At 44.7% G+C, this 144,179-nt stretch overlaps 4 protein-coding genes across 4 annotated transcripts; 1 reads left to right on the top strand and 3 right to left on the bottom strand.

Moving 5' to 3' along the window:
* Window positions 1-89,172: 89,172 nt before the first annotated feature.
* LOC125507787 (U3 snoRNP-associated protein-like YAOH) lies at window positions 89,173-93,597 on the bottom strand. Its single transcript, XM_048672284.2, has 7 exons — window positions 93,058-93,597; window positions 92,568-92,904; window positions 91,164-91,388; window positions 90,636-90,849; window positions 90,177-90,349; window positions 89,993-90,058; window positions 89,173-89,749 (listed from the first exon to the last, which is right to left on the bottom strand). The coding sequence occupies exons 1-7, from the start codon at window positions 93,507-93,509 to the stop codon at window positions 89,654-89,656; spliced, it is 1,563 nt and encodes a 520-aa protein (XP_048528241.1). The 5' UTR covers window positions 93,510-93,597; the 3' UTR covers window positions 89,173-89,653.
* Window positions 93,598-96,662: 3,065 nt separating this feature from the next.
* Window positions 96,663-98,046, bottom strand: LOC125555598 (uncharacterized). Its single transcript, XM_048718499.2, has 2 exons — window positions 97,959-98,046; window positions 96,663-97,649 (listed from the first exon to the last, which is right to left on the bottom strand). The coding sequence occupies exons 1-2, from the start codon at window positions 97,974-97,976 to the stop codon at window positions 96,906-96,908; spliced, it is 762 nt and encodes a 253-aa protein (XP_048574456.1). The 5' UTR covers window positions 97,977-98,046; the 3' UTR covers window positions 96,663-96,905.
* Window positions 98,047-102,451: 4,405 nt separating this feature from the next.
* Window positions 102,452-104,622, bottom strand: LOC125555597 (cationic amino acid transporter 1-like). The gene is made up of 2 exons (XM_048718498.2): window positions 104,110-104,622; window positions 102,452-103,978 (listed from the first exon to the last, which is right to left on the bottom strand). Exons 1-2 carry the CDS (start codon window positions 104,516-104,518, stop codon window positions 102,597-102,599), a joined length of 1,791 nt encoding a protein of 596 aa, XP_048574455.1. The 5' UTR covers window positions 104,519-104,622; the 3' UTR covers window positions 102,452-102,596.
* A 7,103-nt stretch (window positions 104,623-111,725) lies between these two features.
* On the top strand, window positions 111,726-119,392 carry LOC125555596 (glutamate receptor 2.8-like). Its single transcript, XM_048718497.2, has 5 exons — window positions 111,726-111,984; window positions 115,319-116,652; window positions 116,757-117,060; window positions 117,561-117,955; window positions 118,836-119,392. The coding sequence occupies exons 1-5, from the start codon at window positions 111,726-111,728 to the stop codon at window positions 119,238-119,240; spliced, it is 2,697 nt and encodes an 898-aa protein (XP_048574454.1). The 3' UTR covers window positions 119,241-119,392.
* Window positions 119,393-144,179: the final 24,787 nt, after the last annotated feature.

Here is a 144,179-nt window from a genome sequence, read left to right as displayed (position 1 = left end):
GGAACTCCCGATATATTGTGCTCCTTGATGTTTTTAGGGTATATGGACATATATAGGCGAAAGAAGTCGGTCAGCGGAGCCACGAGGGGCCCACATGGGTGGGGGCGCGCCCAGGGGGTAGGGCGCGCCTCCCTGTCTCGTGGCTTCCTCGATGCTTCCCTTACGTGCACTCCAAGTCTCCTGGATTGCTTCCGTTCCAAAAGTAACTCTCCCGAAGGTTTCATTCTGTTTGGACTCCGTTTGATATTCCTTTTCTTCTAAACACTGAAATAGGCAAGAAAACAGCAATTTGGGTTGGGCCTCCGGTTAATAGGTTAGTCCTGAAAATGATATAAAAGTGTAGAGTAAAGCCCATAAACATCCAAAACGGGTTATATAATAGCATGGAACAATAAAAATTATAGATATGTTGGAGACGTATCACCGACGTCCAAAGGTCTAAACCGGGGTGGGTTTGTAGCTTCATCTAGACGCCACGCAACTGCCTCCGAAAAACATTCATACACAATGGCCGCCTAAGCACACATGCACGCGGCCGAAATCACTCCCGCCCACTATTTGGGACACCTGGGATTACCATCCTACCCCCGACCCGCAGTAGGTCCGAAATTTAAGACGGGGGCAAAGTTTGTACTTTCTCCAAATTTGAAACAAGTGCGTCCCATCTTCTGTTCAAAAAAGCCAAAAACAAGCACGTCCCAGACCGAAACATGGTCCCCCCCCGCCCACCCATCTAATTCCCCATTCGTACTCCGTGGGCGCAAAAACTACCTCTCCACCAGCCGCGAAACCCCGGCGTCCTCTGTCCACCTCCCATCCCACCCATCATCCGCCGCCCTCCTCCATCACGTCGGAGCCGATACCCCGACGTCATCGTCCACCGCAACCTCAACCGCAACACTCTCCACGGCTAGTAGTTGAAGCCGAGGCCGAGCCGTCCGTACCCGAGCCAGTTCAACCACGTCGTCCTGCGCCTCACCACTGTCACTCTAACTTCGCCATTGTCCACCGCACCGGAGCTGTTCCTTCTACGTCGTCCTTCACCGCCTCGGATCTGCTTCCCCTTCGCGATATACGGCCACGGCAACACAGTCAACAATTTGGCCATGGGTTTGTCCAAGGATCCGCGGCTCTCCAAAACATCGGTTCCCCCGGGAAAAAAAGAAGATCACAGCAACATATGGAGGAGACCACACTGGCAACCGATAAGGGTACTCCTCTTCCCTTATTCGTGCAAATCTTACGTGACACTAGTTGACCGCTTCTTCTTGATACTAGATGTTCCTAGTAACTCGTGATGCACAAGGTTTCTCCTCATATACTATTTCACCTTAGCTAGAGGTCCATCGCCCCCCTGAATTCAATTTTTGGTCAGTTGATTCCCAATTAACGGAAGCATTCCCCAGCGTAACAGGCGCTAGTACGCCTATGATGCTGGGGAAGCAGTGCCTCGGTGTTTATCTTAGGGGCGTGTAGGGCCTAGAGCTATTGGTGCCCGATCTGGAGGTTGGCCGGGATTAAAGGGATGGCCTGGGGGCGCTTCCAAGCATGGCGGTGGTGTGAGGTCGAGGGGAGGGCGGGGCGGCAGAGGCAGGGGTCTGGGCCGGTGGTCGCTGGCGGTTCGAGAAAGATTGTCAATAGTGACTGGCAGGAGGTAGACGAAGGCCATCTGCCCGTTCCTTATAGATTGGACGGTTCATTAAAAAATTGACTGACCTATTTATTTTCAGTCGACTGTTATCTTAGATATGACCAATGTGGTGGTGTGCTGGAGGAGTACCTGCATTTCCTGTGCTCATATATTACAAAATCATACGGAGTAGAATCTAATTTTGTTTGCCATGCAATGTTGTAGAGCTATCATATGTCTCCTGTCATTTAATTTTAAGCCACCTGCTATCTGCTACTTTTACAGTGCACTAGTTCTGCACACACTTCACCCATACTCTCACTATTGTGTTTTTATGCAAGGGTATTTCAGAGTCTGCCTCGAGAGACGTAGCAAAGAAAAGAGAGAAGTTGTGCCAGCTTCCTTCACGGGTAGGCACAACACTTTACAATGCTATAAAGGGTGCAGTGTCAGCAGATGGAGGTGGTAAACGTAGCTCTGGAGCTGATGACCTCGCTCGCAATGAACCACCATCCCAGGTGCTTGCTTTAACTACGCGGTGTCATATGTGGTTGCATGTTCCATATGGTGTCTAGCTTGTATTCGAAAGGCCAAAGTCGGTCTTTATTAAGATAAGGAAAGATATTTTTTACATGAACCACCATCCCGTGAGCACCAGAAGACAAATAGCTAGTCAGGGCACTGCCGAGCCAGTGACAAGCCCAGCAAATACAGGCATAACCTGGAAGCCAACTAAATGTTGGGGAACGTAGTAATTTCAAAAAAAATCCTATGCACATGCAAGATCATGGTGATGCATAGCAATGAGCGGGGAGAGTGTGTCCACGTACCCTCATAGACCGAAAGCGGAAGCGTTAGCACAACGCGGTTGATGTAGTCGTACGTCTTCACGATCCGACCGATCCAAGTACCGAACGTACGGCACCTCCGATTTCAGCACACGTTTAGCTCGATGACGTCCCGCGAACTCCGATCCAGCAGAGCATCACGGCAGAGTTTCGTCAGCACGAGAGCGTGATGACGGTGATGATGTTGCTACCGACGCAGGGCTTCGCCTAAGCACCGTTGCGATATGACCGAGGTGGAATATGGTGGAGGGGGCACCGCACACGGCTGGGAGAGATCAACGGATCAACTTGTGTGTCTAGAGGTGCCCCCTGCCCCCGTACATAAAGGAGTAAGGAGGAGGCCGGCCGGCCCCTGTAGGGCGCGCCAGGAGGAGGAGTCCTCCTCCTAGTAGGAGTAGGACTCCCCTTTCCTACTCCCACTAGGAGGAGGAAAGGAAGGAGGAGAGGGAGAAGGAAGGAGAGGGAGGAAAAGGAGGAAAGGGGGCCGGCCCCCTAGTCCAATTTGGTTTGGGCTAGGGGGGCGCGCCCTGCCTCCTCTCTTCCATCACTTGGCCCATGAGGCCCATTACTTCTTCCTCGTATTCCCGTAACTCACTGGTACCCCGAAAAATACCCTAATCACTCGGAACCTTTCCGATGTCCGAATATAGTCGTCCAAAATAACGATCTTTACTTCTCGACCATTTCGAGACTCCTCGTCATGTCCCCGATCTTATCCGGGACTCCGAACTACCTTCGGTACATCAAATCACATAAACTCATAATACCGATCGTCACTGAACTTTAAGCGTGCGGACCCTACGGGTTCGAGAACTATGTAGACATGACCGAGACACATCTCCGGTCAATAAGCAATAGTGGAACCTGGATGCTCATATTGGCTCCCACATATTCTATGAAGATCTTTATCGGTCAAACCGCATAACAACATGCGTTGTTCCCTTTGTCATCGGTATGTTACTTGCCCGAGATTCGATCGTCGGTATCTCAATACCTAGTTCAATCTTGTTACCGGCAAGTCTCTTTACTCGTTATGTAATGCATAATCCCGCAACTAACTCATTAGTCACATTGCTTGCAAGGCTTATAGTGATGTGCATTACCGAGAGGGCCCAGAGATACCTCTCCGACAATCGGAGTGACAAATCCTAATCTCGAAATACGCCAACTCAACAAGTACCTTCAGAGACACCTGTAGAGGACCTTTATAATCACCCAGTTACGTTGTGACGTTTGGTAATACACAAAGTGTTCCTCCGGTAAACGGGAGTTGCATAATCTCATAGTCATAGGAACATGTATAAGTCGTGAAGAAAGCAATAGCAACATACTAAATGATCAAGTGCTAAGCTAACGGAATGGGTCAAGTCAATCACATCATTCTCCTAATGATGTGATCCCGTTAATCAAATGACAACTCATGTCTATGGTTAGGAAACTTAACCATCTTTGATTCAACGAGCTTGTCAAGTAGAGGCATACTAGTGACACTTTGTTTGTCTATGTATTCACACATGTACTAAGTTTCCAGTTAATACAATTCTAGCATGAAATAATAAATATTTATCATGAAATAAGGAAATAAATAATAACTTTATTATTGCCTCTAGGGCATATTTCCTTCAGTCTCCCACTTGCACTAGAGTCAATAATCTAGTTCACATCACCATGTGATTTAACACCAATATTCACATCTATATGTGATTAACACCCATAGTTCACATCGTCATGTGACCAACACCCGAAGGGATTACTAGAGTCAATAATCTAGTTCACATCGCTATATGATTAACACCCAAAGAGTACTAAGGTATGATCATGTTTTGCTCGTGAGAGAAGTTTAGTCAACAGGTCTGTCACATTCAGAGCCATATGTATTTTGCAAATATTCTATGTCTACAATGCTCTGCACGGAGCTACTCTAGCTAATTGCTCCCACTTTCAATATGTATCCAGATTGAGCTTAGAGTCATCTGGGTCGGTGTAAAAGCTTGTACCGATGTAACTCTTTACGACGAACTCTTTTATCACCTCCATAATCGAGAAACATTTCCTTAGTCCTCACTAAGGATATTCTTGACCGCTGTCCAGTGATCTACTCCTAGATCAAAATTGTACTCCCTTGCCAAACTCAGAGCAAGGTATACAATAGGTCTGATACACAACATAGCATACTTTATAGAACCTATGGCTGAGGCATAGGGAATGACTTTCATTCTCTTTCTATCTTCTGCCGTGGTCGGGCTTTGAGTCTTACTCAACTTCACACCTTGCAACACAGGCAAGAACTCTTTCTTTGACTGTTCCATTTTGAACTACTTCGAAAAACTTGTCAAGGTATGTACTCATGGAAAAAACTTATCAAGCCTCTTGATCTATCTCTATAGATCTTGATGCTCAATGTGTAAGCAGCTTCACCAAGGTCTTTCTTTGAAAAACTCCTTTCAAATACTCCTTTATGCTTCCAGAAGATTCTACATTATTTCTAATCAACAATATGTCATTCACATATACTTTATCAGAAATGTTGTAGTGCTCCCACCCACTTTCCTGTAAATACAGGCTTCACCGCAAGTCTGTATAAAACTATATGCTCTAATCAAGTCATCAAAGCGTATATTCCAACTCCGAGATGCTTGCACCAGTCCATAGATGGATCACTGGAGCTTGTACACTTTGTTAGCACCTTTAGGATTGACAAAACCTTCTGGTTGTATCATATACAACTCTTCTTTAATAAATCAATTAAGGAATGCAGTTTTGACATCCATTTGCCAGATTTCATAAAATGTGGCAATTGCTGACATGATTCGGACAGACTTAAGCATCGATACGAGTGAGAAAATGTCATCATATTGAACACCTTGAACTTGTGGAAAAACCTTTTGCGACAAGTCGAGCTTTGTAGATAGTAACACTACTATCATCGTCTGTCTTCCTCTTGAAGATCCATTTATACAATATGGCTTGCCGATCATCGGGAAACTCCACCAAAGTCCACACTTTGTTCTCATACATGGATCCCATCTCAGATTTCATGGCCTCAAGCCATTTCACAGAATCTGGGCTCATCATCGCTTCCTCATAGTTCATAGGTTCATCATGGTCTAGTAACATGACTTCCAGAATAGGATTACCGTACCACTCTGGTGCGGTCTATACTCTGGAAGACCTACGAGGTTCTGTAGTAACTTGATCTGAAGTTTCATGATCATCATCATTAACTTCCTCACTAATTGGTGTAGGAATCACTGGAACTGATTTCTGTGATGAACTACTTTCCAATTAAGGAGAAGGTACAATTACCTCATCAAGTTTTACTTTCCTCCCACTCACTTCTTTCGAGAGAAACTCCTTCTCTAGAAAGTATCCATTTTTAACAACAAATATCTTGCCTTCGGATCTATGATAGAAGGTGTACCAACAGTTTCCTTTGGGTATTCTATGAAGACGCACTTCTCTGATTTGGGTTCGAGCTTATCAGGTTGAAACTTTTTCACATAAGCATCGCAACCCCAAACTTTATGAAACGACAACTTTGGTTTCTTGCCAAACCACAGTTCATAAGGCGTCGTCTCAATGGATTTTGATGGTGCCCTTTTTAAAGTGAATACAGTTGTCTCTAATGCATAACCCCAAAACGATAGTGGTAAATCGGTAAGATACATCATAGATCGCACTATATCCAATAAAGTGCGGTTATGATGTTCGGACACACCATTATGCTGTGGTGTTCCATGTGGCGTGAGCTGTGAAACTATTTCACATTGTTTTAAATGAAGGCGAAACTCGTAACTCAAATATTCTCCTCTACGATCAGATTGTAGAAACTTTATTTTCTTGTTACGATGATTCTCCACTTCACTCTGAAATTCTTTGAACTTTTCAAATGTTTCAGACTTGTGTTTCATTAAGTAGATATACTCATATCTGCACAAATCATCTGTGATGGTCAGAAAATAATGATACCCGCCACGAGCATCAACAATCATTGGACCGCATACATCGGTATTTATTATTTCCAACAAGTCAATAGATCGTACCATTGTTCCGGAGAATGGAGTTTTAGTCATCTTGCCCAAAAGGCACGGTTCGCAAGAATCAAATGATTCGTAACCAAGTGATTCCAAAAGTAAATCTATATGGAGTTTCTTCATGCGCTTTACACCAATATGACCCAAACGGCAGTGCCACAAATAAGTTGCACTATCATTATCAACTTTGCATCTTTTGGCATCAATATTATGAATATGTGTATCACTATGATCGAGATCCAACAAAGTATTTTCATTGGGTGTATGACCATCGAAGGTTTTATTCATGTAAACAGAACAACAATTATTCTCTGACTTTAAATGAATAATCGAATTGCAATAAACATGATCAAATCATATTCATGCTCAATGCAAACACCAAATAACATTTATTTAGGTTTAACACTAATCTCGAAAGTATAGGGAGTGTGCGATGATGATCATATCAATCTTGGAACCACTTCCAACACAGATCGTCACTTCACCCTCAACTAGTCTCTATTTATTCTGTAACTCCTGTTTCAAGTTACTAATTTTTAGCAACCGAACAAGTATCAAATACCCAGGGGCTACTATAAACACTAGTAAGGTACATATCAATAACCTGTATATCAAATATACCCTTGTTCACTTTGCCATCCTTCTTATCCACCAAATATTCAGGGCATTTCCGCTTCAAGTGACCATTTCCTTTGCAGTAGAAGCACTCAGTTTCAGGTTTTGGTACAGCTTTGGGCTTCTTCGCGGGAGTGACAACTTGCTTGCCATTCTACATGAAGTTCCCTTTCTTTCCCTTTGCCCTTTTCTTGAAACTAGTGATCTTGTTAATCATCAACACTTGATGCTCTTTCTTGATTTCTACCTTCATCGATTTCATCATCATGAAAAGCTCGGAATCGTTTTCGTCATCCCTTGCATACTATAGTTCATCATGAAATTCTTCTAACTTGGTGATGGTAACTAGAGAACTCTGTCAATAACTATTTTATCTGGAAGATTAACTCCCACTTGATTCAAGCGATTGTAGTACCCAGACAATCTGAGCACATGCTCACTGCTTGAGCTATTCTCCTCCATCTTTTAGCTATAGAACTTGTTGGAGACTTCATATCTCTCAACTCGGGTATTTGCTTGAAATATTGACCTCAACTCCTGGAACATCTCATATGGTCCATGACATTCAAAACGTCTTTGAAGTCCCGATTCTAAGCTGTTAAGCATGGTGCACTAAACTATCAAGTAGTCATCATATTGAGCTAGCCAAACGTTCATAACATCTGCATCTGCTCCTGCAATAGGTCTGTCACCTAGCGGTGCATCAAGGACATAATTCTTCTGTGCAGCAATGAGGATAAACCTCAGATCACGGACCTAGTCCGCATCATTGCTACTATCATCTTTCAACTTAGTTTTCCCTAGGAACACATATAAAGCATAGGGAAGCAACAACGCGAGCTATTGATCTACAACATTATTTGCAAAATACTATCAGGACTAAGTTCATGATAAGTTAAAGTTCAATTAATCATATTACTTAAGAACTCCCACTTAGATAGACATCCCTCTAATGATCTAAGTGATCACGTGATCCAAATCTACTAAACCAGTTCTGATCATCACGTGAAATGGAGTAGTTTTCAATGGTGAACATCACTATGTTGATCATATCTACTATATGATTCACGCTCGACTTTCGGTCTCAGTGTTCCGAAGCCATATCTGCATATGCTAGGCTCATCAAGTTTAACCCGAGTATTCTGCGTGTGCAAAAACTGGCTTGCACCCGTTGTAGATGAACGTAGAGCTTATCACACCCGATCATCACGTGGTTTCTCGGCACGACAAACTTTGGCAACGGTGCATACTCAGGGAGAACACTTTTATCTTGAAATTTAGTGAGAGATCATCTTATAATGCTACCGTCAATCAAAGCAAAATAAGATGTATAAAAGATAAACATCACATGCAATCAAAATATGTGACATGATATGGCCATGATCATCTTGCGCCTTTGATCTCCATCTCCAAAGTACTGTCATGATCTCTTTTGTCACCGGCATGACACCATGATCTCCATCATCTTGATCTATATCAATGTGTCGTCACATGGTCGTCTTTCCAACTATTGCTCTCGCAACTATTGCTATCGCATAGCGATAAAGTAAAGCAATTATTTGGCACTTGCATCTTATGCAATAAAGAGACAACCATAAGGCTTCTGCCAGTTGCTGATAACTTCAATTAAACATTATCATCTCATACAACAACTTATATCTCATCACGTCTTGACCATATCACATCACAACGTACCCTGCAAAAACAAGTTAGACGTCCTCTACTTTGTTGTTGCAAGTTTTACGTGGCTGTTACGGGCTGAGCAAGAACCGTTTTACCTACGCATCAAAACCACAACGATATTTCATCAAGTTAGTGTTGTTTTAACCTTCTCAAGGACCGGGCGTAGCCACAATCGGTTCAACTAAAGTTGGAGAAACTGACACCCGCCAGCCACCTATGTGCAAAGCACGTTGGTAGAACCAGTCTCGCGTAAGCGTACGCATAATGTCGGTCCAGGCCGCTTCATCCAACAATACCGCCGAACCAAAGTATGACATGCTAGTAAGCAGCATGACTTGTATCGCCCACAACTCACCTGTGTTCTACTCGTGCATATAACATCTACGCATAAACCTAGCTCGGATGCCACTCTTGGGGAACGTAGTAATTTCAAAAAAATTCCTACGCACACGCAAGATCATGGTGATGCATAGCAACGAGCGGGGAGAGTGAGTCCACATACCCTCATAGACCGAAAGCAGAAGCATTAGCACAACGCGGTTGATGTAGTCGTACGTCTTCACGATCCAATCGTTCCAAGTACCGAACGTCGGCACCTTCGAGTTCAGCACACGTTCAGCTCAATGACGTCTCGCGAACTCCGATCCAGCAGAGCTTCACGAGAGAGTTCCGTCAGCATGACGGCGTGATGACGGTGATGATGTTGCTACCGACGCAGGGCTTTGCCTAAGCACCGCTACGATGTGACCGAGGTGGAATATGGTGGAGGGGGCACCGCACACGGCTGGGAGAGATCAATAGATCAACTTGTGTGTCTAGAGGTGCCCCCCTGCCCCCATACATAAGGAGCAATGGGGGAGGCCGGCCGGCCCCTGTAGGGTGCGCCAGGAGGAGGAGTCCTCCTCCTAGTAGGAGTAGGACTCCCCTTTCCTACTCCCACTAGGAGGAGGAAAGGAAGGACGAGAGGGAGAAGGAAGGAGAGGGAGGAAAAGGAGGAAAGGGGGCCAGCCCCCTAGTCCAATTCGGTTTGGGCTAGGGGGGCACGCGCCCTGCCTCCTCTCTTCCACCAATTGGCCCATGAGGCCCATTACTTCTTCCTCGTATTCCCGTAACTCGCTGGTACCCCGAAAAATACCTGAATCACTCGGAACCTTTCCGATGTCCGAATATAGTCGTCCAATATATCGATCTTTACGTCTCGGCCATTTCGAGACTCCTCGTCGTGTCCACGATATTATCCGAGACTCCAAACTACCTTCGGTGCATCAAATCACATAAACTCATAATACCGATCGTCACCGAACTTTAAGCGTGCGGACCCTACGGGTTCGAGAACTATGTAGACATGACCGAGACACGTCTCTGGTCAATAACCAATAGCGGAACCTGGATGCTCATATTGTCTCCCACATATTCTACGAAGATCTTTATCGGTCAAACCGCATAACAACATACATTGTTCCCTTTGTCATCGGTATGTTACTTGCCCGAGATTCGATCGTCGGTATCTCAATACCTAGTTCAATCTCGTTACCGGCAAGTCTCTTTACTCGTTATGTAATGCATCATCCCGCAACTAACTCATTAGTCACATTGCTTGCAAGGCTTATAGTGATGTGCATTACCGAGAGGGCCCAGAGATACCTCTCCGACAATCGGAGTGACAAATCCTAATCTTGAAATACGCCAACTCAATAAGTACCTTCGGAGACACCTGTAGAGCACCTTTATAATCACCCAGTTACGTTGTGACGTTTGGTAGCACCCAAAGTGTTCCTCCAGTAAACGGGAGTTGCATAATCTCATAGTCACAGGAACCTGTATAAGTCGTGAAGAAAGCAATAGCAACATACTAAACGATCAAGTGCTAAGCTAACGGAATGGGTCAAGTCAATCACATCATTCTCCTAATGATGTGATCCCGTTAATAAAATGACAACTCATGTCTATGGTTAGGAAACTTAACCATCTTTGATTCAACGAGCTAGTCAAGTAGAGGCATACTAGTGACACTTTGTTTGTCTATGTATTCACACATGTACTAAGTTTCCGGTTAATACAATTCTAGCATGAATAATAAATATTTATCATTAAATAAGGAAATAAATAATAACTTTATTATTGCCTCTAGGGCATATTTCCTTCACTAAAAAGCCGCGATGGTGGCGAAGCAGCCCGCCTCCCACCAGGCTCTTAGGTCCTAGATGATCATGCTCACCACTCCAGCCGGATGTCTAGCTTGTGTTGATTCCAATTTGGTTAAATTGCATCTGCTTAGCTTACACATTATACCTTTGAATATTACATGCCTTTCTGTTTTTGGTACATACTAGTACATCTGTGTATTAAGCATGTTCTTACATCAAACTAATGTTCTTGTGTATCCCTCATCAATTACTTATGATGAGGCAGTCAGGCAAGTGGACTACTCCTCATTTAAAGAATGCAGCGTCAGCCTCCCGACATGATTCTCAAGAAACAGCAAGGCTAGACGAATAGTGAATGTAGCTCTGTAGTTGATTACCGCATTTCCTCTACACTAGCATCGCAGGTGCTTGCTCTAACTTGGCAACGTGATATGTGGTTGCATGTTGCATATGGTGTCTAGATTGTAATTCTTCCAATCTGGTTAAACTGCATGTGCTATTCTGCTTAGCTTATACATTATACCTATTAATGTGACATACCTTCCTATATTTAGTACATAGTACATCTGTCTATTAAGCATGTCCTTACATAAAACTATTTTTTTTGTATCCCGCATCAATCAGTATGACGAGACACTTTAGTATATGCAGTGCGATATTAGTTGCATCTTTCATATGATTTATAACATGTGCTGCTTCTAATTTGTTGAAATTCCATTTATGATGGGACGCTTTTAACTTGGCAGAGTCATATGGTTGCATCTTTCATGTGGTGTCTAGCTTGCATTGGTTCTTATTTGTTGGAATGGTTTCTGCTTAGTTTACACAAACAGTTGTGAACATGCCATGTCGTCCTGTTTTTCGTACATATTCCATCCTGGTATCATGTGTTTGCCTTACATCAAAGTAGTGATTGTCAGTATCATGCATGAATGAGTTCTGAAGAGAGAATTTTATTGCTTTTTCTTGTTGTTTTTACTTGACAATTCAAAATCAATAAAGCGGAAGGAAGTTAGCAAGGCAACGGATAAAGGTGCTCCTTCCAAATGGAGGGCCTCTACAGTTTCTACTCCTCCACCCCCCCCCCCAAGATGATTTCCACGACAACACATGCATAGACACTCAACAAAGCTGTGTTTATGATGAGCACGTCTCCCCTAGTGCATCATCACCGGTGCTCCCTCTAACTTGGCACTGTTATATGTGGTTGCATGTTATGTGTGATGTCTAGCTTGTATTGCTTCTAATTTTGTTGAATTTCATCTGCTTACTTTACACATTATACTTGAATAAGACACGTGTTCCAGTTTCTAGAACATACAATATCTGTCTATCACACCATGTTCTTACATCAAATTACTACTGTTGTGTAACCTGCAACAATCACTTATCATAAGAGACGTTTGACTTCAGAGTGTGATATAGGTTTCATCTCGCATTCTTTTCTAGCTTGTACTAGTAATTTGTTGAAATGGCACTTATGACGAGACAGTTTGAACTTGGTAGAGTGATATTACATCCTCCTATCATGTGGTTGTCTAACATCAAAGTTCAGTTCATCTGCATCACGCATCAATTTGTTCTGAAGAACTAAATTGTTATTCGTTTTTCTGGTCGGCTTGACTTAATATGGCACAGAGAAAGAGGAAGAAACACAGAATGGCAGGGAATGAGAAGCGGATGAATCCTGCAGATTCTGCTGGTACTGATGGTGCAATAGAAGGTCAAAGTCCAGCGGAAAATTCTACAAACATGGTATCCCATGCTACACGAGCTGCAAAAAAAGCCAAACAGAAACAAATAGCTGCCACCAAACAAGCAGAGACAACCCTAGTTCTTGCAACACCTACCACAGTACTACCAGTTGCACGAGTTACTCGTGCGTCAACTGAGCTAGCAGCACGTTCCCAAGCTCCCTTGCCACCTGACACTACTTCCCAAGCACTCTTGACACAAGACGAGTTGGCAAGATCAGATGAACCTTGTGAGCTTCAACAGAAAGAAGGTAGTTGCCGGAGTCAAGTTACAGTTGCATGCTTCTTTATATGTAGTCTCATAGTTTGATGTACACTAACACTTCCTATGTTCGTTGTTGGACTAGCACCTAGGCGCAAGAGGAAACAAACATCAAGGATAATGCTCGAGAGGTTAACTAAATCTAGAGGAGGAAGAATGGAGATCCATTTTGAGGCAGGTTTAAAAAGGCCACGTGATGCTACAGAGTCAGCCAAGTTAGTATCAGAGGCAGCGGTTGCCGTTAGGTGTCATGTACGATCCTCCCAACATGGATTTAGTACAGGAATGACAAAGACGACACCCAGTTCAACACCTTCCTCGACCATTTATCTGTAAGTATGGCTATGTATGGAAACTAGTAATATCGTCTTGCTCAGTCCCATACTTTCTAGGTTGCTGATAATGAGACTCCCATAATTTTCAACAGATGAGGTTCAAGTTGGATAGCCAAGATGATGCAACCAGACAAGCTTGCACCCATGTTTTCAAGTCTGCTCTGCGACAGTATCGGTATAACTTGAGGAAAACTCACTTTGAAGGCAAGGCTAACAGTGAACTTTCCCAAACATCTCCAGTGGAAAATATATCGGATGAAGACTGGAGGGGCCTCGTTAAACACTGGTCTGATCCGAAGTATCAGGTACATTATATATATATGTGTGATCAGATCACATGTTGAAGTCCTATTTACGCATGTGCCAAACAAATCTATCTTCTTGTAGGTGAACTGTTCAAAGAACAAGGCCAACCGTACGAAAGTGAAATTCCAACAGACGACAGGATCTCATAGCTATATTGCACACTATGAGGCTCTTGTAATTAGTTGTTGTTTCACTCTTTTCATTGTACCATATTATCAGATCTATATTGACTTGTTCCAAATGCAGAGGAAAGCCCGCAAGGACCAAAAAGCACCTGAACCAAATGCTCTGGAAATCTTCAAGGACTGTCACACCAGCAAGAAGAAGGGCATGACTACACCAGTCAAAGCCGCTTTTGTAAGTCCTTAATCCTCATGCCTTTTAACTACTACTTACTCTGACTTGTACCTTGAACTGCATGGTTTGCAGCCAATGTCTATTACTCTTTTCAATTTTATACACAATTGTCTTAGCGTATCATTGCACCTTACAAGGTTTAAAAGAGAGGAGTGATGTTCCTTTGATCTTGACCTGTAATCTAGTTCCGTGCTGGACTTGCCCACACAATGTTACAATTGCCTGTTTGTCTGTTCTCAGTTGTTTTGTGATATGAATGATGTCATACTATGCTTACCGTATTATAAACTTCGTCTCTTTATCCTTAGCCCTCTATACAATGTGAAGAAATAGACAATACATTAGCCATGGTACATGGTCATATGTTTGGAACCTGGTTTTATTATGCACTTTGCAATAAAATACAACTAATATTTTACATGGGTTCACCAGAATAAGTTCTGTATATAGACCAAAGCTATTTTGTTTGGTTTTGCTGCCTCAATATCTTCTATTGTGGTACTACTAATGTAAAAACTCAACTTTTCAGCGAGCTATGGAAAAAATGGTGGAACTGCCACCTTCTGAAGGTGGCGAGGCAACTATAACCGCAATGTCAGCTCTTGCTGCAGTGGGTCAGTACCTGTCCACTAACAGTGCCAAAAGCACGTTCCTGCGTAATACTGGGTTGGTTATTAAGGCAATCTCATCCAAACTGCCTCATGATCAGGATATGCAAGCTCAAAGCAATGTTGTATTTGCGCTCCAGACACAAGTCCATTCCCTAACAGAGCCCCTTTGTGAAACAAGGAGAGACATTGTTCGATGTCGTCAAGATATACATGGTTTTGAAACCTGACTATCAGACATTTGCTATGTTGTTCAGGAGCCTAGGAGAAATGAAGGCGAGTGTTATGGTGCTCCATCGGACAATACATCATGAAAACGTAACAGTCAGGTCAAATGAACTGAGCTTCTGAACTTCTGGTGGTGCATTTATCTGCTAGACTATTAAGTTTTATGCCAACCTTCCTTTTGTTATATAGTTGTAATTTGTTTTGGTGCGATACAAAATTTGTTCTTAACGTGTAGCCACTGCTGAAGAAAACAGCAAGCCATTTTTGTATAGTGTAGGGTGTTCCCTATATTTGCACTGGTGGCAATCTTTGATGACGAGTGGATGTAATCTGTGCAATCCCCTTAATAGCCTAGCGTTAGTTTCGGCCTTATTTATTTCCTAGTCTTCTTTTTCCCTGGTTTGCTAGTGGCCGCAACAACCATGGGCCATATACGGGCCGTAGGATCCATGGGTCTCCTACGGGCCATCGATAAATGGGCCTCCAACAGGGCCGTAGAATCGGTGGGCCTCGGGCCGTCGGATAAATGGGTCTACATGGGCCATAAACGGGCGTAATTGGTATCGGCCCAGCATGGTAATGGGCCGTTAGCAGGCCGGAGGATAGCAAAGGCTTAATTCTTTCATAGGCATAACGGGTCGTTAATGGACTAGAATATAGGACGGGCTGGAAACGGCGCAATGGGTTAACAGGCCAGAAACAAGCTGACTCTTGCCATGGGCCGAATTTGGCCCATTAGGGGAACATGCCAGTAACGGGCCGGAAGTAATCAAGGGCCGGAAAGGAGCCCAAGAACGTATGGGCCATCAATAGGCCGAAAGCTAACACGGGCTGGAAACGGCCCATGTGAATTACGGGCCGTTAACGGGTACAAAGAAAATTACTGTTCATTATGGGCTAGAGTCACCGTGGGCCTCTAAAGGGCCTAAAGATACGAAGGCCTCATATGGGCCGAAAGACGTCGTGGGCCATACATGGGACGAAAGTGAAATGGGCTTGTGTTATATTCGACAGCCCACATGACGTTGTTGGGCCGATTTCCGTTAGGGCCTAACGGGTCGTGAGTTACCGGGCCGTAAAATGGGCTATTTGTGAAGAGACCGTTAACAGGCTTCTCATGGGACAGCCCGTTAACTTTTGACCAAGTCAAACAGGCCGTCTTTGTAAGCTAAATGGGCCAATGGTGGGCCGTGGCATGTGTCGACATATCATAGGCGCCTATCTGACCCACTGACGAGCAGACACGTGTTTCGTCCGGCCAATAAGAATTTTACACATGGAAATTTCCCATTGGTCTGGGCTGTTAACGGGTTATCGGATCCAAAACCCAACCCGATAGCTTAACGGCGTTCCATTACGGTGGATGCCATGTGTCAGTCACCCTTGACGAAAGCACTTCTATGACGCCCGATTTATCATCATGGAAGTGGACACTTCCGTGATGATAATTCTGGTAATGTCATGGAACACTTCTACGACAGCACGGGTATGACTGTCTTGATTCTTTCATAAAATCGTCATGGATGTACATGCATGACAAAAAACGCGACCTACTGTGACAAACACATATCATCATGGAAGTGTATTTTTTTGTAGTGCATGGGCCTTCTACGGGCCGTACGATCCATGGGCCTTCTACGGGCCGTAGGACCCATTGGTCTTCTACGGGTCGTAGGATCCATGGGCCTTCTACGGGGCGTAAAATCATTTCGCCAATCATGGGCCGTACGATTCGTGGACCATAACAGGCCATTAATAGGCCGTATTTGTTTCAGTGGAAACGACACCTATGGGACTGTGGGGATCCCTTTTGCTACGGTCGAGGGGTGCGGTGTTGTGAAAAGAGCGGATCCAACAGATAGCACGCCGTTCCTTTACCCAGGTTCGGGCCGCAAGGACGCGTAAAACCCTACTCCTGCCTTTGTGGTTTGTATATCAGTGTTCTTGAACTAGCTATGGGGCGTGAGGAGCTCCAAAAAGCCGAATCCTTCTCCTGGTCGCCTTGGGCCTCCTTTTATAGGCAAAGGGGCTGCCACAGTGGCACACAGGAGGTGGAAAGGTAGAGGACGTGGCGAGATTATCCCTGGCATTACAAGACAAGACGCATTAAATGCACTGGCTAGGTGTCCTCCTCTCGTAACGGGGACGGGGGCGAGGCCCGTCCCGTCCGTCACCGCTTCTTCTTGTGTTGACACGCGCCCTGGCCAGCAATGCCCGTGGTGCCACGTAGGCAGACAGGCAGCTGAGGTGGCAAGATGTTGGGTCTTTGCGAGGGTCCCACGCCGCCACGCAGGCGCTAGCCCAGCTGGTTGGGTCGGCGGCTGCATGTGGACAGCGGTGGGGGTTTGGTTGGAGTGGCCCTGTTGGTGCGTCTGGCGAGGGCCTCGCCGAGGCCCCGGCAAGGGGTCTTGCCGGGGCGCTCGATGTCATCCCCGGCAAGGTACTTGCTGGGGGCCTTGTGTTCTTCCTTGGCTGGGATCCTGCCAAGGGTCGCCATCTCCTTGGCGTGCATCTGGTCTTGTATGTCTTCACAAAGATCTGCATACCACCACGGGGATGTCTCCCGAATCCTCGCCTCATAGGGGCAGTGGACTCAAGGGTGACTCACTCCGTAGGTGCGAGGCGAATCGCCCCCGGCAAGGGTCTTGCCGGGTTTACTAGGACTGCACCCCGGCAAGGCTCTTGCCGGGGGAGTCTGCTTCGTCCCCTTTGTTCTTTGTGGCCTTGGCCTTGGTCTTGGAGTCGATCTGCTTCTCTTGAGCTCCGATCCTATCTTGGCTCACCTCTCTTGCCATGCCCAGCGTGGTGATGCCTGTGGCTCGAACTGCCCGTGCATAGTTATAGGGGTACAAAAGGTGTACCCCTCTTTTTGTACACCGACAGGAGCCCCCGGGTCTGGGTCACACATAAGCGCGACGCGTTGTTGGGCCAGGCCCAAGAACGGTGCGCGGGCAGGCGGGGCGGTTTTTACCGCGGTAAGCTTCTTCACGCGCTTTGCCTCCCACGACTCCCGCGCGTGGCGCGGTGTGGGGAGTTGGGCATGACGTGGGCGGCATGCGTGGGGTTGGCTCCCACAAGCATGCGTCACATCACGGTTAATGTGAAAGGAGGCGGCCCGCGTTTTCCCCCATAAGAAGGAACAACCGCGGGTCCGCTGCTCACTTTCCCCTCTTCTCTTCATACCTTTTCCAATCTCAACAGCCGTCGCTTCGTCTCTTCCTTTCTCTCTAAGCTCCCGCCGTCGCCTGCTGTCGCTGCTTCGTCATTCCCCTCCCCCAATCCTCTCAATCTCTTGGCTGCCATGGCGCCCAAATCTGCTAAGGGAAAGGGGGCAGCCAAGGGCTCTGGAACTGTGGAGCCGCCGGAGAGCGCGCTGTCGGGGGAGCGGACGAGGTCCGCCTTTTTCTTCCCCTTGACGGTCGGCGTCCACGAGCTCCGGGCTTCCTTCAAGCCCCTATGGGGAGTGAAGACGGGGGGAGAGAATTCGGGGCATCCGGCGACGCGCGTTGTTCCTGCCGCCTGCGCCGAACCCGCCCCAAATCGGTATCCCTTTTTTGTCGATTACTTTTCTTGCGGGTTATGTCCTCCTTTATCCGACTTCTTCTGTGATGTCATGCACACCTTTGGCTTCCGCCTCTTGGATTTTACTCCGAATGCGGTGGCATGCATGGCTTTCTTTGCGCACCTTTGCGAGGGCTTTGCCGGGGTGCACCCCAACACGGTGCTTTTCCGCCACTATTTCTATCCTCGAATCAATCCTGGGGGCGCCATCTCGGGCTGCGTCACCTGGATCCCAAGGTCCAAGGGGGCGTACCCGGACGGTGCCATGAAGGAGAGGTGGGAGGAATGGCGCGGCCGGTGGTGTTGGATCGAGGAGGAAGACCCGCCGGAGTTTTGCAGAGTTCGCCGGGTGCCGCCGGTCCGTGGTGATGACTGGAGCGACGTCGATGCGGCCGACGAAAGGCTTACGGTCGCCACCACCAGGATTCTTCGGCTCACTGAGGCCGGGCTCACCCTTGAGATGATTGGGAAAGATTTCATCCGTCGTCGGATTGCCCCGCTGCACAACAAGGGGAGGCCGGCCAGGCTCTTCACGAACCCGGCGAACATCATACGGCTCCGCCCCGGCCTTGATCATAACTTCACGACGATGCAGCACGGCCACTTCTGTCAGCGGCTCTTCCAGCTTGACGTGGGCTGCGATGGCGAAGTCGAGCGGACCGGCAAGGCCGGGAGGGCCGCCGTGAAGGCCGGCAAGGCCGTCAGGGGGCCCTGGTTCAAATTGCCAGCGGGAGTGGTCCTGATGTGCAACAACTCGCGTCGGTCTGACATCATCGCCATGATGCCGGACTGCAACGCGCACGGCCCCGTCCAGAGCTGGGCCTCGCCGGACGAGGCCCGTGTGCAGGAGTTCTTCGATTCCCTCCACGAGGGGTACGTCAACGCCAGCGCCGAGCGACTGCTCATCATGGACACCACCCAAGCGGAGCTGGATTACATCGCCACCAGGGCAAGGGAAGCGCAGCTCGCCACGGAGGCTGGCAGCGCTGGGGGTGTGGCGGGCGTGGCCGCGGCGGTCGCGGAGGAGGAGGAGCTTGTCCGGTGGGCGGCAGCCACCAGGGAGGCCAGCGGTGCCGACACCGAGGCTCCGCTCGTCAAAGACGCGGCCGACGAGTCGTCGTCGGAGGAAGACGTGGCGGCGGGTTCGACGCTAGCTAGGGGAAGAGGGCGAGCCCCGCGGCGGTCTGGCTCAAGCGAGCCGGTCCGGCCTGACAAGGGCCTGCAGCCTCAATTGACCCTGGAGGGGTCCGGGCGCCACACGAGGGCCACGGCGGCGAGGAGGTTGACGAAAGCCGCCGAGAAGAAGAAGGCGACAGCCTCTTCCTCGTCGAGCCGCACTCGAACCCTGCCTCCCTCACCTCCTCCGGTGGATGCTGAATTGGACGAGGAGGTGGAGCTCCCCTTCGACCTCGAGCCTCTCAGCCCAGAGAGGAAAAGGAAGCAGGTGGAGGAGGAAGAAGCGGACGACGAGTAAGTACTTCATCCCTTACTGTCACTTCCATTCCCCCTGACTTGGGCAACTCATCTTGATCTGTTTTCGCCTTTGCAGGGACAGAGAGACATTGGCGCAGAGGGCGAAGACCTCGGCGAGCGGTCAGCCCCCAGCTGGGGCTTCGAGGACGCCTCTGGTGGTGCTGAGCAGCCCGGACAGCAGCCCCCGGCGTAAGTTCGTCACCCTCTTCTTACTCGACACGTGGTAGGTGCTCGATGCCATGACGCTGACCTTGCCGGGTTTGCAGGAGGGGAATGGCAGCAGGAGGAGCCACAGAGGGCTACTCCCAACACACCACCTACATCGACCACACCGCCGCGAGGGGCGTCCCCGGCAAGGGCATCAGACACGGAGCCCACGCCCATGGAGGAGGAGGGGAACTTGGGCGCCGGCGGGGAGGGGATTTCTGCTTCACAGCCCGGTGCTGGTGACTCGCCTGCCCTCTGTCTCTGCCTTTCCCTTATTCTTTTTCTTGGTTTCATTGCTTCCATTGCCGCCCAGGCCCTCCTCTAACAGCCACGGAAGACGTGGACACTGTCGTCGGGGAGATTGCCGAGGAAGCCGCGGCGAAGGCCGACAGGATCGCCGTCGAGGAGTCCGCCAAGGGCGCCGCCGAGGCCACCGCCGACGAAGCCGCCAAGGGTGCTGCCGAAGACGCCGCTGCGGGGGCCACCAAGGGGACCGGCGAGGCTTCTGCCGAGGGCGCCGGAGGCGGGCCCGCCGGAGACGCCGGCAAGGCCCCTGCCGAGGAGGAAGCGGCCGGCGATCAGCCCTCCTCCTCCTTAGCTTCGGGCCCCGGCAGGTATCTGAAGGTGGGCGACGACCTGTTCGTCCATCTCCCAGGGGCGTCAAGCTCCCGGGCGCCCGTCGAAAGGGAGGTCTTCGATGGCGAGGTGTTCGCCGCCGCCGGGCTCAAGGTGGTCGACGAGCTGGGCGTAGGCGGCGACAGTTCCCCGGAGGGGCAGCTCTTCCGCGCCATGGGGGCCAACTTTCGGAAGCTCCAGGTGCTCTACCACGCTCGCCTGGACAAGGTCAAGTCCAGGACGGCAGCGGTGGACCAAGCGGAGGTGGACTTCCAGGCGCGCGTTGTCGAGACGCAGACCTGGTTCCGGCAGACCCGCGAGGAGCAGAGGGCCTTCCAGGAAGAGCTAGCCAGGCGCGATGTAGAGCTCACCATCAGGATGGCTGACATCGAGAAGGCCCAGGAACAGGCGGCGAACTTGGCTGCCGTGGCCGAGGCCGCCAGGAACGAGCATCAAGCCGCACTGGATTCCCAGGAGGAGGACCTCTCCGTGCGCGAGGCGAAGCTCGAGGGGCTGAAGGTAGAGCGGGACGAGCTGAAGGAGCAGGTCCTCAAGCTGTCCGATGAGAAGAGCACGCTCAACCGCGCCTTGATAGAGGCGCAAGGAGCGGTCATCAGCAGGGCTGGGGAGCTCTCCGAGGCGCGAGACTCCATCAGGGATCTCAAGCTGATGCTGGAGAATCTCGAGGCGACGATGTCGGAGAGCAAGGCTCGGGAGGAGACCTTGAGCAGGAGCCTGGAGGAGGAGAAGCAGCTGCGGGCGAACGAGGCCGCCTCCCACCAAGAGTATGTGGCGGGCGAGAACAGGTGGATCAGCCGTCTGGAGGACGTCGCCGGCAGGGTCACCTCGCAGTTGGCCACCATGGGGATGGCAAACGTGAGGTACGCCCCCGAGCGCAGCGGGACCGTCCATGCCAAACTGACCCAGTTCTTCGAGGGCGTCTTCGAAGCCTTGGCCTACCTCCACTCCAGCAGGACGGCCACGATGGCCGAGGAGGCCCGGCGACTTTGCCGGAAGGTCGTGACCAAGGTCCTCACCAAGGTGGCGCACTGGAACCCCGACCTCGACTTCACGGCAGCGATGAGGTGCTTGCCGGAGGATGCGGACCTGACGGGGCTCAAGGAGCGCATCAAGCCCATCACCGACCGCATCAACGAAATCAAGAGGGTGGAGGGCCAGCGCCGGGCATCCCGTTCTTCTTCGCCGCTGTAGGTTCCCGACCAAGACAAAATTTTATCTTTAGTTAGAACCGCAGCGATGAAGTGGTGTAATATAACTTGAAGTACTCTTTAAATTTATGCATGTTATTTCCCGTTCGATTCCTCTTTGTATGGGCGCCCCTCGTCGATTGGGTAGGCTCGCCGGCGCGGAAGCCCCTAGCGGCGCTGTGGGGACGGATCCCCACGGCCTGCCGGGTACGCGTGCCGCCGGACGAGCCACCTTTCCGCTTTGGACGCAGCCGCTCGGACTATCGAGCTTGACTCGAGTCAGACTCGAGGGCGTTGTCGATCGCGGAAGGCTACTCTGCCACTCTCACCGCAGCCGCTTGCGCTATTGAGCGGACTCGAAATAGGGCAAGGGCGTTGCCGATCGTAGGAGAGCCCCCTGGCGTTCAGGGTCCGCATACAAAGGCGTGACATCTCCGGGGAGAAATAATCTCAAATAAGTAGAGTAGTGTAAACAAAAGTTCGGTGCGACTTAGCTTCTATTCAGCGATCGCTCGAGCATCGATCTTCCGGCCTCCCTCCTTCCTCGAGAGTCACGAAGACGAGGGTGCGCCGGGCCAACCGCAGAAGCCGATTCTCACAACAGCAACCATCCCCTACCTGGCGCGCCAAAGATGTTGGTGGAAACGACACCTATGGGACCGTGGGGATCCCTTTTGCTACGGTCGCGGGGTGCGGTGTTGTGAAAAGAGCGGATCCAATAGATAGCACGCCGTTCCTTTACCCAGGTTCGGGCCGCGAGGACGCGTAAAACCCTACTCCTGCCTTTGTGGTTTGTATATCAGTGTTCTTGAACTAGCTATGGGGTTTGAGGAGCTCCAAAAAGCCGAATCCTTCTCCTGGTCGCCTTGGGCCTCCTTTTATAGGCAAAGGGGCTGCCACAGTGGCACACAGGAGGTGGAAAGGTAGAGGACGTGGCGAAATTATCCCTGGCATTACAGGACAAGATGCATTAAATGCACTGGCTAGGTGTCCTCCTCTTGTAACGGGGACGGGGGTGAGGCCCGTCCCGTCCGTCGCCGCTTCTTCTTGTGTTGACACGCGCCCTGGCCAGCGATACCCGTGGTGCCACGTAGGCAGACAGGCAGCTGAGGTGGCGCGATGTTGGGTCTTTGTGAGGGTCCCACGCTGCCACGTAGGCGCCAGCCCAGCTGGTTGGGTCGGCGGCTGCATGTGGATAGCGGTGGGGGTTTGGTTGGAGTGGCCCTGTTGGTGCGTCTGGCGAGGGCCTCGCCGAGGCCCCGGCAAGGGGTCTTGCCGGGGCGCTCGATGTCATCCCCGGGGGCCTTGTGGTCTTCCTTGGCTGGGATCCCGCCAAGGGTCACCATCTCTTTGGCGTGCATCTGGTCTTGTATGTCTTCACAAAGATCTGCATACCACCACGGGGATGTCTCCCAAATCCTCGCCTCATAGGGGCAGTGGACTCAAGGGTGACTCACTCCGTAGGTGCGAGGCGAATCGCCCCTGGTAAGGGTCTTGCCGGGTTTACTAGGACTGCACCCCGGCAAGGCTCTTGCCGGGGGAGTCTGCTTCATCCCCTTTGTTCTTTGTGGCCTTGGCCTTGGTCTTGGAGTCGACCTGCTTCTCTTGAGCTCCGATCCTATCTTGGCTCACCTCTCTTGCCGTGCCCAGCGTGGTGATCCATGTGGCTCGAACTGCCCGTGCACAGTTATAGGGGTACAAAAGGTGTACCCCTCTTTTTGTACACCGACAATTTGATAACTCTATGAAAACATCCCAACAGGTTTATTTTACATGAAAACGGCCCAACGTATTAACGGGCCGACTGTAATGACGGGCTGAATTTGGCCCACAAGCAGAAAATGACAGTAACGGGCCGTAATTAACCGAATGCTGGAAATGAGCCCAAGAATAAATGGCCCTGAGAAGGCCGAAAGATAACTTGGGCTGGAAACGGCCCAATAGAATAATGGGTCGTTAATGGGTGTAAAGTGATACACTATTCATTACGGGCCAGTTTCACCACGGGCCGTTAATGGGCCAAGAGTTACAAAGGGCCTCATATGGGCCGAAAGACGTCATGGGTCATACATGGGCCAGAAGTTAAAATGGGCTAGAATCATATTGGACAGCCCAGATGACGCTACTAGGCCTAATTCGGATAGGTCGTAACGGGCCCTAGGTTAGCGGGCTGTAAATGGGCTATATGTGAACAGGCCGTTAACAAGCTTTCGTGGGCCGGCCCGCCACCTTTTGACCAAGTCAAACGGGCTGACCTTTTCACAGGAATGAGCCTCTGTTGGGCCGTGCCACGTGTTGACGTATCATAGGTGCCTTCGGTCCAATGAGTGGATGACATCTGTCCCAACGGTGAGCCAACACGTGTTTCCTCGAGCCAATGATGATTTTACACGTGGAAAATCCCCATTGGTCGGGGCTGTTAACGGGTTATCGGATCCAAAACCGGACCTGATAGCTTAACGGCGTTCCGTTACGGTGGATGCCACGTGTTGGTCACCCTTGACGAAAGCACTTCTGTGACGCGCGATTTATCGTCATGGAAGTGGACACTTCCGTGATGATAATTTTGGTAACGTCATGGAACACTTCTACGATAGCACAGGTATGACTATCTTGATTCTGTCATAAAAATGCCATGGATGTACAAGCATGACAGAAACGTGACCTACTGTGACAAACATGTATCATCATGGAAGTGTATTTTTTGTAGTGATTTTTGGATGAAGCGGCCTATACCAACCTTACATGACCACGTTCATGAGACCGCACCGACAGACATACAATTAGTTTTGCATAAAGGTGGTTGGCCGGTGTCTGTTTCTCCAACTTTAGTTGAATCAAATTTGACTGTGACCAGTCCTTGTGAAGGTTAAAACAGCAAACTTGATAAATCACCGTTGTGGTTTTTGTGTCGTAGGTATGTACGGTTCATGCTAGAAGCCCGTAGCAGCCACGTAAAACTTGCAACAAACAAAGTAGAGGACGTCTAACTTGTTTTTGCAAGGCATGTTGTGATGTGATATGGTCAAAGATGTGATATAAATTGTTGTATGAGATGATCATGTTTTGTAACAAGTTATCGGCAACTAGAAGGAGCCATATGGATGTCGCTTTATTGTATGAAATACAAACACTATGTAATTGCTTTACTTTATCACTAAGCGGTAGCGATAGTCGTAGAAGCAATGGTTGGTGAGACGACCACGACGCTATGATGGAGATCAAGGTGTCAAGCCGGTGACGATGGAGATCATGACGTTGCTTCGATGATGGAGATCAAAAGCACAAGATGATGATGGCCATATCATGTCACATATTTTGATTGGATGTGATGTTTATCTTTTATGCATCTTATTTTGCTTAGTACGGCGGTAGCATTATAAGTTGATCCCTCACTAAAATTTCAAGGTATAAGTGTTCTCCCCGAGTATGCACCATTGCGAAAGTTCTTCGTGCTGAGACACCACGTGATGATCGGGTGTGATAGCCTCTACGTTCAAATACAACGGGTGCAAGCCAGTTTTGCCCACGCAGAATACTCGGGTTAAACTTGACGAGCCTAGCATATATAGATATGGCCTCGGAACACTGGAGACCGAAAGGTCGAACGTGAATCATATAGTAGATATGATCAAAATAGTGATGTTCACCATTGAAGACTACTCCATCTCACATGATGATCGGACATGGTTTAGTTGATTTGGATCACGTATCATTTAGATGACTAGAGGGATGTCTATCTAAGTGGGAGTTCTTAAGTAATATGATTAATTGAACTTAATTTATCATGGACTTACTCCTGATAGTTTTTTTGCATATCTATGTTGTATATCAATGGCCCGTGCTACCGTTCCTTTGAATTTTAATGTGTTCCTAGAGAAAGCTAAGTTGAAAGATGATGGTAGCAACTACACAGACTGGGTCCGTAACTTGAGGATTATCCTCATTGCTGCACAGAAGAATTATGTCCTTGATGCACTGCTAGGTGCAAGGCCTGCCGCAGGAGCAGAAGCTGATGTTGTGAACGCCTGGCAAGCTCGATCTGATGACTACTCGTTAGTTCAGTGTGCCATGCTTTACGGCTTAGAATCGGGACTTTAAAGACGTTTTGAACGTCATGGACCGTATGAGATGTTCCAGGAGTTGAAGTTGATATTTCAAGGAAATGCCCGAGTTGAGAGATATGAAGTCTCCAACAAGTTCTATAGCTGCAAGATGGAGGAGAACAGTTCTTTTAGTGAGCACATACTCAGAATGTCTGGGTACCATAATCACTTGACTCAGCTGGGAGTTAATCTTCCAGATGATTGTATCATTGACAGAGTTCTTCAATCACTGCCACCAATCTACAAAGGCTTCGTGGTGAACTACAATATGCAAGGGATGGGACAGACTATTCTTGAGCTTTTCGCGATGCTAAAGGCCGTGGAGGTAGAAATCAAGAAGGAGCATCAAGTGTTGATGGTTAACAAGACCACTAGTTTCAAGAAAAAGGGCAAGGGTAAAAAGAAGGGGAACTTCAAGAAGAATGACAAGCAAGTTGTCACTCCCGGGAAGAAACCTAAAGATGGACCCAAGCCTGAAACTGAGACTGGAAGCAGAACTGCCCCAAGTATTTGGCGGACAAGAAGGATGGCAAAGTGAGCAAAGGTATATTTGATATACATGTTATTGGTGTGTTCCTTACTAATTCTCGTAGTAGTGCCTGGGTATTTGATACCGGTTCGTTTGCTCATATTTGTAACTCGAAGCAGGGACTATGGACTAAACGAAGATTGGCTAAGAATGAGGTGACGATGCACGTTGGAAATGGTTCCAAGGTTGATGTAATCGCCGTTGGCACGCTACCTCTACATCTACCATTGGGATTAGTTTTAGACCTGAATAATTGTTATTTGGTGCCAGCGTTGAGCATGAACATTATATCTGGATCTTGTTTAGTGCGAGACGGTTATTTCATTTAAATCGGAGAATAATGGTTGTTCTATTTATATGAGTAATATCTTTTATGGTCATGCACCCTTGAAGAGTGGTCTATTTCTATTGAATCTTGATCGTGATGATACACATATTCATAATATTGATGCCAAAAGATGCAAAGTTGATAATGATAGTGCAACTTATTTGTGGCACTACCGTTTGGGTCATATCGGTGTAAAGCGCATGAAGAAACTCCATAAAGATGGACTTTTGGAATCACTTCAATATGAATCATTTGATACTTGCGAACCATGCCTTATGGGCAAGATGACTAAAACTCCGTTCTCCAGAACAATGCAATGAGCTAGTGACTTATTGGAAATAATACATACTAATGTATGCGGTCCAATGAGTTTTGATGCTCGTGGCGGGGATGTTTCCCCGGCAGAACAGCTCCGCCGGAGCCCTAGATTGGTTTCGCCAAGGTTCCGCCTCGTGGCGACGGTGTTTCGTCCTGAAAGCTTGCTTATGATTTTTTTTTCCAGGGTAAAAGACGTCATATAGCAGAAGATGGTCACCGGAAGGCTGCCAGGGGGCCCATGAGGCAGGGGGCTCGCCCAGGGGGTAGGGTGCGCCCCTCACCCTCGTGGACGGTGGGTGGCCCCCCTCTAGAACTTCTTCCGCTCAATATTTTTTATTAATTCCAAAAATGACTTTCGTGAAGTTTCAGGAATTTTGGAGTTGTGCAGAATAGGTCTCTAATATTTGCTCCTTTTCCAGCCCAGAATTCCAGCTGCCGGCATTCTCCCTCTTCATGTAAACCTTGTAAAATAAGAGATAATAGGCATAAGTATTGTGACATAACGTGTAATAACAGCCCATAATGCAATAAATATCGATATAAAAGCATGATGCAAAAGAGACGTATCAACTCCCCCAAGCTTAGACCTCGCTTGTCCTCAAGCGGAAGCCGATATCGAAAAATATGTCCACATGTTTAGAGATAGAGGTGTCGATAAAATAAAATACGGACATGAGGGCATCATGATTGTTCTTATAACAGCAACATATATATATATATATATTGTCATATGATTTCTTATGCTAAAGTAACAATCTATTCACAATGTCAAGTATGAATTAGAAACTTCATTGAAAACTAACAAACTATGATCTTGGTCATTAAAGCAATTGCAATTTATCATAACACCGAAAAGAGTCAATATAAGAGCTTTTCAGCAAGTCCACATACTCAATTATCATTTAGTCTTTCACAATTGCTAACACTCGCGCAATATTATGGGTATGGAGTTTTAATCGAACACAGAGAAAGATAGGGGCTTATAGTGTTGCCTCCCAACCTTTTACCTCTAGGGTAATGTCAACAATAATAGTTCATGCTAACTTACATCCAATTGGATATATATATATATATCAGGATCTTTCCAACACAAGGTGCTTGCCAAAGGATAAAATGTAAATAGGAAAGGTGAAGATCACCATGACTCTTGGATAATGTATAAGACAAGAATAAAAGATAGGCCCTTCGCAGAGGGAAGCAGAGGTTGTCATGTGCTTTTATGGTTGGATGCACGAAATCTTAATGCAAAAGAACGTCACTTTATATTGCCACTTGTGATACGAACCTTTATTATGCAGTATGTCACTTTTATTGCTTCCATATCACAAGATCGTATAAAGCTTATTTTATCCACACTAATAAGTCATACATATTTAGAGAGCAATTTTTATTGCATGCAACATGACAACTTACTTGAAGGATCTTACTCGATCCATACATAGATATGGTGGACTCTCATGGCAAAACTGGGTTTAAGTATATTTGGAAGCACAAGTAGTATCTCTACTTGGTGGAAAGAATTTGGCTAGCATGAGGGGGAAAGGCAAGCTCAACATGTTGGATGATCCATGACAATATACTTTATTTCGGATATGAGAAAACATAACCCATTACGTTATCTTCCTTGTCCAACATCAACTCTTTAGAATGTCATATTTTAATGAGTGCTCACAATCATAAAAGATGTCCAAGATAGTATATTTATATGTGAGAACCTCTCTTTCTTTATTACTTCCTATTAATTGCAATGATGACCAAAACTATGTTTGTCAACTCTCAACAACTTTTATTCATCGTACTCTTTATATGCGAAGTCATTACTCTCCATAAGATCAATATGATCTCTTTTATTTCTTTTTATTCTTTCTTTTATTCCCTCAAGATCATAGCAAGATAGCAAAGCCCTTGTCTCAACAGTAATCTTTATTATATATGGCTCACGGACTCGATTACATAGAGGGATCATAAAGCAAAACTCAAAACTAGATCATACTAAAAACTTTATTCTACTAGATCAAGATATTACTAAAAGGATTGAACTAAGAAAAACGGTAAAGATAGGAGTGTGATGGTGATACGATACTGGGGCACCTCCCCCAAGCTTGGCAGTTGCCAAGGGGAGTGCCCATACCCATGTGATTATGTCTCTTTCTTCGGAGGTGGTGATGATGGAGTTGTTGATGATGTAGGCTTGTCGTCCGTCTTCCAAAGCATAGGCTCACCATCATAGAAGGATGATCGAGTCTCTAGGATCCTCAAATCTGCAGCCAAACTCATCCTCTTTAATCTATATTCATACTCACAGTTTTGGTTTTGCAGGTCATAGATCTGGGCTTGGAGGTGCTCGATTTTCTCATGAAGCTTGAAGATGGTCTCCCCAATGTTCTTGGCATCCAGCTTGTGGTTGTTGGTGAACTCCACGATCATCATCTGGTTGGCGTTGAGTCTGCGTTCCACCATCCCTTGGCACTTGAAAACTTATTGTTCCATTGCTTTGAGTCTTGTCTCCATGCTTCCGGTCCTTCTTGGTCCCTCAACATCGTGGATGTGTAGCACCCCCTCACGCATCTCAATGGTTTGAGGGTGTTGCAGCACCTTCGCGAGGTAGGGGTTGATGACCTTCTCGAAAAACTTGTCCTTCGGGGCGCTTGAAGACGTCATGGTGATCTAGATCTGTCAGAAAAACAGCTCGAAACAAAGACAGAAGATATTTGCGTGATACGGTGGTCAAAACCTTCAGGAGATTATATAATGAATTTTTACCGACCAAAAGAAGTATCGTGCAAGAAAACGGAGTCCGGAGAGCACCCGAGGTGCCCACGAGGCAAGGGGCGCGCCCATGGGGTAAGGCGCGCCCTCCACCCTCGTGGATGCCTCGTGTCCTTCCCGGACTACTTCTTATTTTCCTATTTTCTTAAATATTCCAAAATGGAGAAAAATTGCTATTAGAACTGTTTTGGAGTCGGTTTACTTACCATACCACATACCTATTCCTTTTCGGATTCTGAAACATTCTGGAAAGTGTCCCTTATGTATTCCTCCGGGGTTACGGTTTCAATAACATTAGTTTCAACATTTATGGGATTACCTGAGATATAATGTTTGATCCTTTGACCATTCACCACCTTCGGACTTGTGCCTTCGAAGTTGTTGATTTTTATGGCACCGGAACCATAGACTCCTCGATAACGTAAGGGCGTTCCCATTTAGAGAGAAGTTTTCCTACAAAAAATCTTAAACGATAGTTGTATAGCAACACATAATCACCTACATTAAACTCACGCTTTTGTATCCTTTTGTCATGCCATCTTTTAACTTTTTCTTTAAAGAGTTTGGCATTCTCATAAGCCTGGGTTCTACATTCATCAAGTGAGCTAATGTCAAATAACCTCTTCTCACCGGCAAGTTTGAAATCATAATTGAGCTCTTTAATGGCCCAATATGCCTTATGTTCTAGTTCGAGAGGTAAGTGGCATGCTTTTCCATAGACCATTTTATATGGAGACATACCCATAGGATTTTTATATGTAGTTCTATAAGCCCATAATGCATCATCAAGTTTCTTGGACCAATTCTTTCTAGATCTATTAATAATCTTTTGCAAAATTAATTTAAGCTCTCTATTACTCAATTCTACTTGACCACTAGACTGTGGGTGATATGGAGATGCAATTCTATGATTAACATCATACTTAGCAAGCATTTTACGAAAAGCACCATGAATAAAATGTGAACCACCATCAGTCATTAGGTATCTAGGGACTCCAAACCTCGGAAAAATAACTTCTTTAAGCATCTTAATAGAAGTGTTATGATCAGCACTACTAGTTTGAATAGTTTCTACCCACTTAGTAACATAATCAACAGCAACTAAAATATGTGTATACCCATTAGAGGAAGGAAATGGTCCCATATAATCAAAGCCCCAAACATCAAATGGTTCAATAACAAGTGAATAATTCATAGGAATTTCTTGACGTCTACTAATATTACCAATTCTTTGACATTCATCACAAGACAAGACAAACTTACGGGCATCCTTGAAGAGAGTAGGCCTATAAAGACCGGATTGCAATACCTTATGCGCAGTCCTATCTCCAGCGTGGTGTCCTCCATAAGCCTCGAAGTGACACTTGCGTAGGATATGTTCCTGTTCATGCCCAGGTACACAACGTCTAATAACACCATCTACTCCTTCTTTATAAAGGTGTGGGTCATCCCAGAAGTAATGTCTTAAATCATAGCAGAACTTTTTCTTTTGCTGGTATGTGAAACTAGGTGGTATAAATTTAGCAACAATGTAATTAGCATAATCAGCATACCATGGATCAGTACGAGAAGCATTTATGATAGCTAATTGTTCATCAGGAAAGCTATCATCAATAGGTAGTGGGTCATCAAGAACATTCTCTAACCTAGACAAGTTGTCTGCAACGGGGTTCTCAGCTCCCTTTCTATCAATAATATGCAAATCAAATTCTTGTAGTAGGAGAACCCATCTAATAAGTCTAGGTTTAGCATCTTTCTTTTCCATAAGATATTTAATAGCAGCATGATCAGTGTGAACAGTTACTTTAGAATCAACAATATAAGGTCTAAAATTATCACAAGCAAATACAACTGCTAAAAATTCTTTTTCAGTAGTAGCATAATTTCTCTGGGCACTCTCTAGAGTTTTACTAGCATATTGAATAACATTTAGTTTCTTATCAACTCTTTGTCCTAGAACAGCACCTACAGCATAATCACTAGCATCACACATAATTTCAGAGGGTAAATTCCAATTAGGTGGCTGAACAATAGGTGCAGAAATCAAAGCTTTCTTAAGTATTTCAAATGCTTCTACACAATCATCATCGAAGACAAAAGGAATATCTATTTGTAAGAGATTAGTCAGAGGCCTAGAAATTTTAGAGAAGTCCTTAATGAACCTCCTATAAAAACCGGCATGACCAAGGAAACTTCTTATACCTTTAATGTCCTTGGGACACGACATCTTTTCAATAGCATCAACTTTAGCTTTATCAACTTCAATACCTCTTTCAGAAATTTTATGCCCCAAGACAATGCCTTAATTAACCATAAAGTGGCACTTCTCCCGATTCAAGACAAGACTAGTATCTTTGCATCTCTGCAAAACTCGATCAAGGTTGCTCAAGCAATCATCAAAAGAAGATCCATAAACAGAGAAATCATCCATGAAAACCTCAACAATTTTTTTGACAAATGTTAGAGAATATAGCCATCATGCATCTTTGAAAGGTAGCAGGTGCATTACATAAACCAAAAGGCATACGTCTATAAGCAAAAGTACCGAAAGGGCAAGTAAAAGTGGTCTTTTCCTGATCCTCCGCTGACATAGGTATTTGAGAGAAACCAGAGTAACCACCTAGAAAGCAAAAATGTGTATGTTTTGATAATCTTTCTAGCATTTGATCAATAAAAGGCAAAGGGTAATGATCCTTTTTAGTAGCTTTATTTAATTTGCGGAAATCAATTACCATCCTATAACCTGTAACAATTCTTTGTGGGATCAATTCATCTTTATCATTAGGAACGACAGTAATACCTCCCTTCTTTGGGACACAATGGACAGGACTTACCCACTGACTATCAGCAATGGGATAAATTATACCTGCCTCCAGGAGCTTTAGTATTTCTTTCTTACTACTTCTTTCATCTTAGGATTTAACCGTCGTTGGTGATCAATAACTGGTTTGGCGTCTTTCTCCAATTTTATTTTGTGTTGGCATAGAGTGGAACTAATGCCCTTAAGATCATCAAGAGTATATCCAATAGCAGCACGGTGCTTCTTCAGAGTTTTCAATAATTTCTCCTCTTCCTGCTTAGCACTAATAATAACAGGATATATCTTCTTTTCATCAAGATAAGCATATTTAAGAGTATCAGGTAATGGTTTAAGCTCAAACACGAGATCACCCTTGGCTGGTGGAGGATCCCCTAGAATTTCAATAGGCAAGTTGTGTTTCAAAATAGGTCCCTGTTTAAAGAATACTTCATCTATCTCCCTTCTTTCATTCATAAACATATCATTTTCATGGTCTAGTAAATATTGTTCTAAAGGATCATTAGGAGGCACGGCAATAGAAGCAAGACCAATAATTTCATCCTTACTAGGCAATTCTTTATCATGGGGTTGTTTACGAACTTTAGCAAAATTAAACTCATGAGACATATCCCCCAAACCAATAGTAACAATATCCTTTTCGCAGTCTATCTTAGCATTAACAGTATTCAAGAAGGGTCTACCAAATATAATGGGACAAAAGCTATCTTGTGGGGAACGAAGAACAAGAAAATCAGCAGGATATTTAACTTTCCCACACAAGACTTCAACATCTCTAAAATCCCAACTGGTGAAATAGTATCTCTATTGGCAAGCTTAATTGTAACATAATTTCTTCTATCTCAGCAGGTGCAATATCATGCATAATTTCTTTGTATAAGGAATGAGGTATTGCACTAGCACTAGCACCCATATCACATAAGCCATGATAACAATGATCTCCTATTTTAACAGAAATAACAGGCATGCCAACAACAGGTCTATGTTTATTCTTAGTATCTGGTCTAGCAATTCTAGCAGCTTCATCACAGAAGTAAATAACATGCCCATCAATATTATCAGCCAAGAGATCTTTAACCATAGCAATACTAGTTTCAACTTTAATTTCTCACGTAGTGTAGGTGTTCTAGTATTACTCTTACGAACCACAATTGAAGCTTTAGCATGATCCTTTATCCTAACAGGAAAAGGTGGTTTCTCAATATAGGTAGTAGGAACAATAGGATCATTATAAGTGATAGTATTTTCTTCAACTTTGATAGGTGCAACTACTTTTACTTCAGTGGGAGGATTATATTTAAACCACTTCTCCTTAGGGAGGTCAACATGGGTAGCAAATGATTCACAGAAAGAAGCTACTATCTCAGAGTCAAGTCCATATTTAGTGCTAAATTCATGAAAAGCATCGGTATCCATAAAAGATTTAACACAATCAAACTTAGGTGTCATACCTGACTCCTTACCTTCGTCGAGATCCCAATCTTCAGAGTTGTGTTTAATTCTTTCCAATAAATCCCATCTAAATTCAATAGTCTTCATCATAAAAGAGCCAGTACAAGAAGTATCGAGCATGGAGCGATTGTTGAGAGAAAGTCGAGCATAAAATTTTGAATAATCATTTCTCTTGAGAGCTCACGATTAGGGCATGAATATAACATTGACTTAAGCCTCCCCCAAGCTTGAGCGATGCTTTCTCCTTCACGAGGCCAAAAATTATATATGTAATTACGATCACGATGAACAAGATGCATAGGATAAAACTTCTGATGAAATTCCAATTTCAATCGGTTGTAGTTCCATGATCCCATATCATCATAGAGCCTAAACCATGTCAATGCCTCTCCCTTCAAAGATAAAGGGAAGACCTTCTTCTTGACAACATCATCAGGCATACCTGCAAGATTAAATAATCCACAAACTTCATCCACATAGATTAGGTGCAAATCGGGATGCAATGTTCCATCTCCTGTAAAAGGATTAGCTAGCAGTTTCTCTATCATACCCGAAGGAATTTCAAAGTAAACATTTTCAGTAGGTTCAGTAGGTTGAGGAGAAACTCTTTCCTCTACTGTTCGGGGTGAAGATACCCCGAACAAGCCCCTCAAAGGATTATGTTCCATAGTAACAACTGACAGTAAATTTCAGCACACTATATAAATTTTTCCTTACCAAGTTCCACTTACCAAAGGCGCTTCACTCCCCGGCAATGGCGCCAGAAAAGAGTCTTGATGACCCACAAGTGTAGGGGATCTATCGTAGTCCTTTTGATAAGTAAGAGTGTCGAACCCAACAAGGAGTAGAAGGAAATGACAAGCGGTTTTCAGTAAGGTATTCTCTGCAAGCACTGAAATTATCGGTAATAGATAGTTCTGTGATAAGGTAATTTGTAACGGGTAACAAGCAATGAAAGTAAATAAAGTGCAGAAAGATGGACCAATCCTTTTTGTAGAAAAGGACAAGCCTGGACAAATTCTTATATAGAGAAAAGCGCTCCCAAGGACACATGGGACTTATCGTCAAGCTAGTTTTCATCACGCTCATATGATTCGCGTTTGTTACTTTGATAATTTGATATGTGGGTTGACCGGTGCTTGGGTACTACCCGTCCTTGGACAAGCATCCCACTTATGATTAACCCCTATTGCAAGCATCCGCAACTACAAAAGAAGTATTAAGGTAAACCTAACCATAGCATGAAACATATGGATCCAAATCAGCCCCTTACGAAGCAACGCATAAACTAGGGTTTAAGCTTCTGTCACTCTAGCAACCCATCATCTACTTATTACTTCCCAATGCCTTCCCCTAGGCCCAAATAATGGTGAAGTGTCATGTAGTCGACGTTCACATAACACCACTAGAGGAAAGACAACATACATCTTATCAAAATATCGAATGAATACCAAATTCACATGACTACTTATAGCAAGACTTCACCCATGTCCTCAGGAACAAACGTAACTACTCACAAATCATATTCATGTTCATAATCAGAGGGGTATTAATGTGCATTAAGGATCTGAACATATGATCTTCCACCGAATAAACCAACTAGCATCAACTACAAGGAGTAATCAACACTACTAGCAACCCACAGGTACCAATCTAAGGTTTTGAGACAAAGATTGAATACAAGAGATGAACTAGGGTTTGAGAGGAGATGGTGCTGGTGAAGATGTTGATGGATATTGACCCCCTCCCGATGAGAGGATCATTGGTGATGACGATGGTGATGAATTCCCCCTCTCGGGGGGATGTTTCCCTGGCAGAACAGCTCTGCCGGAGCCCTAGATTGGTTCCACCAAGGTTCCGCCTCGTGGCGGCGGTGTTTCGTCCCGAAAGCTTCCTTATGATTTTTTCCAGGGTAAAAGACTTCATATAGCAGAAGATGGTCACCAGAAGGCTGCTACGGGGCCCACGAGGCAGGGGGCGCGCCCAGGCGGTAAGGCGCGGCTCCCACCCTCGTGGACGGTGGGTGGCCCCCCTCTGGAACTTCTTCCGCTCAATATTTTTTACTAATTCCAAAAATGACTTTCATGGAGTTTTAGGACTTTTGGAGTTGTGCAGAATAGGTCTCTAACATTTGCTCCTTTTCCAGCCCAGAATTCCAGCTGCCGACATTCTCCCTCTTCATGTAAACCTTGTAAAATAAGAGAGAATAGGCATAAGTATTGTGACATAACGTGTAATAACAGCCCATAATGCAATAAATATCGATATAAAAGCATGGTGCAAAATGGACGCATCATTGGGCCATAGTGGAGAGGAGTTCTACCTCTTGAGCTTGTGTTGGTTTTTCCCTTGAAGAGGAAAGGGTGATGCAGCAAAGTAGCGTAAGTATTTCCCTCGGTTTTGAGAACCAAGGTATCAATCCAGTAGGAGACGACGCACAAGTCACCTACTACCTACACAAATAATCAAGAACCTTGCAACCAATGCGATAAAGGGGTTGTCAATCCCTTCACAGTCACTCGCAAAAGTGAGATCTAATAAAGATAGTAAAGTAAATATTTTTGGTATTTTTGTTGTATAGATTGGAAAGTAAAGATTGCAAGATAGTAAACGAGATGCGATATAATGGAAAAGAGATGCAATATAATATAAAAGAGACCCAGGGGCCATAGGTTTCACTAGTGGCTTCTCTCAAGATAGCATGTATTACGGTGGGTGAACAAATTACTGCCGAGCAATTGATAGAAAAGCGCATAGTTATGAAGATATCTAAGGCAATGATCATGAATATCGGCATCACGTCCGTGTCAAGTAGACCGGAACGATTCTGCATCTACTACTATTACTCCACACATCGACCGCTATCCAGCATGTCTAGAGTTTTAAGTTCATAAGAACGGAGTAACGCATTAAGCAAGATGACATGATGTAGAGGGATAAACTCAAGCAATATGATATAAACCCCATCTTTTTATCCTCGATGGAAACAATGCAATACGTGCCTTGCTGCCCTACTGTCACTGGAAAGGACACCGCAAGATTGAACCCAAATCTAAGCACTTCTCCCATTGCAAGAAAGATCAATCTAGTAGGCCAAACTAAACCGATAATTCGAAGAGACTTGCAAAGATATCAAATCATGCATATAAGAATTCAAAGAAGAACCAAATAATATTCATAGATAATCTTGTTCATAAATCCATAATTAATCGGATCTCAGCAAACACACCGCAAAAGAGTATTACATCGAATAGATCTCCTAGAACATCGAGAACTTTGTATTGAGAATCAAAGAGAGAGAAGAAGCCATCTAGCTAATAATTATGGACCCAAAGGTCTATGGTAAACTACTCACGCTTCATCAGAGAGGCAATGGTGTTGATGTAGAAGCCCTCCGTAACCGATTCCCCCTCTAGCAGATCGCCGGAAAAGGCCCCAAGATGGGATCTCATGGGTATAGAAGGTTGCGTCAGTGGAAAAGTTGTTTCATGGCTCCCCCTGATGTTTCTAGGGTATAAGAGTATATATAGGCGAAAGAAGTACGTCGGCGGACCTATGAGGGGCCCACGAGGGTGGGGGCGTGCCTACCCCCCTAGGCGCGCCCTCCTGCCTCGTGGACGCCTCGTGGCGTTTCTGACTTCAACTCCAAGTCTTCTGGTTTGCTTTCGGTCCAAGAAAGATCATCATGAAGGTTTCATTCCATTTGGACTCCGTTTGGTATTCCTTTTCTGCAAAACTCTAAAATAGGCAAAAAAACAAAAACTGGCATTGGTCCTCCGGTTAATAGGTTAGTCCCAAAAATAATATAAAAGAGCATATTAAAGCCCATTAAACATCCAAAATAGATAATATAATAGCATGGAACAATCAAAAATTATAGATATGTTGGGGACGTATCAAGCATCCCCAAGCTTAATTCCTGCTCGTCCTCAAGTAGGTAAATGATAAAAACAGAATTTTTTATGTGGAATGCTACCTAACATATTTATCAATGTAATTTTCTTTATTGTGGCATGAATGTTCAGATCCGAAAGATTCAAGACAAAAGTTTAATATTTACATAAAAACAATAATACTTCAAGCATACTAACAAAGCAATCATGTATTCTCAAAATAACATGGCCAAAGAAAGCTATCCCAACAAAATCATATGGTCTGGTTGTGCTCTATCTTCATCACACAAAGTATTTAATCATGCACAACCCCGATGACAAGCCAAGCAATTGTTTCATACTTTTGATGTTCTCAAACTTTTTCAATCTTCACGCAATACATGAGCGTGAGCCATGGACATAGCACTATGGGTGGAATAGAATGGTGGTTGTGGAGAAGACAAAAAGGAGGAAGATAGTCTCACATCAACTAGGCGTATCAACGGGCTATGGAGATGTCCATCAATAGATATCAATGTGAGTGAGTAGGGATTGTCATGCAACGGATGCACTAGAGCTATAAGTGTATGAAAGCTCAACAAGAAACTAAGTGGGTGTGCATCCAACTTGCTTGTTCACGAAGACCTAGGGCATTTTTCAAGAAGCCCATCATTGGAATATACAAGCCAAGTTCTATAATGAAAATTCCCACTATTAAATGAAAGTGACAACATAGGAGACTCTCTATCATGAAGATCATGGTGCTACTTTGAAGCACAAGTGTGGTAAAAGGACAGTAGCATTGCCCCTTCTCTCTTTTTCTCTCATTTTTTTATTTGGGCCTTTTCTCTTTTTTATGGCCTCTTTTTCTCTTTTTTTATTTAATCTGGAGTCTCATCCCGACTTGTGGGGGGGTCATAGTCTCCATCATCCTTTCCTCACCGGGACAATGCTCTAATAATAAAGATCATCACACTTTTATTTACTTACAACTCAAGAATTACAACTCAATACTTAGAACAAAATATGACTCTATGTGAATGCCTCCGGCGGTGTACCGGGATGTGCAATGATTCAAGAGTGACATGTATGAAAAATTATGAACGGTGGCTTTGCCACAAATATGATGTCAACTACATGATCATGCGAGGCAATATGACAATGATGGAGCATGTCATAATAAACGGAACGGTGGAAAGTTGTATGGCAATATATCTCGGAATGACTATGGAAATGCCATAGTAGGTAGGTATGGTGGCTATTTTGAGGAAGGTATATGGTGGGTGTATGGTACCGGCGAAAGTTGTGCGGTACTAGAGAGGCTAGCAATGGTGGAAGGGTGAGAGTGTGTATAATCCATGGACTCAACATTAGTCATAAAGAACTCACATACTTATTGCAAAAATCTATTAGTAATCGAAACGAAGTACTACGCACATGCTCCTAGGGGGATAGATTGGTAGGAAAACACCATCACTCGTCCCCGACCGACACTCATAAGTAAGACAATCAATAAATAAATCATGCTCCAACTTCATCACATAACGGTTCACCATACGTGCATGCTATGGGAATCACAAACTTTAACACAGGTATCTCTCAAATTCACAATTACTCAACTATCATGACTCTAATATTACCATCTTCATATCTCAAAACAATCATAAAGAATCAAACTTCTGATAGTATTCAATGCACTTTATATGAAAGTTTTTATTATACCCATCTTGGATGCCCATCATATTAGGACTAATTTTATAACCAAAGAAAATTACCATGTTGTTCTAAAAGACTCTCAAAATATAAGTGAAGCATTAGAGATCAATAATTTCTATAAAATAAAAACCACCACCGTGCTCTTACTATATAAATGTGGCTATTTCTGTTTAGATGTGGTTTTTGCTCCCATTTAGTAATAAATTCATCTAGTTTCTGTTCCAAAGGTTCTACTTGGCACAAACACTAATTAAAACATAAAACCACATCTAAACAGAAGCTAGATGAATTTATTACTAAATGGGAGCAAAAAGCAAATAACAAAAATAAAATTGGGTTGCCTCCCAACAAGCGCTATCGTTTAACGCCCCTAGCTAGGCATAAAAACGCGAATAGATCTAGGTATTGCCATCTTTGGTATGCAATCCATAAGTGGCTCTCATAATAGATTCATAAGGCAATTTAATTTTCTTCCTAGGAAAGTGTTCCATGCCTTTCCTTGATGGAAATTGGAATCTAATATTTCCTTCTTTCATATCAATAATTGCACCAATCGTTCTAAGGAAAGGTCTACCAAGAACAATAGGACATGTAGGATTGCAATCTATATCAAGAACAATGAAATCTAGGGGCACATAATTCCTATTTGGAACAATAAGGACATCATTAATCCTTCGCATAGGTTTCTTAATGGTGGAATCCGCAAGATGCAAATTTAAAGAACAATCATCAAATTCACGGAAACCTAGCACATCACACAACGTTTTTGGAATCTTGGAAACACTAGCACCCAAATCACACAAAGCATAACATTCATAATATTTAATCTTAATTTTAATAGTAGGTTCCCACTCATCATAAAGTTTTCTAGGGATAGAAACTTCTAGTTCAAGCTTTTCTTCGTAAGATTGCATCAAAGCATCAACGATATGTTTAGTAAAAGCTTTATTTTGATTATAAGCATGAGGAGAATTTAACACGGATTGCAACAAGGAAATACAATATATTAAAAAAAATTATCATAATTAAATCCCTTGAAATCCGAAATAGTGGGTTCATTGCTATGTAAAGTTTTGACCTCTTCAATCCCACTTTTATCAAGTTTTGCATCTAGATCTAAAAATTCTGAATCATTGGGACGCCTTTTAACTAAAGTTGACTCATCTCTAGTCCCATCTTTATCAAGATTCATATTGGAAAACAAAGATTTAATAGGAGTCACATCAACCACTTTTAGATCTTCATCATTATTATGTAGGTCTTCCGGTTTAGCAGCCATCTTATTAACTAAGGTCGCTTGTTTATCCGAAATTTGGCCTACTAAATTTTCAAGATGAGCAAACTGATATTTCAAACCATAAAATTCCTTAGTCATATCATCGAGCTCTTTATTCATGTACTCCATAAAACTTTTTTGTTCTTTAAACTCGTTTCTGAAGAAAATATTGTGCTCAAATTGCAGACATAAAGTTCTAACGTTGTTTTCAATTTCTTCCAACCTCCTAAGGTGAGGATCAACAATTTTTGGCAAAGACATCAAAGCAAACAGGCACACCAACACACAAGCACACAAGAAGCAAACGAAAAGAGGCGAACGGAAGAGGAGCGAAGAAAAGGAAAACGTTTTCGAAAATTGTTTTAGAAGTGGGGGAGAGGAAAGCGAGAGGCGAATGGCAAATAATGTAATGCGAGGGAGAAGAGTTTATGATGTGTACTTGGTATGGCTTGACTTGGCATAGATCTCCCCGGCAACGGCGCCAGAAATCCTTCTTGCTACCTCTTGAGCTTGCGTTGGTTTTTCCCTTCAAGAGGAAAGGGTGATGCAGCAAAGTAGCATAAGTATTTCCCTCAGTTTTGAGAACCAAGGTATCAATCCAATAGGAGACGACACACAAGTCACCTAGTACCCACACAAACAATCAAGAACCTTGCAACCAACGTGATAAAGGGGTTGTCAATCCCTTCACGGTCACTCGCAAAAGTGAGATCTAATAAAGATAGTAAAGTAAATATTTTTGGTATTTTTGTTGTATAGATTGGAAAGTAAAGATTGCAAGATAGTAAACGAGATGCGATATAATGGAAAAGAGATGTAATATAATAGAAAAGAGACCTGGGGGCCATAGGTTTCACTAGTGGCTTCTCTCAAGATAGCATGTATTATGGTGGGTGAACAAATTACTGCCGAGCAATTGATAGAAAAGCGCATAGTTATGAAGATATCTAAGGCAATGATCATGAATATAGGCATCACGTCCATGTCAAGTAGACCGAAACGATTCTGCATCTACTACTATTACTCCACACATCGACCGCTATCCAGCATGCATCTAGAGTAGTAAGTTCATAAGAATGGAGTAACGCATTAAGCAAGATGACATGATGTAGAGGGATAAACTCAAGCAATATGATATAAACCCCATCTTTTTATCCTCGATGGCAACAATACAATACATGCCTTGCTGCCCCTACTGTCACTGGGAAAGGACACCGCAAGATTGAACCCAAAGCTAAGCACTTCTCCCATTGCAAGAAAGATCAATCTAGCAGGCCAAACTAAATCGATAATTCGAAGAGACTCGCAAAGATATCAAAGCATGCATATAAGAATTCAGAGAAGAACCAAATAATATTCATAGATAATCTTGTTCATAAATCCACAATTAACCGGATCTCGGCAAACACACCGCAAAAGAGTATTACATCGAATAGATCTCCATGAGGAGAACTTTGTATTGAGAATCAAAGAGAGAGAAGAAGCCATCTAGCTAATAACTATGGACCCGAAGGTCTGTGGTAAACTACTCATGCTTCATCGGAGAGGCAATGGTGTTGATGTAGAAGCCCTCCACGATCGATTCCCCCTCCGGCAGATTGCCGGAAAAGGCCCCAAGATGGGATCTCACGGGTACAAAAGATTGTGTCGGTGGAAAAGTGGTTTCATGGCTCCCCTGATGTTTTTAGGGTATAAGAGTATATATAGGTGAAAGAAGTACGTCGGTGGAGCTATGAGGGGCCCATGAGGGTGGGGGGCGTGTCTACCCCCTAGGTGTGCCCTCCTGCCTCGTGGCGTTTCTGACTTCAACTCCAAGTCTTCTGGTTTGCTTTTGGTCCAAGAAAGATCATCGCGAAGGTTTCATTCCGTTTGGACTCCATTTGGTATTCCTTTTCTGCACAACTCTAAAATAGACAAAAAAACAGAAACTGGCACTGGTCCTCCGGTTAATAGGTTAGTCCCAAATATAATATAAAAGAGCATATTAAATCCCATTAAACATCCAAAACAGATAATATAATAGCATGGAACAATCAAAAATTATAGATACGTTGGAGACGTATCAAGGAGGAGGCAGGCCGCAAGAGGTGCCCCCCCCAAGGGAGTCCGAATTGGACAAGGGAGAGGGGGCGTGGCCCCCCTTTCCTTCTCCCTCTCCCTCTCTTTCCCTCTTCCCCCTCCGTTGGAAAGGAAGGGGCGACTAGGATTGGGAATCCTAGTAGGACTCCCCCCCCACTTGGCGCACCCCAAGGGTCGGCCTCCTTCCCTCTCCTCCTTTATATACGGGGGAAGGGGGCACCCCAAAGGACAACAGTTGTTTTAGCCGTGTGCGGTGCCCCCTCCTCCGTTTACTCCTCCAGTTATATTGTTGTAGTGCTTAGGCAAAGCCCTGCGCGGATAACATCACCAACACCGTCACCACGCCGTCGTGCTGACGGAACTCATCGACTCCTTCGTGCCTTTACTGGATCAAGAGTTCGAGGGATGTCATCGAGCTGAACGTGTGCAAAACTCGGAGGTGCCGTATGTTCAGTACTTAATCGGTTGATTCGAGAAGACATTCGACTACATCAACCGCGTTAAGTTAACGCTTCCGCTTTCGGTCTACGAGGGTACGTGGACACACTCTCCCCCTCTCGTTGCTATGCATCTCCTAGATAGATCTTGCGTGAGAGTAGGAATTTTTTTGAAATTGCATGCTACGTTTTCGAACACTGTTCCCCTCCTCTCCTCCTCCTCCCCCCTCCCACCCGCGCCCCAACACCGCCGCCCACGCTCTCCGGCCGCCCGCTCTCCGACCTCCCGTAGTGAGCTCCGGCTGCCTTGGCCCCTTCCCCTGCGACGCTGCGCGCCTCCCCTGCCCTGCCTCACCCCTGCTCTCTGCTGCCGCCGCGCCGCCCCTGCCTACACCGCCCCTGCCTTGCACAGCATCAAGTTAGAATTTGCAAAGATTTTGCAGAAGTTAGAATTTTTTATGTGTATGTATGTTCATATGCATATATGTATGTGTATATATGTGTGTGTCTATGTATATATGTATGTGTATATATGTGTGTATGTATATAGCATTTTTTGGTCCATGTATATATGTATGTGTATGTATGGATGAATGGATGGATATGGATGGATGTATATATGTAGAAAATGTTCATATGATTTTTTTTGTTCATATATATGATGATTTTTTGTTCATACATGATCATATGATGTTTTTTCTGTTAATAGATAATCATATATATGATGTTTTTTTGTTCATATGTATGCATGGATGTGGATGGATGGATGGATGTATATAGAAAATGATCATATGATGTTTCTTTATTCATAGAATATTTTTTTGTTCATAGAAATTAGTTAAAATTTACTAAGTTACTAAGTTAAAATGTTCATATATTGAAAATGAGTTAAAATGTTACTTACTCCCGGTACGCTCGCCCGACCAACTCTCAAGGGCCACCCAAAACCTAGAAGAAAGAGCGACGTCCCTGCAGATCTACCCCCTCCTCGATAACTTCGACATGAGGGGGGACGTCGGACATGCATGAGAGAGAGGCGAACCGCTCATCGGACATGTCATGTGGATTTTTTTTGTCCATATAGAAAACTCCGATGACTTCGACATGAAGGGGGACGTCGATCAACCCCCTCTCGCCCAACCAACTCTCGAGTCCACCCAAACCGGCACTGAAAAAGCGTTGTCGAGGCCACCCCAAACCCTATAAGAGTTGTCGAGGCCACTTCCCCCAAACCCTAGAAGCATTGTCGAGGCCACCCCAAACCCTAGAAGCGTTGTCGAGGCCATCGTACCGACTTGTCAAGGCCACCCAAATTTACCAAGTTAAAAGAGCGTTGTCGAGGCCACCCCAAACCCTAGAAGTGTTGTCGAGGCCACCCAAATTTACCAAGTCTCTAGGCCACCCAAACCCTAGAAGAAAGAGCGTTGCCGATCTACCCCCTCCCTGCATAGCGATTATTTTTTGCAGAGTGTCCTCTCCTGAAAGTATAACCCCGGCCTAATAACTTCGACATGAGGGGGGATGTCCCTAGTAGAAAAAGGACCTTTTGTCCCGGTTTATAAGGGCCTTTAGTCCCGGTTCTGGAACCGGGACTAAAGGGTCGTTACTAAAACCTCCCCCTTTAGTCCCGGTTCTTACACGAACCGGGACTAAAGGCCGTCCACGTGGCCGCTGTCTGGAGCTCCACCTTTAGTCCCGGTTGGTAACACCAACCGGGACTAAAGGTATTTTTACGAATTTTTTTGAATTTTTTTTTTAAAAAAATTGGAATTTTTTTGAATTTTTTTCGATTTTCAAATTTCTGAATTATTTTCCAATTTAATCTCTAATCACCCCTCATCATTGCTCAATTTAACCTCTAATCTCTAATCACCCATCATCATTCCAAATCATCTAACTTCCCGGCCGGTCACCCATCCTCTCACTACTCCAGCCTGAGCACGCTTAACTTTCGGGTTCTATTCCCCCTCGTTCCCAAGTCTGCACTTGTTGTTTTCGTGACAATATATAGTAAGATGTCAATCCTATTAACCCTCAGGAGTTTAGCTTGAGCATGAAGTCACACGTTTCACTGTTTGAGTTTGAATCTATTATTCTAAAAAACAATAATTATTTAGTAACACTAATATTTCTTCAATAAGTAGTTTGACCATAGTTTGACCAAATTTGACCAAAATTCAAAAAATTGAAATAATTATTTAGTAACACCAATATTCTTGAATAATTATGTAGTAACACTAATATTTCTTGAATAAGTAGTTTGACCATAGTTTAACCATAGTTTGACCACAGTTTGACCAGATTTGACCAAAATTCTAAAAAATTGTAATAATATTTAGTAACACTAATATTATTGAAAAATTATTTAGTAACACTAATACTTCTTGAATAAGTAGTTTGACCAAAGTTTGACCTGTTTTAACCAAAATTCAAAAAAATTGAAATTTGAGCATAACTTTTTTTCCTTTTAGAATTTGAGGATCTAAAAATTTGCAAACAGGCCGTACGCTGTCAAAATCGGATGCGGATTTTCGTGCTGAACATTTTGATATATTATACGTTTTTTCTGACATCGTATGCAAAAGTTATAGCCGTTTTACATTTTCCCTACACTTTTTGCAAAACATGTCCAAATTTAAGTTTTTAAATTTTCCTAACTAGTACATGTAGTAACATAACTACATCTGGAAGGATTTTAATTTTTGAAGTTTTTATCATTTTCTTTTGCTTTTTACATAACTGAAAAGGCGATCCACGGGGGGGTAGAGTTTGAAAATGGGACCATTAGTACCGGTTCGTGGCACCAACCGGTAGTAAAGGTGCCACGAACCGGTACCTTTAGTACCGGTTGGTGCCACGAACCGGTACTAATGGGCATCGCACCCTTTAGTCCTGGTTCATGGCACCAACCGGGACTAAAGGTCCCATATGAACCGGGACTAATGCTTGTACGGTGCCCTAGCCCCTCGAACCGGGACTAATGCTCACATTAGACCCGGTTCATAATGCAACCGGGATTAATGCTCTTTCTGGCCGAACCAAAGCCCTGTTTTCTACTAGTGGTCGGACATGCATGAGAGAGGCGGTCCACAACTAATCCATTGCTCATATATGCATATGATTCCTTGTTGCGATTAGCTAGGTCTATGTTTGCCACTAATTAATCCATCTCTCATGTTTGTATATTGCCATGCATGTTGTAATATTTGCAGAAACTATGGAAAGAGACTACAAACAAGAACAATTGTTGGGGGATATAATCCTCGCTGGAGGTGATCCCTTGTCGTTTCACAATGACACCGATGGGCAGGAAGGAGAGGATGACGGCTCCGGTGATCCAACAATGGAGGAGGAAGGAGATCATGATGATGGCTCCAGTCACCGAATGGAGGAGGGAGCTGTTGCAAAGTCTGGCGAGGTATATACATTAATTAAGCCTGTGCTGACTTGATGCATTAATTGTTTTGGTATGTACATATATTAACACTTCTTTCTTCTTTTATAGCCCTCCGAATCGAGCCAAACTTCCGTAAGGAGACGAGGCCCGATGAAAAGATTGCGCCGAGATGAAAAGTTCAGGATCACAGAAATCGCGAATGATGGCCAACCGATTGCTCCCAATCAGACCAAGGACGCATTTGTACATCAGTGCGGACCTATTGTTAGGGACATGGTCCCGATCAGCGTCCAGCAATGGAATAAGAATAATGACGACCCTAAAGTTTTGTATGTTCAGGATAGACTGAAAGGTGATCTTTGGACCTCTCCAATGACAAATTTCAGCCTACCGCCAAAGGAGGATCTGAATAACCCAGTTATAGAGCCAAAGGTCAAGAAGTTTGCTATTAAGAAGATGGCAGATCTATTCAGGAACTGGAATAAAGTGTTGAACACAAAGTTTGTCGACAAAGGGAAGACTCCAGAATTCACCGGCCGATATGAGAAGATAAGAGATCACTAGCCCGCATTTGTGGCGTACAAGCAATCGGATAAGGGTAAGAAAAGGTCAGTGACAAACAAGAAAATGCTGCAAAGAAGAAGGATCACGATCACACGGGGTCAGGTGGCTACTACAAAGCTCGGCCGTTGTGGGACAAAGTTGAGCAAGACCTGCTTGCTAAAGGGGTCCAACCAGTGACATTGAATTGGCCAGATCATTCAAGGACTTGGTTGTTCGGGGTTGGGGGAACTTTGGACCTAGAAACAGGGGAGTGTCATTGGACGGAGGAGCAACTTGCAATACCCATCAAGAAGCTTCAGAAATATATCAAGGTAGCGCAAGAAGGGACGTTCATTCCCGACAGAGAGAAGGATGAGCTGACAGAGGCCCTCGGGAATCCTGAGCACCCTGGACGAACAGGAGGCACACCAGGCTCCATTCCGTGGGTGGTTGGGTTTCCCGATAGTGGTGGTTACAGAACCCGAGAAAGAAAGAGGAAAAGGAAGTGAGCAAAATGCAGAAGCTCAATGCAAGACTAGCAAAGCTAGAGGAACTTGCAGCTACCGGCCAACCATCTCAGCGGCATGAAGATTCTTGCTTCGACGATGCCCCAGAAGCTACCCCACCATATCAGCGGAGAAGCAGTGTGGCTTCCACGGAGCTCGTTCAGCCTGATTTCACGGCTCCTTGCTACCCCGTGGATACTATCATGGAGGCTCAACATTGCGAGCTAATGACGAAATGGCAGAGCTAGACTTTGAAGGCGGTTGTCGGCTCTGTTGCACCTCCTCAAGCTAACAGAACTTTTCATTATCGTTCGATTCCACATGGCTATGCTATTGTGACGGTGGATGAAATAATGGAGGGATTTGAGGAGCTGGAGATTGACTACCCTACAGGTGAAGGGGAGAATCATCTGGTGAATGCTTTAAGGAGTACCTGTCTATGGAGGAAGGAGTACATCAAGCTTCCAAACTGGACGCCCCCTCCTCCTCCTCCTCTGGCGAGTCAGGGCACTCCGCCTCCTCCTCCGACGAGTGATCAGGGCACTCCGCCTCCTCCGGCAGGTGACGGCACTCCGGCTCCTCCTCTGCCTCCTCCGGCGTGTCGGATCACTCCGCCTCCTCCGGTGCGTGAGGGCACTCTGGCTCCTCCTCCGCCTCCTCCGGCGTGTCAGCGGACTCCGCCGCGTCAGCAACGGCGAAAGAGAGACGCCGCCACTCCAGCTGCTAGTAGTACAAGCAGAGGCGGGAAGCAATTCAAATATGGTCCATGTCTCAAGGCTCCAGAAAAGTTACCATATGAGAGGACCGACAAGGAAAACACGGACATCTGTGCTGCCCAAGTGAGGGACCATTTTGCACGGAAACCTCCACCTCGGAAGGAAATGTTAGATCCAGTGAAAGTGAAGCGCACTCTGAATGCCCTTAAGCGACCACCACCGCCTCCGCCGCAATCCAACTATGAGCGCATTATTGAAAGGGCATATAAGGAAGCGCAAAGGTCAGGAAGTACTTCCAGTGATGCAAGATTAGCACAACGAAGAAGTGGGAAAACAATTCCCCATCTCAGCGAACAGGCGAAGCAATCGTGCCCCCCACTCAAGGTGTCTAGCGATATCACCGCTAATCATCTGGGGCTAGTGCCCGGTACCAATCCTACTGATTACCTGAGTGATGATGTACAGTTTGAAATGTTAGAGGTAGATATCTTTAGATATGAGGACGGGAAGCCTCTCGTCAAACCTGATCATCCTCCTCTAACAATGATGATGCGAAGATTGCATGAATGGTACATGGATACCTACAAGTCTGGGACTCGGAAGGATAGTTTGATGCTGGGAATTAAAGAGGAGCACGACCTCGTTGGAACTGAGGTGTTGCCTGTTCAATTTGTGGAGTTATTCCAGTTATACAATCAAGATGCCCTCGACAAACAACTCATGACTTGCTACTGTCTATAAGTATTACTTCTGTAATTAAGTCTTTATAGCTCAGCTCTTTCACTGCATGTATATAATTATCCTCACTATACTATGCATATTGCAGATCATCGAATGCAAAAAAGCACAAATCTGTGACATTGGGTTCATTAACCCAAATACCATAAATGAATGGTCAGTTCAAAACAGAGTCGAAGATACTGAGGACAACTTGCTACCATCGTTACTTCAAAATCAAAACAAAGGGAAAATACTCTTTCCTTACAACTTTAAGTGAGTGTTACTGTCTTGTGCATATTTCGTTTTGCTTACTCGAGGGGGGCGCCTCTCCCTGGCCGCCGGCCTTATAGGGAAGGAAAGGGGGCGCCTAAGGCAAGGGAGTCGCTGGCCTCCTCTTGCCTTCTCCTCCACCCACAAGAAAGGAAAGGGGGGCGCGGCCAGTGCAGGAGCCCAGCGCAGCCGCCGACCCTCTTGGGGGCACCCTAGGCTGCCTCCCCTCCTCCTCCCAACTATATATATGAGAGCAGGGAGAGGGGCAACACACACCACGATCCTCAAGCCGTGTGTGGCGCCCCGTCTCCCTCTAGTTCTAGTTCCTCCTCCGTCCATGTCCGTTGTGCTTGGTGAAGCCCTATGGATAGTTTCACTGCCACCGTCACCACGCCGTCGTGCTGCCAGAACTCATCTACTACTTCACCCGTCTTGCTGGATCAAGAAGGTGAGGACGTCATCGAGCTGAATGTGTGCTGAACGCGGAGGTGTCGTGCGTTCGGTACTTGATCGGGCAGATCATGAAGGTGTACAACTACATCAACCGCATTGATAAACGCTTCTGCTTAACGGTCTACGAGGGTATGTAGACACACTCTCCCCTCTCGTAGCTATGCATCTCCATGGATAGATCTTGCGTGTGCGTAGAAATTTTTTGTTTTCCATGCAACGTTCCCCAACAGTGGCATCATGAGCCAGGTCTATGTGTAGATGATATGCACGAGTAGAACACAAAGGAGTTGTTGGTGCTGATGTTCATACTGCTTACCACCAACTTCTTATTTTGATTCAGCGGTATTGTGGGATGGAGCGGCCCGGACCAACATTACATGTCCACATACATGAGACCGGTTCCCCCGACTGACATGCAACCTGTTTTGCATAAAAGTGGTTGGCCGGTGTCTGTTTCTCCTACTTTAGTTGAATCGAATTTGACTACGGCCGGTCCTTGAAGAAGGTTAAAACAGAAAATTTGATAATCATCGTTGTGGTTTTGTGTAGGTAAGAACGGTTCTTGCTAGTTGCCCGTAGCAGCCACGTAGATATGATCAAAATAGAGATGTTCACCATTGATGACTACCCGATCTCACGTGATGATCAGACATGGGTTAGTTGATTTGGATCATGTATCACTTAGATAACTTGAGGGATGTTAATTTAAGTGGGAGTTCATTAGTAATTTGATTAATTGAACTTAATTTATCATGAGCTAGTCTTAATAGTTTTTGAATATCTATGTTGTAGATCAATGGCTTGTGTTATCGTTCCCTTGAATTTTAATGCGTTCCTAGAGAAAGCTAAGTTGAAAGATGATGGTAGCAACTACACGGACTGGGTCCGTAACTTGAGGATTATCCTCATTGATGCACAGAAGAATTATGTCCTTGATGCACCGCTAGGTAACCCACCCGCTCCCGCTAATCTAGATGTTGTGAACGCCTGGCAAACTCGGACTGATGACTACTCGCTAGTTCAGTGTGCCATGCTTTATGGCCTAGAACCGGGACTTCAAAGACGTTTTGAACACCACAGAGCATATGAGATGTTCCAAGATCTGAAGTTGATATTTCAAGGTAATGCCCGGGTTGAGAGATATGAAGTCTCCAACAAGTTCTATAGTTGTAAGATGGAGGAGAACAGTTTTGTCAGTGAACACATACTCAGAATGTCTGGGTACCACAACCACTTGACTCAGTTGGGAATTGATCTTCCAGCTGAGAGTGTTATTGACGGAGTTCTTCAGTCACTGCCACCAAGATATAAAGGCTTTGTGATGAACTATAATATGCACGGGATGGAGAAAACAATTATCGATCTCTTCGCAATGCTTAAGGCCGCGGAGGTAGAAATCAAGAAGGAGCATCAAGTGTTGATGGTTAACAAGACCACTAGTTTCAAGAAAAATGTCAAGGGAAAGAAAGCGAACTTCAAGAAGAATGGCAAGAAAATTGCTACTCCCGTGAAGAAGCCCAAAGCTGGACCCAAGCCTGAAACTGAGTGCTTCTACTACAAGGGAAATGGTCACTGGAAGCAGAACTACCCCAAAATATTTAGCGGATAAGAAGGATGGCAAAGTGAACAAAGGTATATTTGATATACATCTTATTGATGTGTTCCTTACTAATGCTCATAGTAGTGTCTGGGTATTTGATACCGGTTCGGTTGCTCATATTTGTAACTCGAAATAAGAGCTACGGAATAAATGAAGATTGGCTAAGGACGAGGTGACGATGCGCGTCGGGAATGGTTCCAAGGTCGATGTGATCGCCGTCGGCACGCTACCTCTACATCTACCTTCGGGATTAGTTTTAGACCTCAATAATTGTTATTTGGTGCCAGCGTTGAGCATGAACATTATATCTGGATCTTGTTTATTGTGATATGATTATTCATTTAAGTCAGAGAATAATGGTTGTTCTATTTATATGAGTAATATCTTTTATGGTCATGCACCTGTGACAAATGGTCTGTTCTTGTTGAATCTCAATCGTAGTGATACACATATTCATAATATTGATGCCAAAAGATGCAAAGTTGATAATGATAGTGCAACAAGCGCATGAAGAAACTCCATGCGGATGGACTTTTGGAATCTTGATTATGAATCATATGATACTTGCGAACCATGCCTCATGGTGAGATGACTAAAACTCCGTTCTCCGGAACAATGGAGCGAGCTAATGACTTATTGGAAATAATACATACTGATGTATGTGGTCCGATGAGTATTGAGGCACGCAGCGGGTATCGTTATTTTCTAACCTTTACAGATGAATTGACTAGATATGGGTATATCTACTTGATGAAACACAATTATGAAACATTTGAAAAGTTCAAAGAATTTCAAAGTGAAGTAGAGAATCATCGTAACAAGAAAATAAAGTTTCTACGATCTGATCGTGGAGGTGAATATTTGAGTTACGAGTTTGGCCTTCATTTAAAACAATGTGGAATAGTTTCACAACTCACGTCACCTGGAACACCACAGCATACTGGTGTGTTTGAACGTCGTAACCGTACTTTATTAGATATGGTGTGTTCTATGATGTCTCTTACCAATTTGCCTTTATCATTTTGGGGTTATGCATTAGATACAGTCGCATTCACGTTAAATAGGGCACCGTCTAAATCCATTGAGACGACACTGTATGAACTATGGTTTGGGAAGAAACCTAAGTTGTCGTTTCTTAAAGTTTGGGGATGTGACACTTATGTCAAAAGGCTTCAGCCTAATAAGCTCGAACCCAAATGGGAGAAGTGCGTCTTCATAGGATACCCTAAAGACCATTGGGTATACCTTCTACCACAAATCCGAAGGCAAGATCTTTGTTGCCAAGAACGGGTCCTTTCTAGAGAAGGACTTTCTCTCGAAATAAGTGAGTGGGAGGAAAGTAGAACTTGATGAGGTAGTTGTACCTTCTCTCAAATTGGAAAGTAGCACACCAGGGAAAACCATTTCTGTGATGCCTACACCGATTAGAGAGGAAGCTAATGATGATGATCATAAAACTTCAGATCAACTTACTACTAAACTTTGTAGGTCGACCAGAACACGTACAACACCAGAGTGGTACGATAACCCTGTCCTGGAAGTCATGTTATTAGACCACGGATTACCTATGAACTATGAAGAAGCTATGATGAACCCAAATTCCGACAAATGACTTGAGGCCATGAAATCTGAGATAGGATCCATGTATGAGAACAAAGTTTGGACTTTGGTAGACTTGCCCGTTGATCGGCAAGCCATTGAGAATATGGAACTTCAATAAGAAGACGGACGCTGATGGTAATATCACTATCTATAAAGCTCGACTTGATGCAAAAGGTTTTTGACGAGTTCAAGGGGTTGACTATGATGAGACTTTCTCACTCATAGCGATGCTTAAACCTGTCCGAATCATGTTAGCAATAGCCGCATTTTATGATTATGAAATCTGACAAATGGACATCAAAACTGCATTCCTTAATGAATTTCTTAAAGAAGAGTTGTATATGATGCAACCAGAAATTATTGTCGATCCTAAGGGTGCTAACAAAGTGTGCAAACTCCAGTAATCCATCTATGGACTGGTGCAAGCATCTCAGAGTTGGAATATACACTTTGATGAGGTGATCAAAGCATATGGTTTTATACAGACTTATGGTGAAGCCTGTGTTTACAAGAAACTGAGTGGGAGCTTTGTAGCATTTTCTCATATTATATGTGGATGACATATTGTTGATTGAAAATGATATAGAATTTCTGGATAGCATAAAAGGATACTTGAATAAGAATTTTCAATGAAAGACCTCGGTGAATCTACCTATATATTGGGCATCAAGATCTATAGAGATAGATCAAGACGCTTAATAGGACTTTCACAAAGCACATACCTTGACAAAGTTTTCAAGAATGGACCAGTCAAAGAAAGGGTTCTTGCCTGTGTTGCAAGGTGTGAAGTTGAGTAAGACTCAAAGCCCGACCATGGCAGAAGATAGAGAGAGAATGAAAGTCATTCCCTATGCCTCAACCATACGTTCTATTATGTATGCCATGCTGTGTACCAGACTTGATGTGTGTCTTTCCATGAGTCTGGCAAGGGGGTAAAATAGTGATCCAGGAGTGGATCATAGGACAGTGGTCAAACTTATCCTTAGGTACCTAAAGAGGACTAAGGAAATGTTTCTCGGTTATGGAGGCGATAAAGAGTTCGTCATAAAGGGTTACGTCGATGCAAGTTTTGACACTGATCCGGATGACTCTGAGTCTTAATCTGGATACATATTGAACGTGGGAGCAATTAGCTAGAGTAGCTCTATGCAGAGCATTGTAGACATAGATATTTGCAAGGTACACACGGATCTGAATGTTGCAGACTTGTTGACTAAAAACCTCTCTCACAAGCAAAACATGATCACACCTTAGAACTCTTTGGGTGTTAATAACATAGGGTTGTGAACTAGATTATTGACTCTAGTGAACTCTTTGGGTGTTAATCACATGGCGATGTGAGCTAGATTATTGACTCTAGTGCAAGTGGGAGACTGATGGAAATATGCCCTAGAGTCAATAATAAAGTTGTTATTATTATATTTCCTTATTCATGATCAAGGTTTATTATTAATGCTAGAATTGTATTGACCGGAAACTTAAATACATGTCTGGATACATAAACAAATACCGTGTCCCTAGTGAGCCTCTACTAGACTAGCTCGTTGATCAAAGGATGGTTAAGGTTTCCTAACCATAGACATGAGTTGTCATTTGATAATGGGATCACATCATTAGGAGAATGATGTGATGGACAAGACCCATCCATTAGCTCAGCATATGATCATTCAGTTTATTGCTACTTCTTTCTTAATGTCAAATACATATTCCTTCGACCATGAGATCATGCAACTCCCGGATACCGCAGGAATACCTTATGTGCTATCAAACATCACAACGTAACTGGGTGATCATAAAGATGCTCTATAGGTATGTCTGAAGGTGTATATTGAGTTGGCATGAATCGAGATTGGGATTTGTCACTCCGTATGACAGAGAGGTATCTCTGGGCCCTCTTAGTAATACAACATCACAAGAAGCTTGCAAGCAAAGTGACTAAGGAGTTAGTTACGAGATGATGTATTACGAAACGAGTAAAGAGACTTGCCGGTGACGAGATTGAACTAGGTATGGAGATACCGATGATCGAATCTCAGGCAAGTAACATACCGACAGACAAAGGGAAATACGTATGTTGTCATAAAGGTTTGACCGGTAAAGATCTTTGTAGAATATGTAGGAACCAAAATGGGCATCCAGATCCCGCTATTGGTTATTGATTGGAGAAGCGTCTCGGTCATGTCTACATCATTCTCGAACCCGTAGGGTCCGCACGCTTAACGTTCGTTGACGATATAGTATTATATGAGTTATGTGAATTGGTGACCGAATGTTGTTCAGAGTCCCGAATGAGATCACGGACATGATGAGGACCTCTGGAGTGGTCCGGAGGTAAAGATTAATATATAGGACGATGCTATTTGGTCTCCGGAAAGGTTTCGGAATGCACCGGGTATTCATTGGGTCATCGGAAGGGGTTCCGGGAGACATATAGGGAGTATATGGGCCTAATGGGCCAAGGGAGGAACACACCAGCCCACAAGGGTCTGGCGCGCCCTCTCCCTGGCCGCCGGCCCTATAGGGAAGGAAAGGGGGGCACCTAAGGCAAGGGAGCCTCCGGCCCCCCTCCTACCTTCTCCTCCACCCCACAAGAAAGGAAAGGGGGGCGCGGCCAGGGCAGGAGCCCAGGGCGGGCGTCGGCCATCTTCGGGGAGCCCTAGGCTACCTCCCCTCCCCCACCTATATATATGAGAGGAGGGAGAGGAGCAACACACACCACGATCCCCAACCCGTGTGCGGTGCCCCGTCTCCTCTAGTTCTAGTTCCTCCTCCGTCCACGTCCGTTGTGCTTGGCAAAGCCCCGCGGATAGTTTCACCACCACCGTCACCACGCGTCGTGCTGCCGGAACTCATCTACTACTACGCCCGTCTTGCTGGATCAAGAAGGCGAGGACGTCATTGAGCTGAACGTGGCTGAACGCGGAGGTGTCGTACGTTCGGTACTTGACCGGGCAGATCGTGAAGGTGTACGACTACATCATCCGCGTTGAAAAACGCTTCCGCTTAACGGTCTACGAGGATACGCGGACACACCCTCCCCTCTCATAGCTATGCATCTCTATGGATAGATCTTGCGTGTGCGTAGAAATTTTTTGTTTTCCATGCAACGTTCCCCAACACTTGATGTATCGCGGGCTTTGTTAATATAGTTGGATCATATGGTGTTTTCTCCTCTCTATCTTGTTGTGATGAATTGAGTTTTCCCTTTGAGATTTCGTTTTATCAGATTGAATACTTTTATGGATTTGAGAGCACTTGATGTATGTCTTGCTATGAATATCAGTGGTGACAATGGGGTATCATATTGATTCACTCGATATATGTTTTGGCACTCAACTTGTGGATTTCTAAGGTGACATTGGGGTAATCTATGCATGGGGTTGATGCACATTTTCGTCCTTGTTTCTTCGGTAGAAATCTTGGGGCACTCTTTGAGGTTCTTTGTGTTGGATTAAGTATTATAAATCAGAAATTGTTTGATGCATATCGTATAATCAACTCACGGATACTCCTGGTGACATTGGAGTATTTAGGTGACATTAGAGTTGGTTGATGTGTATCATATGGTGTTATTTAGTACAAACTATTAGATAGATCGATCGGAATGGATAACTTGGTGTTATTTTAGTACGAACTCTTGGGTAAGATCGATCGAAAAGGATAATTTTGAGGTGGTTTCGTACCCTACAAACAATTTCGTCTTATATTCTCCGCTAGATAAGAACTTTGGAGTGATTCTTCATCGCACGTTGAGGGATGGTTATATGATCCAATTATATTAGCATTGTTGGGAGATTGCACTAGCGAAAGTACGGACCATAGGCCTCATTTTCAAGCATTGCAATACTGTTTGTGCTCACTTTTGTTACTTGCTACCTTACTGTTTTTTATTGTTACCATTACAAAAAGCAATATCTACTATCATTACGACACTTGTATCACCATCTCTTCGCCGAACTAGTGCATCTATATAATTTATCATTGTATTTGGTGTGTTGGGGACACAAGAGACTTTTTATTATTTGGTTGCAGGGTTGTTTGAGAGAGACCATCTTGATCCTACGCCTCCCACGGATTGATAAACCTTAGGTCATCCACTTTATGAAAAATTGTTACTGTCCTACAAAACTCTGTGCTTGGAGGCCTAACACAAGTCTACAAGAACAAGTTGTGTAGTAGACATCTCCAGGTTACTTATTATTAATAACAACAAGCATTTTTCATCTGAAAGTATATTTAAAAGTGAAAACAATGTATTGTATTGTTTATCAAAATTGGATGATGAGATAGTTCATTGTGTTGGACTAAAATAGGAGAACACAACTTCATTAGAAACAATGATGCTTCTTATTTCAATATATACATAAGATTGTATACTCTGATATATAAGAATAATTATGAAAATAACTTTAAATACCTTATACATATCTCCTTCAATTTGATTCAAAGTGAAAGACAACACATTAACTATTATGTGCTTTGTTTATCTGGTTGTCGCATCATCTTTATCCATCAAAAGCAATGTATTTCAAGCCTGGATTATGTTGGTTGGAAAAAGGATCACAACAGAGGCACAATAAACTGCCTACAACTTAACACCATATCGGCATAGTTGCAGTGGGTAAAAGGATGTTGCCTCCGGAGTTAGATCTTAAGTTAGGGCATATACTGTAATGTATGGCCAGCCCCTCTTATTAAATAACTGCGGGCAAAAAATCCTATTACTATATCAAGCGGCCAGCTTGGTGAGCTACCAACAAAAAATACAATCAGTGATGTAGATGCAGATAAATTTATGATTTAATTGTAACCTACTACCTCTCAAACTTAATTAAAAAACTTTTTTAACACTATGACAATGTAAAAAAAGGTAGGGCCATTTGCATTTCTGTCCCTAACTCGAACCACCTAATCAGATATACCCCTAATTCGAAAGCCTGCTCAAAAATGCCCCTCCGCCGTTACGTGCCCTTACAGAAATGCCCTTTTGCGCTGTTACCGTCCGGTCAAACAACTTTGACCGTCCTGAAAAAAATAGCAAAAATATTTAAAAAAATCTAAAATTTTGTGAGATCGAAGATACTCATGTGCGCAAGGTGCGTGCAAATTTTTGTGCTATTTGGACATTCCAGGAGCTCGTGGCGAGGAAAAACAGTTAATATGCACGCTAGTGAACAGTAAATTTGAAATAAAATAGCAAGAAAATTCAAAAAAATATAAAATTTTTTGGCATCAAAGAGGATTGGGTGCACAAGGTGCTTGCAAGTTTTTGTGATCAAATGACTTGCGAGGAGCTCTCGCAAGAAAAAACAAAATAGTCATTTTTTCCCAAGTTTTTTCCCGGGCCAGATTTTGTTTTTTTCTCCACAAGCCCCTCCAATGTCCAAACACAAAAAAAATTGGCACGCAGCTTTTAGACCATAGCCTCTTTGATGCCAAAAAATTTCATATTTTTTTGAATTTTCTTGCTATTTTTTTGAATTTACTGTTCACAGGCTTACATATTTACTGTTTTTCCTTTAACACGAGCTCCTGGAATGCCCAAATAGCACGAAAAATTGCACGCACCTTGCGAACCTGAGTATCTTTGATCTCACAAATTTTCAGATTTTTTAGATTTTTTTTTGCTATTTTTTTGGGGCCGGTCAATGCCCTTTGACCGGCTTTGACCGGACGGTAACGGCGTAAAAGGGCATTTCTGTAAGGGCACGTAACGGCGGAGGGGCATTTTTGAGAAGGCTTTCGAATTAGGGGCAAATGTGAGTAGTGGGTTCGAGTTAAGGACACAGATGTAAAAGACCCAAAAAGGTATTATATTTTTTAGTAATACAGAGGAGTATTATGTATTCGTTGAAATGTTTTTGAAGTTTAAAAATACTCCTACCATTTTCAGTATAATATACAAAAATAACTCTTCCCCGCAAAAGGAAAAGGTAGACGTGCTCTGCATGCAAGTTTTCTATACGTGACAAAGGGGAAAGACCAAACGTAGTTTCCGGTTACGCGCAACCGGAACTGGGCGGAGCACACGAGCCGCGTCCGTGGGTCGAACACCCGCACCCACCCCAGTCCCCTCGCCTCGCCTCGCCTCCCCTCCCCTCCCTAAACCTTTCTCCGCGGCGCAGAAACCCTACCTGAATCTCGTCGCCGGGCCGGGACGACGTGATCGAGGATCTCGTCGCTTCTCTTCTTCGGTCGCGTCTGCCGCAGTCGCCAGCTCCCGCAGGTGTGTCTTCCTCGCCTCTTCAATTTTCTGCGAGTGTTGGTTTACGCGCCATGAATCCCCTTTGCGAGATCAGTTCCCTGCCGCGGATCGCATTTCGATATCAGTTTCGCACCGCGGATCGCATTTCGATATCAGTTTCGCGCCGCGGGTCGCATTTCGACATCAGTTTCGCGCCGTGGATCGCATTTCGAAATCAGTTTCGCGCCGCGGATCGCATTTTGAGATCAGTTTCCTGCCGTGAATGCGAATCTGACCTGGTGATCTTCCCCGTTCATGCTTCGATTTTGCAATCTGGTCTACGTTTAGGGCGTCGTCCTTCTATCCTCCAATTTGTGAATTGAGACTCCTGATCTAGGACGTGACAGGGGTCGTACGTGCACTTATTATGTTTCAAGTCTTTCGGGATATGCGAATTTGCGACTTCAATTGGTTGATATGTGGTTTATTAAATTTTGCTTCAGTTTGATACATATGTATCTGTTATGTTATAATGTATGCATTATAGATCATAAGGGGAATGCTTGGATATTATACACTTGGCTATGACCATAATAGAAGTGATCTAGTATTCAGACAGTAAAGGTGGCAGTTAATGCTGGTATATTATGAGGACTATCTTGAATGCACATATTAGTTCTTATTCAAACAACTCCTATTATGTGGACTATCTTGAATGCACATATTAGTTCTTATTTAGACAGTAAAGGAGTATTTGAGTACACTTGGCCTTGACCAGTAATAGTAGTAGACATCTGCTATTAATCATACAGTTAGGTTAGCATTTATAGCAAGATGGCTATACATGCCCTTATATTTGTGTGGTTTAGTTTTTATCGGTTTATATGCTGCTGTTCATAGCAGTGATTTTGTAACAATACCTTTCCATTGTCACTCATTTTGCGTTTACTCAGCTTATATGTTTCTGTGTTTCTGCTGTATCAGGTTCTAAGAAAGATGCCTCCTCGAAGGGCGAGGAGGGGTCGCAGGCATGGGGGTAATCCCAGGACTCAGGAAGATAAGGATCAGCTTAGTAATAATCAATCTCTACCACTTACACTATATTTTCTCCTCTTTCCATCTCTCTCTCTCTCTCTCACGCACAATCCATTCTTTAAAGGGGTCCAACAACTCATAACCGCTACACTCTATGCCACTACTACGAGGGAGAAAAAGAGTATTAGAGGTATAAGATGTTATGTTTATTTTTTAACAGAGTTCTAGCATGTAGTTCTGGTTACTTATTTTCTTAATTTTGAAAAAATGCAGAGGAGGCCAAGACTATGGGAGAGAGTGAGAAATACGTAAACATTTTTGCAAACAATCAGATTCAAGGTGTGGGTGTGCTCAGCTATGCTTTACTGAATAAAAACAACTTGCTTGCCACTTGTTTACTGGAATATCTTCATTCCGACCCAAGCTCTAGGCTTCATGACGAGGCTGGTAGGCTTCCTACATTACTAGTTGTTATTGTTTTATGCAATAATCTAGAAATGCTCTCTCATGTGGTCTAGTAATTATAGGACGAACTCCCCTGCATTTTGCTGCCCGAGGTGGAAACATTGTTCTGATGGACAGTCTGGTGAACACTCATCACGTTGATGTGAATGCAACAGATAATTCAGGGTTAATTCCATTGCATTTGGCAGTTTTCTATGGTATGACTGCTTCTGTGGTGACGCATTTGTCACCATTTCAAATTTCTGGTTCTTGTTGCCGTCATGTTATGAATATTCATTTGTGTTTTCCTTTCAGATAATATTGATGCTCTACTTGAACTGATGAGGCTGGGAGCAACCATTGAGGGGAATACTTGTTTTGGGAAGGCTATCCACGGCGCTGCCTTTTTAGGAAGTCTTGGGGCTATTAAAGCTATTCACCAGGATTTCCCCAATGAGGTGGCTTTTTTTTCATACTATGCATCAGCTAGTTTTCTTTACTCGGTTCTGTAATGTGGTTTATATTTGCGTTTATTTGCTAATAGGTAAACATTGCTAGTGCTGGAAATTTCACGCCACTTATTTGTTCCCTGTTTGGCACTTCAGTTGACTGTCAGAACTTTCTTACAAGGGTAATAACATTTTACTTATTATATTTATAATGTTTTCCCTGTTCATAGTTTCACACTAATTCATATTTGCTCTTCTATAATTTTGCCATTTGAAAGGTATCTGATGTGGGTACTCTTCCCTTGTTCACCAAAGTGGCATTGGTTAAAACCAATGAGGCTGAAGCTCATGCTCTTATGAAAACGCTTTTAAACCATGGAGCAGATGTGAACATATGGGACCAGGTCTTCGTCGGTGTAACACCCTCGATGCGACTATAGCTCCCACGTGTCGAGGCACGACTTAGAGATATAATCGCATTGAAGGCATATGTCGCAAGTTAGGAAATCTTCACAACATCTCATGTAATAAGATAAAAAGGGAGATAACATAGTTGGCTTACACTCGCCACGTCAATCAAGTACATAAATAACATTACATCATCCAAACTCTCATGGCCCGACTACGGCGCCAAAATAAAAGAGAACCCAACATGCGACAACGGTCCCGTTCACCCCCAACTGGGCACCACTACTGATCATCGGGAAAGGAAATGTAGTATCGTTGAGAGTATTCGTCGAACTCCCACTTGAGCTCATACGCGTCACCTGGAGCGGAATCATCAGGCCCTGCATCTGGTGTAATAGTAATCTGTGAGCCACAGGGGCTCAGCAATCTCGCACCCTCGCGATCAAGACTATTTAAGCTTATAGGTATGGCAAGGTAAAATATGAGTGGAGCTGCAGCAAGCGACTAGCAAGTATGGTGGCTAACTTATTCGCAAAGGAGAGCGAGAAGAGGAGGCAAAGCACGAGCGAGAAACTAGAAAACAACCTGCGCAAACATTACTCCAACACCGTGTCCACTTCCCGGACTCCGCCGAGAAGAGGCCATCACGGTAACACACTCAATTGATTCATTTTAATTAATTAAGGTTCAACTTATCTACAACCGGACATTAACAAATTCCCATCTGCCCATAACCGCGGGCACGGCTTTCGAAAGTTCATTCCCTGCAGGGGACTCCCAACTTAGCCCATGACAAGCTCTCATGGTCAACAAAGGAATAGACCTCCTCCCAAGACGTTCCGATCAGACTCGGTATCTCGGTAATTCAAGACAACTCCGACAATGGTAAAACAAGTCCAGCAACACCGTCCGCTGTGCCGACAAATCCTGATAGGAGCTGCACATATCTCGTTCTCGGGGCACACCGGATAAGCTAAGCGTACGGGAGCCAAGGTAACCCAAGTTGCCAAGGGACGGCCCTGCACGGTGCTCTAGGTTGGACCAACACTCAGAGGAGCACTGGCCCGGGGGGTAAAATAAGATGACCCTTGAGTCCGCGAAACCCAAGGGAAAAGGCTAGGTGGCAAATGGTAAAACCAAGGTTGGGCATTGCTGGAGAAGTCTTATTCAAGGCGGACTATCAAGGGGTTCCCATTATAACCCAACCGCATAAGGAACGCAAAATCCGGGAACATAACACCGATATGATGGAAACTAGGGCGGCAAGAGTGGAACAAAACACTAGGCGAGAGGCCGAGCCTTCCACCCTTTACCAAGTATATAGATGCATTAAGATAACTTAGCAATATAATGATATCCCAACAAGTAAATAAATGTCCAACAAGGAACGGCCTCCAATCTTCACCTGCAACTAGCAACGCTATAAGAGGGGCTGAGCAAAGCGGTAACATAGCCAATCAACGGTTTGCTAGGACAATGGTGGGTTAGAGGTTTGCCATGGCAATTTGGGAGGCTTGCAAGCAATTGGTAGGCATCATAGCAATGGCATAGCAAAAGAGCGAGCAAACTAGCATAGCAAAGATAGTAGTGATTTCGAGGGTATGATCATCTTGCCTACACAGTTGACAGAGTTGACTGGATCCTCAAAAGCAAATTCAACGGGCTCCTCGTTAGCGAACTCGTCTCCCGGCTCTACCCAAACAAGACAAACAAGCAATAAGGATACAATCAACCACGTGCAAACTCAAACAACACGATGCAAAGATGATATGCTATGCGAGATGCAAAATGCAAGATATGACAGGAAATGAATGAACCTGGCCTCAACTTGGAATTCCAAGGGTGCCACTGGAAAGATGAGATGAAATTGCTTGAAAACGATATAAAGAACGCCGGAATCGGAGTTACGGTTTGGAAATGGCAAGCGATTCAAAAATTGACACCGGTCTGCGATTTACAGCAAGTAGGCATCTAAATGCAATGAGATGAACATGCTACAGCACCCAAACATGACAAAAAAATACATGGCAGGGATGCACACAAGATGCTTAACAAAAGCCTAGCACTGAGCTACGGCCAATTCATCCATTAGGAGGTTCAAACAAGCATGGCAAAAACGCAAATGGTAAAACAGATCTCAGACTTAGTGAAATTAACACTTGTCTGGAATTTCAGATCATGTAGCCCTCTTCGGAGCAACAAAATAATATGCTACAGGACCTGAACATGACAAAGAAAGACCTGGTATGGAGCTACTCAACAAGTTTAACAAAAGTCCCTTAGTGACCTTGAGCCAAAAGGGATCACAAAATATACTAACAAGCACACGAACATAGCAAAAACATAATCAGTTTTCAGACTTAGTGAAAACTGGGACATGCTGAAACATAACTCACGAAGGCATGTTTACGAGCTCGATGCGCTCACCACGGTGCAAGTCATGGCAAGACAAGCATACATCCCTAAAGAAGGCACAAAATACAAGCTAGACATGGCAAGAACAATGGCATAGCATGCACGGATCAACTACAATAACATCGGCAAAATCGCAAACAAGTTGACGATCTGCCCAGATTCACAACGAAGCAAAAGTAGAGCTCGATTGACTCAAGCTAGGGTGCTCCATAATTACAAGTAAAGACATGGATGGATAGATAATAACAAGATTAACAAAACTCCTTTAATGATCATCCTCAAAAGAGGCACGGATCACTAGGAAATAGCAAGAACATATGGCATCATGAACTAAATAATCCCAGACTTAGTGAAAACTACTAAGTCCCTGAAAACAGATTTACCGGGTGCCTCACTTTGCAAGCTTGCACAAGTCACCACACACATCCTAAAAATGCATGGGTTGCACCTCTGGAAAGATAACAAGATGCTTAACAAAACATATGAAGGACTCACAGGCATATCATGCACACAACAATCATGGCAAAAATGACAAAAGTCTAAGATGAACTAGCAGATCTGACAATTTACTCATGAAGCCTCCTTCTAACAGCATTTCAGGCATCAAGATGCACTCAAATGAAAATGATGCAATGGAATGAAATGATGCACTCATTGATACGAACATTTTGATATACTATATGCCCAAATCGGAGCTACGGATGCGGAGATATCACAGGTCAAAGATTGCATAAAATTAGGGTTTCGGGAGGAGAAAGTCAACCGATCCAAAATATCTCAGATCTGCACGGAAAACGAGGCACGGCTGGATCCGAGCTCGCCGGAGCTGTAGACGGCCGGAGTTGGAGGGGGCGGCCGGATCCGGGCTCCGGTCGCCGGAGAGGAGCGGGCGGCGGGGCGGCGACCCGCGCGGGGCGGCGTCGGCGGCCCGCGGTGGCGGCGGCAGCGGCGGCCCGCGGTGGCGGCGGGGGCGGCCCGGCGAGGCGGCGGCGGCAGCCGGGCGAGGCGGCGGCGGCGGAGGACGGCGGGAGGCGGCGGAGGACGGCAGTGTGGGGCGCGGCCCGCGGTGGCGGCGTCGGGGGCCGGCCTTGGGGCTTCGGGCCCGTGGCCGGTTGCCACGTGGCGGCGGCGGATAGGGCGAGGGGGGCGGCGGCGGACGTGTCCGGCGCGCGGAGATGAAATTAGGGTTTCGGGGAGAGGGAGAGATCCGAAATTCGGGGGGGTCTATTTATAGGCATAAGTGGAGCTAGGAGAGTCCAAATGAGGTGCGGTTTTCGGCCACGCGATCGTCATCGAACGCTCTAGGTGATGGAGCAGAGTTTGGTGGGTTTTTGGGCCAAAATGGAGGGGTGTTGGGCTGCAACACACACGAGGCCTTTTCGGTCCCTCGGTTAACCGTTGGAGTACCAAACGAAGTCCAAATGGTACGAAACTTGACAGGCGGTCTACCGGTAGTAAACCAAGGCCGCTTGGCAAGTGTCGGTCCAATCCAGAAATGTTTAATCCCCACACACAAAAGAAAGCTAGAAATGATCACCGGAGGAGAACGAAGCGCCGGAATGCAAAACGGACAACGGGGAAAATGCTTGAATGTATGAGATGAACACGTATGCAAATGCAATGCACATGATGACATGATATGAGATGCATGACAACGACAACAAAACACGGAGACAAAACCCGAACCCGAGGAAATAAATATAACTTAACGCCGGAAACGGCAAGAGTTGGAGTACAAATAGGGAAAGTTACATCCGGGGTGTTACAACACTCCACCACTACGAAAGGATCTCGTCCCGAGATCTAGGACTGAAAGAACGCCGGGTACTCAGAACGGAGGTGATCCTCGCGTTCCCAGGTAGCTTCACGCTCGAAATGGTGTGACCACTTGACTTTGAGAAATTTGATTGACTTGTTGCGAGTCTTGCGTTCAGTCTCTTCAAGAATAGCAACTGGGTGCTCACGATAAGAGAGATCTTCTTGGAGCTCAATGTCCTCGAAGTTGACGGTGCGGTCAGGAGTCTTGAAGCACTTTCGAAGCTGAGAGACATGGAACACGTCATGAACATTTGCAAAGTTTGAAGGAAGCTCGAGTTGATAGGCGAGGTCGCCTCTCTTGCTGACAATCTTGAAAGGTCCCACGTATCTAGGGGCAAGCTTCCCTTTGATACCGAAGCGACGAGTACCTTTCATAGGAGAGACACGGAGGTAAACATGATCTCCGATCTCGAAAGCCAAATCGCGGTGCTTACTATCATAGTAGCTCTTCTGACGGGATTGGGCTGCTTGGAGGTTATCACGAATGACTTTGCACATTTCTTCTGCCTCCGTGATTAAGTCATTACCCAAAAGCTGACGTTCACCGGTTTCAGACCAGTTGAGAGGGGTACGGCACTTCCTGCCATACAGAATTTCAAAAGGGGCCTTGCCCGAACTTGCTTGAAAACTGTTGTTGTAGGAGAATTCAGCATAAGGAAGACAATCCTCCCACTTCATGCCGAAGGAGATCACACAAGCCCTGAGCATATCTTCAAGAATCTGGTTGACACGCTCGACTTGACCGCTGGTTTGAGGATGGAAAACTGTGCTGATGCGGATGTTGGTGCCCATGGCCTTCTGAAAAGAATCCCAAAACTTCGAGGTAAAGATGCTGCCACGGTCTGAAGAGATCACTTGAGGAATACCGTGCAGAGAGACAATGCGAGAGGTATAGAGTTCCGCCAATTGAGCTGCAGTGATCGACTCTTTGATAGGCAGAAAGTGAGCCACTTTGGTGAGTTTGTCGATGACAACGAATATAGCATCATTGCCACGCTTGGACTTTGGAAACCCAGTCACGAAGTCCATTTCAATGTGGTCAAACTTCCATTATGGAATGGCAAGAGGTTGGAAGAGACCTGCTGGCCTTTGGTGTTCTGCCTTCACTCTTCTGCAGACATCACATTCATTCACGAATTGAGCGATCTCGCGCTTCATTCGAGTCCACCAATAAGCTTGCTTAAGGTCCTGATACATCTTCGTGCTCCCAGGGTGGATGGAGAGGAGAGAATTTTGAGCCTCGTTCATGATCACTTTACGGAGGTCACCTTTGGGCACAACGATACGATCCTCGAAGAAGAGAGTGTCCTTGTCAGAAAGGCGGTAGCACTTGTACTTGGACTGACTCTTGGCAATCCCAATCTTCACCTTTTTCACCATAGCATCAAGAAGCTGGGCTTGGCGAATCTGGTCTTCCAAGGTAGGAGAGACTAGAAGGTTGGCGAGGAAACCTTGAGGAACAACTTGCAGATTAAGTTTGCGGAAAGCTTCACAAAGCTCGGGTTGATAAGGCTTAAGAATCAGACTGTTGCGATAAGCCTTCCTGCTCAAAGCGTCAGCAATCACATTAGCCTTGCTTGGAGTGTACTCAATACTCGGATTATACTCTTGAATCATTTCGACCCATCGAGTTTGCCTGAGGTTGAGATTAGGCTGAGTGAAGATGTACTTGAGACTCTTGTGATCAGTGAAAATGTCCACTTTTCTTCCCAAGAGAAGATGTCTCCAAGTCAAAAGAGCATGCACAACTGCCGCCAACTCGAGATCATGAGTGGGGTAGTTCTTCTCATTAGGCTTCAACTGGCGAGATGTATAAGCAACAACTTTCTTCTCTTGCATCAATACTGCGCCAAGACGTTGGAGAGAGGCATCACAAAAGACCTCGTATGGCTTGGATTCATCAGGTGGAGTCAGAACTGGAGCAGTGATCAACTTCTCTTTCAAAGTGTTGAAAGCAATATCACACTCCGGAGACCAGACGTACTTGACGTGCTTCTGAAGAAGATTAGAGAGAGGCTTCGCGATCTTAGAAAAGTTTTCAACGAATCTTCGGCAATAGCTTGCGAGACCGAGAAAACTGCGGAGTTGCTTCACGTTCTGAGGAGGTTCCCAATTCACAATTGCAGACACCTTCTCAGGATTCACGGCAATGCCCTTGGCAGAGATGATATTACCAAGATAAAGAACCTCATCAAGCCAAAATTCACACTTGGAGAACTTGGCGTAGAACTGATGTTCCCTGAGCTTATCAAGCACCAAATGCAAGTGTTTGGCATGATCTTCCTTGTTCTTGGAGAAAACCAGAATGTCGTCGAGATAGACCAAAACGAAGTCATTGGTGTAGGCATTGAAGATGAAGTTCATCATGCAAGAGAACGTCGGAGGAGCGTTGGCGAGGCCAAAAGACATGATAGTGTATTCATATGAACCAAAGCTTGTTCTGAATGCTGTCTTGGGAATATCTTCTTCACGAATGCGAATCTGATGATAACCCATACGGAGATCAAGCTTGGAGAATACTTGAGCACCTTTGAGTTGCTCGAACAGCTCATTGATGTTGGGAAGTGGATATTTGTTCTTGATGGTCTTCTTGTTCACTGGACGGTAATCAACACAAAGTCGGTCCGTTCCATCCTTCTTCTTCACAAAAAGAACACCACAACCCCACGGAGAAGAACTAGGCCGGATGAGACCCATTTTCTCTTGCATATCGATTTGCTTCTTCAGCTCCTTCAACTCTTCAGGTCCGAGCTTGTAAGGACGTTTGCACACAGGTTCCGTGCCAGGCTCAAGATCAATAACGAATTCAACTGGCCGGTGCAGAGGCATTCCTGGGAGCTCTTCTGGAAAGACGTCTTGATATTCGCAAACGACTGGAATTTGCGAGATGGCGTCCAATTCACCCTTCTCATTGAGAGAAAACAGACGAATGGTATCATCACGAGCGGCAAAGACAATTACATCCTCAGACGAATGAGTCAATTGAATCTGCCTGGCTGCACAATCAAGCTGAGCCTTGTGCTTAGAAAGCCAATTCATCCCGAGAATAAGATCAATATCCGAGTTACCAAGAACCATTGGAGAAGCCAGAAACTTGAAATCACCCATCATGATAGAAACATCCGGGACTATTGAAGTAGCCCTCATAGACTTAGCCGGAGAAACCACTCCCATAGGTTTACCCAACATTTGTGAAACGAAGTCATGCTTGGAAACAAATGATCTTGACATGAAACAATGCGATGCACCAGTGTCAAAAAGAACTTTTGCTGGAAAAGAGTTAACTGGAAAATTACCCATGATGACATCTGATGATTCCTCTGCCTGAGCTGCATTCATCAAATTGACCTTGGCATGCTTGGGGTTATGCTTGACCACAGCTGTACTTGTCGATCTGACAGGAGGAGGAGGAGGAGGAGGAAGACGCCTCTGGTTGAGACACTTGTTGGCATAGTGACCCTTCTGTTGGCACTTGTTGCACGTGACCTCTGAAAGCGGACGGTGATACGGAGCACTCGATCTTGGAGCTTGAGACGAAGTCTTGTTCTGAAAGCCAGGGTTGGGTGGGTGGGAAGAACCACTGCCACCTTTGCTCTTCTGCTGAAACGGCTGACGGGACGGAGGAGGAGGAAGCCAAAACTTCTGCTGCTTGGCCACTTGAGTAGAGGAAGAAGGAGTAACATCTCTGACTCGCTTCTTGGAAGCATCACACCTCAACTGAGCAGCCTCTTGCTTCAGTGCCATGTTGTAGAACTCATCGTATCTCAAGGGCTCGAAGAGGACAAGAGCGAGCTGAATTTCTTCTCTGAGACCACCCCTGAACTGACATATCATGCTCTTCTCATCGGGCACGTCCTGCTTGGCAAAGCGGGCGAGTTTCTGGAACAACTTGTTGTAGTCATAGACAGACAAAGAGCCTTGCTTCAGATTGCGGAATTCCTCACGCTTGCTTTCAACCACGCTCTGCGGAATATGATGAGCTCGGAAATCTCGACGGAAATCATCCCAAGTGATAACACGTCCACCTCTGGAATCCTTGTACTGCTGGAACCATTCTGCAGCTTGATCTTTGAGTTGGAAGGAAGCGAACTTGACAAAGTCCTCAGGCCTGACGTTACTGCACTCGAAATGCTTACACAGATCCACAAGCCAATCGTCAGCATCGGTTGCCTCAACACAATTGCTGAAAGTCTTTGGCCCGTTAGCAAGGAACTGGTTGAGTGTAGCAAAGTGACTCTGATTGCTGCCTTGATTCCCTTGACTGCCTTGATTGCGCTCTTGAAGAATTTGCATGATCAGCTGTGTGTTGGCATTGGTTGCGGCCATCACAGCTTGCCATGCCTCTGGAGGAGGTGGAGGTGGTGGCGGATCAGGATTCGGAGTCGTGCGCGTTGGAGGAGCCATCCTGAAGAGGTTGACTACCATTAGCACATTGATAGATAAATATTGAAGCTGAATCCAACGGAATGAAAATTGCAACATATAGTCTTCACATCCGAACAAAATGAACGAATGCATTCCTCTTGAAATGGTCACATATCCATAAATTGAGAAGCCACGTAGAATTAAGGTAGAGAAATAAATCAACAAGGTACGGATCAAGAACGAATAATCGGTAAGAAATCCCAATCTCAAACCAATATCCGTGGAAGAAGAACTAGAGCTACTAGAATTCCCACCTATGAAACTCCTGAACCTTTCCGGTTATGCAATCAGGTGTTGGGGATACAGGGGAAGCATAATATCTCACCCAAACTAGCAAAACCTACATCCAGCTGTATCCATCCTTCAACACATAACCGAGAAAACTTCGGAAACCATCTACCTCAACCTTCGAAAAGCATCCGTTATACAAGTTATGGCGATACTCCCGAACTCTTACCCCGGTACTGGGTGGCGTCGAGGTTATCTCACCAACGAACTGCATAAAAAAGATTTTCGATGTCGGCGTACTAAACTCAGGTATTCCAGAAATGCAACAATAAAATTATGATGACAACACCTCAGAGCTCAACTCCCCGGGACACTTCCACTAAACCCCTGACAGGAGGCACCAAGACAATGTTCTCATCATAAAACCATCGGAACTATTCCAAGATACTCGCGTGATCCTAAAAAAAAATTTAGTGAAATTTGAGAAGAGAAGAGTCAAAACTCTATGTCAGGATGCCTTACCAGAGCGATGAGGAGACTGGAAAGTAAAAAAGAATTCCTAAACTCTCCGATATATAATTCCTAAATGAATCAAAACATTTTTCTAGACACAAATCGGCCGCTAAAAACGATCAAGCAATGGGGTTCCTAAGGTCGGGGAAGGCTCTGATTACTAACTTGTAACACCCTCGATGCGACTATAGCTCCCACGTGTCGAGGCACGACTTAGAGATATAATCGCATTGAAGGCATATGTCGCAAGTTAGGAAATCTTCACAACATCCCATGTAATAAGATAAAAAGGGAGATAACATAGTTGGCTTACACTCGCCACGTCAATCAAGTACAAAAATAACATTACATCATCCAAACTCTCATGGCCCGACTACGGCGCCAAAATAAAAGAGAACCCAACATTCGACAACGGTCCCGTTCACCCCCAACTGGGCACCACTACTGATCATCGGGAAAGGAAACGTAGTATCATTGAGAGTATTCGCCGAACTCCCACTTGAGCTGATACGCGTCACCTGGAGCGGAATCATCAGGCCCTGCATCTGGTGTAATAGTAATCTGTGAGCCACAGGGACTCGGCAATCTCGCACCCTCGCGATCAAGACTATTTAAGCTTATAGGTATGGCAAGGTAAAATATGAGTGGAGCTGCAGCAAGCGACTAGCAAGTATGGTGGCTAACTTATTCGCAAAGGAGAGCGAGAAGAGGAGGCAAAGCACGAGCGAGAAACTAGAGAACAACCTGCGCAAACATTACTCCAACACCGTGTCCACTTCCCGGACTCCGCCGAGAAGAGGCCATCACGGTAACACACTCAGTTGATTCATTTTAATTAATTAAGGTTCAAGTTATCTACAAGCGGACATTAACAAATTCCCATCTGCCCATAACCGCGGGCACGGCTTTCGAAAGTTCATTCCCTGCAGGGGAGTCTCAACTTAGCCCATGACAAGCTCTCACGGTCAACGAAGGAATAGACCTCCTCCCAAGACGTTCCGATCAGACTCGGTATCTCGGTAATTCAAGACAACTCCGACAATGGTAAAACAAGTCTAGCAACACCGCCCGCTGTGCCGACAAATCCCGATAGGAGCTGCACATATCTCGTTCTCAGGGCACACCGGATAAGCTAAGCGTACGGGAGCCAACGTAACCCAAGTTGCCAAGGGACGGCCCTGCACGGTGCTCTAGGTTGGACCAACACTCAGAGGAGCACTGGCCCGGGGGGGTAAAATAAGATGACCCTTGAGTCCGCGAAACCCAAGGGAAAAGGCTAGGTGGCAAATGGTAAAACCAAGGTTGGGCATTGCTAAAGAAGTCTTATTCAAGGCGGACTGTCAAGGGGTTCCCATTATAACCCAACCGCGTAAGGAACGCAAAATCCGGGAACATAACACCGATATGACGGAAACTAGGGCGGCAAGAGTGGAACAAAACACTAGGCGAGAGGCCGAGCCTTCCACCCTTTACCAAGTATATAGATGCATTAAGATAACTTAGCAATATAATGATATCCCAACAAGTAAATAAATGTCCAACAAGGAACGGCCTCCAATCTTCACCTGCAACTAGCAACGCTATAAGAGAGGCTGAGCAAAGTGGTAACATAGCCAATCAACAGTTTGCTAGGACAATGGTGGGTTAGAGGTTTGACATGGCAATTTGGGAGGCTTGCAAGCAAGTGGTAGGCATCGTAGCAATGGCATAGCAAAAGAGCGAGCAAACTAACATAGCAAAGATAGTAGTGATTTCGAGGGTATGATCATCTTGCCTGCACAGTTGACAGAGTTGACTGGATCCTCAAGAGCAAACTCAACGGGCTCCTCATTAGCGAACTCGTCTCCCGGCTCTACCCAAACAAGACAAACAAGCAATAAGGATACAATCAACCACGTGCAAACTCAAACAACACGATGCAAAGATGATATGCTATGCGGGATGCAAAATGCAAGATATGACAGGAAATGAATCAACCTGGCCTCAACTTGGAATTCCAAGGGTTCCACTGGAAAGATGAGATGAAATCGCTTGAAAACGATATAAAGAACGCCGGAATCGGAGTTACAGTTTGGAAATGGCAAGCGATTCAAAAATTGACACCGGTCTGCGATTTACAGCAAGTAGGCATCTAAATGCAATGAGATGAACATGCTACAGCACCCAAACATGACAAAACAATACATGGCAGGGATGCACACAAGATGCTTAACAAAAGCCTAGCACTGAGCTACGGCCAATTCATCCATTAGGAGGTTCAAACAAGCATGGCAAAAACGCAAATGGTAAAACAGATCTCAGACTTAGTGAAATTAACACTTGTCTGGAATTTCAGATCATGTAGCCCTCTTCGGAGCAACAAAACAATATGCTACAGGACCTGAACATGACAACGAAAGACCTGGTATGGAGCTACTCAACAAGTTTAACAAAAGTCCCTTAGTGACCTTGAGCCAAAAGGGATCACAAAATATACTAACAAGCACACGAACATAGCAAAAACATAATCAGTTTTCAGACTTAGTGAAAACTGGGACATGCTGAAACATAACTCACGAAGGCATGTTTACGAGCTCGATGCGCTCACCACGGTGCAAGTCATGGCAAGACAAGCATACATCCCTAAAGAAGGCACAAAATACAATCTAGACATGGCAAGAACAATGGCATAGCATGCACGGATCAACTACAATAACATCGGCAAAATCGCAAACAAGTTGACGATCTGCCCAGATTCACAACGAAGCAAAAGTAGAGCTCGATTGACTCAAGCTAGGGTGCTCCATAATTACAAGTAAAGACATGGATGGATAGATAATAACAAGATTAACAAAACTCCTTTAATGATCATCCTCAAAAGAGGCACGGATCACTAGGAAATAGCAAGAACATATGGCATCATGAACTAAATAATCCCAGACTTAGTGAAAACTACTAAGTCCCTGAAAACAGATTTACCGGGTGCCTCACTTTGCAAGCTTGCACAAGTCACCACACACATCTTAAAAATGCATGGGTTGCACCTCTGGAAAGATAACAAGATGCTTAACAAAACATATGAAGGACTCACAGGCATATCATGCACACAACAATCATGGCAAAAATGACAAAAGTCTAAGATGAACTAGCAGATCTGACAATTTACACACGAAGCCTCCTTCTAACAGCATTTCGGGCATCAAGATGCACTCAAATGAAAATGATGCAATGGAATGAAATGAGGCACTCATCGAGACGAACATTTTGATATACTATATGCCCAAATCGGAGCTACGGATGCGGAGATATCACAGGTCAAAGATTGCATAAAATTAGGGTTTCGGGAGGAGAAAGTCAACCGATCCAAAATATCTCAGATCTGCACGGAAAACGAGGCACGGCTGGATCCGAGCTCGCCGGAGCTGTAGACGGCCGGAGTTGGAGGGGGCAGCCGGATCCGGGCTCCGGTCGCCGGAGAGGAGCGGGCGGCGGGGCGGCGACCCGCGCGGGGCGGCGGCGGCGGCCCGCGGTGGCGGCGGCAGCGGCGGCCCGCGGTGGCGGCGGGGGCGGCCTGGCGAGGCGGCGGCGGCAGCCGGGCGAGGCGGCGGCGGCGGAGGACGGCGGGAGGCGGTGGAGGACGGCGGTGTGGGGCGCGGCCCGCGGTGGCGGCGTCGGGGGCCGGCCTTGGGCCTTCGGGCCCGTGGCCGGTTGCCACGTGGCGGCGGCGGATAGGGCGAGGGGGGCGGCGGCGGACGTGTCCGGCGCGCGGAGATGAAATTAGGGTTTCGGGGAGAGGGAGAGATCCGAAATTCGGGGGGGTCTATTTATAGGCATAAGTGGAGCTAGGAGAGTCCAAATGAGGTGCGGTTTTCGGCCACGCGATCGTCATCGAACGCTCTAGGTGATGGAGCAGAGTTTGGTGGGCTTTTGGGCCAAAATAGAGGGGTGTTGGGCTGCAACACACACGAGGCCTTTTCGGTCCCTCGGTTAACCATTGGAGTACCAAACGAAGTCCAAATGGTACGAAACTTGACAGGCGGTCTACCGGTAGTAAACCAAGGCAGCTTGGCAAGTGTCGGTCCAATCCGGAAATGTTTAATCCCCACACACAAAATAAAGCTAGAAATGATCACCGGAGGAGAACGAAGCGCCGGAATGCAAAACGGACAACGGGGAAAATGCTTGAATGTATGAGATGAACACGTATGCAAATGCAATGCACATGATGACATGATATGAGATGCATGACAACGACAACAAAACACGGAGACAAAACCCGAACCCGAGGAAATAAATATAACTTAACGCCGGAAACGGCAAGAGTTGGAGTACAAATAGGGAAAGTTACATCCGGGGTGTTACAACACTCCACCACTACGAAAGGATCTCGTCCCGAGATCTAGGACTGAAAGAACGCCGGGTACTCAGAACGGAGGTGATCCTCGCGTTCCCAGGTAGCTTCACGCTCGAAATGGTGTGACCACTTGACTTTGAGAAATTTGATTGACTTGTTGCGAGTCTTGCGTTCAGTCTCTTCAAGAATAGCAACTGGGTGCTCACGATAAGAGAGATCTTCTTGGAGCTCAATGTCCTCGAAGTTGACGGTGCGGTCAGGAGTCTTGAAGCACTTTCGAAGCTGAGAGACATGGAACACGTCATGAACATTTGCAAAGTTTGAAGGAAGCTCGAGTTGATAGGCGAGGTCGCCTCTCTTGCTGACAATCTTGAAAGGTCCCACGTATCTAGGGGCAAGCTTCCCTTTGATACCGAAGCGACGAGTACCTTTCATAGGAGAGACACGGAGGTAAACATGATCTCCGATCTCGAAAGCCAAATCGCGGTGCTTACTATCATAGTAGCTCTTCTGACGGGATTGGGCTGCTTGGAGGTTATCACGAATGACTTTGCACATTTCTTCTGCCTCCGTGATTAAGTCATTACCCAAAAGCTGACGTTCACCGGTTTCAGACCAGTTGAGAGGGGTACGGCACTTCCTGCCATACAGAATTTCAAAAGGGGCCTTGCCCGAACTTGCTTGAAAACTGTTGTTGTAGGAGAATTCAGCATAAGGAAGACAATCCTCCCACTTCATGCCGAAGGAGATCACACAAGCCCTGAGCATATCTTCAAGAATCTGGTTGACACGCTCGACTTGACCGCTGGTTTGAGGATGGAAAACTGTGCTGATGCGGATGTTGGTGCCCATGGCCTTCTGAAAAGAATCCCAAAACTTCGAGGTAAAGATGCTGCCACGGTCTGAAGAGATCACTTGAGGAATACCGTGCAGAGAGACAATGCGAGAGGTATAGAGTTCCGCCAATTGAGCTGCAGTGATCGACTCTTTGATAGGCAGAAAGTGAGCCACTTTGGTGAGTTTGTCGATGACAACGAATATAGCATCATTGCCACGCTTGGACTTTGGAAACCCAGTCACGAAGTCCATTTCAATGTGGTCAAACTTCCATTATGGAATGGCAAGAGGTTGGAAGAGACCTGCTGGCCTTTGGTGTTCTGCCTTCACTCTTCTGCAGACATCACATTCATTCACGAATTGAGCGATCTCGCGCTTCATTCGAGTCCACCAATAAGCTTGCTTAAGGTCCTGATACATCTTCGTGCTCCCAGGGTGGATGGAGAGGAGAGAATTTTGAGCCTCGTTCATGATCACTTTACGGAGGTCACCTTTGGGCACAACGATACGATCCTCGAAGAAGAGAGTGTCCTTGTCAGAAAGGCGGTAGCACTTGTACTTGGACTGACTCTTGGCAATCCCAATCTTCACCTTTTTCACCATAGCATCAAGAAGCTGGGCTTGGCGAATCTGGTCTTCCAAGGTAGGAGAGACTAGAAGGTTGGCGAGGAAACCTTGAGGAACAACTTGCAGATTAAGTTTGCGGAAAGCTTCACAAAGCTCGGGTTGATAAGGCTTAAGAATCAGACTGTTGCGATAAGCCTTCCTGCTCAAAGCGTCAGCAATCACATTAGCCTTGCTTGGAGTGTACTCAATACTCGGATTATACTCTTGAATCATTTCGACCCATCGAGTTTGCCTGAGGTTGAGATTAGGCTGAGTGAAGATGTACTTGAGACTCTTGTGATCAGTGAAAATGTCCACTTTTCTTCCCAAGAGAAGATGTCTCCAAGTCAAAAGAGCATGCACAACTGCCGCCAACTCGAGATCATGAGTGGGGTAGTTCTTCTCATTAGGCTTCAACTGGCGAGATGTATAAGCAACAACTTTCTTCTCTTGCATCAATACTGCGCCAAGACGTTGGAGAGAGGCATCACAAAAGACCTCGTATGGCTTGGATTCATCAGGTGGAGTCAGAACTGGAGCAGTGATCAACTTCTCTTTCAAAGTGTTGAAAGCAATATCACACTCCGGAGACCAGACGTACTTGACGTGCTTCTGAAGAAGATTAGAGAGAGGCTTCGCGATCTTAGAAAAGTTTTCAACGAATCTTCGGCAATAGCTTGCGAGACCGAGAAAACTGCGGAGTTGCTTCACGTTCTGAGGAGGTTCCCAATTCACAATTGCAGACACCTTCTCAGGATTCACGGCAATGCCCTTGGCAGAGATGATATTACCAAGATAAAGAACCTCATCAAGCCAAAATTCACACTTGGAGAACTTGGCGTAGAACTGATGTTCCCTGAGCTTATCAAGCACCAAATGCAAGTGTTTGGCATGATCTTCCTTGTTCTTGGAGAAAACCAGAATGTCGTCGAGATAGACCAAAACGAAGTCATTGGTGTAGGCATTGAAGATGAAGTTCATCATGCAAGAGAACGTCGGAGGAGCGTTGGCGAGGCCAAAAGACATGATAGTGTATTCATATGAACCAAAGCTTGTTCTGAATGCTGTCTTGGGAATATCTTCTTCACGAATGCGAATCTGATGATAACCCATACGGAGATCAAGCTTGGAGAATACTTGAGCACCTTTGAGTTGCTCGAACAGCTCATTGATGTTGGGAAGTGGATATTTGTTCTTGATGGTCTTCTTGTTCACTGGACGGTAATCAACACAAAGTCGGTCCGTTCCATCCTTCTTCTTCACAAAAAGAACACCACAACCCCACGGAGAAGAACTAGGCCGGATGAGACCCATTTTCTCTTGCATATCGATTTGCTTCTTCAGCTCCTTCAACTCTTCAGGTCCGAGCTTGTAAGGACGTTTGCACACAGGTTCCGTGCCAGGCTCAAGATCAATAACGAATTCAACTGGCCGGTGCAGAGGCATTCCTGGGAGCTCTTCTGGAAAGACGTCTTGATATTCGCAAACGACTGGAATTTGCGAGATGGCGTCCAATTCACCCTTCTCATTGAGAGAAAACAGACGAATGGTATCATCACGAGCGGCAAAGACAATTACATCCTCAGACGAATGAGTCAATTGAATCTGCCTGGCTGCACAATCAAGCTGAGCCTTGTGCTTAGAAAGCCAATTCATCCCGAGAATAAGATCAATATCCGAGTTACCAAGAACCATTGGAGAAGCCAGAAACTTGAAATCACCCATCATGATAGAAACATCCGGGACTATTGAAGTAGCCCTCATAGACTTAGCCGGAGAAACCACTCCCATAGGTTTACCCAACATTTGTGAAACGAAGTCATGCTTGGAAACAAATGATCTTGACATGAAACAATGCGATGCACCAGTGTCAAAAAGAACTTTTGCTGGAAAAGAGTTAACTGGAAAATTACCCATGATGACATCTGATGATTCCTCTGCCTGAGCTGCATTCATCAAATTGACCTTGGCATGCTTGGGGTTATGCTTGACCACAGCTGTACTTGTCGATCTGACAGGAGGAGGAGGAGGAGGAGGAAGACGCCTCTGGTTGAGACACTTGTTGGCATAGTGACCCTTCTGTTGGCACTTGTTGCACGTGACCTCTGAAAGCGGACGGTGATACGGAGCACTCGATCTTGGAGCTTGAGACGAAGTCTTGTTCTGAAAGCCAGGGTTGGGTGGGTGGGAAGAACCACTGCCACCTTTGCTCTTCTGCTGAAACGGCTGACGGGACGGAGGAGGAGGAAGCCAAAACTTCTGCTGCTTGGCCACTTGAGTAGAGGAAGAAGGAGTAACATCTCTGACTCGCTTCTTGGAAGCATCACACCTCAACTGAGCAGCCTCTTGCTTCAGTGCCATGTTGTAGAACTCATCGTATCTCAAGGGCTCGAAGAGGACAAGAGCGAGCTGAATTTCTTCTCTGAGACCACCCCTGAACTGACATATCATGCTCTTCTCATCGGGCACGTCCTGCTTGGCAAAGCGGGCGAGTTTCTGGAACAACTTGTTGTAGTCATAGACAGACAAAGAGCCTTGCTTCAGATTGCGGAATTCCTCACGCTTGCTTTCAACCACGCTCTGCGGAATATGATGAGCTCGGAAATCTCGACGGAAATCATCCCAAGTGATAACACGTCCACCTCTGGAATCCTTGTACTGCTGGAACCATTCTGCAGCTTGATCTTTGAGTTGGAAGGAAGCGAACTTGACAAAGTCCTCAGGCCTGACGTTACTGCACTCGAAATGCTTACACAGATCCACAAGCCAATCGTCAGCATCGGTTGCCTCAACACAATTGCTGAAAGTCTTTGGCCCGTTAGCAAGGAACTGGTTGAGTGTAGCAAAGTGACTCTGATTGCTGCCTTGATTCCCTTGACTGCCTTGATTGCGCTCTTGAAGAATTTGCATGATCAGCTGTGTGTTGGCATTGGTTGCGGCCATCACAGCTTGCCATGCCTCTGGAGGAGGTGGAGGTGGTGGCGGATCAGGATTCGGAGTCGTGCGCGTTGGAGGAGCCATCCTGAAGAGGTTGACTACCATTAGCACATTGATAGATAAATATTGAAGCTGAATCCAACGGAATGAAAATTGCAACATATAGTCTTCACATCCGAACAAAATGAACGAATGCATTCCTCTTGAAATGGTCACATATCCATAAATTGAGAAGCCACGTAGAATTAAGGTAGAGAAATAAATCAACAAGGTACGGATCAAGAACGAATAATCGGTAAGAAATCCCAATCTCAAACCAATATCCGTGGAAGAAGAACTAGAGCTACTAGAATTCCCACCTATGAAACTCCTGAACCTTTCCGGTTATGCAATCAGGTGTTGGGGATACAGGGGAAGCATAATATCTCACCCAAACTAGCAAAACCTACATCCAGCTGTATCCATCCTTCAACACATAACCGAGAAAACTTCGGAAACCATCTACCTCAACCTTCGAAAAGCATCCGTTATACAAGTTATGGCGATACTCCCGAACTCTTACCCCGGTACTGGGTGGCGTCGAGGTTATCTCACCAACGAACTGCATAAAAAAGATTTTCGATGTCGGCGTACTAAACTCAGGTATTCCAGAACTGCAACAATAAAATTATGATGACAACACCTCAGAGCTCAACTCCCCGGGACACTTCCACTAAACCCCTGACAGGAGGCACCAAGACAATGTTCTCATCATAAAACCATCGGAACTATTCCAAGATACCCGCGTGATCCTAAAAAAAATTTAGTGAAATTTGAGAAGAGAAGAGTCAAAACTCTATGTCAGGATGCCTTACCAGAGCGATGAGGAGACTGGGAAGTAAAAAAGAATTCCTAAACTCTCCGATATATAATTCCTAAATGACTCAAAACATTTTTCTAGACACAAATCGGCCGCTAAAAACGATCAAGCAATGGGTTCCTAAGGTCGGGGAAGGCTCTGATTACTAACTTGTAACACCCTCGATGCGACTATAGCTCCCACGTGTCGAGGCACGACTTAGAGATATAATCGCATTGAAGGCATATGTCGCAAGTTAGGAAATCTTCACAACATCCCATGTAATAAGATAAAAAGGGAGATAACATAGTTGGCTTACACTCGCCACGTCAATCAAGTACAAAAATAACATTACATCATCCAAACTCTCATGGCCCGACTACGGCGCCAAAATAAAAGAGAACCCAACATGCGACAACGGTCCCATTCACCCCCAACTGGGCACCACTACTGATCATCGGGAAAGGAAACATAGTATCGTTAAGAGTATTCGTCGAACTCCCACTTGAGCTGATACGCGTCACCTGGAGCGGAATCATCAGGCCCTGCATCTGGTGTAATAGTAATCTGTGAGCCACAGGGACTCGGCAATCTCGCACCCTCGCGATCAAGACTATTTAAGCTTATAGGTATGGCAAGGTAAAATATGAGTGGAGCTGCAGCAAGCGACTAGCAAGTATGGTGGCTAACTTATTCGCAAAGGAGAGCGAGAAGAGGAGGCAAAGCACGAGCGAGAAACTAGAGAACAACCTGCGCAAACATTACTCCAACACCGTGTCCACTTCCCGGACTCCGCCGAGAAGAGGCCATCACGGTAACACACTCAGTTGATTCATTTTAATTAATTAAGGTTCAAGTTATCTACAAGCGGACATTAACAAATTCCCATCTGCCCATAACCGCGGGCACGGCTTTCGAAAGTTCATTCCCTGCAGGGGAGTCTCAACTTAGCCCATGACAAGCTCTCACGGTCAACGAAGGAATAGACCTCCTCCCAAGACGTTCCGATCAGACTCGGTATCTCGGTAATTCAAGACAACTCCGACAATGGTAAAACAAGTCCAGCAACACCGCCCGCTGTGCCGACAAATCCCGATAGGAGCTGCACATATCTCGTTCTCAGGGCACACCGGATAAGCTAAGCGTACGGGAGCCAACGTAACCCAAGTTGCCAAGGGACGGCCCTGCACGGTGCTCTAGGTTGGACCAACACTCAGAGGAGCACTGGCCCGGGGGGTAAAATAAGATGACCCTTGAGTCCGCGAAACCCAAGGGAAAAGGCTAGGTGGCAAATGGTAAAACCAAGGTTGGGCATTGCTGGAGAAGTCTTATTCAAGGCGGACTGTCAAGGGGTTCCCATTATAACCCAACCGCGTAAGGAACGCAAAATCCGGGAACATAACACCGATATGACGGAAACTAGGGCGGCAAGAGTGGAACAGAACACTAGGCGAGAGGCCGAGCCTTCCACCCTTTACCAAGTATATAGATGCATTAAGATAACTTAGCAATATAATGATATCCCAACAAGTAAATAAATGTCCAACAAGTAACGGCCTCCAATCTTCACCTGCAACTAGCAACGCTATAAGAGAGGCTGAGCAAAGCGGTAACATAGCCAATCAACGGTTTGCTAGGACAATGGTGGGTTAGAGGTTTGACATGGAAATTTGGGAGGCTTGCAAGCAAGTGGTAGGCATCGTAGCAATGGCATAGCAAAAGAGCGAGCAAACTAGCATAGCAAAGATAGTAGTGATTTCGATGGTATGATCATCTTGCCTGCACAGTTGACAGAGTTGACTGGATCCTCAAGAGCAAACTCAACGGGCTCCTCGTTAGCGAACTCGTCTCCCGGCTCTACCCAAACAAGACAAACAAGCAATAAGGATACAATCAACCACGTGCAAACTCAAACAACACGATGCAAAGATGATATGCTATGCGGGATGCAAAATGCAAGATATGACAGGAAATGAATGAACCTGGCCTCAACTTGGAATTCCAAGGGTGCCACTGGAAAGATGAGATGAAATCGCTTGAAAACGATATAAAGAACGCCGGAATCGGAGTTACAGTTTGGAAATGGCAAGCGATTCAAAAATTGACACCAGTCTGCGATTTACAGCAAGTAGGCATCTAAATGCAATGAGATGAACATGCTACAGCACCCAAACATGACAACAAAATACATGGCAGGGATGCACACAAGATGCTTAACAAAATCCTAGCACTGAGATACGGCCAATTCATCCATTAGGAGGTTCAAACAAGCATGGCAAAAACGCAAATGGTAAAACAGATCTCAGACTTAGTGAAATTAACACTTGTCTGGAATTTCAGATCATATAGCCCTCCTCAGAGCAACAAAACAATATGCTACAGGACCTGAACATGACAAAGAAAGACATGGTATGGAGCTACTCAACAATTTTAACAAAAGTCCCGTATTGACCTTGAGCCAAAAGGGATCACAAAATATACTAACAAGCACACGAACATAGCAAAAACATAATCAGTTTTCAGACTTAGTGAAAACTGGGACATGCTGAAACATAACTCACGAAGGCATGTTTACGAGCTCAATGCGCTCACCACGGTGCAAGTCATGGCAAGACAAGCATACATCCCTAAAGAAGGCACAAAATACAAGCTAGACATGGCAAGAACAATGGCATAGCATGCACGGATCAACTACAATAACATCGGCAAAATCGCAAACAAGTTGACGATCTGCCCAGATTCACAAGGAAGCAAAAGTAGAACTCGATTGACTCAAGCTAGGGTGCTCCATAATTACAAGTAAAGACATGGATGGATAGATAATAACAAGATTAACAAAACTCCTTTAATGATCATCCTCAAAAGAGGCACAGATCACTAGGAAATAGCAAGAACATATGGCATCATGAACTAAATAATCCCAGACTTAGTGAAAACTACTAAGTCCCTGAAAACAGATTTACCGGGTGCCTCACTTTGCAAGCTTGCACAAGTCACCACACACATCCTAAAAATGCATGGGTTGCACCTCTGGAAAGATAACAAGATGCTTAACAAAACATATGAAGGACTCACAGGCATATCATGCACACAACAATCATGGCAAAAATGACAAAAGTCTAAGATGAACTAGCAGATCTGACAATTTACTCATGAAGCCTCCTTCTAACAGCATTTCAGGCATCAAGATGCACTCAAATGAAAATGATGCAATGGAATGAAATGATGCACTCATTGAGACGAACATTTTGATATACTATATGCCCAAATCGGAGCTACGGATGCGGAGATATCACAGGTCAAAGATTGCATAAAATTAGGGTTTCGGGAGGAGAAAGTCAACCGATCCAAAATATCTCAGATCTGCACGGAAAACGAGGCACGGCTGGATCCGAGCTCGCCGGAGCTGTAGACGGCCGAAGTTGGAGGGGGCGGCCGGATCCGGGCTCCGGTCGCCGGAGAGGAGCGGGCGGCGGGGCAGCGACCCGCGCGGGGCGGCGGCGGCGGCCCGCGGTGGCGGCGGCAGCGGCGGCCCGCGGTGGCGGCGGGGGCGGCCCGGCGAGGCGGCGGCGGCAGCCGGGCGAGGCGGCGGCGGCGGAGGACGGCGGGAAGCGGCGGAGGACGGCGGTGTGGGGCGCGGCCCGCGGTGGCGGCGTCGGGGGCCGGCCTTGGGCCTTCGGGCCCGTGGCCGGTTGCCACGTGGCGGCGGCGGATAGGGCGAGGGGGGCGGCGGCGGACGTGTCCGGCGCGCGGAGATGAAATTAGGGTTTCGGGGAGAGGGAGAGATCCGAAATTCGGGGGGGTCTATTTATAGGCATAAGTGGAGCTAGGAGAGTCCAAATGAGGTGCGGTTTTCGGCCACGCGATCGTCATCGAACGCTCTAGGTGATGGAGCAGAGTTTGGTGGGTTTTTGGGCCAAAATGGAGGGGTGTTGGGCTGCAACACACACGAGGCCTTTTCGGTCCCTCGGTTAACCGTTGGAGTACCAAACGAAGTCCAAATGGTACGAAACTTGACAGGCGGTCTACCGGTAGTAAACCAAGGCCGCTTGGCAAGTGTCGGTCCAATCCAGAAATGTTTAATCCCCACACACAAAAGAAAGCTAGAAATGATCACCGGAGGAGAACGAAGCGCCGGAATGCAAAACGGACAACGGGGAAAATGCTTGAATGTATGAGATGAACACGTATGCAAATGCAATGCACATGATGACATGATATGAGATGCATGACAACGACAACAAAACATGGAGACAAAACCCGAACCCGAGGAAATAAATATAACTTAACGCCGGAAACGGCAAGAGTTGGAGTACAAATAGGGAAAGTTACATCCGGGGTGTTACAGTCGGTCTCTTTGTGGATTTATTAGGTGTCATGTTATGTTGTTTTCTCTCCTTTTGACATGTATCTCTTAAAAATATAGGATTTTCTTGAAGAACCAGCATTGGTCATCGCCGCCAAAAACAAATGGAATCTGGTCATCGACCTTTTATTTGATAGAACAGAACAGATAGCTGGCATAGAGGACTGGACCGTTGCAAATTTACTCAGCCATGTCCAGACAGAAGAGTTCTTGCATGAGGTATTGTTTTGACTTCAGTGTTCAATGCTTCCATTTTTCTTGTGGCATAATTTATTTACATTTCACAAATCCGTTATGCTTTAGGACCGTTTGAGGAAAGCAAATAAAGTCCAGCAGCTGCGCCCCAGAATAATTGTTGAACTGGAAGCTAGAAATGTTGTTGTCGCGACCTATCTTTGCAAGGTAAGTCCAAAAGTATGGATTTCCTGAGTAGCAAAGTGTCGGCTTGCCAGTTTCAGTCATGTTACAATTCGAATATGGCGATGCACCCATGAAACTGGGTCCTATAAACACGTAGAATTGTCGCCATTGCATCCTTATTCCAATCATTGCACCAGTACAAATTGTGATGTATCATGAAGACTTGAACTATATTTCCTTTATGTGGCAGGCTTTAAAATCTGATATGGATGAATGGGACTGGAGCAACATCAGCAGTCTATGCGACCTCTGTGTACACTTTGGAATAACGTCATCTGAATATGAAATAACAGTGGAATGTATTTCTACGTACATGAGTGCTTATTTCTCAAAAGAGGTTGGTCATGCAGTATTTTGTTATACCGATTACACAATAAGCTGTATCTTATTTTCTTAACAGTATCATGGTAAAATAAGCAGCTTGTTAATATGCTAACTAGGCACTTCGCAGGAACGCTGGATGCCCAGTTTGTGTAGTAGTTTTGGACTTCTGTTGGATGACCAGATTTGCATTGGGAATAGTTTATAAAAGCTGTATATCCTTGTGATTTGGGATTAGTTTATTGCTAGTATGCTTACATTTACATAAAATTGTGCTGTTGAATTGATTTACTGTTACTGAGGCGGCGTTGCCAAGGCAGTTGCTGCTGGGCACAGGGCCGGCCCATAGGCCGGGCAAAAGGGGCGACCGCCCCGGGCCCCAAGAGGGGAGGGGCCCAACTAAAACTTACACTAGTAAGATTTTTGGTAAGCACAAAACTGCAGCGAGAGGAGTGGCTGAGGGCAGATTGGGATCATCTGCAGGCCAGGAGGAAGGAAAAGCCTGGTCGGCACTTTGAAATATACCTATACTCTCGAAGATCAAACTATTCATCTGGCGTTTGGCACGGCATTCGCTGCATACCACGGATGTGTTACACCACAGGAATATGGCAACCCAGGGCACATGTCCTTTGTGTGGATGCCAAGACTCGTGGCGGCACACTTTGATCTCCTGTACGATGTCGAGGTGTGTGTGGGCACTATCGGATGCAGATGTGCTGCTAGCGATGGCAGAATTAGAGGAACCAAGTGCAAAGAGATGGCTGTTTGAATTATACAGTAGGATGGATCACTCCAAGTTTACAACAATGGTTGTCACACTTTGAGCGATTTGGTATGCTCGGCGAAAAGCTGTGTACGAGGCAATCTTTCAAGCGCCGCACCAAACTGTTTCTTTTGTGAACAACTTCCTTGCGGACTTGCAACATATCCCTAAGGTGAACATGACGGTGAGCATGTCAGCACGGGCGGCCAGGACTCAACACTGGCTCGCTTCGGGAACCACCACTGTCAAAGTGAACGTTGATGGAGCAGTAGCTCGGAGCAGAAGGGCGAAGCTGTGGCTGCACTATGTCGAGATGAGAATGGCAACTACCTAGGGTCTTATGGAGTGTTCTACAAAGGTGTCGTTGATCCAACGGTCTTAGAAACCTTTTCTTGCAGAGAGGGACTAGCTTTGGCAGAAGATCTGGATGTTCATGATGTGGTTCTGGCTTCCGATTGTGAAGGAGTAATTAATGACATCAACTGGGGAACAAGTGGACCGAGCACAACAATCACACATGAAATAATAGCTCGTAGTTCTGGTTTTTCTTCTTCCAAGTTTATTTTTGAGCGTAGAAACTTCAATTTGGAGGCTCACAATCTCGCAAAGTATGCATATAATCTAGGCATAGATAGAGATGTGTGGTTGGGCAATCCTCATGACCCAACTATTGTCCCTATGAACATGTCTCTGAATCAATAAAGCTTGCGAGATCTCTCCAAAAAAGAGTATACATTACATCTGGAATATTATTCAATGGATAAAATAGAGCCTCAATTAGCATAAGCATAAGTTCACACCACATACTGATAAGTTATACCACGCTTAGGCAAACCAATCTGACTGCGGAGTTGAGTTCAAATACATTAGTCTCTCTTTTACAATGCATGTCTTAGTATCATAATGAAAATTATGATATATCGATTTCAATGTTTAAACCAATGCACAATTTTTAATTTGATAAACGTTTAGGCATCTCATTTGCACCAAACTAAACTAAGTGAATCTGGACGAGCACATTAGGTAATCGAATCATGCATAAAAGCATAATCAACAACATTTTTGGTTCTTCGAATTACTGAACCTATTATGCAGGCCACATTTTCTATGCCCTAGAAGTTTCCATGAATATGACCACCTAATATATACTAGAAATTGCTATAAAAATATTTGTTGGTATATCTATAATTTATAAATCTATATCGTAATATTCAATATAACATGAAAAGATATATGAACACACGCATGTATATGCAAATGTGTATACACTACACCGTTTATGCAATATTAGAAAAATAAATATGAAAGATTGTCTTAACAATAAAGAAAAGTTTTGGTACATCATAAATTTTTCATTTTGTAAAATTAAGATGTTCAATTATATACATTACAGATGCATACCAAATAATAATATAAATGTTATTTGAAAACATTTTATGTGGCTAAGTAATAAAAAATATTAATTACAATTATAATATGATACACTTAGTTAAAATAAGTATAAAAGTTTAATATGATAAGGCTCTTTTAGCTATAAAGGCTTGTCTTGCTCTGGAACCGGACAACCAGGAATTCATCAGACTCCACACGAAAGATACTTTTATGACTACATATCAGTTAATGTTTATGTAGTTTTGTGACTACATATCAGTTAATGTTTATGTAGTTTTGTGACTACATATCAGTCAATGTTTATGTAGTTTTATGACTACATATCAGTCAATATTTATGTAGTTTTGTGACTACATATCAGTTTGTGTTTATGTTCTGTAACTGTTAATTCACATTCAATCTTTTCAGAATGGTGAAAAGGTTATCTGAAGAGAATACAGCGAGTACAAGTGGGCCTTCGCAGTAAAGCTGAGTGTCTTCGATCACAATGTCTCTGGGATACACCTGTCGCAACTTCTGGTTACTGTTTGAATGATCTAGTGTAGTTAGCCTAGCTGTTTCTGGTTATGTTTGGAGTCTGATGATATATGCGAAGGTTTCCAGTCTTGAGACTGGCTTCGTGTGTGGATCTTGCATGATCCGGTTTTTATGTGTTGTGGTTCTTTGCAACCCAGCAATGCAAGGTAACTCTAAATGTTAGGTAACTCTAAATGTTTCTAGCTGGGAGTTTTGAGTCTTGTGCAGTCTGATGATATATGTGAGGGTTTCCAGTCTGAGACTGGCCTGGTGCGGGTAAACAGACCTTGGTTCCTGTGTTTGATGGAACCATGATGGTCTAATCAGTGTTCGGTGATGATGTGACCGGATACATCTTGGTTAATGGAAACATGATGTTCCCACTGTTCTTTAAACTGGAACGTTTGCGTTTGCTTAGGGGTTACGGCCAAGTAACATATTTTCTGTTGGCCGATTGGTTTACCTTTTGCCCAAAGGTAAAAGATACTTTCTCAATTACGTCTGAGATATATCTACCATCATATTTGTGTATCAAAGAGGAAAGAACATAAATTTCAGTTTCACCAAAGACCGCTACCAGCCATCAAAATTTGCTATTACATAGAATGTCTCCCGCCAAAGCCAAAACCACAAAAATGTTTCCCTGCAAAAAACTACCTCAACAATTTCCTGTGACAGTCATTTCAGGCAGGGCGCAAAAGAATAGGGTTTCAAACCTACACCTGCCGTCTACAATGGAAACAGAGAAGAAAACTGGACATGACATTCCCCAGAAATCACGCATTCTACATCCAATCATTCCAACACCTCTCCATCCGTGCTTGCACACAGAAATTGCTTCACTGAACGGAACGGTAAAGCTGGTGCATCATAGAACTATAGCATGCGTGAAGCTTGTGGTTCAACCTTCCTGTATCTTTCAGCTGCGAGCATGACTGACACTCATGGTGTTGGTACAATCTTTCTCGTCTTGACAGTGTATGAACAAGCCGCAGGGTGTTTCTCAATGCGCAGGCTATCTACCTTACAAATCTTCAGAGTCATCTTGTAGACTGAGCCGATGAATTGCAACCCCATTCTTTGCTGTTGCGACTCGGCCCCATTTTCCAAGACGAGGTTCCTAAGAAAATGGAGATAATCAAGTCATGCTGTTGAAGATACAATAGTGTATGACACTTTGTTTCGTGCTGGTACACGGAATTTCTTGAGAGCAGACATAAGAACGACCATCAGTAGTGGTTATCATGTTTGCATTTCTTGAGATTTTTTCTATATATAAGAAGAGACAACTTTCTTGGCCTCTGGATCATATTATGCACACAACCAAATTTCACCAGCTAAAAAAGATGGGAAAAACTCTTACTCGGCCAACACCAGCAACAATGAAGCGTCCCGATTTTGCTATTGCAAGAGAATTGACAAAGCCATCCTGTGCATGACAAATTGCAGATCAGACTTACAACAGGGTCATACGGAAAAGAGAGGGTAGTCATTACAGTAGTAAGTAATGACCACTGGTGTGAAGTAGAATAATGCGAGTTAAATACCAGTGGCAAGTCGAACAATGGCTGCATCCCTTTTGAATCAGGTTGAATTGTCCAAAGGCGAACAACACCATTAGCTGCTCCAGACGCAGCCAGATCAGAACCTTTTCTTGCAGCAACAGCACTAATCCATGAATGAGCTGATGAAAGGCTTTGAGGCTTACAAATTCCATTTTCTGCATAGTTGCACAAGGAATAAACATGACATAATCTCAGTTGTTGAAATGAGGGAGCATACAGGAAGGCAATGTTCTCACTGCATTGACCACAAGTACCGAACTACCAACGCATGGTGAAAAAGGGAAATATGACTAATATTGCCTGGTCAAATACCATCTTTACATGGTTTCCAATCACTACAAGAAGCTAAACAAATAAAATCCTACCATACCTTGCATCAAAATAAATGATTCTTTTTTTATCGCAGAAAGAGAGCAACAGGGTTGAGAAAGTATCTTTTACCTTTGGGCAACTTTTCATCAGCACTGTCAAGTGAACTAGGAGCTAATGCTGGATGGGCATTTTTTATTATGTGAGTAGGTTTCTTTCTCATAACACTCCAAAGCTCGAGGCTTCCATCATCTGATCCAGACAAATATTCCTTGTCATCGATAAAGCAGCAGCACTCCAAAGACACAGCAGGAGCACGAAAGACTAACTGTGACTCCTCCGGTATCTGCCAAGAAATGAAAGCTTATTAAATGGAAAGGTAAGTCCTTACATTACAAGGTTTTAGCCTACATTTCTTAACAGAGAAAGGCATGTCTGTTCGAGAATTAAAGCATCTCTCCTTGGTTGCATGAAACAGAGATGAAAGTGTCATTTACATGCTCACACATTGTTGAAAACCCTACTTGAGGTCTTATCAGTCTACCTATTTATTGAAAGCAGCTAGACATGCAGATGAATCACACAGCGTTATCTGATTGTATCACAAACATATGAAGCGTAGAAGCTACAACGAACGAAACAGAGCTAAGTGCAAATTACCTTCCAAAGATGCATTGTTCTATCCCGTGCTACAGTCAGAAGTCTATCTTTGCTGAGTGCGTCAGTTGTCAATATTTCACCCTGATGACCATATAGGCAGTGCATGTATGTTCTATCTTCAGCATTCCACTGCATTATTGAACGATCATAAGAACCAGAGAATAGCTCTGAAGAGTCCAGGCCGAAAGCAAGACAGGATACGGGCCCTCTATGTCCACTGAATGCCTGCAGAACAGCAGAAAACAGTACTGAATTAAATTACATAAGCAGCGCAAACAATTAACATCATCCATAGTAGTAAAATTAACTCTGGCTCATGAGGGCATCAATAGTGATAGTATATGTTACTTTCAGAAAGATGTTGACAACGGTAAAGAGTGGATCCAAAAGGATCATGGATCTTGCGAGATAAGCTAGTGCAGGGGCCAAAGAAATAAGAAGCGCCCAAAAGAGGGAAGGTCATCATTAGCAATTTAGCATTGGGCAATAGGTTATATGTATTTGAAGTTTGATAAATACAGAGTGACAGAATATTACATGGCAAAAGTAAGCTATACACACTGACATTAAACGAACATCTACAATCCAACTGAAAATGCTGCTCCCTGAATCATAAACAAACAGCTTACACTTGTAAACGGATCCTGATATGGAATTCAAGTTCCGTGTGAATTGACCTAAGAATACATCTGGTCAGTAGCAGACCCCAAACAGATATCTACGAAGGGCTACAGCATTCTAACATTGATCAATACTGACAGCAATATCTTGGGGTAGTAAACACTTGACATGGGGGGGGGGGGGGGGGGGGGGAGGGGGTACTTTTCTACAAACAGCCTTGGCAAATGCAACATGTATATATATAACGTTATTCCTTCTACTTTGTGATTGTACTCCACCTTCCAGAAAAACTATGAGCACAGTAACAAAACAATGTTTGATAGCTTATATTGTCTAAATAACATTGCGAAGGCAATAACAGCTCAAGAGAAACATCTCAGATGAACTATAAGTGGTTTGCCTTGATTTGTTTTGGGTTATTCGACAGTATGACTCTGACATACAACACATATACAGGGAAATAATGTAAGCTACCCATTCCGTCACACAAATTAATAAAGAAAAACAATTTTCAATTTTACAAGCACGATAGTTCCTGCTAGCTAGCTCTACAATTTTGCTTTTCATCATTGTTCTGGTTTGCTTCTGTCGGGACCTTCTGGTTTGCAGTTTTTGTTTGCCTTGTTTTGGTTGGGCCGTTACAAATTCTGCGGCATCTTGACAGTTTCTTCTAATATACAATGACACATTAGGGTGCTTGTTCGAGAAAAAGGAATCAAACTTGCAAGCATTTCTCTGAGTAATATGGTTAGCTCTTATATCATCGACAAATGAATACCACACCTGTATGTGCTCCCGTGATCGAACATCCCACAAATGGATATGCCTATCGAAGCCACCAGTGGCCAAGTATCGCCCATCGGAACTAACAGCCAGTGCAAGCACCTGCTGGCTTCTCTTCTTAGAGAGAGGAGCTTTAGCATGGTGAGAAACCAACACCTTTTCAGTTGGCCACAAATACTTCTCGCTTTGCCCGGTCTCGACATCCCAATGGAGGATAACTCCATCTTTGGATGCCGAAAACCCCTTGTCGCTGTCCTTCGACAGAGCAACGGCAGTCACTGGCTGCCGGTGCTTGGCTATAAATTTGAATCCATCCTGCTGGCCAGGTGGTAACACCCTGCAAATTGCAATGCCTTGTCACATACATGAGGTGAAAAAAATCCTACTCCATTAATTTGATTTGAGCGAGGCAGTCGAAGCAACAATACAACCGGGTGGCAAAATGGAAGGACAGCAAAAATTAATAAACTCGCAGAGAATTGCTGCTCACCTTGCGGCGAGGCTCAGGCGCTGCCTGCCACTCTCCACGAGCTGCTTCTTCCGGAGGAGCTTGGCGACCCGCCTCCCCCCGGGCAAACCATCATCCTCGTCGTCATCTTCGTCGTCGTCCTCCTCCTCTTCCTCCTTGTTCCTCTTCACCGCGTCGGCGATCCTCTCCAGGTACTCCTTGGTCATCCGCAACCTCTTCTCCCCGGCCGTCTCCTTCTCCTCCTCCTCCTCCTCCTCCTCATCCCCGCCCGCGACGGCGCCGCCCAGCGCGAGGGTGTCGTCGTCGCTGTCCCCGCTCTCGATGTCCTCGTCCGCGCGGGCGCGGCGGCGCTTGGGCTCCGACTCGAAGAAGGGGTCGTCTCCGGCGGCGGCGGCGGAGGGGCGCTTGCCCTTGCCCTTGCCCCGCGGCGGCGGCGGCGGCTTCTTGCTGCTGCGGTTGCCGCGCGGCGCCATTGGTCGGTGTTGTGGGGGGAGGAAGGGGGCGGCAAGTTAGGGTTTTAGGTTTCCTTTCTGCGGCGGGGTTTTGCGCCGGAGCCCGACCGCCCAGTTAGCACCGTTTTGTGGGCTTTTTGTGGGCCAGTGTTGAAGCTGGGCAGGAAAAAACCTAGGCCCACTTTCACCTAAAAAAAAACCTAGGCCCATTTGTGTGGTTACAGATTCTCTTTTATTTATGCGGGAGTTCTTCTCTTCTCAAATTTTTTTTTATGCGGGAGCAACTAACGCTAAAACAATTCCCCTAAAAAGAATTAGCCCTAAAAAATGCGGGAGCAACTTTTTTTTTTACGGGAAGGCCTTCATGGCTAGTTTTATTCATCTCAAATCAAACTTACATCGTTAGCTAAGAGCTTGTAGATAAAACTAGGGGGTGTATCCAACAATGCTCTTCCCCAATTGTCCATCTCAACATCAGACACTTACATCGTTAGCTAAGAGCTTGTAGATAAAACTAGGGAGTGTATCCAACAATGCTCTTCCCCAATTGTCCATCTCAACATCAGACATTTCCCTAGAAAAGACACAATCTGTACATGGTCCAAATAAAAAATGGACATCCAATGGATTTTTCTATACATGGCTCAAACATCTACGAACCTCCAAACCCAGCTCGTCTACAAGGGATAAACCTTGTCGTTCCAGTGGCTAAGCTTGTGACCACATAATTCACTAAAATCAAATCGTCCACCATATTACATCAGTTTTCCTTTACAACGGCTGAATTTTTTTTAAACTTGTTTACTCTTCCTCTTTGACATGCTCAAAGCAGAATAATTCACTTTTATAAATATCTTAAGTCCGGACAATTGCACAAAAAGGTAAATGATTTGTTTCATACTATCTGTCTTGTTCACGTCGTGCTCCATAAAAATTATAGTATTACCCGCTTACTAGAGAATGATACCCACTTCCCGTCAATAGATTTCCTGGATGAGACCATCCACCTAGCCATCCTGCTTACCCCTTGCTATAATGACCACCAACAGATCAACAACAATGTTGAATAGGATTGGCGGCATAGGATCCCCTGGCTGCAACCCCTTCCTAGGTTTTAAAATAGTGGTCGATGTATTGTCACTGATTTTCACCCCAATAGTACCACCCTAAATGACTTTATCATAGGGTTTTCACAAATCCACTTTAAAATTAATCTCCTCGAGGTTCTTAGAGTGCAACTCATGAATAGTTTCATGAAGGACGACCACCCCCTCAAGGATGTGTTGGCAGGCATGGAAGTCATAGTAGTATGTACCACAATTTGTGCTATCATTGTTAGCCTATTTTTATCCATTCGATATAAAATTGAAACTAACATTTAGCAAATAATTTGACCGAAATCACTTAAACCACGCCACGCCACATCGTTCGACGGAGGCCAGGGAGCGTTTGGTTACTGCATCTGTCCGGTGGGAGATGGTAGCGCGGGATATCTTCAACCGGTTTGGATGGCGGTCATGTAATAGGATAGGCGATTAGTTTACCTATCTTTGTTATGCCAGCCGGTTGTGGCTTTTGGACCTATTGTTTTTGGCGTCGGGGCTCTTTGTGAGCTTGCCGTTATTTTGTTTTCAGACTATAAAACTTTGTTGAACCTCTTTATTTATCTATAAATGTGGCCGTATGCATTGTTCTGATGCAGAGGCCGGGGAGTCCCCCTTTTTCGAAAAAAAACATCGTCCTTCTTAGGAAGCAAAGTGACCATGCCAAAGTTGAGTTTAAACTTTAAGCAATTAAAGCTTTCGGTTGAATAAGTCCTCAAACATTGGCATCATGTCCCCATTGATAGTCCTCAAACTATGGTGTCTTCATCCATCGATATGAAGTTGAACATGGGGCGCCCAAACAATTGTTTATAGTAATTAGAAATACATGACTTGGGATTCTCCTGACCCACACTGGTTCACTCGTCTTTTTTAAGTTGGACATTTTTCGTTTTTCTACGCTTCACATCGGCGATCAAATGAATTTTGTGGTGTTATTGCCACCTTCCCTCACGTACCTCACTTTGGAAATTCAGGCCCATTTAATATGCTCCGCATGCAGAAGTTTAGCTATGCTCTTGCTGGCCTCTCTTTTAGTAGCGCATTCTGCCTGAACAAGGGGAGTCGATTATGCTTTGATATCTAATACATCAATAAGACAAAGTATCCTTTATTTTTTAATTTTATAAAATACGCTCACATTCTTAGTTCCCATGCAAGAACCGTCTAAGATGATGGATCTTATATTGCTACCTTTCTCAACATTGGTGGTATCCTAATTCTTTTTCCCATCCTATAACAATCATCTCAATAAAGCCGTCGTTCTCAAACCATGATAACTCGAAAGAGAAAGCCGCTTTGTTCCCCACGTGAGCAGTCTTATTAGAGTCAAACGGAAGGGGATCATGATCAGAAAGTCCCCTTCGCAATGCACACAACATAATTAGGGAAAAGAAATTATCCCCTCTCGGAGCTATCCGAAAGGTGACCCGACTTTTAATAAGTTGGTGTAGCAAGACTATTATTTCAAGTAAATCGACGTCCTGAGAGAGCTATCTCCATCACGCCAAAGATTTTCAATTATAGCATTAAACATAAAAAGTCCATCTAGCGCTGAAATTTTCATTATTCTTTTTGGCACATTAACAAATAATATTAAAACATCCTCCCACAACCATGAATAAATTTTCATCTCCACAAGTACGAACCAACTCAGTCAAGAAAGCGAGTTAGTGCTCAGGTTATGCAGCCCTCTTAACCACAACAACAGTCCTATCAAAGCCGTCAAGTTTAGACCGCATGTAAAACTTAATAATCAACCTAATCCTCCATTTCCATTTTTTCTAACATCAAGTGAACGCCTATTAACTCCTAGCAAAATACACTTGATCTCCCTAGAGAAGGAAGGCCTAGCAGTCAAGTAATATTACCAAGTAAAATTAGGCCTAGCGGTTTCCATAGAAGTGATAAAATCCGCCTTTTGCTTCCTAGTAGTCTTCGTCAGAAAACAACCCTTAGCCGTCAGAGTTTTCTAGGACTACGTCGCAACATAGAAAGGTATTTCCATGCCCGCTCGCGAATGACTTTCGTCGAGGACCATGGCTTTATGAGGTTCTATTGGATGGACGGCAATAAAAATAGCGACTATTGCCAGAAAGATTATCTCTCGACCACTACAAGTCAAGCATCTTATTGTTCCACATGCGTTACCTCTACACAAATCCCACGCCCCACCTTATGAAAAACTAAACCACATATCCATTTTACACCACATCATATATATAGGCAAAAAGCAAAAATCTATCTCACTTGCCCTTTCGGGCCGAAAGAGTTTACAGAAACAGATTCCTTACGCAAACGGCCTCTTTTTCAATTATGCTATGCTGCATGCGTTGGGGTTCTCCTCGCTGAACATCGAAGTGATCTGGCTCCCATCTCCTCTTCCCCTAGCAGCCGCTGGATGGTAGTAGCATCTTCCTTCTTGGGCTGAAGAGCCCACATGGCCGTACTCTGATATGCGAGGAGGACTGTAGCTACGACTATGTGCTGCGTAATATGGTGCAGCATCATCATATTCATATCCATATCTGACGCCATGAATGTTGCTCGGATGGGTTGCCCAATGACCTCTGTACGCATGGTGGCTGTATGGGCAGTCACGCACCATGTATATCATGGAGGTGGCTGGTGCTCCAGCCGGTGGTGGCGCCTCTTTGTTCTCTGCCGCGGTGGGTTCTGCTGGTGCCTCTTCTGCAGGCGGAGGCGGAGGCACATCAGCAACCGGGGCTTCCCCTTCCGCGGGTGGCGCCGGAGCTGCAGGCGGGGCTTCTCCCCCTCCCGCGGGTGGCGCCGGAGCTGCAGCCGGGGCTTCTCCCCCTTCGGCGGGTGGCGCCGGAGCTGCAGGGTCGGTGTGCGAGCAGATGGTGGGAACCCTGTTGGCCTTCCTGATGGCCTTGACGATCCTCGCAGGATCGGCGATCCCCACCACCGTGATCTTGTGGTTCGCTTGATCAACATGTACCTCGCCTACACCGTCAATGCCGGTCAGGGTCTTCCTCATCTTGTGCACGCACCCGTTGCAGTCCATCCTTACATGGAGCTCGGTTATTCGCGGTGTCTGCAGATTGATACATGTAGATATATTAGAAAAATGTGCTATCTGATACTCCCTCCGTTCCATAATATAAGACGCTCATATATTATAGGATGAAGGGATAGGACATAAGCGTCAATGACTAGTGTGGTTAGTTACATAGAATCTCCCTCCATCTCATAATATAAGAGCGTTTTTGACATTACACTAGTACAGAGGAAGTAGTTAATAAATCAAAAAAATATGCACAAGCATTACCCTAAAAAAAAGCACAAGCATGAGAAGAGAAAAAAATGGTTTGAGTTACACGGATAGATGGGCAGGCTCACAAACCTCTGGTTCGGAAGTCATTCTTGAAGCCTCCGGTTGGAGCTTGGAGCTGGAAGTTCTTGTGGAGAGCTCTCAAGACATTATAAGGCAGGCTGGTGGAATCATGGACAACGCAAGAAGTTGCATTTATATGGAGCTAATGAGCTGAGACGGAATATTTGTGTGGGTCACCTAAGGAATCGTTGGAAAGTGAAAAGAGGGGCCCTTTGATATATACAACCTGCTCTTCTTTTCCATGAGTTGTAGTCGTGGCCGTAAGTGGGTTCCAAGATGAGCTAACAACTGGCCACAACCATTCTAGACCTAGAATAATCCAACCGGTAATTGTTGCACCTGCTATACCTAAATAACACCCCTATCATAGATTTCGAGATGGAACATCATTTTACCATTCAACAGCGAGCGGTACATTCGTAAATTTCAAGATGATATATCGACTCAGTCTTTCGGAGATGCTTATAGGAGTAGGTTGTTAAAAGAAAAAACAGCAAGCGGTGCAGCTGCTGCCTTATTTACCTTGAACACCACAACCCCAATGAGTTAAAAATCGACCTGGTTTCCTACAAGACAGTATATGTAGAACGGAACTCGGCAGTCATTGAATTCTGCATGACTTGTTTTCCTTCTCGAGGATACCATGGAATGAAATATTAATTATGTTTAGGATGAAATACTCAAAGCAATATTGCTTTGAAACTATATGTCTGGGTTTTATTCAGTTGGGTATAGTTGAGCACCTCCATTTCAAGCACGGCCACCAGTTTGCATTTTTGGCATTCATCGATTGGAATGGGGATAGGAATATCCCTGGCCGGCCAACGGAGAAGAGAAAGCATGAGAAGATCATAGATAGTGGCTTCTTTGGTCACAAGAAGGGTTCTTTTAAAGGTGGAGGATAACCACTCGTGGGAATCCCCTCAGCTAAAGAAAGGTATAGCTTCGTAGCCATGTTAAAATCATATATAATGAAAATTTATGCACCTTTTTAGCACTCTAGCCATGGACCATGCATGATAGACATTTTCTGAAGTTTCAAAGTATTATGTTCTGGAAGAGAGTGGATTTTTTTTAGCTCCAGCGCGCTTTTTGGAAAATCTAAAAAACAAATCATATTTTGAAGTTTCAAAAAAATCGGAAAAAATACACATGAACCTACACTACGTCTTCATGGCGAAATATGTTTTGGTGTGAGCCGCACAAGAAAATGATGGACTTTTATAATGAATAGTGTATGTGCTAGAAATACACGGTTTTGTTTACTTGTACAACCCACACCAAAACGTATTTCGTCATGAAATTTTACAAAGATATAGTATGCATACCTAGGTTCATGTTTTTTCTATATATTTTGAAACTTCAAAATATGATTTTTGGATATTTTTTCCAAATAAAAAGCACTATGGTGCTCAAGCTCTATCTGGCATTTCAGGTTCTAAAAAGCACTATGGTGCTCAAGCTCTATCTGGCATTTCAGGTTCTTGAATTCTTTCTATAGCAAACAACAGTTTGTTTGATTACAGATAAAAAAAAGTGTATTTCTATGTTGTGTCAGTATAATGTGTCAGTAGCTCCAACGGGACCCTCTACTACTTCATCCCCATGTGTCCGGACCAAAAAACGCCACCCAACCGGATCCCTCAAATCCAACCCATATGTCTGGGTTGTCCGACACGGCGACACCCCCCATATGTGCGCCGATTTGGGGTCGCCAGGACATGTCCGTCACGCCAGATTCCGCCAGGACCCATCCAAATCCCTTCCTCCTGCGCATGCGCCGTTGCTCTCCTCCGTCATTGCTCCATGTCCACGTCGCTGACCTCCTCCAAAAAAACATATTTTGAAGTTTCAAAAAACAATCTGAAAAAATGCACATGAACCTACAGATTTATACTACATCTGCATGACGAAATACGTTTTAGCGTGAGCTGCACACAAAAAATGATGGACTTTTATAGTGACTGATGCATGTGCTAGAAATACATAGTTTTCCTTTTTTTTGCACAGCTCACACCAAAATGTATTTCGTCATGAAATTTTACAATGATGTAGTATACATATGTAGGTCCATGTCTTTTTTTTCTTCAGTTTTTTCGTGAAACTTCAAAATATGATTTTCGAATTTTTCAAATAAACAAGCTCTACTTGGCATTTCCAGTTTTTGAATTCTTACTAGTCAATGTGTATGTGCAATGCACGTTTTGTTTTTGCAGATGTACGTGCAATGCACGCTCATTTGGAAATATTTGTCAAAATGTACGTGCAATGCACTTAATTTAGAAATATATTAAGTGCATGCGGATATTAAGTATGATATTATTTGCGTGTTATTATGTGATTAGCACTATATTTGGCATGAAATTAACTGCATGCTAAACGTGTTGAGCGCTCGACATTGAAGCAGTCTAGGTCGTTAGATTGATATGATTTGATGGTCGAGATTAATTGAATCTACCTCTTTGAGTCTTTTTATATTGGTATAGGTTATAGAAAACAACAGTTTGTTTGATTAAAGATAAAAAATATTTTCAAATGATAAGTACCACACGTGTGGTACAAAGCAGTTCAGGCTCAGATGGTTTTTACAACTAAAGTTGTCATCCGAAAAGAATAACCAAACCAAAAAAAGCTGAAACTTGTCATCCGAAAAAAGTTGCCATGCTTGACAACTAAAATTGTCATCCTCGCGTCGCTAAACTTGCCAAAAAAACGTTAGAAGTTGCCATGTGTTCATGCCACACGTGTGACACTTATCAGGGCCCAAGATATCTGTACCTCTCTGTTGTATAAGTAATGGATCCTCTAGTTTTAACAAGATTAGAGCATCTCCAATCCGACCCTCTATTCCACCCCATGTGTTCAGACCAATAAACGGCACCCAATTTGATTCCCCAAATTCAGCCCATATGTTTGGGCTGTCTGATAGGGGAAGCTCCGCCTAAATCGAGGGCAAATGGGATGGCCCGCCCACTCTGCCTATGAGTTCTTTTTTTCTCTTTTGCTTTGTAGTCGGATTTTCACCAAAACCCGGCTATTAATTTTTAGGACCAAGATATTTTTAAAACTATCATTTTTTAAAAAATAGCTCAGTATGTTAAAGAAATCAAATGTATATTAAAAAATCACTGCATATTAAGAAAAGGTTTCTCTATAGTTAGTAAAGTTTATCAAATATTCAAAAATGTTCTATATCAAAAAAATATTCATCTTATATTAACAAATCATTTGAAAAATGTTTATCGTATACTAAAAATAGTTCAATGCATATATGTAAAAGCTTTACCGTATATTATAAAAATATTTATCGTGTATTATAAAAATTATAATAAAGAAAATGTGAAAAAGGAAAAAAAGAAGAAAAAACCAAATCTAAAAGGAGAAAAAGACATAATTTAAATAAAAAAAGCACATAGAGGTAAAAAGGAGAAAATGCCAATTTATAGTGAACAAACAAAAAAAACAATGCTGGGAACCCAGCACGCTGACCGTCCCACCTCCATCGATAGCGGCGAAGCCACCCCTCACTCAGTGAAGCCTTGTCTATTTGCCGCATGCCAACAAATAAGATCTACCCTAAACATACACGTTTTTTCGAGAAAAATCTCGACCTATTTCTCTTCAATGATGATAGTACAACAAACACTGAAAACAAAATTTACAAAGACAACTACAAGCACTGAAGCGAGTAGAAGGCGCGCCGGTATTATCGCCCCTCTGTCGCCGGAGTCAAGCAAAACTTATTATAGTAAACAGTCAAAAAAGTTGTCGGACTAAGGCCTCATAGGAACAATGTACCAAACACAGCAAGCACTGTCAATGAAGAGTATAGGTCGAAAGCATTCAACTTGAAGACACACGAATGTAGAAGAACGAAGACTAGATCCGAGCATATCCATTAAAGACAACCACCAATCAAATCATGTGACATACCTCCACACGTTCCCTGACGATGCAAAACGCACCATCGGGGCGGAGGCTAGGCGGGGGGAACATTATTCCAACTTCAGAAAGCTGTCGCTGTCTCGCCTTCCCAGGCAGGACACAAACCCCAACAAAACTCAAAGAAATATCTAATAAAAAAGCCTTTCCATCGACAAGGCCGAGATCCACCATGCCCCCATGGCCCTAAGGCCACAAAATATGAGGTGGATCGACGGCACCACCTCCGAAAGGCAAAAATCCTAGTCGACGAAGGGGTAAATCGAGCTTCTTGATGTTATTCTAAACATACACACTTGACATGCAAGTCAAATGGTCCTTCGAGACTTCAGTATTTTAATTAGGCCGAGGTATAAGATTTAGATTGCTACAAAATATTATACTGAAGGTTGTGGCTAGGTCTCAGTTGACTGAGATTTAACCAAGTTTTGGTCAAGTTGCATAGCATGCAAGAGAGAAAATAAAAAAACTGAAAACAAAATGTTACGCAAATCTAACGTAAGATTTGACAAATTAATATAGCATCGACTGAGACTTAATTAATTGAGACTTAGCAAGACTGCGTATTAAATCAGCTAACCATACTTTCGTCAAAAAATTCTTAACAAATAAAACGACACTACTAGTAGCTAGTACATCAACTAATTTGCGATTGTGAAAAATAATGGACGTACAGATCACTAGTCTAATGAATTCCTGTGCTAATTAGCTGCTAGCTCCGGCAATTTCCACGGCCTTGTGGCCGCCTTCTTCCACCCTGGCGGCGGCAGCCTCGGCCGCGAGCACCTTGGCAGTGTCGTAGGAGGCGTGGAGGCCGACGAAGAAGTAGTACACGAGCAACGCCACCGTCCATATCGCGAACCTCATGAAAGACTTTGCATCGATGGATCCGAGCAGGAAGATGTTGATGAAGATGGACGCCGACGGCAGCCACGGCACCAGCGGCACCCCCCACATCGTTGGCACCCTCGCCTTTGGCACCCCGAGGTGCAGGTAAAGCGTCGCCGCGAACCACGCCGGCACGGTCACCACGTATGCCGCCCACCCGCCGTCCACCGCCACGCCCCAGTACACCGCTGTACCGACGGAGGCGGCGAGGATCACGGCGACGCACGAGACGAGCTTGTTACGGTTGGCGGCGGTGGTTTCACCGGAGGCGTAGTAGCGGTGGACGAGCAGTGCGACGGCGACGAGCATGAAGATGAAGAGCGTGGAGATGGAGAGGAGGTTGGAGAGGATGCCGAGGTCGGTGAAGAACGCGATGATGGCCGTGGCGGTGAGCATCGTGACTGTGGCGCGCACCGGCGTTCCCCAGCGCGGGGACACGACGGCGAGGCACGGCGGCGCCATGTGCGTCCGCGCGATGTGGGTGAGGTACCTGGCCTGGCCCACGGCGCTGACGAGCAGCACGGTGGTCATCCCCTTGAGCGCGCCGAAGGCCACGATGTACTTGGCCCAGTCCATGCCGACGGCGCTGAAGGCGACGGAGAAGGGCGCGTCGGGGTCGATGTCCCGGTACGGCTGCATGAGGCAGAGCGTGACGGCGAGAATGCAGTAGACGACGGTGGTGAGCGCCATGGCGCCGACGAGCCCCACGGGGATGTCCTTGGCCGGGTTCTTGGTCTCCTCGGCCATGGTGCTGACGGCGTCGAAGCCGATGTAGGCGAAGAAGAGCACCGCGGACGCGGCGAAGATGCCGCGGGCGCCGTAGGGCGCGAACTCGGCGGTGAAGTTGGAGAGCTTGGCCTTGGAGAGGCCGGCGCCGATGATGAAGATGATGACGGCGAAGTGGACGATGGAGAGGATGTAGTTGAAGCGGGAGGAGCCCTTGGTGCTGAGCACGGCGAAGAGGCAGATGAGCGTGATGACGACGACGGCGATGGGGTCGAGGCGGTTGTAGTCCTCGGCGAGCGACGTGGCGTGGATGCGGAAGTCGTTGGGGTGGTGGTTGAGTAGCGTGGCGAAGTAGGAGGTCCAGGAGCGCGCCACCGCCGCGCCGCCGATGCAGTACTCGAGCAGGATGTTGCCGGCGGCGATGAAGGCCATGAAGTCGCCCAGCTCCACCCGCAGGTACGCGAACGAACCGCCTGCATGCATGGAGTCAATGAGATGAGAGTTCTACTCATCCATCTCATGCATGCATGGAGTCAATGGAAGTAGGAACGTAGGTAGGATACGATCTAGCCGTAGATCGGACATGAGATGAGATGAGAGTCACCTGCGACTGGGATCTCGATGGCGAACTCGGTGTAGCAGAACACGGAGAGCATGGCCGAGATGCCGGAGACGGCGTAGGAGAGCACGACGGCGGGGCCAGCGGCCTCCTTGGCCTCCTGGCCGGTGAGCACGAAGATGCCGGCCCCGATGACGGCGCCGACGCCGAACCACGCGAGGTCCCACCAGTTGAGCTCCCGGCGCATGTCGGCGCCGCTGCGGCCGCGGACGGCGTGCACCTCGACGTCTACGGCGGAGCGCGCCGTGAGCCGGTCCCTGAGCCGCGGCCCCGTCTCCAGCAGCGCGCGCCCGTACGCGCCCCAGCTCGCGAACGAATCCTCCGGGAAGACGCCGCCGCCGCAGCACCCGGCGGGCCGGCGCATGCCGACGTCCGTCGCCTCGCCGGGCGCCATGGCTGGTGGCGGCAGTACGCGCGCGCGCGAGCTGGCGGGTCGCAGGCACGCGCGAGCTGGTGGCCGGACGCGCGGGTATCTCGGGGCGGAGAATGAATCTGTGACCGATGCATGGGGTCGGGCGTGCGTATATGTAGGAGAGCCGGCGACCGGAGGGAATCCGGTGAGTTCGTTCGCGTCGAGTGGAATCAAGCGAGTTGGTTACGTCAACACTCAACAGCCTCACCGGAGATGCTGCACTACGTACGCGGCTGTGGAAATGTCGTCGATCGTGCCGGGCCGGGCCTGCTTGCGATAAGGAAGGAGTTGAAAGGCCGCCTGGCTGCCATTTGCACTGGGCCTGTCGAGAGGGTTCCTGCCTCTCGCAGGGAACTGGGCCTGCGCTTGACAGACGTTTTTATGAAACTAGATGATGCGCCGCACGTTGTTGCGGGAATATTTATAATATTTCAATAAGATTTTGATTATATGAAACATGAATTTTTGAAACAATAGTTTTTGAAAGTGTATAAGAATTAAATGTAAATAGCATAATAAAATGAAATTTTACATGCATGCATGTTGTAGTGGATTTTTAATATGAATAGTTGCATATTAAGGTGGGCCTTTCCTAATGCATGTTGAATGATGAGGTGGCATGCTTGCGATAAGGAAGGAGTTGAAAGGCCGCCTGGCTGCCATTTGCACTGGGCCTGTCGAGAGGTTCAGCCTGCGCTTGACAAACGTTTTTGAGAAACTAACTGTAGAATTTCCCCCGCAAAAAAAAAAACTGTAGAACTTCTCCAAAAAAGGGGGAGAAATCTAACTGCAGAAAAAGTAATAGAGAATTCACTGTAATTATTAGTCATAAAAGCTACTCCAGGAGTTCTGGAGTATTTTGCAATTTCTTGGAACTACAATACAGTTCGAAGCATGGTTATAATTTGGCCAGATTGAATAAAGTTAGAGGTCATCCTCAAAAGGAAATTGTTGTGCAAGATGGTGCTACAATTGTCAAATCAAACTTAAACGTAACTTTCACTCTCTCAAAAAAAATTTCAAATGTAACTTTGGGCATGGTGTGAAGAAAGATTAGACGTTTCATCTCTTTTAGTCCATCCGATCCGTATTAACTGTCCCTCGTGGGAGTACATTTTTGGCGGGGGCATTTATTGTACTTTTACAAGGCTTAGCTCCATGGATGCGGAAAATTTTGAAATTTTCAAACTTTTTACTTAAAAAAATTCTGAAAACAATTATACATATATACAAAGATGTAATGTATATGCATGTAAAATTTCACAATGAAATACCGTGAATTTTGAGCTGCACAAAAAAAATCATGGACTTTGAGAATGAATAATGCACGTGTTGAAAAGCCACATAGTATTTTTTATGTAGCTGTCGTTTTAATGCATTTAATCCTGAAAAATTACACACATATACATTATGTCTCTAGTTGTATGCGTATTTTTTCAAAAAAAAACTGAAAAGTAAAAAAAAGAATTTCGAATTTATCAAATTCAGCCTCCATGGAACAGCATTTTGGCCGAGGAATCTCCTTTTGCTTTTCCACTATCTGTCTTCCATCTATTCTCTCCACTAAATTGGTCCACCAAATAGTTTGGTTTCAGATCAAGGCCACCCATTAATAAATGGTCTCAACGCTAATTGAATCTTTTCTTTTTCCAGACCATGCATGAGAATTTATTTATTTTTTGAGCAAAATGCATGAGAATTTATTAACAAAGAAAATGATGCAATGCCAAAGAGGCACTGCACAACTGACAAAATCTAAACAACCCAAGAGTCGGCGATCCACGGCTAGAAGATGACCAGACTCAGCCTAGAGTAGCGCAAAGTACATCATAAGAAAACTTGTAGTGAGTGGTGTGTGCCCCCCCCCCCCCCCCCCGCGCGTCGTCCGTTCTCGGGCGACCCGGGGGCGAAACCCTAGGCGCCGCCGGTCCCCCGCCTCCCCTTCTCCTCCTTCCCCGCCGCCGCCGGCAGCCGTCGTCGGGCTTGCCCGCGCGGCGGTAGGCGGCGGCGGGGGCTTCCCCGCGCACCCGCCTCGACCTCTGGAGAGCCGGCCCCCACCCCGCATCGGGCGCCGCCGCCCGCTTTTCCCTGGTGGCCGCCGAGGCCGGCCCTCTGCGGCGGCTGCCACCGGCGTTGTCGCCCCGCGCCTGTCGCCGGGGACGGCTCCGCCCATCAGATCCGGCCGCCTTGGCCCTGGGATCGGAGCCATACTCCGATCTGGCGGCTGGTGGGCCAGGTTTCGCCGGATCCACCCGGATCTGGCCGGCGTGGCCTTGCCTCGTCCTGCCCGGCTTGGATGATCGCGGTGTGGTGCTCCCTGGTGGCGGTGGTGTGGGTCGTTCTCCATGTTTCGACGAGATGTGTGCGGTGGGTGGATGCCGGGGCGGCGGCCTCGGGCGGTGTGGACGGCGTTGCCTCTTCGGCGGGCGACGGTCGTGGGTGCTGGTGGTCCACGACTTCGGCCATGCGGGCGGCGAGGTCTCGGTGGACGTCTACTACAGTGGGTCGGGGTGCCCCATCACCCGACATGCCTGCTTCGATGAAGTCCAACGCTTTCTCCGGCTGCGTGCGCTCCCCTGGCCAGGTCTTTGGCTGGGTGGATGGGATGGGGGCGGGACCGGGGGAAACCCTTGGCCGTCGGCGGAGGCCACGACAATGGCGGCGCCTTTGCTGGGCGTCGATCCCATTCTTGGAGGCCTTGTCGAGGTCCTCTCCCGTCTTTCACCGTGATCTTCCTTTGGGCGAAAGCTCTAGTTCCCCTTGCGGGCGACGGCGTCGTACCCTCGTCGCGCTCCTTCTTGAACGCGTCGCCCGGGGTTCCCGGAAGCATGGTGGGCGCTTTGCGGTGCGTGTGAGGAGTTTGGCGGCGGCATTGTGTGCAGCGTTTCACCTATTCTCCGCCGGTCTTCGTCCTGTGGTAGCGCTCCTTCTGCTTGGAGATGGGCTAGCGTAGATGGTGGTCGTCATTTGGCGTCTTGATGGCGTCGATGGCGGAGGATCCTGCCAAGGTTGGCACCTCAATCTGCTCTGAAGATGGACCAGTGGAAGATGGTGGCGACGACACATGTGAGTGCGTCAGACCGGATTGTGCCCCGGACCTGGTATGTGGCTCGGTCGAGGCCTCCGATTTTAGATGTTAGGCTTAGGTGAGAGGTCTGGGTATTTGGCCCAGCTTGCACCCCCTTCATCATATGGATAGGAGTAGTGGCATATGTTGCCAAGATGGCGGATTCAAACATATTGTTGTACTACTTTGTAAGGTCCTCGAGAATAATCAATAAAATGACCGTATGCATCTCCCAGATGCAGATGCCGGGGGTCATCCTCCTTTTCTAAAAAAAAAACTTGTAGAAGAGAACTTGTAGCCCAACCACAACAACACGCACAGAAGGACTACCAAGACTATGATGACACCAACAACTGAAGCACGAGCATCGGTACATCACAAGGATGGATCCATCACCGGCCTCGAACCAAACCACTTACGCAACCTAGTCCCGAAGATCTCTGCAGAAATGCATACCTTGAGGCGTTAACTGAAGAAACCTGACAGTTTTACAGTTCCCGCCATCTCCGGCTCATCCCTGCCATTGGCTCATCACTGCCATCTTACTGCATCTAACATTGCCATAAATATCGTAGCAACATCACCGTGAATTCAAAAGGAACAACTAATTGTGATCCTGATGGGTGAGCCGAGCTTAAATGATCACTTGATGCCAATATATTCACAAGGACAAACAAACTTGATCAGGACTTTTTTTTTCAAAACGAAGGCAAATATTGCGTCATCTATTAATTAAGCAGAAAAGAATTACCTAGTTAATTACATAAAACCGGGCAAAAACCGGGACAACAAGAACCAAGCCCACTCCATAGACTGAAACACACAGGGCAAAGTTCACCTTAATCGACGACAAGTCGACCTACGGCCAGACAATGCAGCTCTGACTCAGACGGAGAACTCAGAAGAACAAAACCAGGCACGGCTGGCGCCACAGAAGATCGCCGAACGGGCCACCTGCAGCCAGTCATCGTACACCACAGGGCCCCGCCGCCGCAACTTCGACTCCACAGCAACAAACAAACCGAGGCAAAACTGTGGACACGCCAGAGAAGAGTCGACTACCGCAACCATTGTCGTGTCGCCGACATCGCTCCCACCATTATCGTTGTCACAGAAGTCTGATCGCCACAGAGATTCTCTCGGGGCCGCCGCCCTGACATACCACCGCTCCCCTCGAGCAGCAACACCGCACAACCCAGCTGCCCGCAGCCCACGCTGCTCAGGGCAACCGCTCGCAGACCACGAACGCCGCACCACATCCGGGGCCGCCACCCCGACATAAAGTCAAATCGCCCCCTCTGGGGCGCATCGACCGAGCCGACACCCCTACCGCCCAAGTGGGATAAGGATGCCACCCAACCAATGTCGAGATAGAGCCCCACCTCATAGAGCTGCCACTCACATTGTTCCCAAGATCGCCATCTCGACGCACAATCATAAATCACCCGGAGCCGCCGCCCCGACGTCCACTGTCCCCGACGACGAAGAGATCCGTGCAAACTGCAACATGCTGACTCTCCAAGGCGATGCCTCAAAGAAGGAAATGACGTAGCCGCCATCATCACCCGCTTCGGCCACCCGAAGCTAGGGATTTCTCCCGGAGAGTCGTGTAATGGAGCTCCACGGCAACACCTTCAAGAAGGGGAACGACACCATGGCCATGGCGCCGCTGTTGCCAGCACCGACCCAAGGTCAGTGTTGGACTTTCGCCCGGAGCTCCTCCACACCTTCGAATCCGAGCAGATCCGGAGCACTGCACAGCACAAAATCCCCATGGTCGACGTCCACCGGCTCCACCTGAATCCGAGCAAATCCGAAGCTGTTGCTCCTGCATCCTTATAGCGAAGCCGCTCCACCATGCTGCCTGAGCAGCAGCCCCTCACCGCGCCGTCGCGCAACCTCCCGGCGATAGATCCGCGCCGCCGGACCCCTTGTGCAGCACCTTGCCGTGCAGCAGCACCTCGTCCCAGCTCCTCTCAAGCCCCTCACGCCGCGGAGCAGGGTACCCAGCAGCGCACGACCACAAATGGCCGCCCGAGCCGCCACGCACGCGCGGCGCGACCTCGCCGCGGCGCCCACGCAACCCCATCACGCTCCTCTCCGTGACCCGCTTAAATCTGCGCCCTCCGCTCCGTGCGCCCGTGCCAACGCCCGCGGCGAGCCGCCGCGCGTAGAACCGCGCCAGCTAGCCCCGAAGCGCGCCTGACCCGCCCCTGCGCTACCTTGCCGCACCGCCTCGAGCTAGCATCACCGCCGGCCGAGCTCCCGTCGAAGAGGACGGCCCGCGCCACGCCGCTCCGACCAGAAGGAGGAAAGGGCCCCGCCATCGCCGAGCCGCACGGGCTTTGCCTGGCGACGCCGTCCGGCGGCGGCGAGGGGAGGCGGGGGAGGTGGGTGCTGCGCTGCTGGCGGCTAGGGTTCGCTCCCGGCCGCCCGCGGGAGCGACCAGGAAGCGAGCGTGTTTCCTACACTCTACGCGAATTTACACATTTGCCTACTGCCACGGATGATCTTGACCAGGACTTTTGTATTGTTGCTAGTCATCTTATGGCAACTTGTTTAGCTTATGTCTGTACTCAGATATTGTTGCTTCCGCTGACTCGTCTATAATCAAGCTCTTGTATTCGAGCCCTCGAGGCCCTGGCTTGTAATATGATGCTTGTATGACTTATTTTATTTTTAGAGTTGTGTTGTGATATCTTTCCATGAGTCCCTGATCTTAATCGTACACGTTTACGTGTATGATGAGTGTACAATCAAATCGGGGGCGTCACAAGAATTTAGGGTTAAGGTTATGGTTTGGGGTTTAGGGTACCTGCATGGGGCAACCGTCTGGAGCCCTTGGAGCTCCTCTCCAGGTGGGTCTAGGTCCCTTGGGTCTCTTATTTTTCAAAATAAATCCTTGTAAATCCCCGTTTAGCTTCACAAGTATGATATTTTTTTTTGCAAATCGAAAACATGCATAAAATAACAACTGGCTCTGGGCACTGAATTAGTAGGGTAGTTCAAAAATAATAATATGAATTATTATAAAAAGTATCTAAAAATGATATTATAATAGCATGAAACAATAAAAAAATATAAATACGTTTGAGACGTATCACCTAGCACCCTCGTTCGTCGAACATAGATAGGGGAATAACAGAGACTGTATTTAGTTGTGTCCATGGGAGACCCTTTAATCGTTGTTGCGTCTATCCAGTAGGGAGGAACACTGGTGGCGTGCATGACACGGAATTGTGGTAGTATGCACATATCATTTTCCGATAAACCTCTATAAGAGTCAAATATCATTTTCCAAAGCTCTCTCTCGAATCGATACTTTTATTTCAAAAATGCTACAACTCAACCATATGCATTTGTAGGCCATCAGTTGCGCTCCTGCGGGATAGGCTATCGCCTGGTCTTGGAGGGCATGGTCTTGTGCAAGTGGCACATGTTGGCGTGTAAGCCGTGGGCCCCTCTCAAAGTCAAGCTTTTCGCATGGCCCTCCAAGACCTGTGCTGGACGTTGGATAGACTTGTGCACCGGGTCTGCCTCACCAAGCGTCGTGTCCGATGTGTGTGAAGGTAGACGGGAGGACCAACACCATTCACATCACACGCGTCTACCCCCGCAAGGTCAGGTTCAAGGTTCTTTACAACGGAACGAATACGTTTATTTTTCAAGTGATTCGTATCGTCATGGTGTATCGGTTCCTCCCAATCGTCGCCCACCTCTGATGGTGTTTAGGAACTTATAATTCTTGATTGACGATTTTTAAATGACCTCTCACATGACTGCACATATATAAAAAGATCATTCGTTCGCGCGGACAAACTAAGGATCAAAGTCAATCCGCGTTGAACGTGTGCGCGCAGGTTCCATGGACCGATTCGTACCGTGTATCTTTGATCCCACTTGTCGTCTCATGCATGCGAGAATTCATTTATCCAGAGGCAATTCCGGTTGAATTTCCCGTAGTTTGGCCGCGAATAGAACACACCCCAAAGTCCAGTGACCAAGGTTAAACAACTAACCTGTCACAAATCAGCCAGTCGCTACTCTCAGTTTGACCACCAGCGTCCTCCTTGATGCATATAAGAGGGTGCAATCAGTGCATCTCAGCACAAGAAAAGTGTGATGGAGAGAGCACGCGGAGCCATCATCCTCTTCCTGTTACTCGCTGTCGATTTCGGCGTCGCCCAGAACACCACCGGCAAAACAGATGGATTCCATGTCGGGGTGATCCTCGACCTAGGATCGCCGGTGGGAAAGGTGGCGCGAACCAGCGTTTTGCTGGCCGTTCAAGACTTCTACGCGGCCCACCGGAACTACAGCACCAAGCTTGTTCTCCACGTTAGGGACTCCATGGGCAGTGACATCAAGGCCGCATCAGCAGGTACATAGTACGTGTGTATGCACTAGGCAGTATGTCACGTCGTCAGGATTCGGAAATATCAAAGGATTTTATTTGCTACTACTTCGTAAATATAAAAATTGGCCTAAGAAAGAGATCATATACATATACATTGGCTTAAGAATCTAATTGATCAGGACTAGCCTATATCCTAAGGGCTTGTTCGGTCACTCCTCTCCCGAGAGGATTGGAGGGGATTGGCGTGGATTAGGACGTATTTTGACTTACAAGGGGTTTAAATCCTCTTCAATCCATTCGGATCCACACTCAACCGAACAATGCCTAAGGATAAATTGCTTGACTGTCCAACTACTAGTCATTTCTAGACGCTCATTCTAGTGTACGGATCGGCTGCTTCATGCGCCTCGTTAAAGTAGAATATCTTACTTTTATGAAAGCAGTATCTTTGCTCAAATGTACCAAGCTAGTTTTAGGGTTATCTTTCATTGCCTTTCGGATGTCAAGATCCATAAATACGATGCATCATCCGCGTACTATAGAATAGATAATCCGCCATCCACCAGATGAAGCACCATCCCATTAATAAGATCCGCTGACTTGGCTCTCTCGATCAACTACATTAAAAAGGACAGGGAAAGAGGACCCCCCCCCCCCCCCCCCTGACATAGGTCCTTTTCATTAGGAATGTGGCTCTAAATTATTGCTAACATTGGTGCCAACACTTCCTTCGGAAAAGTAAACCTTTTCACCAACTTGCAGCAAGATGGTGAAAATCCTTTCATCTGGAGGGTCTGAAGAAGAAAAGGTCACTTAAATTTATGGCACGCTTTGTCAAATCAATTTTAAAAATCACTCCTCCCATGTATGATGGAGCTCGCGAACAGTCTCAAGAAGAAATAGAATTTCTCCAAGAATGTTTCTACACTTAATGAATATCATTTGAGTTGGACGAACCATGTGATCAACAGCCTGATTAATATTCTATTTGTTGCCAGTTTAGTGAATACTTTGAACCTCGTGTTTAGCAGGCAAATGTGTTTGTAGTGTTGAGAGCCTAATTAGTCTGACACCAAAAGTTGACATACCAGATTTTGGCATATGCCAAATTTTGGCTAGAGATTGGTTGGTTACCAATTTTCATTGTCAATCTCACAAAAGGTTGCCAATGTTGGCAACTTTTAATTTTGCCAAATCTTGGTAGCAAACCAATCAGCCTCTAAATTCGCACGGCCTCTTTAAATTTTGGAAGCAAGTTAATTACCCCAAAGTTGAGATTACACAGTGGTAGGTCACTGCTATGAAATGCATGGAATGGATCCATCAAATCAACTTTTATTACCTCCCAAAATACCTGGTAAAACTCGGCCAGAAATTCATCCGGTCCAAGGGCTTTATTATGTTCTATCCAAGAGATAGCATCCCAAACCCCACTTTTCATGCAAGGAGTAGTGAGGAATTTATTTTCTGGCATGAAAAGTTGAGGGACATCTTACCCAAAAGCTGTAGACATCATAATATTGTTGTGCTCAGACGAATCAAACAACCCCTTATAACAGTTTGTGATGTTATCTTTGAATCTAGCATCACTCACTACCGAGCCATCATCTCTTTTTAATTTGAAAATATGATATTCCTGATGCTTCTAGTTTAGTTGGGAATAGTTGAGAGATCTTAGACCAAATGCAAAATGTATGAAAATCATAATACAGAAAAGGTGTTTTTTAATTAAAAGGTGGTCTATTTCTAGCTGAAACCCCATTCTTGAGTGACATATTAACTTCTCCTAACAGGCTCAATCAAGCAATCCCCTATTATAGTATGGCCTCAAAATTGAAATTAAAACATGTTCAAGCTCTCCACACTCTCAATTGATAAGCAAAATTTAGAACCTCATCGTTGTTAATGTGTTACTAAAAACATGTATTGAAAACCTCCACAAGTCAATGATATAATTCCATAGGAAATAGAAAATTAGTACCTCGATGGAAAAACATATGGCATACTTGGCCTGTACAAAGACATGCACCAGCCAACAATTAATCCAATAATACATGGATTATGGTATATAATCTAGATGCAATTGGAATTTAGATTGCTATTTAAATGCATTATATTCTAATTGTAATTTTGTACTATAAATAGAATGTTGTAATACGAAATTTAAGTTCAAGGTTTGAAACCGGACAGTCAAAATACACGGCAACCAACATCCGTAACAATCTAGAACCAATTGTGAGATGAGAGGTAACAACATACATGAGTTCTTTCTACCTATGTAACGATATGAAAGCTTTGCATTTTCACAGAAAAAGTGCAACGAAAGGAGTACATTTTACTCATGTCATTTCGCATAAGTTTGCTAATAGTTAGAATACCTCAGAAACTCGACTCTGGCATTTCTAATTGGGCGGGTTCATATTCTTGACTTGTATCTCGCATTTTGAATACAATTTGCTTGTAATCCCTTTGTTCCAAAATGCATTGCATATTGGTTTTGTCTTAAGCTAAAATATGTTAAGTTTGACTAAAATTATATTGAAAATATATAAACATTTGCAATACGAAATAAATACAATATGGAAATATATTTCACTATGGATTGATTTGGTATTGTAAATTTCTATAAACTTAGTCAAACTTTATAAAGTTTAGAGAACAGGCTTTCACCCTGCTCTATAGATATAGCTAAATTGTCGCCCGAGTTGCCCTATAGAGCATAAGGGTGACATTAAAGAGTGACATCTCAAACTTTATGAAGTTTGCTTACGAATATGGAATGTATTTTGGAGCGGAGGGAGTAAATATCTCTCCATGGTGTTACACTATTTTGTTCAGAAATAGGCTTTTGCCCCACTTTATAGATAAAGCACCAACCAAGTCCATACAAGTCATCCAAGTATGAGGAAAAAAAATACTACCTTTGATCCATAATAGGTGCCACAGTTTTGAACTAACCCCAGTTCAAAACTGCGACACTAACTTTGGATCCAAGGGAGTAAGAGGTTTTTGGGTGTTACACTATTACCCTTATATTTTTAATATATGTGGAAAAACAGTAGGGTCTAGTTCCCTATTGTGTTTCCTGATAAGAGTTCAGATTTTTTTTTATTTTCTTGACATGTTTGTATTGTCAAATATCAGCTTCTTGTAACATTATTTGGCTATTTGTTATGTCTGGGGAGTATAGAGGCAATATTTTAAATTAGAGTATTGACTCAGAAAACTGGAAGGTCCAAAACTAAGTTTTTTCCAACCTTCTTCCAATTTTGAAATAGTTGATTATGTTGTTGAGTACTACAGACTATTCCATAGATATTATCTAACCATCATTTTCTTTGTTCTGCCCTTCCCAAAGCTATTGAATTACTAGAGAATTACAAAGTGCAAGCCATTATTGGTCCCCAGAAATCATCAGAAGTTGTGTTCATATCCAAACTTGGAAATATAACCCAAGTCCCCATAGTATCATTCACAGCAACAAGCCCCTCTCTCACTTGTGATAGTATGCCCTATTTTGTACGAGCAACACCAGATGACTCGGCTCAGGTGAATAGCATTGCCTCGCTTGTACAAGCATATGGATGGAGAGAAGTGGTAGCAGTATATGATGACACTGACTACGGGAGAGGCATTGTACCATACCTCACTGATGCACTTCAAAACATTGATGTTCGTGTTCCATATCGTAGTGTTATCCCTTCATCGGCAACAAGTGAGACCATTATAAAAAAACTAAATGAGTTGATGGCAATGCAAACAAGGGTATTTATTGTTCATATGTCATCCACTATGACTTCCCTTCTTTTTATGAAGGCCAAAGAGGTAGGGATGATGAACCAAGGATTTGTGTGGATTACCACAAGTGGAGTGGCAAACATCATGGACACACTCAATCCAAGTGTCATTGAGGCAATGAATGGTGTGCTTGGAGTAAGGTATCATGTTCCCAGATCGCAAGAACTTGATAACTTATCCAAAAGGTGGAACATAATGTACTTGCAGGATAACCCAGATGAATCACCCTCCAATAAACTAAGCATTGTTGGGCTATGGGGCTATGATACAATATGGGCATTGGCACGAGCAGCAGAAAAGGTTGGAGTATCCAATATCACAAACAAGCCACCATTGTCCACTAAAAACTCCACATACTTGGAATCCATGATTATTTCCACTAAGGGTCATGAACTCTTAAAGACAATTGTACAAAATAAGTTCAGAGGTTTCAGTGGTGAGTTTGACCTTACAGATAGACAACAACATAAAACTTATGTGTTCCAGATAATAAATGTTGTTGGAAGAGGTTGGAGAGAAATTGGATTTTGGACTGTGAAAAGTGGACTTTCACGACAGTTAAAGCAAGATGGCTTCAAAAAAACAGGACAACACTCAATGCATGATCTAAATCCTGTAATTTGGCCTGGAGAGTCAACCAAAATACCAATGGGCTGGGAAATTCCTACCGTTGGCAAGAAGCTTAGAGTTGGTGTGCGTTCAAGCAAAATTCCGGAGTTTATAAAGACATACAAAGATCCTGTCAAAAATGAAACAACAGTGAGTGGCCTTACAATTGACATATTTGAGGAGGCAGTAAAGAGGCTACCTTTTCCACTTTCTTATGAGTACCTAGAATTTGACACAGCTGATACAGGGAGCTACAATGATTTTGTTTATCATGTTTATCTTCAGGTAAGAAATACTTTAGACAATTGAGCTTATATTGTTTAGTCAATCATAAAATATAGTTATTCGTCTTTTTCTCAAGTATAAAAGTCTGACTAGTGTCATTGTAGGAATACGACATAGCGGTTGCAGATATTACTATAAGATACAACAGATCATTATATGTCGACTTCACTGTACCATACACAGAGTCTGGAGTAGGGATGATTGTTCCAGTGAAGGAAAACGTGATGAAGGATGTGTGGCTTTTCTTGAAACCATTGAGCACTGAGATGTGGTTTGGCAGCATCGTATTATTTATGTACACCGGAGTTGTTGTCTGGCTGCTGGAGTATCTAAATGGCAATGAACATGTGCATGGTCCCTTTTCACTCAAACAACTGGCGACTACAATATTCTCCATTTTTGAAGAGAGTGAGTACTGTTATAGTTTCTTTGATCTTGGTAGAATTTTGAACAAGTATTTTAGTCGCATAGACAAAGCATGTGTTGCACTATGTCAAAATAAGAGGAATCATCAATAGATTACTACACTGAGCTGACTAAACATCTCTAGGAATCTATGGTAATTAATTTTATTTTAAAAATTCAACAACACAAAAACTTGATCTTCCTACTTAATAATGCTCAATAAACACAATACGAAGAATCAAGGTGGGGGGTGAACTAACCCAAGCTTGTATTTTCTAGAAAAAAATCAACAATGCACATGTTCTTCTTAATTGCACTTCATTACAGATAAAATATAGACATTATTCGTTATTTGAATTAGTTAAAAAATGATGGCATAACTTGCACTAATCATATAAACAAATATTCATATACCTTCTAGCAAGTCCTGAAATGTCGTGCATTGCATTCCAGCTTCAAAATTTCTTATGTTTCTTAATAAAGAATGATTGTTATTTCTACAGAGGAGAAGCTAGAATGCTTTCTACCTAGAATTGTTTTGCGTGTATGGATGGTTGTACTTCTGGTACTTGCAGCAAGTTATACAGCAAGCTTTGCATCAATGCTTACTGTACATAAGCTTTCACCAACAGTGACTGATGTTCATGAACTCCAAAAGAATGGAGAATATGTAGGGTTCCACCAAGGTTCTTATATAGAGGGTCTACTGGTGGAAATTGGTTTTGATACATCTAAGCTCAGGGCCTATGCAACACTTGAAGATTTCTATAGTGCTCTTTCTAATGGAAGCATTGTTGCGGTTGTACTTGACGTCCCATACATCAAACTGTTCCTCGCAAAGTACAACAAAGGTTACGTAATGGTGGGGCCTATATACAAGAGTGCAGGTTTTGCATTTGTAAGTTTAACTAATCTCACTATTCTCTTCTAGTACCATATTACCACAAGATTGTAGTTTAAAATTCAAACTTGTAAATATATAAATATATGTTGAAAAATCAAAGATAAATAGATAGTATGATTATCTAATAGCGTCCCAATGGAATGATGGAATTTTATTACAAGAATTGTTGCAACCAATTTGGTAACAACAGATAAGAAAATAAATAGCAAAATGAACACAATAATCTTTTTAATAAATTTAGCTACAATACACGAACAACATATATATAAGAGGCTTGGCGAAACAATCACATATAACAACATAACTCCATATGTTTACTATCGGAAACATTAACCTGAGCTGATATTTGTAACTCATCACACTAAGGCTCTTTTTGGAATTGACCTGCATTATGATAAATAGTCTTTGTCGGTTGGTTTATTTTTGGATACCTAGGTGTTTGACTATCTCTCTTTTTCTAATCAAATAGCATATTTGCATTTGAAAACATATGAGATCTCATGTGGGAGATCAACTTTGATAATACTTCATCTAACTCTAATTTGATTTATCCCGCAAAAAAAACTCTGATTTGATTTACCAACAGATCAATAGACTTTTCACAACCTTTTTACACCAACTTTAAAAGTAAGTACATGATGCTCCACAACAATCACAAACTAAGCCTGAAAGAGTTTACTGGATTTTTGTGCTATTTAAGCAACTTTTTGAATGATTAATTGAGGGGTATGGCAGTGCTAAATAATAGAACCCTCATATTAGTTGCATATTATATTAGAAAAAAAGTTTTCAGGATTTTACCGAGTCAATGTTGTTAGTGGGACATTATATGTTAGCATGCACATCTTATAACAATTATCTCATTGCTAATTAGGCGCTTCCCAGGAATTCTCCACTATGTGCTGAGATGTCAAGGGCGATACTCAACATAACAGGAGGAGATACTATCATTCAATTTGAAAAGAAATGGATAGATCAAAATAGCCATGAAAATGATGGCACGCTTGATGGTTCAGGCGCTATCACTTTTGAAAGTTTTGGGGGATTATTCCTCTTAACTGGAGTTGTGACAACATGTTCCCCTTTTGTAGCGGTGTTGATGAACCGCTACAAAGAACATCAACAAGATCCAGGGAACAAATCAGATGACCAGAATGAATTTGAACACAAGCAAGTTAAGAAAAGGAGAAATGGGAAGAACAAAGAGATGAAAACGGAAAATGAATTGAGAGAGACAAACAACACTGTTATTGCCTCACAGTTCGAGCAGAAATGGTGACCGACTACCACACAGTAGGTACTCACACCCAAAATAACAATGCAACATCACTGACTCATATCGGTTCACAAACCATTCTTGGGGAGACAAAAGTGGTAGGTGGCTCAAGTTATTTCCAAACTGAGCAAAGTTCACCTTTCAAGCTCAAAGATGAACAACTAACTAACTACAGGGGCAAAGCTGGTACAACCAAACTTGGGTACACTGTGCATTCAAAATCAAGTAAATTTTTAGTTTACTTATGCTTCAACCTTTCAGGCATCGCTTGGTCGACAACTGAAAAGGCTAATTGGTCCCATTATATAATGTAATTTTTCCTGAAAGAATCAAAGCTCTCTATGAAGTAGTAGGGTATATGCTCCTTTAGTAAGATCATTGAGATGGTAGTGCACAATATATTGTAAGGCATCCAACACTATCTATCCCCGAACAGAACTTTACAACACTATGTCAATAATACAGTGTAGGGGAATGCAGTAATTTCAAAAAAATTCCTACGCACACGCAAGATCATGGTGATGCATAGCAACAAGAGGGAAAAGTGTCGTCCACGTACCCTCGTAGACCGTAAGCGGAAGCGTTGTGACAACGTGGTTGAAGTAGTCGTACGTCTTCACGATCGACCGATCCCTAGTACCGAACGTACGGCACCTCCGCGATCTGCACACGTTTAGCTCGGTGACGTCCCGCGAACTCACGATCCAGTAGAGCTTCGAGGGAGAGTTTCGTCAGTACGACGGCGTGATGACGGTGATGATGATGCTACCGAAACAGGGCTTCGCCTAAGCACCGCTACGATATAACCGAGGTGGATTATGGTGGAGGGGTGCACCGCACACGGCTAAAAGATCAACTGATCAACTTTTGTGTCCATGGGGTGCCCCCCTCCCCCGTATATAAAGGAGTGTAGGAGGGGGAGGGCCGTCCCTCTCTATGGTGCACCCTGGGGGAGTCCTACTCCCTACTCCCTCCAGGAGTAGGATTCCCCCCTTTCCTAGTAGAAGTAGGAGCCCTTCCAAGTAGGAGTAGGAGAGGAAGGAAGGAGGAGAGAGGGAGGAAGGAAAGGGGGGCCGGCCCCCCTCCCAATTCAGATTGGGCTTGGGGGCGCGCCTCCCTCCTTTCCCTTCCCTCTCCTCTATTCCACTAAGGCCCAATAAGGCCCATATACTCCCCGGGGGGGTCCGGTAACCTCCCAGTACTCCGAAAAAATGCCCGAACCACTCGGAACCATACCGATGTCCAAATACAGGCTTCCAATATATTGATCTTCACATATAGACCATTTCGAGACTCCTCATCATGTCCGTGATCAAATCCGGGACTTCGAACTACCTTCGGTACATCAAAACACATAAACTCGTAATACCGATCGTCACCGAACGTTAAGCGTGCGGACCCTACGGGTTCGAGAACTATGTAGACATGACCGAGACTCATCTCCGGTCAATAACCAATAGCGGAACCTGGATGCTCATATTGGTTCCTACATATTCTACGAAGATCCTTATCGGTCAAACCGCATAACGGTATATGTTGTTCCCTTTGTCATCGGTATGTTACTTTCCCGAGATTCGATCGTCGGTATCTCAATACCTAGTTCAATCTCGTTACCGGCAAGTCTCTTTACTCATTCCGTAATGCTACATCTCGTAACTAACTCATTAGCTACATTGCTTGCAAGTCTTATAGTGATGTGCATTACCTAGAGGGCCCAGAGATACCCCTCCGACAATCGGAGTGACAAATCCTAATCTTGATCCATGCCAACTCAACAAACACCATCGGAGACACCTGTAGAGCACATTTATAATCACCCAGTTACGTTGTGACGTTTAGTAGCACACAAAGTGTTCCTCCGGTATTCGGGAGTTGCATGATCTCATAGTCATAGGAACATGTATAGTTATGGAAAAAGCAATAGCAACAAAACAAAAAGATCATCGTGCTAAGCTAACGGATGGGTCAAGTAAATCACATCATTCTCTAATGTTGTGATCCCGTTAATCAAATGACAACTCATGTCTATGGTTAGGAAACATAACCATCATTGATTCAACGAGCTAGTCAAGTAGAGGCAAACTAGTGACACTATGTTTGTCTATGTATTCACACATGTACTAAGTTTTCGGTTAATACAATTCTAGCATGAATACTAAACATTTATCATGATATAAGGAAATATAAATAACAACTTATTATTGCCTCTAGGGCATATTTCCTTCAGTCTCCCACTTGCACTAGAGTCAATAATCTAGATTACATTGTAATGATTCTAACACCCATGGAGTCTTGGTGCTGATCATGTTTTGCTCATGAGAGAGGCTTAGTCAACGGGTCTGCAACATTCAGATCTGCATGTATCTTGCAAATCGCTATGTCTCCCTCCTTGACTTGATCACGGATGGAATTGAAGCGTCTCTTGATGTGCTTGGTTCTCTTGTGAAATCTGGATTCCTTTGCCAAGGCAATTGCTCCAGTATTGTCACAAAAGATTTTCATTGGACCCGATGCACTAGGTATGACACCTAGATCGGATATGAACTCCTCCATCCAGACTCCTTCATTCGCTGCTTCCGAAGCAGCTATGTATGCCGCTTCACACGTAGATCCCGCCACGACGCTCTGCTTGGAAATGCACCAACTGACAGCTCCACCATTTAATAAAAACACGTATCTGGTTTGTGACTTAGAGTCATCCGAATCATTGTCAAAGCTTACATCAACGTAACCGTTTATGATGAGCTTTTTGTCACCTCCATATACGAGAAACATATCTTTAGTCCTTTTCAGATATTTCAGGATGTTCTTGACCACTGTCCAGTGATCCACTCCTGGATTACTTTGGTACCTCCCTGCTAAAATTATAGCAAGGCACACATCAGGTCTGGTACACACCATTGCATACATGATAGAGCCTATGGCTGAAGCATAGGGAACACCTTTCATTTTCTCTCTATCTTCTGTAGTGGTCGGGCATTGAGTCTGACTCAACTTCACACCTTGTAATACATGCAAGAACCCTTTCTTTGCCTGATCCATTTTGAACTTCTTCAACACTTTATCAAGGTATGTGCTTTGTGAAAGTCCAATTAAGCGTATTGATCTATCTCTATAGATCTTGATGCCCAATATATAAGCAGCTTCACCGAGGTCTTTCATTGAAAAATTCTTATTCAAGTATCCTTTTATGCTATTCAGAAATTCAGTATCATTTCCGATTAAAAATATGTCATCTACATATAATATCAGGAATGCTACGGAGCTCCCTCACTTTCTTGTAAATACAGGCTTCTCTAAAAGTCTGTATAAAACCATATGCTTTGATCACACTATCAAAGCGTATATTCCAACTCCGAGAGGCTTGCACCAGTCCATAAATGGATCGCTGGAGCTTGCACACTTTGTTAGCACCTTTTGGATCGAAAAAACCTTCTGGTTGCATCATATACAACTCTTCTTTCAGATATCCATTAAGGAATGCAGTTTTGACATCCATTTGCCAAATTTCATAATCATAAAATGCGGCAATTGCTAACATGATTCGGACGGACTTAAGCATCGCTACCGGTGAGAAGGTCTCATCGTAGTCAAATCCTTGAACTTGTCAAAAACCTTTCGCAACAAGTTGAGCTTTGTAGACAGTAACATTACCGTCAGCGTCCGTCTTCTTCTTGAAGATCCATTTATTCTCTATGGCCTGCCGATTATCGGGCAAGTCAACCAAAGTCCACACTTTGTTCTCATACATGGATCCCATCTCAGATTTCATGGCTTCAAGCCATTTTGCGGAATCTGGGCTCATCATCAATTCCTCATAGTTCGTAGGTTCGTCATGGTCAAGTTGTTGGGGAACGTAGTAATTTCAAAAAAATTCCTACGCACACGCAGGATCATGGTGATGGCAACGAGAGGGGAGAGTGTCGTCCACGTACCCTCGTAGACCGTTAAGCGGAAGCGTTATGACAACGCGTTGATGTAGTTGTACATCTTCACGATTGAACGATCCTCAGTATCGAACGTACGGCACCTCCGCGTTCAGCACACGTTCAGCTCGGTGACGTCCCGCGAACTCACGATCCAGTAGAGCTCAGGGAAGAGTTTCTTCAGCACGACGGCTTGGTGACGATGTTGATGAAGCTACCGCAGCAGGGCTTCGCCTAAACACCGCTATAGTATGACCGAGGTGGATTATGGTGGAGGGGGGCACCGCACACGGCTGGGAGAGATCTTTGTGATCAACTTGTGTGTCTAGAGGTGCCCCCTGCCCCTGTATATAAAGGAGCAATGGGGAGGCCGGCCGGCTCTTGTTGGTGCGCCAGGAGGAGGAATCCTCCTCCTAGTAGGAGTAGGATTCCTCCCTTTCCTACTCCTACTAGGAGGGGGAAAGGAAGGGGAAGAAAGAGAAGGAAAAGGGGGGCGCCGCCCCCCCCCTCTCCTAGTCCAATTCGAACCAGAGGGAGGGGGCACGATGCCTGCCCTAGGCTGGCCCCTCTCTCTTTCCCTTATGGCCCAACAAGGCCCATTAGCCCCGTACTCCGGTAAAATCCTGATTTTACCCGGAACTCTTCCGATGTCCAAATGTAGGCTTCCAATATATCAATCTTTATGTCTCGACCATTTCAAGACTCCTCGTCATGTCCGTGATCATATCCGGGACTCCTAATTACCTTCGGTACATCAAAACATATAAACTCATAAAACCGATCATCACAGAACTTTAAGCGTGCGGACCCTACGGGTTCGAGAACTATGTAGACATGATCGAGACATGTCTCCGGTCAATAACCAATAGCGGAACCTGGATGCTCATATTGGTTCCTACATATTCTACGAGGATCTTTATCGGTCAAACCGCATAACACTATACGTTGTTCTCTTTGTCATCGGTATGTTACTTGCCCGAGATTCGATCGTCGGTATCCCAATACCTAGTTCAATCTCGTTACCGGCAAGTCTCTTTAATCGTTTCGTAATACACTATCCTGCAACTAACTTATTAGTTGCATTGCTTGCAAGGCTTATAGTGATGTGCATTACCGAGAGGGCCCAGAGATACCTCTCTGACAATCGAAGTGACAAATCCTAATCTTGATCTATGCCAACTCAACAAGTACCATCGGAGACACCTGTAGAGCACCTTTATAATCACCCAGTTACGTTGTGACGTTTAGTAGCACACAAAGTGTTCCTCCGGTATTCGGGAGTTGCATGATCTCATAGTCATAGGAACATGTATAGTTATGGAAAAAGCAATAGCAACAAAACAAAACGATCATCGTGCTAAGCTAACGGAATGGGTCAAGTCAATCACATCATTCTCCTAATGATGTGATCCCATTGATCAAATGACAACTCATGTCTATGGTTAGGAAACTTAACCATCTTTGATCAATGAGCTAGTCAAGTAGAGGCACACTAGTGACACTATGTTTGTCTATGTATTCACACATGTATTATGTTTCCGGTTAATACAATTCTAGCATGAATAATAAACATTTATCATGAAATAAGGAAATAAATAATAACTTTATTATTGCCTCTAGGGCATATTTCCTTTACAAGTAACATGACTTCCAGAACAGGATTACCGTACCACTCTGGTGCGGATCTTACTCTGGTTAACCTACGAGGTTCGGTAGTAACTTGATCAGAAGTTTCATGATCATCATCATTAGCTTCCTCACTTACTGGTGTAGGAATCACTGGAACTGATTTCAGTGATGAACTACTTTCCAATAAGGGAGAAGGTACAATTACCTCGTCAAGTTCTACTTTCCTCCACTCACTTCTTTCGAGAGAAACTCCTTCTCTAGAAAGGATCAATTCTTAGCAACGGATACCTTGCCTTCGGATCTGTGATAGAAGGTGTACACAACAGTCTCCTTTGGGTATCCTATGAAGACACATTTCTCCGATTTGGGTTCGAGCTTATCAGGTTGAAGCCTTTTCACATAAGCATCGCAGCCCCGAACTTTAAGAAACGACAACTTGTGTTTCTTGCCAAACCACAATTCATAAGGTGTCGTCTCGACAGATTTAGATGGTGCCCTATTTAACATGAATGCAGTTGTCTCTAAAGCGTAACCCCAAAACGATAGCGGTAAATCAGTGAGAGACATCATAGATCGCACCATATCTAGTAAAGTACGATTACGACGTTCGGACACACCATTACGCTATGGTGTTCCAGGTGGCATGAGTTGCGAAACTATTCCACATTGTCTCAAATGAAGTCCAAACTCATAACTCAAATATTCACCTCCATGATCAGATCGTAGAAACTTGATTTTCTTGTTACGATGATTTTCCGCTTCACTCTGAAATTCTTTGAACTTTTCAAATGTTTCAGACTTATGTTTCATTAAGTAGATATACCCATATCTGCTCAAATCATCTGTGAATATGAGAAAATAACGATACCCGCCGCGAGCCTCAATATTCATCTAACCACATACTTCAGTATGTATGATTTCCAACAAATTTGTTGCTCGCTCCATTGTTCCGGAGAACAGCGTTTTAGTCATCTTGCCCATGAGGCATGGTTCGCAAGTACCAAGTGATTCATAATCAAGTGATTCCAGAAGTCCATCAGAATGGAGTTTCTTCATGCGCTTTACACCAATATGACCTAAACGGCAGTGCCACAAATAAGTTGCACTATCATTATCAACTCTGCATCTTTTGGCTTCAATACTATGAACATGTGTATCACTGCTATCAAGATTTAGTAAAAATAGACCACTCATCAGGGTTGCATGACCATAAAAGATATTACTCATATAAATAGAACAACCATTATTCTCTGATTTAAATGAATAACCGTCTCGCATCAAACAAGATTCAGATATAATGTTCATGCTCAACGCTGGCACCAAATAACAATTATTTAGGTCTAATGCTAATCCCGAAGGTAGATGTAGAGGTAGTGTGCCGATGGCGATCACATCGACTTTGGAACCATTTCCCACGCGCATCGTCACCTCGTCCTTAGCCAATCTTCGCTTAATCCGTAGCCCCTGTTTCGAGCTGCAAATGTTAGCAACTGAACCAGTATCAAATACCCAGGCACTACTGTGAGCATTAGTAAGGTACACATCAATAACATGTATATCAAATATACCTTTCACTTTGCCATCCTTCTTCTCCGCCAAATACTTGGGGCAGTTCCACTTCCAGTGACCAGTTCCTTTGCAGTAGAAGCACTCAGTCTCAGGCTTGAAGGAAATATGCCCTAGAGGCAATAATAAAGTTATTATTTATTTCCTTATATCATGATAAATGTTTATTATTCATGCTAGAATTGTATTAACCGGAAACATGATACATGTGTGAATACATAGACAAACGGAGTGTCACTAGTATGCCTCTACTTAACTAGCTCGTTGATCAAAGATGGTTATGTTTCCTATCCATAGACATGAGTTGTCATTTGATTAACGGGATCACATCATTAGGAGAATGATGTGATTGACTAGACCCATTCTGTTAGCTTAGCACTTGATCGTTTAGTATGTTGCTATTGATTTCTTCATGACTTATATATGTTCCTATGACTATGAGATTATGCAACTCCCGTTTACCGGAGGAACACTTTGTGTGCTACCAAACGTCACAATGTAACTGGGTGATTATAAAGGTGATCTACAGGTGTCTCCGGAGGTACTTGTTGAGTTGGCGTATTTCGAGATTAGGATTTGTCACTCCGATTGTCGGAGAGGTATCTCTGGGCCCACTCGGTAATGCACATCACTATAAGCCTTGCAAGCATTGTAACTAATGAGTTAGTTGCGGGATGATGTATTACGAAATGAGTAAAGAGACTTGCCGGTAACGAGATTGAACTTGGTATTGAGATACTGACAATCGAATCTCGGGTAAGTAACATACCGATGACAAAGGGAACAACGTATGTTGTTATGCGGTTTGACCGATAAAGATCTTCGTAGAATATGTGGGAGCCAATATGAGCATCCAGGTTTCGCTATTTTTTATTGACCGGAGACGTGTCTCGGTCATGTCTACATAGTTCTCGAACCCGTAGGGTCCGCACGCTTAAAGTTTGGTGATGATCGGTATTATGAGTTTTTGTGTTTTGATGTACCGAAGTTAGTTCGGAGTCCCGGATATGATCACGGACATGACGAGGAGTGTCAAAATGGTCGAGACGTAAAGATCAATATATTGGACGACTATGTTTGGACACTGGAAAGGTTCCGGAAGGTTTCGGACATATACCGGAGTACCGGGGGGGTTACCGGAACCCCCCGGGGGCTTAATGGGCCTACATGGGCCTTAGTGGAAATAGAGGGCGTCAAGGGGAGTGTGGGGCGTGCCCCCCCAAGGCCCAAACCAAATTGGTTTAGGGCAAAGGGGGTCGGGCCCCTCTTTCATTCTCCTCATCTCCCTTTCCTTCCCCCTCTCCTACTCCTACTAGGAATAGGAGGAGTCCTACTCCTAGTGGTAGTAGGACTCCCCCTTGGCGCGCCTCTCCCTGGTCGGCCGCCTCCTCCCCCTTGATCCTTTATATACGGGGGCAGGGGGCACCCCATAGACACAACAATTGATCATTGATCTCTTAGCCGTGTGCGGTGCCCCCCTCCACCATAATCCACCTCGATTATATCGTAGCGGTGCTTAGGTGAAGCCCTGCGTCGGTAGCATCATCATCACCATCACCACGCCGTCGTGCTGACGAAACTCTCCTGTGAAGCTTTGCTGGATGGGAGCTCGCGGGACGTCATCGAGTTGAACGTGTGCAGAACTCGGAGGTGCCGTGCATTCGGTACTTGGATCGGTCGGATCGTGAAGACGTATGACTACATCAACCGCGTTATGACAACGCGGTTGATGTAGTCGTACGTCTTCACGATCGACCGATCCTCAGTACCGAATGTACGGCACCTCCGCGTTCAGCATGCATTCAGCTCGGTGACGTCCCGCAAACTCACAATCCAGTAGAGCTCGGGGAAGAGTTTCGTCATCATGGCAGCGTGGTGACGATGTTGATGAAGCTACCATTGCAGGGCTTCGCCTAAGCACCGCTACAGTATGACCGAGGTGGATTATGGTGGAGGGGGGCACCGCACACGGCTAGGAGAGATCAATGATCAACTTGTCTGTCTAGAGGTTCCCCCTGCCCCCGTATATAAAGGAGCAAGGGGGAGGCCGGCCGTCCCTAGAGGGCGTGCCAGGAGGAGGAATCCTCCTCCTAGTAGTAGTAGGATTCCCCTCTTTCCTACTCCTACTAGGAGGGGAAAAGGAAGGCGGAGAAGGAGAAGGAAAAGGGCCCCCCCTCTCCTAGTCCAATTCGGACCAGAGGGGGAGGGGGGGTGCGGCCTACCCTGGCCGGCCCCTCTCTCTCCACTAGGGCCCAATAAGCCCCATTAACCCCTGGGGGTTCCGGTAACCCCTCCAGCACTCTGGTAAAATCCCGATTTCACCCGGAACTCTTCCGATGTCCAAATGTAGGCTTCCAATATATCAATCTTTATGTCTCGACCATTTCGAGACTCCTCGTCATGTATGTGATCATATCCGAGACTCCGAAGTACCTTCGGTACATCAAAACATATAAACTCATAATACCGATCGTCACAGAACTTTAAGCATGCGGACCCTACCGGTTCGAGAACTATGTAGACATGATCGAGACATGTCTCCGGTCAATAACCAATAGCAGAACCTGGATTCTCATATTGGCTCCTACATATTCTATGAAGATCTTTATCGGTCAAACCGCATAATAATATACGTTGTTCCTTTTGTCATCGGTATGTTACTTGCCCGAGATTCGATCGTCGGTATCCTAATACCTAGCTCAATATCATTACCGGCAAGTCTCTTTACTCGTTCCGTAATGCAACATCCCGCAACTAACTCATTAGTCAGATTGCTTGCAAGGCTTATAGTGATGTGCAATACCGAGAGGGCCCAGAGATACCTCTCCGACAATCGGAGTGACAAATCCTATTCTTGATCTATGCCAACTCCACGAACACCATCGGAGACACCTGCAGAGCACCTTTATAATCACCCAGTTACGTTGTGACATTTGGTAGCACACAAAGTGTTCCTCCGATATTCGGGAGTTGCATAATCTCATAGTCATAGGAACATGTATAAGTCATGAAGAAAGCAATAGCAGTAAACTTAAACGATCAAGTGCTAAGCTAACGAAATGGGTCAAGTCAATCACATCATTCTCCTAATGATGTGATCCCGTTGATCAAATAACAACTCATGTCTATGGCTAGGAAACTTAACCATCTTTGATCAATGAGCTAGTCAAGTAGAGGCATACTAGTGACACTATGTTTGTCTATGTATTCACACATGTATTATGTTTCCGGTTAATACAATTCTAGCATGAATAATAAACATTTATCATGAGATAAGGAAATAAATAATAACTTTATTATTGCCTCTAGGGCATATTTCCTTCAATACGTTGTTCCCATTGTCATCGGTATGTTACTTGCCCGAGATTCGGTCGTCGGTATCTCAATACCTAGTTCAATCTCGTTACCGTCAAGTCTCTTTACTCGTTCCGTAATGCTACATCCCGTAACTAACTCATTAGCTACATTGCTTGCAAGGCTTATAGTGATGTGCATTACCGAGAGGGCCCATAGATACCTCTCCGACAATCGGAGTGACAAATCCTAATCTTGATCCATGCCAACTCAACAAACACCATCAGAGACACTTGTAGAGCTCCTTTATAATCACCCAGTTACGTTGTGACGTTTGGTAAAACACAAAGTGTTCCTCCGATATTCGGGAGTTGCATGACCTCATAGTCATAGGAACATGTATAGTTATGGAAAAGGCAATAGCAACAAAACAAAACGATCATCGTGCTAAGCTAACGGATGGGTCAAGTAAATCACATCATTCTCTAATGATGTGATCCCGTTAATCAAATGAAAACTCATGTCTATGGTTAGGAAATATAACCATCATTGATTCAATGAGCTAGTCAAGTAGAGGCAAATTAGTGACACTCTGTTTGTCTATGTATTCACACATGTACTAAGTTTCCGGTTAATACAATTCTAGCATGAATAATAAACATTTATCATCATATAAGGAAATATAAATAACAACTTATTATTGCCTCTAGGGCATATTTCCTTCATGCAGGACTATAGCCCTATGTTCCCTCAAAAAAGGCTATAGCCCTTTGAAATTGTAGTAATGAACTTACCATTTTTACATTTATAGTAGGCCCTAACACTTTATTTTACACATCACAAGATACAATATGATGATGGCGTGTTGTAGTTATCCTATCAAAAATAAAGTTGTAGTTGATTATTCAGTCAGTTGCTAGCAAACCATCTCTATCAATCAGAGACAAACTGGACTCCTAAAGTATCGATTACCAAACCATGTGGAATCAAATAGATTGAATTGAAAGCAGAATCGCTCGAAGTAATGATCAAACTGAAAGCAAAGCAAAAAGATAGCCCATATCCACATGTATCCTCTGCGACAAGCCGACCATGAGGAAGCTTTGTATGATCCAAGGCATAGCAGCAGAGGTGGATTTAAGGTGGTGCTACTATTGGTGACGCACCACTACACAATTAAATTGCATTGCACAGTACAACATGACAATGAACAATTACTGGTCCATTTTTTTCTTACTTTGAGTCTTAAATCTGCTACAAAAGTTTTTATAGATAGTGTGTCATAAGATTCTTTGATAAGAATAAAAAATGAATAATTTCACATGAGCTATCTAGTATTCAGGATAGTGATGCTTCTTGAATTGACACAAAAGCAAAAATAGAGTATAAATACAAGGACATAATTATACTACTAAGAAGCATGACAATCCAACAATACTTCAGCAAAGAGTATGAACTTATCTCAACCCTTGCTAGTGAAGAGCTGGAGGAAGAGATAAAGCTACAATATCTTAATTCAAAATATTTTAATTCCAAAAAGTAGGAGTTCTAGCATTTCATTTATCAAACATAGATCATAGGAAATGACTCGGATCATTCATTTGAAATGACTCGGATCTCTATGATTTTGATTCAATAAAGAATGTTACACTAGCAGGCTATATAGATGATGACAGTTAAATAGTGAAAAGCAAGCATCATCATGATTATTTATGCAAGCTATGTTATTTAGGCTTGTGTCTAGTACAACCCATTGGTAGAAAGGTAGGTCGTATATAATGTAAGCGCACTTAAATGTAATAGATCAGAAGAAAAAGAATCGTTGAAGACAATGGATTACCATATATCAAACACTACAAATATGTGGCCAAACAGACCAACAAGGCACAATGTTCTAAGATATTGTACAAAACTACAATTCTACCCAAGAAGTGTTGGGGAACGTAGCAATAATTCCAAATTTTCCTACGTGTCACCAAGATCAATCTAGGAGATACTAGCAACGGGAGAGAGGGAGTGCATCTTCATACCCTTGAAGATCGCTAAGCGGAAGCGTTCAAGAGAACGGGGTTGATGGAGTCGTACTCGTCGTGATCCAAATCACCGATGATCCTAGCGCCGAACGGACAGCACCTCCGCGTTCAACACACGTACGGAACGGAGAAACGTCTCCTCCTTCTTGATCCAGCAAGGAGAGAGGAGAGGTTGATGGAGATCCAGCAGCACGACGGCGTGGTGGTGGAAGCAGCGGGATCTCGGCAGGGCTTCGCCAAGCACCAACGAGAGGGAGAGGTGTCACGGAGGGAGAGGGAGGCGCCAGGGACTTTGGTGTGGCTGCCCTCCCTACCCCCCCACCATATATAGGACCCCTAGGGGGGCGCCGGCCCTAGGAGATCCAATCTCCAAGGGGGGGGGGGGGGCGGCGGCCAAGGGGGGGACTTGCCCCCCAAGTCAGGTGGGGCGCCCCCCACCCCTAGGGTTTCCAACGTAGGCGCAGGGGGAGGCCCATGGGGGGCTCACCAGCCCACCTGGGGCTGGTTCCCCTCCCACTTCAGCCCATGGGGCCCTCCGGATAGGTGGCCCCACCCGGTGGACCCCCGGGACCCTTCCAGTGGTCCCGGTACAATACCGATTACCCCGGAAACTTTCCCGATGGCCGAAACTGGACTTCCTATATATAAATCTTCACCTCCGGACCATTTCGGAACTCCTCGTGACGTCCGGGATCTCATCCGGGACTCCGAACAACTTTCGGGTACCGCATACTAATATCTCTACAACCCTAGCGTCACCAAACCTTAAGTGTGTAGACCCTACGGGTTAGGGAGACACGCAGACATGACCGAGACGACTCTCCGGTCAATAACCAACAGCGGGATCTGGATACCCATGTTGGCTCCCACATGTTCCACGATGATCTCATCGGATGAACCACGATGTCGATGATTTAATCAATCCCATATACAATTCCCTTTGTCTATCGGTACGATACTTGCCCGAGATTCGATCTTCGGTATCCCGATACCTCGTTCAATATCGTTACCGGCAAGTCTCTTTACTCGTTCCATAACACATCATCCCGTGATCAACTCCTTGGTCACATTGTGCACATTATGATGATGTCCTACCGAGTGGGCCCAGAGATACCTCTCCGTTACACGGAGTGACAAATCCCAGACTCGATTCGTGCCAACCCAACAGACACTTTCGGAGATACCCGCAGTGCACCTTTATAGCCACCCAATTACGTTGTCACGTTTGGTACACCCAACGCATTCCTATGGTATCCAGGAGTTGCACAATCTCATGGTCTAAGGAAATGATACTTGACATTAGAAAAGCTTTAGCATACGAACTACACGATCTTGTGCTAGGCTTAGGATTGGGTCTTGTCCATCACATCATTCTCCTAATGACGTGATCCCGTTATCAATGACATCCAATGTCCATGGTCAGGAAACCGTAATCATCTATTGATCAACGAGCTAGTCAACTAGAGGCTTACTAGGGACATGGTGTTGTCTATGTATCCACACATGTATCTGAGTTTCCTATCAATAAAATTCTAGCATGGATAATAAACGATTATCATGAACAAGGAAATATAATAATAACTAATTTATTATTGCCTCTAGGGCATATTTCCAACAGTCTCCCACTTGCACTAGAGTCAATAATCCAGTTCACATCACTATGTGATTAACACTCAAGGTCACATCCCCATGTGACTAACACCCAAAGAGTTTACTAGAGTCAATAATCTAGTTCATATTACCATGTGATTAACACTCAATGAGTTCTGGGTTTGATCATGTTATGCTTGTGAGAGATGTTATAGTCAACGGGTCTGAACCTTTCAGATCCGTGTGTGCTTTACAAATCTCTATGTCATCTTGTAGATGCAGCGACCATGCTCTTTTGGAGCTATTCCAAATAACTGTTCTACTATACGAATCCGGTTTACTACTCAGAATCATCCAGATTAGTGCCAAAGATTGCATCGGCGTAACCCTTTACGACGAACTCTTTAACCACCTCCATAATCAAGAAAATTCCTTAGTCCACTAGTTACTAAGGATAACCTTGACCGTTGTCCTGTGATCCATTCCTAGATCACACTTGTACCCCTTGACTGACTCAAGGCTTAGCACGCTTCAGGTGCGGTACACAACATTGCATACTTTAGAGCCTACGTCTAAAGCATAAGGGACGATCTTCGTCCTTTCTCTCTCTTCTGCCGTGGTCAGGTCTTGAGTCTTACTCAATACTCATACCTTATAACACAGCCAAGAACTCCTTCTTTGCCGATCTATTTTTGAACTCCTTCAAAATTTTGTCATGGTATGTGTTCGTTTCAAAGTACTATTAAGAAATTTTGATCTATCCTTATAGATCTTGATGCTCAATGTTCAAGTAGCTTAATCCAGGTTTTCCATTAAAAACACTTTTCAAATAACCCTGTATGCTTTCCAGAAATTCTACATCATTTCTGATCAACAATATGTTAAAAACATATACTCATCAAAAATTCTATAGTGCTCCCACTCACTTCTTTGGAAATACAAGTTTCACATAAACTTTGTATAAACCCAAAATCTTTGATCATCTCATCAAAGCGTACATTCCAATTCCGAGATGCTTACTCCAGTCCTTAGAAGGATTGCTGGAGCTTTGCATACTTGTTAGCATCTTTCAGGATTGACAAAACCTTCTGGTTGTATCACATACAACCTTTCCTCAAGAAAAACGTCGAGGAAACAATGTTTTGACATCCTATCTGCAAGATTTCATAAATAATGCAGTAACTGCTAACATAATTCCAACAGACTCTTAGCATCGCTACGAGTGAGAAAGTCTCATCGTAGTCAACTCCTTGAACTTGTCGGGAAACATTTTAACAACAAGTCGAGCTTTCTTAATGGTGACACTTACCATCATTATCCGTCTTCCTTTTAAAATCCATCTGCACCCAACAGCCTTACGACCATCAAGTAGTTCTTTTCAAAGTCTATACTTTGTTTTATACATGGATCCTCTCTTGGATTTTATGGCCTCGAGCCATTCGTCGGAATCCGGGCCCACCATCGCTTCTCCATAGCTCGTAGGTTCATTGTTGTCTAGCAACATAACTTCCAAGACAGGATTACGTACCACTCTGAAGTAGTACACATCCTTGTCAACCTATGAGGTTTGGTAGTGACTTGATCCAAAGTTTCATGATCATTATCATAAGCTTCCAATTCAATTGGTGTAGGTGCCACAGGAACAACTTCATGTGCCCTGCTACACACTAGTTGAAGTGACAGTTCAACAACCTCATCAAGTCTCCACCATCCTCCCACTCAATTCTTTCGAGAGAAACTTTTCCTCGAGAAAGGACCCGTTTCTAGAAACAATCACTTTTGCTTCCGGATCTGAAATAGGAGGTATACCCAACTATTTTTGGGTATTCTATGAAGATGCATTTATCCGCTTTGGGTTCGAGCTTATCAGCCTGAAACTTTTTCACATAAGCGTCGCAGCCCCAAACTTTTAAGAAACGACAGCTCAGGTTTCTCTAAACCATGGTTCATACGGTGTCGTCTCAACGGAATTGTGTGGTGCCCTATTTAAAGTGAATGCGGTTGTCTCTAATGCCTAACCCATAAACGATAGTGGTAATTCGATAAGAGACATCATGGTATGCACCATATCCAATAGGGTGCAGTTATGATGTTCGGACACACCATCACACTATGGTGTTCCAGGCGGTATTAGTTGTGAAACAATTTCCACAATGTCTTAATTGTGTGCCAAACTCGTAAGTCAAATATTCATCTCTATGATCATATCATAGACATTTTATCATCTTGTCACGACGATCTTCAACTTCACTCTGAAATTACTTGAACCTTTCAATAATTCAGACTTGTGTTTCATCAAGTAAATATACTCAGCATCTACTCAAAGCATCTGTGAAGTAAGAACATAATGATATCCACTCTGTGCCTCAGCACTCATTGGACTGCACACATCAAAATGTATTACTTCCAACAAGTTGCTTTCTTGTTCCATCTTACTGAAAACGAGGTCTTTCAGTCATCTTGCCCATGTGGTATGTTTTGCATGTCTCAAGTGATTCAAAATCAAGTGAGTCCAAATGATCCATCTGTATGGAGTTTCTTCATGCATATCTACCAATAGACATGGTTCGCATGTCTCAATCTTTTCAAAAACGAGTGAGTCCAAAGATCCATCAACGTGGAGCTTCTTCATGCATTTTACACCAACATGACTCAAATGGCAGTGCCACAAGTACGTGGTACTATCATTACTATCTTATATCTTTTGGCATGAACATGTGTATCACTACGATCGAGATTCAATAAACCATTCATTTTAGGTGCAAGACCATTGAAGGTATTATTCAAATAAACAGAGTAACCATTATTCTCCTTAAATGAATAACCGTGTGGCAATAAACATAATCCAATCATGTCTATGCTCCACGCAAACACCAAATAACAATTATTTCGGTTTAACACCAATCCCGATGATAGAGGGAGCGTGCGATGTTTGATCACATCAACCTTGGAAACACTTCCAACATATCGTCATCTCACCTTTAGCTAGTCTCCGTAGCCTTTTATTTTGAGTTACTAACACTTAGCAACCGAACCGGTATTTATTACCCTGGTGCTACTAGGAGTACTAGTAAAGTACACAATAATATAATGTATATTCAAAATACTTATGTCGACCTTGCCAGCCTTCTCATTTACCAAGTATCTAGGGTAGTTCTGCTTCAGTGACCGTTCCCCTCATTATAGAAGCACTTAGTCTCGGGTTTGGTTCAACCTTGGGTTTCTTCACTAGAGCAGCAACTGATTTGCCATCTCATGAAGTATCCCTTCTTTCCCTTGCCCTTCTTGAAACTAGTGGTTTTACTAACCATCAACAATTGATGCTCCTACTTGATTTCTACTTTCACGGTGTCAAACATCGCGAATTGCTCAAGGATCATCATGTCTATCCCTGATATGTTATAGTTCATCACTAAGCTCTAATAGCTTGGTTGCAGTGACTATGGAGAACTATCACTATCTCATCTGGAAGATTAACTCCCACTTGATTCAAGCGATTGTAGTACTCAGACAATCTGAGCACATGCTCAATGATTTAGCTTTTCTCCCTTAGTTTGTAGGCTTTAGAAACTTGTCAGAGGTCTCATACCTCTTGACGTGGGCACTAGTCTGAAATCCCAATTTCAGTCTTTTGAACATCTCATATGTTCTGCGATGTTTCAAAAACGTCTTTGGTGCCACAATTCTAAACCGTTAGTATTACGCACTGAACTATCACGTAGTCATCAAAACGTGTATGTCAGATGTTTCCCAACATCTACAGACGACGCTCGAGGTTCAACGCACTGAGTGGTGCATTAAGGACATAGCCCTTCTATGCAGCAATGAGGACAATCCTCAGTTCACGGACCTAGTCCGCATAATTGCTACTGTCAACTCTCAACTAAATTTTCTCTAGGAACATATCTAAAATAGTAGAACCAAAGCGTGAGCTATGACATAATTTGCAAAGACCTTTTGACTATGTTCATGATAATTAAGTTCATCTAATCAAATTATTCAATGAACTCCCACTTTGATAGACATCCCTCTAGTCATCTAAGTGATACATGATCCGAGTCAACTAGGCTGTGTCCGATCATCACGTGAGACAGACTAGTCATCATCGGTGAACATCTTCATGTTGATCGTATCCACTATACGACTCATGTTCGACCTTTCGGTCTTCCGTGTTCCGAGGCCATGTCTGTACATGCTAGGCTCGTCAAGTCAACCTAAGTGTTTCGCATGTGTAAATCTGGCTTACACCCGTTGTATGTGAACGTTAGAATCTATCACACCCGATCATCACGTGGTGCTTCGAAACAACGAACCTTCGCAACGGTGCACAGTTAGGGGGAACACTTTTCTTGAAATTTCAGCGAGGGATCATCTTATTTATGCTACCGTCGTTCTAAGCAAATAAGATGTAAACATGACAAACATCACATGAAAATCATAAAGTGACATGATATGGCCAATATCATCTTGTGCCTTTTGATCTCCATCTTCGAGGCGCGGCATGATCACCTTCATCACTGGCATGACACCATGATCTCCATCATCATGATCTCCATCATCGTGTCTGTTGGGGAACGTAGCAGAAATTCAAAATTTTCCTACGTGTCACCAAGATCTATCTATGGAGAGACTAGCAACGAGGGGAAGGAGAGTGCATCTACATACCCTTGTAGATCGCTAAGCGGAAGCGTTCAAGTGAACGGGGTTGATGGAGTCGTACTCGTCGTGATTCAAATCACCGATGACCAAGTGCCGAACGCACGGCACCTCCGCGTTCAACACACGTACAGCCCGGTGACGTCACCCATGCCTTGATCCAGCAAGGCGAGAGGGAGAGGTTGAGGAAGACTCCATCCAACAGCAGCACAACGGCGTGGTGATGATGGAGGAGTGTGGCAATCCTGCAGGGCTTCGCCAAGCACCACAGAAGAGGAGGGAGAGAGATGCAGGGCTGCACCAACGAGAGATCGAATCGTGTGTCTAATGGGCAGCCCTAGGCCTCATATATATAGGGAAGGGGAGGGGCTGCGCCCCCTCTAGGGTTCCCACCCCCTAGGGGGGCGGCAGCCCTAGATGGGGATCAAGGATGGCGGCCAAGAGGGGGTGGGGAGAGGGAGGCGCACCAATATGGGCCTTAAGGCCCATATCCCTTAGGGTTTGCCCCCTTTCCACCTCTTAGGCGCCATGGGCCCTTGTGGGAGGTGCACCAGCCCACTAAGGGGCTGGTCCCTCACCACTCTTAGCCCACGCAAGCCTCCGGGGTTGGTGGCCCCACTTGGTGGACCCCCGGGACCCTCCCGGTGGTCCCGGTACATTACCGATAAACCCCGAAACTCTTCCGGTGACCAAAACAGGACTTCCCATATATAAATCTTTACCTCCGAACCATTCCGGAACTCCTCGTGACGTCCGGGACTCCGAACAACATTCGGTAACCACATACAAACTTCCTTTACAACCCTAGCGTCATCGAACCTTAAGTGTGTAGACCCTACGGGTTCGGGAGACATGCAGACATGACCGAGACGTTCTCCGGTCAATAACCAACAGCGGGATCTGGATACCCATGTTGGCTCCCACATGTTCCACGATGATCTCATCGGATGAACCACGATGTCAAGGACTTAATCAATCCCGTATACAATTCCCTTTGTCTAGCGGTACGATACTTGCCCGAGATTCGATCGTCGGTATCCCGATACCTTGTTCAATCTCGTTACCGGCAAGTCTCTTTACTCGTTCCGTAACACATCATCCCATGATCAACTCCTTGATCACACTGTGCACATTATGATGATGTCCTACCGAGTGGGCCCAGAGATACCTCTCCGTTTACACGGAGTGACAAATCTCAGTCTCGATTCGCGCCAACCCAACAGACACTTTCGGAGATACCTGTAGTGCACCTTTATAGTCACCCAGTTACGTTGTGACGTTTGGCACACCCAAAGCACTCCTACAGTATCCGGGAGTTGCACAATGTCATGGTCTAAGGAAATGATACTTGACATTAGAAAAGCTTCAGCATACGAACTACACGATCTAGTGCTATGCTTAGGATTGGGTCTTGTCCATCACATCATTCTCCTAATGATATGATCCCGTTATCAACGACATCCAATGTCCATGGTTAGGAAACCATAACCATCTATTGATCAACGAGCTAGTCAACTAGAGGCTCACTAGGGACATGGTGTTGTTTATGTATCCACACATGTATCTGAGTTTCCTATCAATACAATTATAGCATGGACAATAAACGATTATCATGAACAAGGAAATATAATAATAATCAATTTATTATTGCCTCTAGGGCATATTTCCAACAGTCTCCCACTTGCACTAGAGTCAATAATCTAGTTCACATCGCCATGTGATTAACACTCACAGGTCACATCGCCATGTGACTAACACCCATAGAGTTCTTGGTTTGATCATGTTGCTTGTGAGAGAGGTTTTAGTCAACGGGTCTAAACCTTTCAGATCTGTGTGTGCTTCACAAATCTCTATGTCATCTCCTAGATGCAGCTACCACGTTCTATTTGGAGCTATTCCAAATAACTGTTCTACTTGGAGCTATTCTAAATTGTTGCTCCATTATACGTATCCGGTGTCTCCACTCAGAGTTATCCGGATAGGTGTTAAGCTTGCATCGACGTAACCCTTTATGACGAACTCTTTTACCACCTCCATAATTGAGAAAATTCCTTAGTCCACTAGTTACTAAGGATAACTTTGACCACTGTCCTGTGATTCGTTCTTGGATCTCTCTTGTACCCCTTGACTGACTCATGGCAAGGCATACTTCAGGTGCGGCACACAGCATAGCATACTGTAGAGCCTATGTCTTAAGCATAGGGGACGACCTTCGTCCTTTCTCTCTATTCTGCCGTGGTCGAGCTTTAAGTCTTGACTTCATACCTTACAACTCAGGCAAGAACTCCTTCTTTGACTGATCCATCTTGAACACCTTCAAGATCATGTCAAGGTATGTGCTCATTTGAAAGTACCATTAAGCGTTTTGATCTATCCTTATAGATCTTGATGCTCAATGTTCAAGTAGCTTAATCCAGGCTTTCCATTGAAAAACACTTTCCAAATAACCCTATATGCTTTCCAGAAATTCTACGTCATTTCTGATCCATAATATGTCAACAACATATACTCATCAGAAATTCTATAGTGCTCCCACTCACTTCTTTGGAAATACAAGTTTCTCATAAACTTTGTATACACCCAAAATCTTTGATCATCTCATCAAAGCGTACATTCCAACTCCGAGATGCCTACTCAATTCCTTAGAAGGATTGCTGGAGCTTTGCATACTTATTAGCATCTCTCAGGATTGACAAAACCTTCCGGTTGTATCACATACAACCTTTCCTCAAGAAAATCGTCGAGGAAACAATGTTTTGACATCCTATCTGCAAGATTTCATAAATAATGCAGTAATCGCTAATATAATTCCAACAGACTCTTAGCATCGCTACGAGTGAGAAAGTCTCATCGTAGTCAACTCCTTGAACTTGTCAGAAAACATCTTAATGACAAGTCGAGCTTTCTTAATGGTGACATTTACCATCATTGTCCGTCTTCCTTTTAAAATCCATCTACACTCAACAGCCTTACGAACATCAAGTAGTTCTTCCAAAGTCTACACTTTGTTTTCATACATGGATCCTCTCTCGGATTATATGGCCTCAAGCCATTTATCGGAATCCAGGCCCACCATCGTTTCTCCATAGCTCGTAGGTTCATTGTTGTCTAGCAACATGTCTTCCAAGACAGGATTACGTATCACTCTGAAGTAGTATGCATCCTTGTCATCCCACGAGGTTTGGGAGTGACTTGATCCGAAGTCTCATGATCAATATCATAAGCTTCCACTTCAATTGGTGTAGGTGCCACAGGAACAACTCTTTGTGCCCTGCTATACACTAGTTGAAGTGACGGTTCAATAACCTCATCAAGTCTCCACCATCCTCCCACTCAATTCTTTCGAGAGAAACTTTTCCTCGAGAAAGGACCCGATTCTAGAAACAATCCTTTATTGCTTTCGGATCTGAGACAGGAGGTATACCCAACTGTTTTTGGGTTGTCCTATGAAGATGCATTTATCCGCTTTGGGTTCGAGCTTATCGGCCTGAAACTTTTCCACATAAGCGTCGCAGCCCCAAACTTTTAAGAAATGACAGCTTAGGTTTCTCTAAACCATAGTTCATACGGTGTCATCTCATCGGAATTACGTGGTGCCCTATTTAAAGTGAATGTGGTTGTCTCTAATGCTCAACCCATAAACTATTGTGGTAATTTGATAAGAGACATCATGGTATGCATCATATCCAATAGGGTGCAGTTATGATGTTCGGACACACCATCACACTATGGTGTTCCAGGCTGTATTAGTTGTGAAACAATTTCCACAATGTCTTAATTCTGTGCCAAACTCGTAATTCAGATATTCATCTCTATGATCATATCATAGATATTTTATCCTCTTGTCACGACAATCTTTCAACTTCACCCTGAAATTACTTGAACCTTTCAATAATTCAGACTCGTGATTCATCAAGTAAATATACTCAGCATCTACTCAAATCATCTGTGAAGTAAGAACATAACGATATCCACTACATGCCTCAGCACTCATTGGATTGCACACATCAAAATGTATTACTTCCAACAAGTTGCTTTCTAGTTCCATTTTACTGAAAACGAGGCTTTCAGTCATCTTGCCCATGTGGTATGATTTGCATGTCTCAAGTGATTCAAAATCAAGTGAGTACAAAATGGTCCATTTGCATGGAGTTTCTTCATGCATATATGCCAATAGACATGGTTCGCATGTCTCAAACTTTTCAAAAACGAGTGAGCCCAAAGATCCATCAACATGGAGCTTCCTCATGTGTTTTATACCGATATGACTTAAGTGGCAGTGCCACAAGTAGGTGGTACTATCATTACTATCTTATATCTTTTGGCATGAACATGTGTATCACTACGATCCAGATTCAATAAACCATTCATTTTAGGCGTAAGACCATTGAAGGTATTATTCAAATAAACAGAGTAACAATTATTCTCCTTAAATAAATAACCGTATTGCTATAGTCATAATCCAATCATGTCTATGCTCAACGCAAACACCAAATAACAATTATTTAGGTTTAACACCAATCTCGATGGTAGAGGGAGCGTGCGATGCTTGATCATATCAATATTGGAAACACTTCCAACACATATCGTCAGCCCACCTTTAGCTAGTCTCCGTTTATTCCGTAGCTTTTATTTCGAGTTACTAACACTTAGCAACCGAACCGGTATCTAATACCCTGGTGCTACTAGGAGTACTAGTAAACTACACATCAACACAATGTATATCCAATATACTTATATCGACCTTGCCAGCCTTCTAATCTACCAAGTATCTAGGGTAATTCTGCTCCAGTGGTTGTTCCCCTTATTACAGAAGCACTTAGTCTCGGGTTTGGGTTCAACCTTGGGTTTCTTCACTAGAGCAGCAGCTGAATTGCTGTGTCATGAAGTATCCCTTCTTGCCCTTGCCCTTCTTGAAACTAGTGGTTTCACTAACCATCAACAATTGATGCTCCTTCTTGATTTCTACTTTCGCGGTGTCAAACATCATGAATATCTCAAGGATCATCATATATGTCCCTGATACATTATAGTTCATCACGAAGCTCTAGCAGCTTGGCGGTAATGACTTCGGAGAAACATCACTATCTTATCTGGAAGATCAACTCCCACTTGATTCAAATGATTGTTGTACTCAGACAATCTGAGCACAAGCTCAACAATTGAGCTTTTCTCCCTTAGTTTGCAGGCTAAGAAAATCGTCGGAGGTCTTATACCTCTTGACGTGGGCACGAGCCTGAAATCCCAATTTCAGCCCTCGAAACATCTCATATGTTTCGCGACATTTCAAAAATGTCTTCGGTGCCTCAACTCTAAACCGTTTAACTGAACTATCACGTAGTTATCAAAATGTGTATGTCAGATGTTCGAAACATCCACAGACAACGTTCGAGGTTCAGCACACTGAGCGGTGCATTAAGGACATAAGCCTTCTATGAAGCAATGAGGACAATCCTCAGTTTACGAACCTAGTCCGCACAATTGCTACTATCAACTTTCAACTAATTTTTCTCTAGGAACATATCTAAACAGTAGAACTGAAGCGCGAGCTACGACATAATTTGCAAAATCCTTTTGACTATGTTCAGAATAATTAAGTTCATCTTATGAACTCCCACTCAGATAGACATCCCTCTAGTCATCTAAGTGATTACATGATCCGAGTCAACTAGGCCGTGTCCGATCATCATGTGAGACGGACTAGTCAACATCGGTGAACATCTTCATGTTGATCGTATCTTCTATACGACTCATGCTCGACCTTTCGGTCTTCTGTGTTCCGAGGCCATGTCTGTACATGCTAGGCTCGTCAAGTTAACCCTAAGTGTTTCGCGTGTGTAAATCTGTCTTACACCCGTTGTATGTGAACGTTAGAATCTAACACCCGATCATCACGTGGTGCTTCGAAACACGAACTGTCGCAACGGTGCACAGTTAGGGGAGAACACTTCTTGAAATTGTTGTAAGGGATCATCTTATTTACTACCGTCGTTCTAAGCAAATAAGATGTATAAACATGATAAACATCACATGCAATCAAATAGTGACATGATATGGCCATCATCACTTTGCTCCTTTTGATCTCCATCTTCGGGGCTCCATGATCATCATCGTCACCGGCATGACACCATGATCTCCATCATCATGATCTCCATCATCGTGTCTTCATGAAGTTGTCTCGTCATCTATTACTTCTACTACTACAGCTAACGGTTAGCAATAAAGTAAAGTAATTACATGACGTTTAT

The sequence above is a fragment of the Triticum urartu genome, chromosome 5A (genome assembly GCF_056163025.1).
Source record: "Triticum urartu cultivar PI428250 chromosome 5A, HENAU_Tu73, whole genome shotgun sequence".
In the NCBI taxonomy this organism is placed as follows: Eukaryota; Viridiplantae; Streptophyta; class Magnoliopsida; order Poales; family Poaceae; genus Triticum; species Triticum urartu.
Note: the sequence above shows the minus strand (reverse complement) of the source record. Positions and strands in the feature narration are given on the sequence as shown.

Bases quoted from the DNA above. Each gene is read 5' to 3' on its own strand.
- LOC125507787 (XM_048672284.2), bottom strand. From the start codon at position 93,509: ATGGCGCCGCGCGGCAACCGCAGCAGCAAGAAGCCGCCGCCGCCGCCG. The intron at 92,905-93,057 runs GTGAGCAGCAAT...TGCAATTTGCAG, and splicing joins CGCCTGAGCCTCGCCGCAAG to GGTGTTACCACCTGGCCAGC. The intron at 91,389-92,567 runs GTGTGGTATTCA...GCTGTTCTGCAG, and splicing joins GATCACGGGAGCACATACAG to GCATTCAGTGGACATAGAGG.
- LOC125555597 (XM_048718498.2), bottom strand. From the start codon at position 104,518: ATGGCGCCCGGCGAGGCGACGGACGTCGGCATGCGCCGGCCCGCCGGG. The intron at 103,979-104,109 runs GTGACTCTCATC...CCATGCATGCAG, and splicing joins CATCGAGATCCCAGTCGCAG to GCGGTTCGTTCGCGTACCTG.
- LOC125555596 (XM_048718497.2), top strand. From the start codon at position 111,726: ATGGAGAGAGCACGCGGAGCCATCATCCTCTTCCTGTTACTCGCTGTC. The intron at 116,653-116,756 runs GTAAGAAATACT...GTGTCATTGTAG, and splicing joins TTTATCATGTTTATCTTCAG to GAATACGACATAGCGGTTGC. The intron at 117,956-118,835 runs GTAAGTTTAACT...ATTGCTAATTAG, and splicing joins AGAGTGCAGGTTTTGCATTT to GCGCTTCCCAGGAATTCTCC.